Source organism: Corythoichthys intestinalis, chromosome 4 (assembly GCF_030265065.1).
Source record: "Corythoichthys intestinalis isolate RoL2023-P3 chromosome 4, ASM3026506v1, whole genome shotgun sequence".
Classification (NCBI taxonomy): Eukaryota; Metazoa; Chordata; class Actinopteri; order Syngnathiformes; family Syngnathidae; genus Corythoichthys; species Corythoichthys intestinalis.
The window spans coordinates 17,204,743-17,348,921 of NC_080398.1; the positions used below are offsets into that span (position 1 = coordinate 17,204,743).

A 144,179-nucleotide genomic window follows, 5' to 3' on the forward strand; every position below is an offset into this window, starting at 1 on the left:
TAATCATTTTTTTTTCCAAGAGGACGCATATGCATACCAGATATACACTAATAGTACATAAGATTACTGCAAAAATGGAAAATAATAAATAAATCCAATACCTATTGCTATTGTTAAAACGCTAGTTTGGACACCAAAAATGTGACATGCAAAATCTGTTTCACTAAATGGTTTTTTGAACAAGTATACTTAACAAAGCTACCTCCATACATATATTTTGATTTGGATTCCAGGAAAATTCATCACTTTCATGAAAAAAAAATCTTGCAAGTCCCGTAACAGATGTTTTGCATAGTGTCAAATGTCCTGGCATTTATTATCGAGGTCGTCAGGCCTGTAGAATAAATGTTTCACGCACCATACAAACACCGATGGCACCTCCAATGGTGTCAACAATTCGCAGTAAAATACATTATTTGTGTGTATACATTTTTTTTAAAAAGAATAATTTACTGTTGTGTCCAAAACAAATGTTTGTTTTTTTCTTGAATTCAAAACTATTTAAAAACTTATTTTTCTCATATTGGCTTTTAAAATAAACTTCGTCAATTTAATATATAATTTGGCATCATGAATTGCTCTTAGAATGTTTGTACAACACGGACGCTAACTTAGTTAGCGAACAATCGTTTCGTGTCCACTTTCAGAAACTACGCATTGTCCGTTACGAGCAGCGACTAAGCATTTACACTGAGACTTCAACTCAGCCAAGGTCCAGTTCAGTTCATCTACATCACAGCTTTTTTTTTACCATTGGCGATGAGAACGATAATTTGCAAGATACCGTATTTTTTGGACAATAAGTCGTACCTGAGTATAAGTCGCACCAGCCATAAAATGCCCAATGAAGAGGAAAAAAAACATATAAGTCGGACCGGAGTATAAGTCGCATTTTTGGGGTTAATTTACTTGATAAAATCTAACACATAGAAAAGATATGTCATCTTGTAAGGCAATTTAAAATAAAAATACAATAGAGAACAACATGCTTAATAAGTGTAATGTATGATAATTAGAGGTGTGCATCGGTACTGCCCTCACGATTCGATTCGATTCGATTAAGAGGGTCACGATTCGATTCGGTTTGATTCGGCAATGCATTGCGATGCCTTAAAGCCTGGGATGCATTAAAATTCTAAAGCAAAGCATATTTTTCGTGAATCATGAGGCAACACAAGCGGTCAGACATTAAACAACTTTTTATTGGCTCTTGTGTCACTCCTGGTTGAAGTCAAATGAAAATACTTTTAGATATATATTTCTTTTAAAAAAACAAAAAACAGATCACAGCATTTAATTGGTGATTTGAATGAGACCAGGGCTTTCTCTTTTTTTTACACACAGTAGCAGCCTTTCACACAATGCAACATCTGAACTCCTGTGCAAAATCAGTAATAGCAGTCACTGTATTTTAGTCACAACAACCCATCGATAAAAATATTCAAGTAAATATTAAAGAAAGCGACAAAGAAGATATTGTAGTGCAGCAGCATCTTTATCGCAATATCAATCCAGGGATCAGTTCAGTTGCAAACAAAACATCCAACTAAATTGCAATGTAGAACAAAAGTAAAATGTAGGCCTAGCCCACTATATATGTGCAATCAACTTAGAAATGCAATTAGTAAGTACCACATAACAATAAAAAATAATGAATTAAAATGAAGTGCAGCAGCATTTTAGCAGCCATAACAATCTGTTTCAACATGAGGAAATATCTTTTTTTTTTTTGCAATTGAGAGAGCAGAGAGATAGTAGAGGTTAGATGGGGCCTAAAAAATCCAGCCCGACCCGACACAGCCCGACCCGGCTTGGAGTGACGCGAAAAAAAAAAAAAAAAACGCAGCAGCAGCCATTTATTTTCATTTCTTCGAGATGGCAGAAAAAACGCATGTTTCTTAATGTTTAAATAGTCTACATATTTTTGTGATCATTATAGAAGCAACGCGTTAACGAAATAACGCTGGGAAAGTTTAATATTTAAAAAAAAAAAAAACCATCCGATTTTGCAAACACACAGAGGAGAGGATTCAAAAGGATCACATTTGTGTTGCCTTTGTGTGTTTTCTTAATGTTTAAATAGTCTACATATTTTTGTGATAATTATAAAATCATTTACACAACGAAATAACGTTGGGAAAGTTTAATATAAAATAAAAAAATTAAAAAAAAACGAGTTTGCAGACACACAGAGGAGAGGATTCAAAAGGATCACATTTGTGTTGCCTTTGTGTGCATAAATAAAAGTCTTTCGTAACGAATTCTCAGTTGGCAGAAAAAAAACGCAAGTTTTCTTAATGTTTAAATAGTCTACATATTTTTGTGATAATTATAAAATCATTTTCACAACGAAATAACGTTGGGAAAGTTTAATATAAAAAAAAAAAAAAACGAGTTAGCAGACACGCAGAGGAGAGGATTTAAAAGGATCACATTTGTGTTGCCTTTGTGTGCATAAATAAAAGTGTCTTTCGTAACGAATCGCAAGCGCCACAGCGGAGGAGAAGAAGAAAAAGCGGGCGGCGCCACTGCTTCATGTGAGTGCACAAGCAAATGAACAATACAGAGAGCCTGCTCTCGGTTTTATCCCATTTTTAAATAATTTTTTTTATAATTAGTCCGGCGCGGGCCGACCCGACCCGACCCGACCCGACCCGAACGTGAATGCTTGACATTTTGGGCCCGACCCATTCGGGTTCGGGCACAAGATCTAACCTCTAATAGATAGGACATAACATAATAATGGCTGAAGCGGAGAAAGAGGGAGCAAGAAAGATTCTTGATGCACCTAAGACATTGAAAGCTGACATCTGGAGACATTTTGGCTTCTATGAGGTTGGTGGGAAACTTGACCAGAGTTATGCAGTGTGTAAAAAATGAAACATGACAATAATAATACAAATGGGGAAACCAAATCCATTGCATCACCGGAATTGCGCAGGGAAGATTTTTTAACGTACTTATATATTTTAAAATGCGCTGAATCGATTCGGCTTGTTGCCCGCATCGAATCGAATCGTCCATGCCCCGCATCGGGATGCATCGCCGCATCGATTATTGTTGACACCACTAATGATAATGTTACATGATGCATGAACAACGAAATGTGAACGTGGCCGGTATGTTAACGTAACATAGCTATTAAGAGTGATTCAGATAATTATAGCCAGGGGTGCACATAAGTGGTCCGCATGCGCGCATGCGTACCGGACATAGACAAACGCGCTGGCCCTCAACGGCTTCCATACGCTTTTGCGTACCAATGGCTGACCATAAGCCTGTCGCAATATGCAATAATTCCATTTATCGCGCGATATATAAAAATGAAGGCGGTAATTTTTCCGCTGCGATTTATCGCCTCGCGTGCACGTGCGTGCGCGCGTGCAGCAGACGTGCTGTTAAAAGTTCGGATTCCTCGTTACCAACTGCGCAAAATGCATCTTCGTTCCAAGTCCGGCAAAAACTAGCGCCGGAGCCAATCGTTCCCATTATATCCTGTTGTTCAATGTATACCGGCCGCATCAGTGCTCCGGAGTGACTGTGGACCATCTTCAGCGCGCCGGTGTCGTTGACGTGTGGGCGCTCCCGTTAGGAGTGACATTTCACGCGGGTGGCTGTTTTTCGGCACAACGCCGGATATTTACAACGAAGTCCGCCAAAACATTGTTACCGACTAGGCTGCTACGAACAACCTCGCTTTGACAATAAACAGCTGATTGAAATTAAGAGCGCTGTGTCATATGCTGGTGTTGTGTAGTAATGAGCAGACGTGACTTCAGCGGCGCTTGTTAACTTTTTTAATGCGCGCACACACTAGATATCATGAAATGGCACACTAGATGTGCTACGTCCCATGCCATTGGCTACGTGAGCACAGAGTGATTATGGGTTACGTAGTCCATATACTACATCGATGAATTCTAAACTGTCATGACTGAATGGAAGTTAGGAAGGCCAAATCATTCCATACTAGTGACTACAGATAATGTTGCAAATATTGTTAATTCAGTACGTGACACAGATGGATTCGGACCACAAATAGGATGTCTTGCTCATGTAGTAAACCTAGCTTCTAAGAAAGCTGTAGCAATCAACAGTGTGCTTTGCCTCACTTTACAAACAGTAAAGATTGTTCTCAGCACTTTTGTACAAACATTTTTCAGATCAGTAAGAAGTAAGCACATACAGTAAATATTATGCACTAAAATGTTTATATGATGGCAATTTAATTTTTGCTCACTAGCAAAGAAAATAAAAAAAAACGAAACAAAAAATATAATTGTTATATTTTTTTACGGAGCATTAAATGTATTGAATCGGATCGAAAATCGTGACCCCCGTATCAAAAACCGTACCGAACCGTGACTTAACTGTATCTTTGCATCGCTATGGAACACCATTGCAGAAGCTATGACTGGGAAAAGTTTTCATTTGCCTAAATGCTTAAGTTATTAAGTGCAATTTTTTTTTTCTCTTTTTTTTATTTTTTTAACACATTTTATTTATTCTGTGGTGCTGTGCGGTATCAATACTGTTGTTTTTTATTGTTGTTATTGTAAATTGGTTAAAAAAAATTGGCGCAATAATATCGCATATCACAATAGTTTATGAGAATAATTATCGCACACTAATATTTGTTATCGCGACAGGCCTAGCTGACCACTGTATTTGCGGCGGACACGAGAAAATCACTTCTCAAAATGTCAAAGAGGCAGGCCCCACTGAGTAATTATTTCCGTGTTCCCCCACCCCCGTCAAAAGACAGACAGACAACAGAGACATCACCGGAGCTACCGAAAAAAAGGACTTTTGCTGAAAAGTGGCTGCAGGAGGTACCATGGCTAGAAGCAAATGATGCTCGCACGGAAATGTGGTGCAACATTTGCCGTGAGAATCCCAATGTCGCTAATAAGAGCAGCGCATTTTATGTAGGGTCAAAGAATTTTACCCATCCAAACTTTGAAAAGCACGAAAAAAACAGCATGTGGCAATTAATCAAACTATCGATGTCAGACAGGACCCCACTCGCCCTATGGACAAGTGGCGGAATAAAGTTATTGTAGAACAGCGCCATGCGCTGACAAACGTGTTTTTGCCCGCATTTCACAAAGCTAAACATGCACGTTCAATGAGCTCTTATGAGGAGGACATCCCACTTTTACAAAGGCTTGGAGTTAATGTGAGAGCCGCATATGAATGCCCTTTATTTTGAATTAGTGCTTTTATGTTTATTTCTTTACATTTCACTTCAAAGTAATGGCAATTTTGTTGTGCCAGTTGATGTTAATCAAGCGTTAATTGTTTATATAATTAATTAAAGGTAATTGGCTCTAAGTAAAGCTTGTCATAATTTTATCGCATCAGGCGGGTCGGCTCTCAAGCTCAATGAGGACCAAGTCACATCTCCAGGTCCTCCTCTGAGAACCTGGGCAAAAAAATTATGTACACCCCTGATTATAGCATAAATAACATGCTAACAAGTTTGCCAAACCATCAGTGTCACTCCAAAACACCAAAGTAACATGTGAAATTATATAATCATGTGTTCATAATTTCACACATAAGTCGCTCCAGAGTATAAGTCGCACCCCCAGCCAAACTATGAAAAAAACTGCAACTTATAGTCCGAAAAATACGGTAATGTACATAAGAAATAATCACACTGTTAGGTTTTGTGTTTGGTTTCTCCTTGTGTGACTTGTCCCTGTGATTACCCATTGCTCTCACCTGTGTGTGTTTTCCCAGTGTATCCTGCAATCTGCATCCACCTGTGTTACCCAGCTGTTCCTCGTCTCGTTACCCCTTGTCTGCGTATATAATCACCCAGTTTCTTGTCACACCTTGTTGCGTCATTGTCTATGTCAATGTCTGTCTATGCGAACGTCAATTTCAAGTCCGGTCAACGCCCTCGTGTACCAGTCCCTCTGTTTAAGTAAGTTTTGGTTTGAACCTTGCCTTTTGATCCATAGTCTTTTTGTTTGTACTTTGTGATTTTTGTTAGTTATTATTAAAACGTTTTTTGAGTTCACTGCCACCTGCCTCGCTGCCTTTTTCGTTTTCCCTGCATTTGGGTCCACACAACCTGCCTGCCTGCTCGCGTCCCTGACAGAATGACACAACCAATCCTGGACCCAGCGGGAAAAATTCATTTTCGGCCACCGCGCCGACACCCTCAATCCACCCACAGACCACAAAATATTTTTTTGGATTCTGATTTTTCAGACTTTGAGGAGGATCACAATTTATATGACCTCCTCTATTCTGATTCTGACTCCGACCCAGATTTTTTTTCCATGCCCTTTTCTTCACCCTCTCGGTTTTTTTTAGGCCTCCCTCATTCCATACCACCCAGTCTGTCAATGAACCCTGCCCAAAAGCCTCGGCGATCTCGTCCACGCCGATGTCGTGGGCACATCTTGACGGCTCGGCTTCCCGAGGCTCCACACAGTCAAGTTCCTCCCGCGCCGGCTCCCCGCAGTCAAGTTCCTCCCGCGCCGGCTCCCCGCAGTCAAGTTCCTCCCGCGCCGGCTCCCCGCAGTCAAGTTCCTCCCGCGCCGGCTCCCCGCAGTCAAGTTCCTCCCGCGCCGGCTCCCCGCAGTCAAGTGGCTCCCGCGCCGGCTCCCCGCAGTCAAGTGGCTCCCGCGCCGGCTCCCCGCAGTCAAGTGGCTCCCGCGCCGGCTCCCCGCAGTCAAGTGGCTCCCGCGCCGACTCCCCGCAGTCAAGTGGCTCCCGCGCCGACTCCCCGCAGTCAAGTGCCACCCGCGCCGACTCCCCGCAGTCAAGTGCCACCCGCGCCGACTCCCCGCAGTCAAGTGCCACCCGCGCCGACTCCCCGCAGTCAAGTGCCACCCGCGCCGACTCCCCGCAGTCAAGTGCCTCCCGCGCCGACTCCCCGCAGTCAAGTGCCTCCCGCGCCGACTCCCCGCAGTCTTGTTCTCCCGCCAGCAGTCTCCTGCGACTCCGCTGCTGTTCCGCCAGCAGTCTCCTGCGACCCCGCTGCTGTTCCGCCAGCAGTCTCCTGCGACCCCGCTGCTGTTCCGCCAGCAGTCTCCTGCGACCCCGCTGCTGTCCCGCCAGCAGTCTCCTGCGACCCCGCTGCTGTCCCGCCAGCAGTCTCCTGCGACTCCGCTGCTGTCCCGCCAGCAGTCTCCTGCGACTCCGCTGCTGTCCCGCCAGCAGTCTCCTGCGACTCCGCTGCTGTCCCGCCAGCAGACTCCTGCGACTCCGCTGCTGTCCCGCCAGCAGACTCCTGCGACTCCGCTGCTGTCCCGCCAGCAGACTCCTGCGACTCCGCTGCTGTCACGCCAGCAGACGACGGCGACTCCGCTGCTGTCACGCCAGCAGACGACGACGACTCCGTTGCTGTCACGCCAGCAGACGACGACGACTCCGCTGCTGTCACGCCAGCAGACGACGACGACTCCGCTGCTGTCACGCCAGCAGACGACGACGACTCCGCTGCTGTCACGCCAGCAGACGACGACGACTCCGTTCCTGGTCCGCACGACGACTCCGACTCTGTTACTGACCCTCGCCCCGATGATGCTGCTCCCCGTTTCCTGCCACAACGTGGCGGTATGGACGACCGAGCACTACCTCGTCTGGGACGCCCGCCTGATCTGCCCGTGCGGTCACCCAATGTCTGGCGCCCCGGGCGCCCTCCCGATCGGCCCACGTCTGGCGTCCTGGACGCCCGCCTGACTGGCCGTTATGGGCTGGTGTTGCAACCTTCTGACTTTTTGTTTCCTCGGGACGTCTGGGATCCGTCCCTTGAGGGGGGGGTACTGTTAGGTTTTGTGTTTGGTTTCTTCTTGTGTGACTTGTCCCTGTGATTACCCATTGCTCTCACCTGTGTGTGTTTTCCCAGTGTATCCTGCAATCTGCATCCACCTGTGTTACCCAGCTGTTCCTCGTCTCGTTATCCCTTGTCTGCGTATATAATCACCCAGTTTCTTGTCACTCCTTGTTGCGTCATTGTCTATGTCAATGTCTGTCTATGCGAACGTCAATTTCAAGTCCGGTCAACGCCCTCGTGTACCAGTCCCTCTGTTTAAGTAAGTTTTGGTTTGAACCTTGCCTTTTGATCCATCGTCTTTTTGTTTGTACTTTGTGATTTTTGTTAGTTATTATTAAAACGTTTTTTGAGTTCACTGCCACCTGCCTCGCTACCTTTTTCGTTTTCCCTGCATTTGGGTCCACACAACCTGCCTGCCTGCTCGCGTCCCTGACACACACTGTGTGTGCCAAACTGTGTTGTTGTGGACATCATGCAACATCAAAACCAGAGCTAGGTTATGTTGTGTGACACAGTTTTCAGAATCTCATCAGTAATATACTATCCTTACTTACAGTATATGTTTTTACATTGCCACATGAGCTGTGATTTCAGAAAAGTGATTGCCACAACCTTAGAATTTATTTGAAATCTGGCTCCCTTTGTCGCTTTCTTATGGTCCAGTATTAGGCAGTATCAACTGAAATGAGGTGTTTTATTGTTTTCTTCCTTGCCATGTTTACATGAGAAAGGAGAAAGGCTGTAAACATGTAGATGATACAAAAGCAAATAACATTCTTTGAATAAAATGCAATGGTTGGTAAAGTGAGTATAATGGCCTCTCAAGCACACATTATTACTCATTATTGTGTCGAGGCAACTGTGAACCACGAGACACATACACTGTATACAGTAAGTGTGTGCAAAAATGATGATCTTTTAGCTGGGATTATTTATCTGCTATATTTGGTATATTGGGTGATTGGTTGACAGAAGGTGGTATTTGGCATATTTTCCAGTTTTCAGTGTTATTGTGTGTCAGTTATTTTTCTTTTTTGACGTCATTTTTTTATTGTCATATGATAAATGGCATCATTTGTCAGACCGCTCGGCAATGAGGAAGGTGAAGCAGCGCAATCGGGGGGGGGGGAGTAACTCAAGACATGTCCGATGCAAATGAGAATTTAGTGGACTAAAGGGACACAGACAATGCCATCAAACATATGCTCAAAATTTCACTGCAAGGTAGGATGCTAGTCCACCATGATTTTGGTGTCACGGAAATCCATTATTTTCAAGGTTTTCTTAAGAAGTGCCAGACACATCTTATCAGATAGGAGTCTAAGCAGCACCTAAGACCACACAGACAACTCATCTTCCTCCTCGAGATGTGGGGGAGGAGCAGCTGTATGCTGAGCCCCTCCTGGATGACTCACCCTGTAACTAATGGAGTGTAGAAAACATTTCAGACAGTGTTACTGTATCTGTGATTGTGATCTTACAATTGGTATCATAGTTCGGCACAGTTTATGATGATAGACGACAGTGGAAACATACTGTAGATCAAACGGTAAATAAAGACACCATGAAACTTGAACCCCTACACTTGGGGCAAAATGTCATTCCCGACCCAAAGACGACATTCCTCCCATTTAATGGTAGCTTTTCTCAATTTTTATATTTGGCTTCAGTTTCAGATCACAGCCTGAAAGTCAGCAGCCCACTATATGGAAAACACAGTATGTGATTCTGAGGTCACAAAAACCAGAATCCCTATGGAGGCCTTGGGTGTTCCAAGAAATTCACCCCATAAATGTTGTTAACAGAACCGGTAATAAAAGGCAAACTTGCTGGAGTCCAACTCTTACTGGAAAAATAAGTGGTCAAGATTAGAATATAAAAACAAATGCACACCTTCTTTAGAAAACAAACAAATGTAATTTGACCTTGAATCTATAATGGATATTTTTAAGAAGCTGTAAAGAAAAAAACATGGCAGAAATTCCATGAAGGCAAAATTCATTTGTGTTCTGATCCACTGTGTACTCCTAGCCCTCTGTGTTTTAAGAGTGAGGATCGTTACAACGGCGTACCGCGAGCAACACGTCACTTTTGCTGATTAATATTCATGACATTAGCAATTGTGGTTAGGCGGGTCAACCTCCCGTTTGTCCCCAATAGTAAATGAATGGAAATAGTGCACTAACGAGATGTTTACTGAGCTAAACCTACCAATTCTGTCTGAAAATGATGTCCCTGGTGCCAAATTCATTGGTAAAGATGTGGACGAACATACAAATGTTCAGTTAAAGAGATGGCTTGAGTGTCGAGGGCTGACAAAGACGGGAAAAACAACCGCGCCAACCTAAGCTTAGCCTTAGCTTTTTTATCGACACCTTTTTCTTACGCCACTGACAATGACATTCTCCTGTTTCATCAATCTATCCTTTACCACCATATGCCCTGTCTTTTTTATATATTATATTCTCTATTTGCCTTATGTCTCTGAACGTTCTTGGGGGCATTATACATTGCTATTTTTTGTTCTGAATGACAAGCCGTTTATTTGGATCCCAAGCACAGACCAGGAGATCAGGTAGAGTGAATGTTTGTATTTAATAAGTACAACATATGGAGCACGCCAAAAACGCGAGTATAACAGAGTACAACTAAGAGAGCACGCATAAAAACACGAGTAAAACAACGTACAACTAAGAGAGCACGCTAGAAGGCGCGAATATAACAGAGTACAAAAATCTAACTACAAAGTCCAAAAGAGCACAAAAGTAAAAATGATCAAACCAGAACACGACCGTAGAATGTCAGGAAGAACGAAGGATGACGATGAACACATAGCGGTAAGCAGGGCCAGTAGCAAGCAATAGTCCGACACTTGCCGATGGTGACAGGCTTCCTTAAATATTGCGCTTTCCTAATCAAGCACAGGTGTGTCGCATTACCCTGCCAATCTGGCTCAATCAGGTGCTGAATGAAGAAAAAATAACTGAGAACACACACAAACATGACATTTTTGTGTAGCGATTGCAAATGCTACTCTGTGACAGCCAACAAACACTTTTGTGTTTTCATTAATAACAAATCTTAATGCTATAATTTATTTACACTTCCCCCTTGGTAAAGTTGTTTTTTTTACAACAGAAAAGGTAACGGTGGCAGTCAGATAACATTTTTTTTTTTAATTGTCAGACAGAAGCAGCACGGCAAAACGCCACGCTGAAAAGTAAGTAAAAATATCAAAATGGCTTACCTCTTCGTCCTCTGAAGGACCATGGCCCCCAAAAAATGTTTACTGCATATGAAATGTGAATGGTTTCACATTGCTGGCATTAAACTGGTCTTTTGGAAGTCCGCGCACTCTCCACATCTTTTTCTCCGAGTTTTTGGTTTTGGCAAATGTATGAAGAAAACATCCTTCATATGTCAATGTCTAGAGTCATTTCTACATGTTCCATATCAGCAGTGTTTGATCAGCATGTTTATTTTTGAAAGATTACCGGAGAAAACAAGCAGAAATATAATGGATTGTATGCTAGGCCGTGTGTATAATGTTCCACTTCCGCGATACGGTGGCAACGTCACGGTCTAAAAGTACCATTCGTGCGGTATGCTATTAAGAGGCTTTAGCTAAATCCAGAGACATTTTGCAAAGGTACAGAAACTATGAATAGTGTGTGCCTATTTTAGCTACTTTTTACATGCTTCATGTGTATAAATGTTTATTTGCTATATGCGTGAGTGACCTCCCGTTTGTCACACAATGGCTGTGTTCGCAAGTAGTATCACATGTTGTTTTTAAACATTATTTTCTTCGCTATCATATTTCTAAGAAATTAGTGATTTGCATATTAAAATTCTTAGAGAAACCCTATTTCACATGAAGGTCATTTATAATGGCGTTTCCTTTAAACATTTAAATTGTTCATTCGGTGTTTTGGTTCTTTTCATTTGTCATTTTTCCATTTTTCTTTCCTTCTGTGGGTGTTGCTGCCTCCTTTTCATCTTGCTCTCATGCTCAGTCACCTCTCTAATATCCCCCTGCAGCCATGTTTTGGAGTCTACAGGGAAGGAAGCAATCTTAGATTTATTTTACTTCCAATTTCCAATTTGAGAGACCCCTGATGCTGGAGGCAAATCTTCGGAAAGTCTGATTGAGTGAGTAGTCCTGTTAAATTAAAGTATGTCTTCAAAAATGGCAAATAATTATGTATCCCGCTATGTTAGTAAATAGAGTAACAAGAATGTAACACGGTTTGTGTTTTGAATACATGGGCAAATCAATCATTTGAAATAAATTTAATCAATCTGACAGTCAGATCTTTGCAATGTACAGTATTTCCTGACTTTGCCATATTTCACTTATGGTGATTAATACTGGACTTTTCGTCACGTTCAACATATACTGTGGGCGCCCAATCCTCAAATGTCCATTGATACCATTACTACTGAAAATACAGTAGTCCATCGTCCATTGTAGTTGTCAATTCATGAATCCTCAGACAAAAGTGTCATACTCTTTCTTTGTAAAGTATATATTTCGACACAGTACTTGGTCCTGTATACAGTACAGTATGCATCTTAATAATTGTCTCATCAGGTAGTAGGCTAGCATACATAATGAAATTCATGCACAAATCTTTATTTGCTGGAGACGTGTTGGATTAGCTTTCTGGAAAAAAAAAAATCTCCTTTGATAGGACTACTATAGCTGGCCTTGAGAGGGAGCAGCAGGTGCAAGATGACAAGAGGGGAAGGCAAGGGAGTTCAGCATGTGTGTTTGTGTCATAGGATGCAGCCCAGGCATCCTATCTATTGAAAAGAAAATAGGGGACTCTTGGCATAGTTAGCCATGTGTAATCGGAAGTGCTCTGGTGGAGCTAGTCAAGCATGGTTGACTGTTGTCACGTGGTGACAGTTGCTTGCCGGTCTATCAGCTCACACACACAAAACACCAATATAATATTATCATACTCTTCTGTGGCACAGATAACCCAAAACAATTGTCGTTACAGTAAAACTATAAATTTTTCAAATACATCAACTGGTCATCAACATAGAAAAGTTTTGATTGCAGCTGCTCCTGTAACCACAGTAACGGAAAGCAAAGGAGGGGCCCCTTGCAGAGGCTTTTGTTCATAAGTGCATCCCTTGGAGACTCACACATGTGCAGCTCTAATCCCCTGCTTGAAGCTTTTTTCATTTAAATGACCAATTACTGAGATTGGAGGACTGAGAGAAATGAAAACCACAGCCAAGAGAGGGGTTGGGGGTGCAGTGTAAAATCGATGACAGATGGAACTGCACAACATAAAACAGTGGAATCCAAAGGTACTGTTGTGCGGGATGATTAATTCAGAATAAACTAATTGAAGATTTTGTAAGGTTGCATTATGCTCAAGTCAAATTCAGTTTGCTTCACCCCAGTCAGAGAAATTGCATTAGTGTTTAAAACTGCCCTGCGAGTCACAACATCGGGTGAACATTAGAAAGTCATTAACTCAGTCTAGAAGTGCAGCCAATACTGGTTAATGCATGAGTAGTGCTTATTACTCAAAAAGTAATTCTTACAAACTGAAACAAATTATATTGATGCAAAAAATGTCATTGTTTTTTTGCAACTGTCTCAAAAGAAAGCCCTAACTAGAAAATGTCAATTCCACCCATTAACACTGATTATTCTAGTCAGGGTCATAGGTTTCTGGAGCCTATCTGACTTCAATTGCCCTGCGGTTGACTGGTTATTTGCCCATTCACACACAAAATAAAATAAAATTTGTCATCCAACTCTAACAATTAAAACAACAGACAAAATATAAATATATAATATACCAAGTTATGAATACACACATAATATTTGCTGGGTTCATGGGTTAAAATTTGACAATCATAAAAAACAATGCAAATATGCGTCGAACAAGCCCATTTTAAATGCAATGTATAATACTCTTTAAACAATTACATACTGTATATATTGATAATATGAATGTTCTGATTTCGCAAAATGCAAAATCAAGAAAGTCAATGCATAGTCGAACTTTTAAATTAAATCACCCAGCAATAATTAAACTGTGTATATAACAGACTTGATTTCCGAGATTTGTTTGTTTGTGATGAAGGTGTGTGTGTGTGGCACTGTGTTAATGTTGCATAGTTTAGCATGATTTATTACTGTTGAGTGTTTCTCATGACTAATGTCGTGCCTGCAGAGCTGAGCAGAGAATATTACACCTCCAAGCTATACATCAAACCAGCAGACCAAATGTGACGGCAACTTAGTGCAAATGTTCAAATGATAAGTTCCCTGAATTAAAAATGGGGGTGGCTCAGAATTATTTTGTCTGTGTTTGTGTGTTTCCTATCTTAAGCTTAATCAGTGTACAATACTTATCGGTTATGTAACATTATGCCAATATGCTGTCGTAGACTGATGAGTAATCTATACTAGATATTAGTAATTTTGTGGTGGGTTTAATAACCATAGACAGTTATATACACTTTTAGCACATAAGTGTGCAATAAAATACACAACAAAAAACAATATACTATGATTTCCTGGTATTTATATATTGCAAGTCCTACCGGTCTGGTACTGCTCTAGAACATGTGCGAGGATTATTCCGTTAGTGCTCCCTGTGTTTTAAAAATTAAAATAATGTGAAGCGCCAGATGACTAATTCCTTGCATCATGCTATCTGGTGCAATGAATCTCAAGATTACAGGTAGATTGGAATTTGAATCGACTAAGGAGCCGAAATGTTCGTTTCTGTCGGCTTTACATAGCAACATTTGAGCTAAAAAAAAAAAAAAACGGCGGCTGTGTGATGGGCCATGGATCCGAAAGAGAAAAATAACAGAGGACAACAGAGGATTCAATGTTTCTTGGACCGAATCATTTGCGCTCATTGCCAATGCGAAATGATTTCCTGAACGTTTACTCTGTGGTGAGAAGTTGTGAGATAACAAAAACATTAATGTGGAAAGACATTTCCAGGGAAGTACCAAGTTGGGAGTGAGAGAAAAAGTGACATTGCATTACTTCTGAAGAACTTAGAGGAGCACAAAAATAGATTTAAGAAGTGGATTGCATTGCCAAACACCACCACTGCTGCACATTTTGTTGCAACCCAGGAGATAATAAAGCGTGGAAAACAGATGGTGAGTACATGAAGGAGACATTCATCAACATATCAGAACACCTATTTGCAGACTTCAAAAGATAATACAGAAAATCAAAAACATGCCCAGATAAGGGGCATGTTATGCACGTTCCATTTTGTTTTATTTTGAAAGCTAAAAGAAAAAAAAAAAAAAAAGACCTCAAAAATCGGATTTCTTTATTGCATTTCTTTAATTTCATGAAAGCAATGAAACAATTCATTAATTGTAATGAAGCTAAACTTGATGTGGCAAAAGAGTAGTCACGTGGTGTGGTGGATGCACTGCAGGGAAAATAAACATTAAATCATGAAGGCTCATTATGTATTTTTAGCCAACTTAGTCATTTTGATAGTACAGTAATATAGCTAATACAGCATGTGTTGCCTTCATGATAAGGCTTATGTAAGGCTTTTAAATTTTTGCGTCTCCAGACATATTTTTTTTTTTTTTTTTGTCATATATGGCTCTTTCAACATTTCGGGTTGCCGACCCCTGGGTTAGGGAAATGGTAGGACAATATTAATTGAACCTGGCAACTGCCTTTTGCGTTAAGTCAGCCGCCCTGTCATCCTACGAACATGACCAGGACCAGCGGTGTTGAAAATGGATGGATAGACAGACGGACGGACAGGTGGACAGAAAAACGGTCAGACAAACAGACCAATGATACAAAATGTCACAGCAACTTAATTTCTGCTCGGTTCTAACTTTTGACACCATTCCTTTGATAAAATGAGCACTTCCATTGGAGCATCACAGTTTCTTTCCCTGAGGTCAGTAGAATATGAAATACGGTGGAAGTCAGAGTGTCCTGCTCTGGCAAGATGACAAAGGAATCAATAAGATAAAGAATGGATAGCCAAGGATAAGGTTCTTCAGATGGATAGATAGCCTAGGCGTAGATCTCATTTATCATGAGTTTTGACAAGGGGAACTGCTCCCAAAGGAATGTGGATGTGATTGAAACAACTGTACTTTGGTTAACTTGAGATTTTTTTTTCACATAAAATAAATAAAAAATAACATAAATAAATAAATCTCCACTGTAATAACAACACTACTAATAATATGGAAAAATACAAATCCACATAAATTAAAAATGATAGCTTATCTACATCACGTTTCCTTGGGAAATAAATGAAGCATAACTCAGGACAGCATCTCTTGAGAATTCCAAGGCAGACATAATTTTACCAAGGAAGTCTTAATTTTTTTCTTTTACTGCTCTCTTTGTTGAATATTGTTAATGTGCACCTTATAGAAATTTAGGAATATATAAAATTCAGTGGACAATTTAGTCGATTGTTGACCTTAACTACAGCTAGGCTAGTATCTTTCAGGCATTTGTCTATAAAAACATGTCAGTTGTGGGATGACAAATCAACATGGAAAATAATCTACAGGTTATTGCAATAATCATACGATTTGATTTTTAAGCAGTTGGTAAATGTTGGTGATGTTTTCATTTTACATTTTGGATTTTCTCTTCTCAAGGCAGTTAATCGATTCCAACTGGACTTTTCATCTGTCATCCAAGCAGGCTTTACCAGTTCATGCAACAAGACTTAGTTGGGACAACATTAGAATTTCTTTTATTTTCCTGTATTGATCTGTACACAATACCATTCCCAAAAACTCATAAGCCAGGAACAAAACATACAAGTGAAGGCATACCCTTAGTGTAAATTGTTTCTTTGCTCAGAGACTAATAATCTCTCTGGAAGCACTGAGCCATATCTTTTTTTTCTCCCCCTGTAATGAGCTGTTGTCTGTTATCAGTCATTACAGGAAGCCTGATTATTCGACTGGCATTCTGCACACGCTCACAGGGAGCTCCCTGAAGGTGACCTTTTCATGTCACCATAGTAACTGCCTCACTCTACACTGAGATGCTCATCAGGTAATGGAGGGGGTGAGAGAGAGCGAGAGAGAGAGAGAGAGGCAGCGAGAGATTTTGCAAGCTAGTTCGATAATACTCCCTCCCCCACTTCTTGACAGGATATTTAAAGCAGAGCATCAATGGCATGGCACAGGCCGTCACACGCCACAGTCATCAGTAGAGCCAAGGGACCTAACTTCGTACAAAACACATGACAAAAGCAGTGAAACATTCATGAAGATTTATGTCATATTTTCTGGACACATCCTCAGTAGCGTACCTCAAGATCATATCTGGTGTTTTGGCCATTACCACTAGACACCCTTATTTAGTCCTAGTTGTATCTAGTAGCCAATTAAGTGTACTGTTGAAAAAGAAGGTAACTCACCCAGCACACATAAATGTCAGTGCAGTCAAGTTAGGCAGTCAAGTGAATGTTTCAAATTATAGTACATCCTTTGGGCTATGATTTCAGTCCTTTATTGGTGAAGAAAAAGTAGTCATTTGACAGTGTATAACTGCTTATTTTTGGAGCAAAATCCGAGGTATGTTGAATGCACTGTATATATATATATATATATATATATTAGGGGTGTCAAACGATTAAAATTTTTAATCGAGTTAATTACAGCTTAAAAATTAATTAATCGTAATTAATCGCAATTAATCGCAATTCAAACCATCTATAAAATATGCCATATTTTTCTGTAAATTATATATATATTGTGTAAAATAAATTGTTGGAATGGAAAGATAAGACACAAGATGGATGGGAAAACCCATTGGCAGTGTATCAAATACTTGTTCTCCCCACTGTACATTCAACATACGGTACATAAGGACTGTAGTGGGCATTTCACTCTACTGTCATTTAAATCTGTCTATGCTGTCCTCACTCCGAAGCGTCTACTTTTTCCAAAGCTAGACAGCTAGTGAACGACGCCTTAATAATCAGACTTCTTCCTTTTTCGTCTGATTTATTAATAAAATAGCCTCAAACCATTGTCCTCTTTAGACTGTCATAAAACTACAAAAAAAAGAAAAAGTACACAAGCATTGCATTAGCAACAACGTTAGCTTAGCACGCTATACAGGTTCACTAAACATAAACAAAAAGCGTCTCATACAAAAAATAGAACATTTCGCTTAAGAACAACAACCATACTTACGGACAAATCTTGTCCAAGGATCATATAAGCACAACATTACAACGTAGGCGTCAGCCCGAGACGTCGTGCAGTCATATTGAACTGGCAAGAAAAAAATAAACCATGTCGCAAAGCGACCACAAGAGTTCGCTGTTACAGCACAAAAAGCCTTGCTGTAAAACTTACCAAAAGGCAGAATACTGTCTGAGCGGGACATGTGCGTTAATTGCGTCAAATATTTTAACGTGATTAATTTAAAAAATTAATTACCGCGCGTTAACGCAATAATTTTGACAGCCCTAATATATATATATATATATATATATATATATATATATATATATATATATATATATATATATATATATATATATATATATATATATATATATACAATATTGGGGAGGGGGTCTTTTTCATATATGTTTCTTTATTGGATAAAAACTTTTTAGTGGAAAAAATGACTTGTGTGTGCATCATCAGCCATCCATCAACAGCAATTTGAAAATCATAGCTCCATACATACAAGAAACAGTGCAACTAAATATTCAGAGAGATTGAGAGAGCTTTTCTTTCTCAATGCTTAATGTCAGACAGTCCTCCGCAAACAGGCAGCCCTGGCCTGCAAACACTCAAGATGCTAATGGGAGCAATCCAACCCTGTGGTTTTGCGAATGTGAATGGGAATGACTAATGAGGACCTCAATGCTCACAAAAGATATGCTGATTAGAGTCAGATGACCCTCCTCTGGATACAAAAGTGATTTGTATCAACTGATCCACCCTTGGTAGTTCTAGTGTAAACTGTCTATGTTTGATCAGTAGGAACAAAAATCAGGATCCACAGTGGCCCTTTAGGACTGGTTTAAAGACCCCTGCTGTCCGGAATGGACAAAGCTTCCAGCCACTGTCATATGTTTTTGATTCTGTCATGTATTGTAAAGGTATGTGAATTTGTCAACGAAGCAGGGCCGCCCCAGGCCATTTGGGGGCCCTAGGCAAAATAATGCCAAGGGGCCCATATTTTTATAAAAATGTATTAAAATGTAACTTTATGTGCATCGTTTTTTCTTTTCTTGATCTCATAACTATGTACACGACATTGTCAAGCATTTCCTTGAATTGTACATTTGGGGAAATCATCATTTTGTAAAGAGGACGGCACTCCAATTCCGTGATACTTCTCAATAGCTCCTTTGACTCATCCAAAGAAAAAAAAGTACAAAATATGATTACATGGAACAAAATTCAGACCAGGAAAATATTCGTCAAAAAAAAAAACGTGTACTGTGGGGAGTGTGCAACTAATTAAGTAGATTCACCGTAGGCTGATACATGGCATACTACTTGATAATAATGTCCAATATAAATGAAATGACTAGGCTACGTCTACACTAGGACAGATAATTTTCTCCAGGGTATTTTGCCGACTATTTTTATACCTGTCCACACTTCGTTTAAGGTGCGTTTAAGGGCCTCCCGGCATCTGCGAGGTACGCCTGCATTTGCGCAAACTACGCATGCGTAAAAAGGAGAAGCCTCATGTGTTCTGTCTTCGCCCGCACGGTTTATCTCTGAAACGGAAACTCATTCCTAGCCCACGTAAAATTTCGAAATTACCACGACTTCTAGACTGTCATTATTTTGTGATCACTGTTTTTTTCATGATCGCAATTAAACGCGCATCACACAGGAGCGAGAGTGGAAGGGAGAGCACGCTCTGCTTTTACGTGCAGGCGCCGTTTTGTAATTGAAATAAATATTTATAAAACCACGGAAGCCTGACATCATTACTTGGGATGTTACAATCGATGCTCAGTTGCTCTCTCACCACTTGGAAAATAACAAATAGAGGCATATGGTGTGGCGCTGAGTATATTTCCTGGAAGCAGCAACCAGGACTGGACTGCTTGTGCGTAAAAGTAGCAATCCTGGAAGTGGCAACAGTTTTGACAGGCAGAAATGTCTGGGAAAAAAACTGATTGCGCGCCTCTTTGACTGGGGATACCACGCAGGTCACTTTTCGGGGTTTAATTTTCCTCTACGCATTTTTATATACAGTACTCATGTTCGGTCGGCATTGAGTTGGGAGGGGCCAGCCCCACAGCTGGCTGCTCGGAGACAACTCGGACTCATCTCCACCTCATCCGCGATGGGAGGACCTCAAATGGGCACTGAATTGAAGCATATTATTGAGACGTACTTTGAAGGTTCAAGAAAAATGAGTGGAAAAGAAAAGAGCAGGAATGCCACGTCGTGATCGTCCGCCTCCATTGTTTACGATGCTGTCATGCCGCACTAAAAACAGCGACGGCATGACGTCCCTTGCTAAGTATCCGAATGTTGTACGGTGACAGCAGTCCATATTAGGCGGCGCGTAGGCGGCGGGTAACATTAACCACCTACATTAACCGTCTAACAACTAATCCGGATAATAGACAAACTAGCGTAGCCGATATGTGGTATAGTCCAAGTAATTACATGTTTAAGGCCATTATCCGTCATAATGTAGGCCGACAGGTGACAACTTGCTCGGCTTTACTTGATTCGCTCTGCCCTGCGGCTAATAGCAATTGCCAGTACGATATATTGACAAACTCAGCTGACATCAATTTCAAGTCGGAGTGTCTTGCACAACAACAACAACAACAACATCAACATGCTCTATTACCTTGATACTGTTGTTTATTTTCTTCTCCGATTTTCTTCTTCCTTTGTTTCTCTGCTCCAGAAGGATAAATTCTCTTCGTGCATCTATTTTCCAAGCAAGTTTGAGCACCAATCATCGCAAAGCAGGTTCAACGTCACTCCCCAGGTTGCCAGATTGTAATGATAAGAAAATGGATGTTTGCATACATAAACGGCAATGTGCGCCACATTGTTCACGATGCTCTATTAACAACGTATAAAATGAGGTTGCCAGATTGGGGACCCCCTTGTGGTGGCCCTAAGCAGCTGCATAGTCTGCATATAGGCTGGGTCTGCCTTGCAACGAAGAGTATTCCACATTATGTGGAAGGGAATCGCAACAGGTGAAGCTGAAACAGCAGTCAACGCAGTAGATGAAGCAGCCAACGATTCTGGGCCAAGCCATCCTATCGGTGACAGCAGTTGGTTCTGGAGCAAGAGGTCTCACCGGTGGCAATTGTGAGAACTAAGAACCAACGCTGTTGGGCAAACACCCAACAGATTCAATCATTTCATTTCGGAATTACAATTACAAAATTAAATTCCTGCTCAAAAAAATATTGCAAATAAACATACGTTGATAAATTCCTCAAAATGTGACCATTGTGTTTTTAAACCCTAACCCAACACTGTAAATGGAAAAATTGTCCTGATTCAAGATTAAATAGTTCATCTCACTTAATTCATACTAGTTTTTAAAGTTTACTTTCTCATATTGAGTTGTCTGCACTTTTTACCAGCTTACTTGTTTTATTAAGTTGTATGAACTTGAATCTACTAAGTGAGTAGCATGGTTTGTGGTATGAGAGCTGCGCAGTGCGCACCTGTAGTGCGCATGTCCATTTCCAGGTGGCGCGAATCTACCACTGGAGGAAAATTCGAGAAAGCGGTCAGAACAGAACCATTGCGCCAACTGAATGTTGCTCTGACTTGGTTTTGGTAGGTAAAGCTTTTGTTTCTAACCTTGTCAATATCATTTAATGTTTAAAATAAGAATTGTTGGAAGAAAGTCCACTCAGACTTCATGTTGGCATGTTCGCCTGTGTGTGTATGCCTGCGGGTTCATACTAGACCAGTCGGTGTAGCCGTGAGCTACGTGTTGTGCTAACATGTCTCCGCCGGCCGGTCCTGTCTGTTAGCTGTTTGCGTGATGCTTCTGAGTTAACTAGTTAGCTCAGTGTAACAAGCTGTAATGTCGGGTGAGAAGTGTGTGTGGACGCGGGGGTGCGGGTGTGTGCACGCGTGCGTGTTTGGGGGGCTCCGTGTAGTCATGCTAGTGCTGGGATGTAAACGTGTGTAACGCCCGTTATGTTTCATTTAAAGGCGCCTTTTTTCTGAATCAGTACACGTCCAAAACGTTGTTAAAGTTAAAATTGGGATATCGTCTGACACAGTATCTTGACAAGTGCACCAAATGCGAAAAAGTTATATGGGTGAGTAAAATGATGTGTTTTACTTAAAAAACGAAGGTGTCAAATGATAAAAGAGTGAAATGAGCGAGTCAAATGTTGTTTTACTTCAAAAATAAGGTGCCAAATGCAAAGGGAAAAAAAATACTTTTTCCAATTTAGGTGTGGATGTCACAAAAAGTGTTGTATTCTGAATCAGTTGGGAGTTACAAATTTGATGTCCCACATATGATTTTTTTTTTTTGTTACCTTTTTGTGCAGGTTTAGTGATGAAATGCAGCCATTTCCACCTGCTCGTAATCTAAAGAGCTCTCTAAGACAGTATTACAGAGTTTTGGTTTGTTCTCTATGATTACGTGCAGGCACTTCAATCATCAAAGTGAACACACTATAATGTGTATGTGATGTTTTTCCATCTTGATTGAATTTATTTGTGTTTTTATTTTAAATGCAGGATTCAGACTCTTCCGATGACTTTGTCCAAGTTCCTGTTTGGGTTCTGCAAGTCATACCGGAGGACATGCCACTAACGCCATGCAGCATTGCGATCATCCTTGAAGGGAACCTTGTTATGGATGAGGTTCCCACAATGTCGAAAGCAATTTGTCTTGTTTTTGCTTTAATTTTTGCACTGCATCTTGAATACCCCAAAACTATGAAAAACATTTTTGAGTTTTTTCAGAAGGTTTTGTTGAACCTGGGACACCAAAAGCTAAGCCCCAAACTGCAAACATTGCAGCTCTAGGCCATAGATGTTCTGGCAAGGAATATGTGTAATGGGAAATGATGTGTTCTGAATGTTAGTTTTTATTTATCAGTTTGTATTTTTATGTTTACAGACTAAATGTAGCCAAGCCTTTTTGTTGCGAAGTCTGTTTTTTGCTGTGTTGTCATATTGTTTGGAAATACTAAAGTAAAAAAAAAAAACATTTCCATAATGCCATTTTGTGAATTCTTATTTTAAAGTTGGCAAAACTAGATATGTTATAGAAACTGCAATTTCTGGAGAAATTACTCTGGACTTTGCTGTGTGAAGATGAAGATCTTAACCCCGCCCATGTTGGTTTTTGGACATTTCAGAGACCATATATGGCCAGTTCCTGCTGATTTGGGGTCATTTCTGGGACATGTCATGGTCATATTAGGTTACTTCCTGTTGATTTGGGGACATTTGGGGGACATGTCTGGTCCTATCAGGTCACTTCATGTTGATTGGGGGGACTTGTCCCGGTAATATCAGGTCATGTGGGGACATTTGGGTGGCGTGTCCTGGTCATATCAGGTCATTTTGGGACATTTAGGGGGCGTGACCTGGTCATTTTGGGACATTTAAGGGGCGTGTCCTGGACAGATCAGGTCATTTGGGGGACATGTCCTATTGATATTTGGTAATTTCCTGTTGATTTGGGGACATTTGTTTTTTTGCCATTGAAAATGAATGGGCTTTGCCCAGACAATTTAAGTACTGCCCACTTACTTCGGCATAGTACATTAAGTTATTGTTACTTATCTTTATTGAGTTCATGTCAACTTTATTGAAGTGGATTACACTAAGATACCTCAAGTAAAGTAATACAAATTTCAAGTAAAGCCCACTTCTTTTGGCTCAATATATTAAAGTTCATTCGACTCAAAGTAATTGAGTTGTAACAACTTGATTTGAATTTAACTTTACTAAGATACATTAAGTTCTCACAACTTAAAAAAAAAAGTACCACTCACTTAAATTTGATAATTCCACACTATGTAACACAATAAGTTTCTTTACTTACTTTTCCCAAGGTAATCGGTTTCCTCAATTTATTTAAGTAAACTTGTTAGAATTTACAGTGAAGACACACTTAAAGAAGTTTGCATATATTGTACATGTATTCCTCATTAATAGCTTATTATATAGCCTGAATGAGCATTAGGCTGATTATTATGGAAGCAATGCATTACGGTAATAAAGGACATTTAACAAAGCTAGCTTAAAATAGCAGAATGCTATAATGACTCAGTAATTTAGTTTAATCAACAGTTTGAGCTCCCTAATATATTATTTACACTAAAATATCTAATTGATTATTGTCTAAAATTATGGTAATGATCACTTATGATGTGGAGATGGGCATAAATAAAAACAAAATATGAACAACAATATCAAAATGGCTAAACAATCTTACCTTGTGGCCATCTTTTATCTTGACTTCTTTGTGGTGCATTAGAGGTCATTCATTCATTCATTTTCCATGCCGCTTATTCCTCACGAGGGTCGCGGAGGTGCTGGAGCCTATCCCAGCTAACAACGGGCAGTAGGCAGGGGACACCCTGAACTGGTTGCCAGCCAATCGCAGGGCACAAGGAGACACACAACCGCATTAGAGGTCAGAATAACTATATATATTTATTAAAAAAAAAAAAAAAAAAACGTGCTTATGAGGCACCATGAACAAAGAGCAACAGTAATGAAAGCAGCACCCTTGAACACTAGATTTTCCTTAAATATGTTTCTGTACAAATTAAGAAACCATTATAGTTTATCATAATCTTATAAATTATATAGTTTTTTCAAAAATGCATATGTTGAGAGAGAGAGAGAGTTTTTTTTTTAATTGATTGAACATTTATGGTGCTGTCTTGAAGAGAAAACATCAAAGCTTTTTAATGGACACATTACAGTAACGAATTTTCGACTCTAAAATCAGTTAAAAAAAAACAACAACAACATACAAGATACTATTTTGGTATTAAATCATGGACTGGGTCACATAATAGACATAACCACATTTCAACCAAAAAATTGAACTATTACAGGTTTTCATGACTACAGGTATATCCCTAAAAATTTCACAGACATATTTTAGGTAAGCTTTGTGAGAATCATCCATTAGGCTTTTGTTAAATGTCTGAAAAGACGAGCATTCAAGTACCTTCCTACACATATATTCAAATCACTACACAAGCAATCCCTTTTCAACTTGAATTAAGGAAGAAGAATGATCAGTCATATGGCTCAGCAGATCTATTCTGTTACCGTAGTTGCAATCATCGACTGCTATAAAACAAAGAGAAACAGGATATGAATGTGAACTGGGGCTGTAGTATAAACAGATTGCTGCTTCAATGGATAATTCATGTCTCGTTCAGCTCTGAACTATTTTTTACAAATCTGTACAGGGGGTTTACAAATAGAGTACATTGTGTGTGGGTTTAACTACAGTTTATGCTGGCCTCACCTTTGTTAAGTGTACAATTGGGCAATATGATTCCCATTTATTACGATCAGCAGCTGTCTGATAATAGTGAGGAGGACACAATGCCCTTAGGCACACACAGCTATCAAGTTAAAACTTTCTGTCTGTCTAAATTTGTTTTGAATTTTAAACGACAAATCCAGGCCAGTCATATCCAGTCATTGCCTGGTTATTTATATATGGCTCTGAGTCACATTGTTGTCATGGAGCTGACGCATGCGCAGTAAACGGTGAGCTGTAGAGAATGACTCTTAATCAGAGAGAGAGAGAGAGAGAGAGAGAGAGAGAGGGAGAGAGAGAGCGAAGGAGAGAGAGAGTAATGGGAGCCGGCTGAGCAAGCAGCAGCGGGTGATCGCTCTCCGAGCTGCCAATGACAGGTAAATTGCGGTTTCAGTATTTTTATTTTGGTAATAATTGTTACTGTTTTCGATGCAGCTTCCGCGCCTATTTGAAACATGTGACGGTGAATCTTAATTATCTTAATCTTAACGGTTAATAACGTCATAGATGCGCGTGTGGCCGAATTAAAACGAGTGCGTTCTTCCGTTAATGCTAAACATGTCCACATCTGGTTTTGGGAAATGTCCACTTTAAACATGAGTGCTCTCACTTCGTCGATTAAATTAAAAGGTCTGCATTGCACGAAGCAAAGCATGTCAAATGAAACAAAATTGAATGCACATACAATATTTATATGGTCCTATTCTGCACGAAAAACAGGCTGGCAATATGAACGGGCTGGAAAGCAATCCGACCACATTTTGTCATCATAGAATGACTGCAAATTTCATCAAAAAACGTATTGTGGTCTATTTATGTCTCGTGGGGGTTGGTTGGACGCTTGCTCGAGGTCTGTTCTCAGACCAGCGTCACAGTATGACGTGTTTTTTCATGCTGGCGTAATGGCGATCAGGACCAAGGCCAGCTCACAGACAGTTGTTGCTAATGTTTAAAGTATATGTATACATATTTTTTAATTCAATTAAAATTTTCAGGCATTTGAGATGACTTTTCCTGATGACGTTTAATTTCCACATGTAATATTATTTGTCTTACTCCTAGGGGCATTGCACAAAGGTCAGTTAAAGACATACAGGATAAACGCAAAAATAGTTGAATAATGTTTTGTTAAAAAAAAAAAAATACTGTAGAGCACTTGTGCTTTATACAATACTCAAAAGGGTGAAGCAATGCAAGGCTCATTACACGCTTGTATGGGTACCCTCAAAGTGTTATATAACAAAGTGTGTGGGAATAAATGTGTTTCTGAATACATAAAGACCTGTGTATTATGCAGTGGGTTCAAAACTGTGAGGGTAGATTCATTCATGCATTTCAATTGGTGTTTGTACAAGCTGGCAGACAGTCGTGAAGGATGGCGTCTTGCTCAGAGATCTGCGGATCGGAATACGGCGAGCAAGCCAAAGCCAGTGGTAACTGCCAACAGTATGGTGTTCGCTCCTACTTACACCAGGTAGGACAAAAACACACCTATTTCCTCAAAATAAAGTGTGAAACATGAATATAGGGCAATTTGGAATTTAGATAAACATGTCTCATTCCTCCAGTTTTATGAGGAGTGCACAGCCTCAATCTGGGAACGTGATGAAGATTTTCAGATTCAGAGATCGCCTAGCAGGTGGAGCTCTTTACTCTGGAAGGTGAGATTCACCATGAGTTGCCTCACTCCTGTAATCACTGTTACATTTACAAATAAAATATTACTACTATTTGCAACTAATTATGTTTGTTTTATTCCAACCTCAGGTCTGTCTCGCGTTTGGCACCATCATTCTGTTTGCAGGCCTGATTGTCATAATTGTGGGCTATGCCACTCCGGCTCGGATTGAAGCATTTGGTGAAAAGGAACTTCTTTTTGTGGACAGGTACATAACACCTTATTCACTTGTGTTATACTGAATCCGACATAAAACTATGGATAGTTATTATGCAACAATGGGAGGGAACAGGATACAAAAAAAGCAGCTTACTGATGTACTCTGCAAACGTGTAAAACATGATAATCAACAAACATATTTAACACTAACTGTATGATGGCACAGTGCGCTTTTGATTTTTGCATAATATTTCACTGTCTATGTCTTGCAGCCAGGCAGTCAGTTTTAACCGAGCACTGGATGTTTGTAAGCTGACTGGGGCTGTACTGTTCTGTGTGGGAGGGACCTCCATGGCTGTGGGTCTCCTGCTCTCTGCGTTTGCCAAAAGCTACTCCAAAGAAGAATTATTCCTCCAGCAAAAGTTTAAAGAGCGATTGGCTGATTTGCACTCAACAGTTGGTAAGATTTAATTCTTTACATTGGCTCACATTATTTAAAATATGGCTGTAAATACCACCGGACCTATCCTTTTGTCACAGGTACTCCCATAATGAGAGCACCCACCCCAGGGGAGGGAAAGGTGCCAGTAACACTTTCCAAAGTTCAGAACATCCAGCCAGTAACCCCCAAATCAGAAACCTGACAGTCTGGTTAATGGGCATTAAAAAAATTGCTGAGTGAATTGTGCACTGCCTTTGAGTGAGTGGACTGCGTGTATCATACTGTACTGTATGTAGTTTTATGCTGAATTGTTATCACATAAAATATAATCTTACATGACTAATAGGGTCAACACTTCACACTGTGCTTGACAGATCATTTCTGAAATTTGTCAATTGAATCATGTGCAATTGAATCCGCTTTTTACCATACCAAACATAACAAATTAGATTTTTAAGACACGGAGGCATTAAGTAACACAAGAACAAATCAATACAACACAGCCAGTGAACAAGTGAATATGTTCTTTTAAAATACGTTCACATTGTGTTGAAGATAAATGTGGCGCTGCTTCAATGAACTGAGTAGCAGCAGGATATATTGATGCTTAACTCCTTGTAATGGTCAAAGCACCGGACACAATAACCAATCGCAGTGGCTCAAGATAGATACAGTATATAGGCTCATAAAATCACCAGCACTATGTTGTCTAGAAACAAGCAACAGTGAGTCTTATTAAATTTATGTGTGATGGATGTGTGTTTGGGAAAATTACCATACACAAATGAGCAAGACAGAACACACTTAAAAGTCTTGACATTTTTAAGTTGGACGTTGTCTTCTTGATTTTAACATCTGAAAGGATGAGTTACCCAAACCAGACTGCTTGATGAAAAGTACAGTGGATGGGTTAAAGCCTGATTAACATTGACTTTGAATTAAAAGCAAATATGTTGACATGCGTCCTTATTCAGCTATCAAAATATCCATCTATTCGTCCACCCATCTACAGTATAATCTGTACTGCAAATCGTCATGATTGTAGTGGGGTGTGCCGGCACCTATCCTAGCTAACTATGGGCACTCGTCGGTGTACGTCTTGATTTGGTTGCAAACCTATCTTATTCATCATGTACATTAAATTTATGTTTTTACATTTATTTTTCAGATTCAAAAGTAGCTAAAGTGGAACACAATTCAGATTTTATGCAGTTTGTAGTTCACCAGTGTAACAACATATTTCTAAAAAGTTGCTTAACAAAACTTTACTTTGCACAGTCATTACTAATTAAGTCAGCACTTGGTACAACATGATCACTAACCTTATGAGACCATAATGTAAATGAACACATTAGATATATTTTTAATTAAAACATAAATAAAATAGGGCTGTCAAAATTATTGCGTTAACGGGCGGTAATTAATTTTTTTAATTAATCACGTTAAAATATTTGACGCAATTAACGTACATGCCCCACTCAAACAGATTAAAATGACAGCAGTGTCATGTCCACTTGTTACTTGTGTTTTTTGTCACCCTCTGCTGGCGCTTGGGTGCGACTGATTTTATGCACCATGAGCATTGTGTAATTATTGACATCAACAATGGCGAACTACTAGTTTATTTTTTGATTGAAAATTTTACAAATCTTATTAAAACGAAAACATTAAGAGGGGTTTTAATATAAAATTACTATAAGTTGTACTCAAATTTATCTTTTAAGAACTACAAGTCTTTCTATCCGTGGATCCCTTTAACAGAAAGAATGTCAATAATGTTAATGCCATCTTGTGGATTTGTTGCTATAATAAACAAATACAGTACTTATGTACAGTATGTTGAATATATATCCTTTTTCTTTGTGTCTTCTTTCCATTCCAACAATAATTTACAGAAAAATATGGCATATTTCATAGATGGTTTGAATTGCGATTAATTACGATTAATTAATTTTTAAGCTGTGATTAACTCGATTAAAAACTTTAATCGTATGACAGCCCTAAAATAAAATCCTTGGGATGTTTCTTTCAAATTCACCCAAGGCTAAAGAATGTTTCGAGCCCTCTTCGAAGTAGCTACATATGGTGGTTCTGTCTTGCCTCATACAAATTAGCCACTACTCAGCCTGCCCCACTAAAAAATGTAGGACTGGCTTTACGTTAACATTACGACATGGGGCCATTTCAAGACTCGAATCTGATTTTTACTAATGGTAACAGAAGTGTCTTTTAAGTAAAAATGTCGTCTGTTTTCACTCCAAATTCAGAAATAGTCAGGCTAGAAAGAACTGATTTAGTTGTGAAATTTCACATATTGGGTTTGTAAGCACACTGAACTAATATGGCATCCATAAGTAAAAATGTACAGAGTTATAATGTATTATTTATACAGTTAGATATTTTAATAAGATACGATAATTGATTTTACAAGTAAACTTATAATGTCTTTTTGTTTTTTTGAACCACAGAACATGCAAACCTACAGCAAATGATCGATCGTATAAATGTTATCCAATCACATGAGTGAGAGTGATAGTAGGTGATCAATATATGTGCTTACTAGTAGTATCATGCTGTGAAATGTGTGTTTGGTTTCATCTTTTTGCTGTCCAAATGCTGAAGTTCACATTAAATATATTTGTTTGCTGAAGAAATTATTTAAGCTTTATTCTTGTAACTTATTTTGACATTCAGTCCATCTTTTGATGTAACTGTATAGACCAAGGCAATTAAAATGCATAAAGAACAAGTGAAGTCAATATTCATGATGTAGTATATCTATTTTCAAACACAATAAAAGTTAAATATGCTGGCTAATCTTGTGCAAGACTGTGTTGTTTAAGCAGAAACTTAAAAATAAAGAGGGTCCAGTAGGTATATAAATTCTTTTACTATTACGACAATGCTATAACATATTTAAAATGCCTTCATTATCTTAAAGTACAGAGCTCACTGTAATCCATCAAGAGGGTCATTTAGAAAGACGATGTATAGGATGATAAGTGTGCTATTTGAGGCCTCATTAACACACCCACATGTGCACATAGTGAAAGGGACCACTGGACTAGATAGGACAGAATTAATGACATATCCGGAAATAGCACCCAGAGGACTATCACCTTGAGCAGTCAGCAGAGAGTCATGGAGACCACCCCCTACACCCCCGTCGGCACACAGACACACACACACCTACACCCATTTGGACACTTGTGATTCACACGCACTTAGAGTCCTGTATGGCATGAATGCCAAATAATAAAGATGAGAAAGTGAAGTAATCACCATCATTTCATCTAATAATACAGAATATCATTGTACAGTATGGATGGTTGAATGCTCTTGAAAAAAAAACAATTTTTCTTACTATGTATAACAATGGAACTATTATTAGCAAATATACAGTACATATTGCTCATCATCTTATTATACTAGTTAATATATTGGGAGAAGTAAAACAAGCTTGAAAGTTATTAATTATCACACTTCTAATGCAATTGAGCCTGGTTGATGATTTGATGGTTCCAGTGGCGGGAGGACCCCAGTGCAGAACCATGAACAAGTAACTTGTGATGAGTGAATATTTATTATACAATAATATAGTTGTTTGAGTGGAGGTGGAGAGCTGCTGGTCGCTTGGTGATACGATTGCAAGAACTTTCAGGACCGTTGACAAGACCGTTAACAAGACAGCAAGCTGATGACAAGGAGAAAATACAAATCTGGATTTGTACTTTTGAAAAATTAGGTAGGTAGAGGTACAAACTTGTAAATAGATGACAATCTGGAATCGTGCAGTGTAGTCTATTTTGAAAATGTTGGGCAACAGCTGTTTAGTCATTTCAAAATGTCACACCTGCAAGAAGCAAACACTCAAACACAGAGGTAAAATCCAGGCCTTGGTCACACATAGAAGGACCTGTCAAGCCGCCACCTAAGTAGTTGTTGGTCATCTTCTTGTAGAAACAACTCTGAAACTCTGAAGCCATTTGTGAACCACTTGTGGACTTATTGGTGTCTGTGTTACCAGCCTGTTATGTGTTAGCCAGTAGAGGGCATGCGTGCACACCCTTCAGCCTGTAATATGCGTTAGCACACTTGTGTTGTAAAATAAAATAAAATAAAATAAACAAAACACACCAACAACAAAATTATCCTCTGTCAGATAATGCTCAATTTCTCCCAGCTTTTTCAACACTGGGCCCTACATTATGCTGCAAAATTCGTTGGTAGTCTTCAGACTTCATAATGCCATGCACACGGTCAAGCAGTCCAGTGCCAGAGGCAGCAAAGCAACCCCAAAACATCAGGGAACCTCCACCATGTTTGACTGTGGGGACCATGTACTTTTCTTTGAAGGCCTCATTTTTTTTCAGTAAACTCCATGTTGATGCCTTTTCCCATAAATCTCTACTTTTGTCTCATCTGACCAGAGAACATTCTTCCAAAACGTTTTTGGCTTTCTTGTGTAAGTATTGGCAAACTCCAGCCTGGCTTTTTATGTCTCTGGGTCAGAAGTGGGTCTTCCTGGATATCCTACCATGGAGTCCCTTTTCACTCAGATGCTGACAGATAGTACGGGTTGACACTGTTGTCCCCTCGGATTGCAGTACAGCTTGAACTTGTTTGGATGTTAGTCGAGGGTCTTTATCCACCATCCGCACAATCTTTCGTTTACATATCTCGTCAATGTTTCTTCTCCGTCCACATTTAGGGAGGTTAGCCACAGTGCCATGGGCTTTACACTTATTGATGACAATGCTTACGGTAGACACAGGAACATTCAGGTCTTTGGAGATGGACTAGTAGCCTCGAGATTACCCATGCTTGCTCACAATTTTGCTTCTCAAGTCCTCAGAGAGTTCTTTGGTCTTCTTCCTTTTCTCCATGCTCAATGTGGTACACACAAAGACACAGGACAACCAGATCAACTTTAATCCAATTTAACTGGCTGCAAGTGTGATTTATTTACTGTCACCAACTGTTATGTGCCACAGGTAAGTAAAAGGTGCTGTAAATTATCATCAGCATCACATGATTTTTCAAAGGGTGCCAATACTTATGTACGGCCCATTTTTGGAGTTTTGTGTAAAATGATAATGATTTCATTTTTATTTTCATTCTCTATCGTGTTTTTTCTTTGGTAAATGGTGTTATACTTGTATATGAGTAAAAAACTGGACTATGCAACACTAACATGCTAGACTGTGCGTCCCGGGCTGTTGGGGGACGGGTATCGATAAGCATGTGGTTTTTTCCCGTCTTCCATTGTCTGTCATCGTCTTTTCGGGCAAATTATTCCATATTCTGTGTCTGTCAATGAGTCTCTTTCTTGGCCAAGCTATCCCACATTCTGTAACTGTCAGTGATACTGATGATGATGACGATGATAATAAATTTCATTCATTCATTCATAGCGCTTTTCCACCTTTTAAGGTGCTCAAAGCGCTTTACACTACATTGCCATCTACCTACTGGTGACGCAGCACCAGGAGCAATGTGGGGTTCAGTATCTTGCTCAAGGATACTTAGGGGAGTTCATCAGGGCAGAGAATCAAACCCACAACCTCTGGGGTAGGGGACAACTACTCTGCCACTGAGCCACGCCATCCCCCATCACGACATTGCAAGAAAAATACATGAAGATATTACTACCAAATCATTTGTTATTGCAATCATTTTCTGGGAGAAATTGAACGTTATCAGAATTGCAGGGGTGCCAATACTTTTGGCCAGCAGTGTCGTTTGTGTTATAATTCTGGGTGGACTTTTCCAATGATAGTTCTTCATGATCAACTTCAATCCATTGTCCATCAATCCATAAACTAAATTAGAATACATCCAAATAACATTATCGAATGGTCATTGTATAGCAACTTCTTTATTCATTTTGTAAAATTATTGATCCAACACAAGCATACGATTAATAGACACAGTTGAGCATTTCACTATGACATTATACAATGACTAAATGATTCATTAAAATGAAGATATATTTTTAATGTTTCCATACATCCTGCCATTATTTAGCTGTTAGACACCCAAGCCGCATGATTTTCATTCATTTTCAGTACTGCATTCCTGTCAGTCTTCCGGGCCCTTTTTGGTAATTCTTGTAAAATATTAAACTCATACTGTCCTTCACCATTATTCGTTCTTTACATTACTGGTTTGATGTAAATCTCAGTATTATTCACTTGGCTTCCTTCAATCTGAATCTGATATAGAATCTCTACAATTGGATTTGGCTTTCTATCTTCAAGTCTCTTTCCTTGATATTGCTACTTGTAACATAGTTTCTCAGTCCTTTTACATAAAATCCAACCTTGGTCATTGGTTTTCCTTCTCTGGTAATTACCACATATCTTTTCCACCCTTTGGTATTATTTCCCTCAATTTGACCTAAGTTTCTCTAATTATTTTTTGTTTTTAAAATGCCCAGTTCTTTGTAACAGACAAATTGTCATCTGGAGTTTTGTCCTTAGTCTCATGGGCAATCAAATCCTTATTTTCATTCAAGAGTGCATCCCTAATCTCATTAGAAACCTCATTCTTACTTTCACTGGAAACTTCATTTACCAACTCGTCTTTATTGTCATTTGAGTCCTCATTCTTTTTCTTATCAGAAACTTCATCGAAAATGTCCTTCTTAATCTCATCTGACCCCTTATCTTTAAACTCCTTTATACTGCCACTGGTCTCAATATGCTTACTCTCATTGGCAAATTCAGTTACATCTTCATCCTTACTTTCAATGGTACCCTCTTTTTTTCTTACTTCAGCAAACTCATTTTCAACTTCAGCCTTACTCTCATCTGAAACTTTATCTGTAGCATCATTCCTTATGTCATTGGCATACTTAAGTTTACGCTCACTGGCAGCCTCATCAACATCCTTACACTCTTTTTTACCTTCATCCTTACTCTCATCTGAAACTTTATCTGTAGCATCATTCCTTATGTCATTGGCATACTTAAGTTTCCGCTCACTGGCAGCCTTATCAACATCATCCTTACACTCTTTTTTACCTTCATCCTTACTCTCATCTGAAACTTTATCTGTAGCATTGTCTGTTATGTCATTGGCATTCTGAAATGTACGCTCACTGGCAGCCTCATCAACATCATCCTTACACTCTTTTTTACCTTCATCCTTACTCTCTTCTTTAACTTTATCTGTAGTATCGTCTGTTATGTCATTACCATACTTAAGTTTACGCTCACTGGCAGCCTCATTAACATCATCCTTGCATTCTTTTTTACCTTCATCCTTCCTCTCATCTGAAACTTTATCTGTAGCATCATCTGTTATGTCATTGGCATACTCAGGTTTAAGCACGCTGGCAGCCTCATCCACATCATCCTTACACTTCATTTTACCTTCATCCTTACTCTCACTCACCATTTCCTCCGTTGACTCATCGAGAATTTCCTTCTGCCCATCTGAAACATTCTTACAAATATTTGCTGCAACCTCACTCACATCTGCATTATTTTCCCCGTTCTCAATTGCATTTGTCGTCTTACTGTCAGCTAGAGGCTTACAACTCTCATCTAGTGTTGACGTACTCTCATCTGAAGCGCTCTTCCTTTCATCCACTCCCACATCCTTTTCTTCTTTTACAACCTCAGCCTGCTCTTCAGGCACTGCAGTTGATTCTCCCTTATTTTCATCATTTGCTTCTTCATTTTCCCCTTCTACACCTTTTGTTGGGCTTTTTGTCTCTTTATCGTTCTTTTCCTCTTGGCTATAGGAAGTGTTCATTTCAAAGGTATTTTCAGTAGAAACCTCCTTTTCTTCAGCCTTTTTGTTATTCTCCTCTGGTGATTTGACAACATCTGGTGCAAGGTCCTGCAACATGACACACATGGTTTGTACTTCCTAATAAATCTAATAATAACAATGCATGGTTCACTGGTAAATATACAGTACGTGTATTCAATACCTACATTGCACAATCAGTTAAGTCAACAGATACTGTTGTGTGGACCAAAATGGTCTAGGTTTTCCTGTGAAATGTGGCGGAATTGAATGAAAGTAAAAGTAAGAGGACTCAAATCACTGATTAAAGAAAATATTTAGGGAGGGAGTCATTACAATGACAAAAAAAAAAAAAAAAAAACTCATTGTGCCATTCTAAAAAGGGTGCTCACTATAATGGTGTTACATACTTTTATTATAAGAAAATATTAAAGGGATAACAATACCTCTTCATTTGGCTGGTCCAGAGATTTAACATCAGCATTTCCATCATCGGTTTTTGAATCCAAATCATCTGGGCAGAAAGATATAAGGGTGTGTGTGTGTGTGTGGGGGGGGGGGGGGGGGGGGTCTGAATTATTAAAACATTAAGACGAATTCAACCAGTGATAATGCCATGTTAGCCACCAGTTTCTAAAGCCTCCAGGGAACTGTATTAACTGATTTCACAACATTTCCAACATTTTTTGTTATGCTTTCAAATTTTAAACTAAATCATCTATTTGACTAAAGACAAGAACTTAGATTTATTTTCCCCAAATCATATAATATACAAAAAATATCAAATAATATTTTTAAAAAATGGCAAAATATGGATAAATTATGTGTTTTAGAATAAGAAGTTTTGGGGTTAGGGTTTAAGGTTAGGGTTAGGGTTTTTGATCACCCTGTATAATATGTATGAAACTTGCTAATTAAATGTTTGAATATACTTTTGTAGATTTGAGCTCCAAACTACCAGAAAAAGCAAATTAATAACACATCATACTCCCAGTTCAACTGAGTGTACACAACTGAGTCAGTTGTGTACAATAGTAATATTGCTGTTGTTGTTAAACCATCAATTTCAAGTGCTCAGCAATTCAGTAGCCTATCATTTACCGTTAAGTTAAAGAAAACATTTAGAAACGCTAGTGAGGATAAGCGGTACAGAATATGGGTGGATGGATGAATCTTTGTCATGTCTGGCAATTGACTTGTTTAAAACAAGAGTTTCAGGCATGCACAAACACAGCCCAAGAAGGACACCTGGTGGTCTTGAGAAAAACATATCCAACTTGGTTTCATGCACGTAAACAACTTGACCAGACAATGGAATTGTTCCAGAGAGACCCATAAACATCTTTAAAATCTCACAGTGGAATGATCTCAACGGTGAGTTGAAGGTCAGACGCAAATGAAAACGATAGATGTCATGTGATCACTGTCATCTCCTGTCTTCACTAATGTGGGGCATATCAAAAATTAACGTTTTAAGTCTTAAATGTTACATTTATATCATATGCAGTGTTGTTAATCTTACTGAAAAAAAGTAATTAATTATAGTTACAAATTACTTCTCCCAAAAAGTAATTGCGTTAGTAACTCAATTACCTGAATGTAAGAGTAATTAGTTACTTGTCAAAGTAATTGGTGATAATTACTTTTTTTTTTCCCTAAAAAAAAAAAAAAAAAAAAAAAAAAAAAAAACATTGGCCACACTATGTGAAGTTTTTTGTGAAGGTTTTTGGTACAATTGGCCCGAGCCCAATTCTTTACCCTAATTTACCCTTTACCCTGAATCAACTGTTGAAAGTTGTTAAAATTGCTCCCATTATTGCATTTGTTCCCTTCTCTCTACTTTCGACAAATGAAAGTTTTAAAACTGTTTCATCATTTAAAGATAGATTCAAGTCAAGATTTTGCCGATTTAGAAGTATTTTAGATAAAAAGTTACTTAGGTTCGCTAGGAAGGTTCTCTACAACAGAGCCGTCCTAAAAAGTCTACTGCTTTAAGATGGCGGCTGTCTACTAACGCATTTAGTGCCATGCAGTGTTGTTAATTTTACTTTAAAAAAGTAATTAATTACAGTTACAAATTACTTCTCCCAAAAAGTAATTGCGTTAGTAACTCAGTTACCTGAATGTAAGAGTAATTAGTTACTTGGCAAAGTAACTAGTGATATTTTTTTTTTCTCCAAAAAATAAAAAAATAAAAAAAAACAGGTCACACAATGTGAAGCTTAAAGGGTTTGGGGGACAATTGGCCCAAGCCCAATTCTTTACCCTCCACTTAACTAGACACAAGGGTATTGCGATAACTAGCTAGTAACCTTTGCTATGTGTGGAAGTCATTTAAAGTTGTGAATCAATCGTTAAAGTTGTTAAAATTTTTCCCGTTATTGCATTAGTTCCCTTCTGTCTACTTTAAACATGTGTAAGTTTTTAAACTGTTTCATCATTTAAAGATAGATTTAAGTTAAGATTTTGCCGATTTAGGAGCATTTTAGATTAAAAAAAAATTACTTAGGTTCGCTAGGAAGGATCTCTACACCAGGGCCTTCCTGAGAGGTCTACTGCTTTAAGATGGCGGCTGTTTACAAACACATGTAGTCCTTAAAACATGTTGGCAATGCAGCAGTGTCTGTCATCTGCATCTAGTTCTATAATATGATATCTACCGTGTCATGTGGGCGTAGTTTGTCGGCTATGGCTGCAGTCAGGTATTATTGGAGCCATCTAGCATCGCGGTTGCAATGGCGTCTTCCCCACTCCTGCTCTGCTCTCGTCCCCGTGAGTCCGTTTCTCTCAGACTTTTTTTTATTTAACCAACTTAGTAACGCATAGTAACGCACGCCTTTCCCGCCTCAGTAACGGTAACGGCGTTGCCAAAATGAGAAAAGTAATTAATTAGATTACTCATTACTGAAAAAAATAACGCCGTTAGTAACGCCGTTATATTGTACCGCCGTTATTAACAACACTGATCATATGTGATGTAAATAATGGCGTTTCCTCTCATGTCATGTCAGGGTTTAAAAATAAATTCTGGCCTGACCAGAACACCTCTTATGCCACTAAGCCGCTAATTCCATGCTCTTAATAAATAATAATAATAATAAATGTCCATTTAAAATCCAGTGTGACAAAATTGCAGATGGATTTTCAGACAACTTGATCAGTTCCTTTGCGCATGTGACTATATTTAATTAGGCATCTTCTTAAAAAATATTAGCATTGATGAATTTTTTTGTATTTAAAAAAAAAAAAAAAACAGGAAAAAGAAAAAAAGCCTCCATTTATCACTAAATCCTCATAGTTAACACGCAAACATCTCTTGATGAAGTTTTTAATGAACCTAAATCACTCCACACAGCACATTATCATTCAGCACAAAGCGTAATTCTTATTTACGCCCAGTTGGATCCCTCCACAAAGCACATAGCTGAGTTATGGTGGTGTTTAAAACAACATGACCACGAACTCTGAATGGCAATTAAGAAATGTTACCACTCAGCAAATGAGGCTCCATTCACTGACCATAGTCCTGTTAAAACATTTAATGAGTTTAGCTTGAATCACGAGATACTCTTTGCTTGTTTATGACTTTTTGACACACACAGAAAAAAATATATTAATCATCTGCTGGATATACAATATTCAGATATATTTGCTGCACCATCTGCTACAGTCACTCTCAAACATATGTAAAGCCTGTTGAAATTTATTACACAAGCAGTACTTCTTAGAAGAGTAATGCATAACATAATGAGCACATACAGCACATCCCTATGTTGTAGGTAATACTGAAGTAATTTTAAAATCTACACTTTCATTCTGTCTATCATAAATTTAAATCAGCTATTGTTACAAATACCTGATAGTTTTTTGTTTTCATTTTAGTATTCCCATAAGCAGGAAAAAATATGTTAAAATAAATATTCATATTCTTAACTTCAAATTTAATCAATTTTTGAACTGGATTTCATAGGTATTACTTTATTGTGTGATTGTTGAATGGCAGGGTTACAAAAAAAAAAACAAAAAAAACTATGAAAAATAGAAACCATGGTGGTGGCTGGTTGGTTGGATGAATGTGGTGATGGAAACCTTAGGGACAGGTGGTGTTAGAGAGGTCGAGGCAAGAGGATGGAAAAAGATGTGGGCAACCCTAACGGGACAAGTCAAAAGAACAGACTGTTTACAGTTCCCTAGGCACTAATTAAAACAATACTCAGTGGTCGTGTTAAGCATCGGTGATTAATCTAAAAATACCTACACAGGTAACACTTTATAATAACTATCCGTTATAACTAGTTAATACATCATTACTAAACTGTTAATAAATGATTTATTGTTGACTTGTTGAGTGTTTGTTAACAGTTTGCTGTGATGTATGGACGTTAAATGCCCCTCATAAATTCAGTTTATCCTGTGTTTAGCACAAAAGGTGTCACAAACTCCTTGGTTTGTGCTAGTATTTTGTTATTCTGCCATGTGATGGCTTAGTATGTATGTTTCTATGCATTGAACAAAATGTTCAACATTTCATCTTTTGTGTGTGTTTTTTTTTTTTTTTTTTTTTTTGTACGGCACACAGAAAGGCCTATATTTAAATATCGAATCAAATTTCTGTACCTTGAACTTGTTCAAACTAATTGCTGTTCTTTAAAGTTTAGTAGATGGTTAGCAAACTTAAGTACAGTATGTTATCCGGATGTTATTTTAAAATAGCACTTACTGTATTTTTCGGAGTATAAGTCACAGTTTTTTTCATAGTTTGGCTGGGGGTGCGACTTATACTCTGGAGCAACTTATGTGTGAAATTATTAACACATTATTATATAATTCCACATGTTATTTTGGTGTTTTGGAGTGAAACTGATGGTTTGGTAAACTTGTTAGCATGTTCTTTGTGCTATAGTTATCTTAATAACTTCTAATAGCTATGTTACGTTAACATACCGGCCAAATTCACATTTCGTTGTTCATGCATCTTGTAACATTATCATACTGTACACTTATTCAGCATGTTGTTCTCTATTGTATTTTTATTTTAAATTGCCTTTCAAGATGACATATCTGTTCTATGTGTTGGATTTTATCAAGTAAATTTCCGCCAAAAATGCGACTTATACTCCAATGCGACTTACAGTATATCTGTTTTTTTCCCCCCCTTCGTTGGGCATTTTATGGCTGGTGCGACTTACTAGTATACTCAGGTGCGACTTATAGACCGAAAAATACGGTATTCCTCATTCACTAACACTTAAGAAATGAGGAGTAGTTGCAACTTTAGAATAATGTCCCAATAACTTGAATAAACTATCAACTGATACTTAATAATAAGTCATTGTTTTGTAAGCTATACCAAAAGCTTGTTTATGGTATATTACTAATTTATAATGTGTAAGTATAAATCATTAACATACAGTTTAAAAGTCATTTATTACTTGTTAAGCATCTGTTTATAACATATTGACTGTCTATAAGGCATGATTATAAATGCTTAACAAACTGTTAACAAACACGTCACAAATCAACAATAAGGGATTTATTAACAGTTTACTAATGATCTATTATTTAGTTATAACAGTTATCATATAGTGATACCACTAGACAGGGGGAAAAATTAAGATATTGTTTTGTGTGACTTTGTGATTTAAAAGAAAAATCTTGATGTATGGGTTTGAGCACCTTCTGACTTTACAGCTTAGGGCAGGGGCCTCCAAACCAGTCCTTAGGGTTCGCTATCGGTCCTGGGTTTTTTTATTCAACCGATCCAGTTGAACAAATGAGGTTTCTGCTAAAACAAGTAGAGCCTGACTGTAATCAACTAACTGTCTTGTAAAACACCAGATTCGTTAAAAGATGTCATATTGTTTGGTTGGAATGAAATCCTGCACCCACAGCAAGACTTTGTGGAATTAGGTGGAGATCCCTGGCTACAGGGCACTCAAAGGGCCACCTAGCGACGGCCCTGGGTACATGGGGGGATTGAAACATATTGACTTTTATGATCATTATCATTAATGTAAATGCAACATTTTTCAGTTGTCAACCCTTCTGACTAGGAGTCAAGAATTCAAATCGTATCATTTTCTCTTTTTTCCCCTCAAATACTCCAGCTTCCTCCAATACAGATTTCCTGACCCTGCGAAATTCTGTGACCGTGTCCATTGTCATGGGAATGCTCGAACATTTCTCTAGCCGCTGAATGGTCCTAAAACTCCTTATGCTTTGCATCTTGTCCTGTTCTACACATGCCACAGTATTGTCACAGTACTTCTCAGTGTGTCACATCTCAATGTTGTTCTTAAAATTCAGGGTCTATATGGCGGACAGATGCAGAGTCAGAACACTCCCCCTCAGTGCCGCCAGTGCTTCTCTCCATCAGACCAGAAATATAGCACACCAGCCTGATAAATTTCACAGTATCCGAACTGCTCGTGGTCGATAACATGAGTGGTCTGTTGTCTCAGGTGGTGAAAGAACAGCCGCTCCAGGGTCTTCATAATGCATTAAGTGAGGGTTCCTACTCTGTAATAATTTACAAGTAGCAAACCTGGGCACCCTGTTTTAGGTAATGGCACAGGACATCATATGTCCCATACGACTGGGGCCTTCCTAACAGGCTCAAAATGAATGGCATCTAGAGAGGCTGAGTCATTTGGTCAGTACAGACTTTCAGCTTACTAGAAAACACATTACGTGGGCCAGACATCTTCCCTGAATAAAGCATTCTCAGCTACACTTTCACCTTCTCTAATGTACATTAAGAGCTGGAGAGGAGCAAATTGAAGCGGGTGGTCGTTCCCACCACACTATTAAGATGCGGGGGCATGACCTCAAGCGAGTATTTACACCAGACTTCCCAAAAAAAATTTTTTTTTTCTTCTTCTTAGCAGTTTTGTTAAGGAGAATGATCCAAAATGTGCCATGATAGTTGTGCATGTCTAATGTGCAACTACAGAAAACTACATACTTGATTATGTATTTATATTTTCATAAAAATAGATGCCATGTATTTTTGCACTATATGGCGCATCAGAGTATAAGGCACAAATTCAGTGATTGGCCTATCTTAAAAATATTGTCATATATAGGGCGCACCGCTTATAAGGCACTGTAGTAGTAGTAGTTGGGGTTGCGGTTGCATTATGCATCCACTAGATGAAACTGCGCTACAGGAAATGTCATGCCATGATTAACAAATATTGATTCATATATGAGGTGCACTGGATTATAAGTAGGACTGTCAGCTTTTGACAAAATTAGAAAAAGGCTTTTAGATGCATCTTATAGTGTGGAAAAATACGGTAACTGTGTGGAATAAATTTAAGATGACTGGTGGCACATTCTTGTGAATTTTACCAAGACTACAGATTATAAACAATTAAATACATTTATAAAATATTTTTAAATGTTCAACCTAATGTATATTGATTCCAGTGCAAAACTTTTCTGACTTACTTTGACTGAGCCATAGGTTTTCTGCTACAGTATTCAGTTCTTACTTGAGATTTAAATGATGGATTTCTGTAAATGCAACATTTTGTCCATTGACTTTAAACTGTTCGAACATTCCACACAGATAACGTTTGCAAATTCAATGTGAGCTGTGTAAAGAAGCTTGGATTTAAAATGACAGACACGAGGAAAATGTGCATCTGTGAGGGTGTCAGAACCTACACGCAGCATGTCACAGTTAGCATCCTTATATGTCGCTGCTGAAACACTTGTTAACAGATTAATGTATCAGATTAGTGCTGCCACCCCACACTTTAATCCCCTAATCCTGCATCAAAGGGTCATAAAGAACCTTTTTTCTGCTTCAGTAAAAACGGGAGATGAGAGGCACCCAAATAAAGGAAGCTATATGGAAGGATAGCTGTTTTTCCAGAAACGTTAAAAGCAAACACACACAACCTCCCCCACACACACACACCGACACTACAGTACACACAATTGACACATTGCTTACACAATGCCTTAAAATGATCCGTATAACAGAAGAAAAAAAAATCATTTAAATGTTGCTATCCCTCATCCTTTAGGTTCTGAGCCGCTTTTTGACACAGCGACACCATATTTTCCTTGGTGCACATGCCTACTGTCTCCCAGCAATGTTTTGCTCTGACAAGCATTACTGAATACATATGCTAACATGGATAATTCCCCGTCAGCGTCACCTTCGATGATACCAGAGGCACTGGGTTGATCTAGCAAGATGACTAGCGCGCGCACACACAATACACATATACCTGATGAACAGCTTTCCTTTACATAGATTAAACCTGGCAATTATACCTAATAATGATATACAGTACTAGTACATTGAAACTCAAATGTAAATTTGGGTGGTAAACATTTCAAAGAATATGAAATTGTTCACGACTTTAGAATGCCCAAGAACGCTCAGTTCAGTAAACTCGTGAGTAATTATGAGTGGATGTGTAATGTTTTCCGAGAACAAAGAATAAATACACTAAAATTAAAATGAACTGATATTTAATTTATTATTTTTATTATTATTTCAATTTTTTTTTTACAATAACAATTTCACCATATTCATTTGCAGGCAGTCAAGTATGTGTCAATATGTGTTGTGTTGTGTCTTGTCTTATGACTAATGTGTACTAATTGATCAATCAGCTCATCCAATGAGTTTGACATGCCATGCCATACCATTAATAACACAAAGGGGGTGTAATCATTCCAAACATTGCAAATGACCAAAGTATATACTGTACAATAGTTCAACACATAGACTTTAATGTATTGACGGGACACGGGGTGCAGGGCCGATAAATAGGGGGCCTGCATTGTTTGCGAGGCCGTCAAAGATGACCGAGTGGAATCACAGACAGAGCTTTTTCGTTGCAAATTCTTGTCAATAAATGCTTAAATCCCTGAATTCTTTATAGACATGGACGTAAAACAGACTCGATTCCTGGTTAAAAGCAAAAAAAAAAAAAAAAAAAAAACGTGCTGTTAGCATTTTTTTATTTTTACACGTAAATATGTTGAAGTGCAATGCTAGTCTGTTAGTAAATGTAGCTAACGACCGTCTTAGGTAAACAGAGCTTTTCTGGGGAAAATTCTTGTGAATAAATGCTTAAATCCCCAAATTCTCGATAGATATGGATGTAAAACAGTCTTGATTCTTGGTTTAAAGCAAAATAAAAATGTGCAGTTAGCATTTATTTTACGTAAATATACTGAAGTACGATGCTAGTCTGTTACTAGATGAGGCGGCCACCATTTGTAAACAGCTTTTCCGGTGAAAATTCTCGTGAATGCATGCTCAAATCGCTGAATTCTTTATAGATATGGACGTTAAACAGTCTCGATTCTTTGTTAAAAGCAAAAAAAAAATGTGCAAGTAGCATTTATTTTACGTAAAAACTAAATATTGCAAACTGTGAGGCTAGTCTGTAAGGAAATTAGCAGCCGCCATATGTAAACTAAGAGCTTTCTCTGTTGAAAATTCTTGTGAATAAATACTTAAATCCCTGAATTCTTTATAGATATGGACGTAAAAGAGTCTCGATTCTTAGTTAAAAGCAAAAAAAAAAAAAAAAAAAACGGAGAGTTTGCATTTACTTTACGTAAATATGTCAAAGAATGATGCTAGTCCATTAGTCCATAGCGGTTAATTTCTCCCATTGATTTCTTTCACAACGTTTTAGAATGCATGCATGGTACGAAAAATATAATAATTACCTTGAAACCTCGAACAAATCACTCCTGAGACAATCTGTTTGTATGCGGTATGGCTTTCATACTTTTTCGATCCTAAATCAGGCTTTGGAACACTGCATGTGTTGACTCTGTGACCGACTGCGAATAACTGAAGCGGACTGTAGGGCGGCCCCCAACTTAAAGGCGTTGTGCTGTGAAGGTGGAAACTGACCCGTCAATCATTATGAAGTCTATGGTTTAACAATAATAAAGTATAAAATTGAACCTTACTTTAAACACATGATTATGAGGCAATTTGGCTCTAACACAACTTATAGCAATAGATTAAATCATGAATTTCATAATATAATGAAGAAAAAAAAAATAATTGAACACACTTAACTTTTCTTTCCTGAAAGAAAATAGGGATTTTATTTTATTTTTTTAAACATTTTTTTATGTTTAGTAATATTTTGTGTGGACACGGCCTTAATAAAACCTTCAAACTTTTATATCCGTCCTTGATTTAGAAAGGAAATAATATAAGTGGACATAATGGGACGCTATCATGTGGCAAACGGTAAATTGAATTTCTTCCAACTGCATTAAAAAAAAAATGAAGCTTCATACATGAAAAGAAGGCAGCAGCTTTTCAGAGCATGAGGTTTTGTCTGATTGAATACTCTCAGTCTTCAATGCTGACCCTGACTTACCAGGCTCTATTTGAAAATCACTACACACCTCCACTACCTCCAAAAGGTCTGACACAAAAAGGCTGTAATAATCCCAAAGAGAGAAAAAAGATTATGTTGCAGAAAAGACCTTGGACTATGAGTTACTTAGTCTCAAGCAATTCTCCTCCTTTAACTGCATACAGTATTTGTTTTATGTTCCCTCTTAATGCATGGTTATCATGTGTAAACTAGCAGAAAATTTAATGAATTGGAAAAAAAAAAAACACAGAATGTCATTCTTATTATGTCATAGTGTCATAGTGAACAATCTGAATAAAAGCCACTATTTCTTGGAAGTCGCCATTGCTGTTTTAGCCAATCAAATGCTAGTATTCCAGACTGCCCCTTTTTCGTCGTCAGTCATTCCCATAGACCCAGGCAGATATCGAAACTCAATACTGCTTACACGTGTGACATCACTTTATACACAGATTTTGCTCAAAAAACAACAGGTGAGAGGTGACACATCTGTTCTCAGATGGAGAACATAGAAAGAAAATCACACATTTGATAGGAACAGTAAAAAAGAAAGAGGTAAAAAGTTGGTTATTATCGAAGTCGACACCAATTAGAGAGATAATTGGGTTCCCAGGGTATTATGAAGGATTAGGGATAATTCTTTTTAAACCTGTCCTGTTCAGCTGTTTGACACGGGGAATGGAAGTCTAAGCGTCCGATTGGTCTGAACAGTTTTAATGTTTCACATAGAGAGTATGACATACTCCCATGTCCCATGGCGATCATTCAACATACCTCGTTTATTATGACAAAGCAGCGAACAGGAGGGGGTTATGGGGGAACAGAAGAAATGAAAAGAAACAGAAGAAAAGAAAGAAAAGAAACACAAAAAACAACAAGAAATACATTGAATGCCTACACTAACTATGAATATGTTAGTGCTATCATCAGCAAGAAGTATTTCCGGTTGACACTATGTGGGGGGCCTGTTGACCAGGGAAAGAAGGGGAAGGGGTGGGGGAGTCTATAAGTTAAGTGATTGGGAGGGGTGGAGTGTACACAAATCAGCTCTTTGATCTAGAAAACCAGTAATCGTGTGAATCCCTTCTGAGTGTAAGCCTGTCGGCAACCGACCCAACGCTACCCCATCACCAATCCCGGCACCGGGGCCCTCCAAGCGCGCCCAATCACATCCAGCGCAGCCTATCTCTCCTGCCGCAGCTCAGCAAAGGACCCATCGTCACCCCCCCGGGATCAAGGGAGGTCCCCCGGGCCACCCACGCCCCCATCAACAGGCCTTCAGGAATGGGAAGAGGGGACTCACGAGCAACCCCATGCCCATCCCCGTCCGCCGGAGCAGGCGACACCCAGCGGATACACCGGTGTCCAGCCAGCGACCCGCGACGGAGCGCAGGGCAGATACCCAGGCAGAGAAGAGAGGGGAAGGCGGAAGAACACCTAGGAGCCGCTGCGGGGCGACGTTAGATCGGAACCCCGACCTCCCTCAACTCCTGCGGCTGGCAGCCCAGGCAGAGGGGAGGCCACGCCCTGGGAGCCAAGGCATAGACAAAAAGTGTGGGATCCACCTACCACCCTATTACTGTGGCTGAGGATGAGGGATGCTCAATCGCAATCTGAAATGTCTGAAATGTAGAGATTACACCTTGAAAGATACTAAAAAAATAATACATGGATTATTTTGAAAGGGAAGAAAGTGGTTGTAACTCGCAAAACTTCAAATAAGATGGGAGTTGACTATAGACTAGGGGTGGGGACCTCTTGGTATCTCACGATACGATACAATTTACGATACAAAGCTCACAATAATGATGACGTCACCATATGGCGATACATTATCGATACATTGGTCAGGAAATAATTTTAGGATATTCTACAAAACAACTAAATAACAGAAAGACAAGCTATCTTCAGCCTTCTGCTTTAAGTGTATCACTGGTACAAATCCAATCCATTTGAACTGGGAGGGTGGCAGCGAATTAACCCCCTTCCATTTCAAATGGGCCCCTCCAACTTCTCTGGCCGTCAGTGGCAGTCAATGCCAGGCAACGAGGTAATTTTGGGCCATTTCAGGCCATTACCTGTTGATTTTTAGTCACTTTCTGTTTATTTTGGGGCCTTTTATGGGTCACTTCCCGTTGATTTTGGATTAGTGAACAGGAAGTGATCGGGAATCTCCCAAATGAATAGGCAGTGACTAAAACTCAACAGGAAGTGACCTGCAAATTACCTAAATTGAACAGAAAGTGACCCGTAGATCGGAAAGAGTGAGTGTGAATGTTACTACATGGATGAGCTTTTAACTGAATTTAGCTTCGTACTGTAACTTTTCTTTCTTTTGTACTTACATCACGATCCAAGTGAAACGCTAACTTGTAGAAGCCATCTACTGCGCTCAAACAGGTTGTGCATTTTATAAGCAGTGGTTTGATGAATAAATTGTTTGTATATACATCCATTCATTTTAATATATCATCTATTTGCTTGTTTGGCTTGCACTATGGGCATCACGGTTCGGTGCACGCAGTGAAACGGCAAATAAGTTTGAGTTAGAATAAAAAATGTTGGAGTTAGTCCTGTTAGGGTCGTTAGAGGTAATGCGCCTTAATGAATAAGCAACATTACGGGAAAAAGAAGACAAACCAAAAAGACGAAGAAGAAGTTATCAGTGATCACTAGTAGGAAACTTATGGCGAACGTACAGAGTAGGAACTATCAAACGCAATATTATCAACACTTTTTGAAGTGATTTATTTTATATTTTCAAATCAGGAATTTTTTACTTTGCTTAAACCCTAGGCTGAAGTAAATAAAACACTGAGTGAGTATTTATTTTTGCACTATTTCAAGAGATGCTTTTTCAGTTTTTATTTGCACTATTTTAAATATTTTTTATTTTACCCAATATAAAACAAATCTTATGTGAGAGGAGGGTATGTTCACTGATAATGGTTTACATTTAACTGTGTGTATTCCAACATTGAAAATGGTAGTATTAGTATTTTATCTTATAAAAAAAAAAAAAAAAAAAGTTACCAAGGTTGCCAGCTGGCAAGTGCTACCTGACTTTTAACCATTACCTCAGTCGATCTGTCCAAAAAAGGGTGTGCTGTGAATATTATATAAATATACTGTATACACATATACTGTTTCCGTTCCCTGAAGGTGAATTGAATTTAGAGCAAAACCAGTCAAGTTTAGAAGAGATTTATGAGGAAAAAAAAATCAATTAAGTTTACAGTCCAATGAACAAGGTGCAGGGACCTTGTAGCTACCTGGTTTCATCTAGCCTATCCCTCATCATGGCCATATCTGCAGATCTTTCCTTCAAGCAACAGACTTCTTTGTTGATTTCCTGAGCAGCAATTTAGTCCCAGCTAGGGGCACAGCCAAGTTAATTTCTGCTTTGATGACTATAAATTGGGAGATTAACAAAATGATAGGCAATTATCCAAAGCCCTTACAGTCTCCTAGCTCTCAATAAATCCATTCATTTTTATTTCCCGTTTTCTCGAGAATCACAATTCGTATTGTATTCCCTCCTCTGTAGTATCACTCATCTATATTTACCTTTCATAACATTTATGTGCCCTCACTTATCTCTTTACTTACAGTATTTACAGTGTTTAAAGCAAACTATATAATATGTTCAGCATCAGCAGTGTGCATGTCTGAAAATCAAAAATCCAAGTTGTTTTTGAGAGTTAGAGAGAAAGAGAAAGCGAGAGAAGCTCCGTGACCTTTGCTGCATGAGTTGTTGCACGACCACCACTCTTTTTCTTGTGTTTCTCTGTCACTTGCATCTAATGAAGCAGAAAACTCTGAAGCTTTCCACATTTTTTCCTTTATTCCCATGGTTCCTGCCAGATGTCAAGCAGTCATCTGGTGACATGCACAAAAACTGACCTTATTGTCATAGTGTGCAACTTTATTTGTTGTTGTTTCTTATTTAGCAGCTCTCAGATTCCTAATTTATTATCACTACACTTTGTGTACCATTTTTCTCAACTATTTAGGTACAGTATGTTAAAATTTTTGTTACATCTGGTGTTTGTAGTATATGTCCTACTGTTTTCCTTACTTTGCTATTTTACATCTGGATTTTAGGCATAATTTCTTAAAGCGAATACTCATGAACCCCACAACCTGAAAAGTGGAAATACTATATGATATTGATCACTGAGATAATGGCATCATGCGAGATGATTGATTAATTAATTAATTTATTTATTTATTTGGAGGGGTTAGTAAAACAATGACAATCTTTTGAGAATTCATATTTTTATTTTATATACATTTCTGGCACCCCTGCAATTCTGTCAGATAATGCTCAATTTCTCCCAGAAAATGAATGCAATTACAAATGCTTTGGTATTGACACTGTATCTTCATTTATGTTGCTTGCAATGAAAAAACACAAAAGAAAATGAAAAAAAAAATTAAATCATTATCTTTTTACACAAAACTTGGCCGGACAAAAAAATTGGCACCCTCAGCCTAATAGTCTACTTGGTAGCACAACCTTTAGACAAAATAACCGCGAACAACCTCTTCCGGTATCCATCAATGAGTTTCTTACAACGCTCTGATGGAATTTTAGACCATTCTTCTTTGGCCAACTGCTCCAAGACTCTGAGATTTGAAGGGTGCCCTCTCCAAACTGCCATTTTCAGATCTCTGCACAGGTGTTCTATGGGATTCAGGTCTGGACTCTTTGCTGGCCACTTTATAATTCTCCAGTGCTTTCTCTGAAACCATTTTTTAGTGCTTTTTGAAGTGTGTTTTGGGTCATTGTCCTGCTGGAAGACCCATGACCTTTGAGGGAGACCCAGCTTTTTTACACTGAGCCCTATATTATGCTGCAAAATTTGTTGGTAGTCTTCAGACTTCATAATGCCATGCACACCGTCAAGTAGTCCAGTGCCAGAAGGAGTAAAGCAACCCCAAAAAATCAGGGAACCTCCGCCATGTTTGACTGCGGGGACCGTGTTCTTTCCTTTGAAGGCCTCGTTTTTTTTCCTGTAAACTCTATGTTGATGTCTTTTCCAAAAAAGCTCTACTTTGTCTTATCTGACCAGAGAACATTCTTCCAAAACTTTTTTGGCTTTCTCATGTAAGTTTTGGCAAACTCCAGCCTGGCTTTATTTTGTCTCTGGGTCAGAAGGGGAGGGTCTTCCTGGGTATCCTACCATAGAGTCCCTTTTCATTCAGACACTGACGGATAGTACGGGTTGACATTATTGTACCCTCGGACTGCAGGACCGCTTGAACTTGTTTGGATGTTAGTTGAGGTTCTTTATCCACCATCTGCACAATTTTTCATTGAAATCTCTCATCAATGTTTCATTTCCGTCCACATCTAGGGAGGTTAGCCACAGTGCGATAGGCTTTACTCTTATTGATGACACTGCGCACGGTAGATACAGGAACATTCAAGTCTTTGGAGATGTACTTATAGACTTGAGATCGCCCATGCCTTCTCACAATTTTGCTTTTCAAGTCTTCAGACAGTTCTTTGGTCTTCTTTCTTTTCTCCATGCTCAATGTGGTACACACAAGGACACAGGACAGAGGTTGAGTCAACTTTAATCCATTTTAACTGGCTGCAAATGTGATTTAGTTACTGCCACCACCTGTTATGTGCCACAGGTTAGTAACAGGTGCTGTTTATTATACATATTAGAGAAGGGTGCCAATACTTTTGTCCGGCCCATTTTTGGAGTTTTGTGTAAAACGATAATGATAAAAAATAAATACATAAAAATAAATATATCTCTTTTGTGTTTTTTTCATTGCAAGCAAAATAAATGAAGATATTACTACCAAAGCATTTGTAATTGCAATCATTCTCTGGAAGAAATTGAGCATTATCTGACAGAATTGCAGGGGTGCCAATACTTTTGACCAGCAGTGTACATGTTATGTTTTTTTTTTTTTTGCATGTATGCTTTTAGCTGTACACATATATATTACACAGTATATTTAGCAACCCCTAAAATGTGAAATGACGGAATGGGGGCAGGGGGGAAAATGTATCTTACAGGCCTATTCAGCTGTTGCTTTTGGTCACAGGATTTTTTTAAAAAATCCTCTGCAGAAGATATAAAAGACTGTGTCCATTGTCCAGTCTCGCTTCATGAGGTATCTCTCTAAATGCAATTTGAGTCAATTTCACCTAAAGGGTAATAAAATATGGTCATTGGCACTTGTGTTATTATTTAGAGCACATTTTAAGGTTTGAATGGATGTTACAAATGGAAAAAATATTGACGATGAAACACTCACACAGAAATAGATGTACACCCATAGCCCCCCACCCAAAAGCCAAAAAAGCCTGATGGAAGATGAATACAAGTCAGAATCTATGAAAAGTAAGAGATGTTATAATGTCACTCCCACTGCAACGGAGGTCATGTAAAGGTCAGCCAAAGCCTGTCGAGTCCACTTATCGGTAAACTCGCAATGAACATGCTTTAACCGGTAATTGTGGGCATATTTATGATATCAGAGCAGAGCAGAGTGAAGGTGATGTAATGTGTTTCTTGTAAAAGTGTTTAATGTCGTCATTGCCAACTTTCATCTTCTGATGTGGAACAACTGCGCCTCTTAGTGGCTGTTTACGAAGGCAGCAGGTTTACATAAGATTGCCCAGGAAGGCATTACGTCATTGTACTTGGAGATAAGTCAGTATCAACTTTAAATCCTTGATATCCATACTAGTGTACTCCTTGTCCTTACTAGTAAGACAATTCATTATTTACTTGTTGTGTCATGCCTGCTGATAGGACCTTAAACGGGATAGCAACAGTATTAAATGTCAACACATGTATTATGAACACTAGTAGGTAACCTAGTAGGCAAACTTTGGTAAAGGACAACGACTTGTTACCATTATAACATACAGATGTTGATGACTGCACAACCTTCGCTCACTAGTAACATATAGTTGTCCTGCTATGACAGAAGGTATCCGACAGGCAGGGGTGACAGCCTCGGTGGAGTTTTGAGTTTCTGGGCAGGGGGGCACAGCATGTTGATGACCCCGAAACGCAGTGTCAGCAATAAAATTAACTTACAAAAATATTTAAAAATAATAAGTTAAAAATTAGCATTTTTGTTTCCCATCATTCTGAGGGGGAATTCTAAATCTGGCTGCTTAGGACAGCTATACTTTTCGCCAACATCATTAACCATTGAATATGGTATGCCTGCCGGTGTCGTGCCAATGTAGTTACCCCCAGTCAAAAATTGTCCCCTGGACGGAGCCACCGCGCTACACTGATTTGCTTGATTTCCATGTTTTGGTTATGTAGTTATCGACAAAGTTTTAAAACATTGCCCATACGTCAAAAAAAATAAATAAATAAAAAAAATTTAAAAAAGCAATTTCTGTCGTATCACGTAACATACATACTGAAAGTAAAAAAGGAAATGTTTTACTGTTTTACTCGTAGGATGACCAATAACTGTTGTTACTGTGATTTAATGGTAAATGGTAAATGGTGTTATACTTATATAGCGCTTTTCAAAGTCCTGTATGGAGTTTCTCTAGTTTAATAAACGTCGATGTCCGAGATATATAACTGTGGTTCTTTTCTGGCTTCAATTAATTATTTAAGTCGACATAACTCATAACTAATGTGGGTGTGTGTGTGCTCCCTTGGCCAGGGCATACAATATTTGACGGGGGTAACTACATTGACAAGACACCAGTGGTGGCTCTGTTGTACAATTTGTGTCTTTAGTGGGGCAAACTGAAACTCCGCTCACCATTTTGGCAGTGCTCTCATGGTCCACATTTTCAATCCTTGGTTCTTGCTCAGTAGTTGTTTTTGCTTTTGAAAGCTTAGGTTTGAAAAAATTGCATATATCCATTTTGCCCCTTCGGTCCTCGGGTGGTTTTGGCTAGGCAAAGCAAATGACTGTCTAAGGTGCTAGTCACATGATCTGTTCGAAAAATAAATTTGATCCATGATAAAAATATCTCTTTTTGTTCATTTCATTCATTTTTGCTGTTTGTTGTATAGCTTTACAACTTTTACAGACAATATTTTACCAGAAGAGTCTTAATTACTAAAATCATTTATAGGAAAGTCAATTACATGCAATGACACCTGTCGGCCACCGGGGGGGAGGGCTGGCACCCCTTGCCCTCCCTCAAACTCTGTGTATGGGTGACAGTGGGCCGGAATGGTCCAGTACGCTGCCATTGTACTATTGATTTCCACATTTATGCCAAATGTGAGATGAGAAGGCATTTGAAAGAAGGAAGGCCAGTACCATGGTGTATTGCCTAGAACTACCTTACAGTTCTAACATTCATTATTCAAATCTTGCTTCTAACCTACCTGTATAGAAGTTGCACATTCCTAACCTGTGAATGTCAGGTTATTTGAAGAAATATATGTCATGTAAGAGTGAATGTGAGAGTGACTGGATGTTTGTTTATATTGTAAGTGCCCTGTTTTTAGCTGACAAAAAGTCCAGGATGTTGCTTATGTCTATTCCAAGGTCAAATGTGATCTTGAAGAGGACAATTGGTAAAATGGATGGGATGAAGTCAAGGTAAATATTGTGTTCGACATTTTGTAAGTCAATACCAATTATACCATAAAAATTTAATACAAATGTTAAAAGATAAACAAAATTAAAAATCAGTCTATACTGTGTCAATATTTTAGTGTTGTTTTTGGCTGTGTATTACCATTGTCACAGAGGGTCATGCTCTGTCCACTCCTTTTCAACCGAAGAGAGAGGAGTCTAGCCCGGGATATCTCTCTGACGATCGAGGAGAGGTGTTCCCCATTGGTGCCGCTGTGGTTTGGAGGCGAGGCCTTTGTCTCACCATTTCCACTGTCAGTGCTCCGGACCACTGACTTTCTCTGGAGAGGGATTAAGTTTGGATAACATGTAACTGTAAAAGGCTAGACACTGAAAAAAAAATAGATAGCTAAAAATGTCAGCTTTGAGATGAATACAAACATTTAAAAAAACAACAACAAAATGAATACATTTTTAATGATGTAGCATATTACTTTAGTCATGTTCATAGGTGAAGTATGACTTTTGTGGTAGGGGGGCCAAACATGTTGATGGCCCCAAAACACAATGTCAGCAATAAAATTAATTTACAGAATATGCTCGGTTAATAGAATTAGGGTCTCTAAGGTGATGTTGATCACATGATATGTTTGAAAAATAATTTGACCCATTATGAATTGGGATTATTGTTTTCATTTCATTCGTTTTTTGTTGTTTGTTTTATTGCTTTACAACTTTTATAGGCAACATTTTACTGGCTAGGTTTTTTTTTTTAATTCATATATAGGGAAGTCAATTACATGCACTGACATTTTTCAGCCACTGGGGGTGGGGGGCACTGCCCCGCTTGCCTCCCCTCCTCTGCATATGGTCATGTTTAACAAAAGATACATAAATTTACATTACAATCAATGAGAAGATTTCAATCTCAATTTGCAATCAATTCAATCAGTTATTGTATATTGTCATGTTTTTTGTGTGTGCATTGGTTTTTGCTCCGCTGGATGTCGTTTGCCAGAAATTGTGTTTGAAATTCATGCAATGGGATGAAGAGCAAATGAATCTTACATTTCCATTTTGCTTTGGTGATCTGTAGAGTGGCGGCAGTTGGCCCATTTTCAAACTGCAAAGGGAAAAAAATCAATCATAATGAGTCTAGTAGTAGTTGTTGTAATAGTATTATAAGTAATGGTAGAATTAGTACTATTAGCAGTCGTAAAAGGGGTAACAATAGCAGAAAAATAAGTAGCAGTAGTAGCTGTTGTCATTATAGTGTTAGTTTTGTTATTACTGTTTTACAAATAGATACCACACATCTTTATAAATAGTGCATACAATATAAAAACTTACAAATATTCCTCAAATACTGTTCATGTGTCACTCTATCGTGACATATTGCTACAGTAAAACAAGCAAACTTTGTATCACTTAACAACCTCTGGAAATGCAGAGAATAGTAAAAAAAAATGAACAGCACATTAACATGTTATCCTGAGAGAAAAAGAGATAAATACTTTTGAATTCAGGTTTGACCGCAGGCTTTTTAAAGTGTAAGGAGTATTATACCTGTAGGGTCATATGCTTACCCATTGACCCGCCATGCTCCCCGAGGTTTGCTGAAAAGCAGGTCAGTGTAGGAGAGCTTCTTAAATCTCTCTCTGCCCACGGCCACATAGAGCTGACCACTCTCCAGCTGTGTGCCATCAGTCACCTGCTGGCCTTCATAAGTGTAAAGACTAGCAGAAAAAGAGAGAAAGAGACAAGTGTATTTCATATTATACTTCAGTTAAACCAGTCATAAAAGTTCTCTTAGCAATACAGTTTGCCACGAGGTATGATGCTCTCAGTGCATTTGCTTTTGTTGCCTTGTTTGCTAGCATATTGGTAAATGGTGTCACACTTGTATAGTGCCTTTCCACCTTTTTTAAGGCCCTCAAAGCTTTTACACGGTCTCCTCATCTACCTACCGATGAAACAGCACCAGGAGCAAGGTGGGGTTCAGTTTCTTGCTCAAGGGTTACTTAGACGAGGTCATCAGGGGGAGAATCGAACCCACAACCTCTGGGTTGGGGAGCAACTACACTACCACTGAGCCACGTCATCCCCGATTATGCATCATTATGCAGAATGGACTTGGTTTTAGGCTCCCCTTCTGGCTAAGAAGTTGGCCTTTTCCCCGTAAAAAAGCTGTCCAAAGATGCCTGTTTTTCAGTCATCTTTGCTAATGTGTGGGCTTATTAAATCCGAGAATAAATCTGAGGCGCCTACATCATTATCGAGGACAAGCGCACACAAATATAAAAAATACACGCTAGCTCCAATGGATTTCACTGGCAACTTCATATCTAGTTTTATTATTACGACTAATCCGAAAGAAACGACCAGAAGTACCCCCTACGCCATTGCTGAGGTGTGCCGCCCGCAGCACACAGCCAACAGCAGCCAACGTTACTGTTTACATTGGCTGACGCAGGACTTCAATAGGTGTGCAAACACCCCAGTAATGGCGGCCAACCACTAGAGAGCGACAGACACAAATCAACTCAGATTAGCATTGATGTGTCAAGAGGCACAGGCCAGATTGTGGTCGTTAACAAATTATTCATTATTTCTCTGCAGCCCGGTAGCAAATGCGCCACAGACCGGTAATGGTCCCAGGCCCCAGGGTTAGGGATCCCTGCAATAGATGATTTCCTAAATAGGTCATGTGTTGTGTGTCCAAAATTGTTCACTTTTGATTAGAATGTAGAAATTCTGGTTAGTGTTGATCAGAAAAAAAAATATATTTATAAATATAGTATTACCTTCTCGCACCACCAAGGACTCTCAAACCCATCTTCTCTGAGATCATCTCTAATATTCTCTCAAACTGGCTCAACATCCTCTGGTGGATAAGCAGCCTTATCGCTGGATTCAGAGTGTCCCCGTTTGCCACCACACTGTGAATGAAAATATGAGTATGGTGCAGAAATTACTGAATGGAAACAGGTTTACTAGGGAGTTCACACGCAAAAGCACATTGTGATATTTAGAACTATATTATTTGCTATTGTATTTCATCCTGTATGGATGGGTAAATTAATGAAATTACACATTCATCAACCAGATTAATAGGTGAACAATGCCACTCACAATATTGGACACGGCTCTTTTATTGGTTTCAAGAACCTTGCAGACACAGAAATCCGATTTGGTGGCAGTGGTTTGGCCTTGGAGTGGGATAAGAAAAAAACAATATTACATACTATATACAGTAAATTAATGCTTATTATACTGAAGAAAACAGATTTCTAAATAGTATACTATACATTATTGCAATATTTTAACAAAAGTTGAACTCTGATCCATGAACAAAAAACAAAAAAAGGAAAGAAAACATCCATCATAAAATGTAAGAATAAGAAGCAACCTGTTTAGAAAGTCAAGAGTTCTTACCACTGATTGATGCAATCCACCATGATAAATGGGGATTTGTAGTCCTTGTATTGATGATTAACTCAATTATGTTAACATTTAGGGAATAAGCAGGGGGAGACAAAGGAGTGGAAATAAAAAAGAAAAACTTTTGACCTGCTCAGAACTGAATAAAACAACATAACAATTCTGTCCCCCCCCCAAAAAAAACAAATCTAAATTTGGAGTTGCATGCTTTTTAATGAAAAGCAACTATAAACAATTTATTGAATGTGAGAAGAGGGGTAGAAGAATTTACGTGATTTATGTGATGAAACTGATTATTTCAAAGTATTTACCATGTTTCTTCTCTTTTTGAGTTGTTTTTTTTAATCTGATCAATTAAGAATTTGACAATGCCTAAGACTTAATTTAGAATAAACCTAAAAGTAGACTAATTTACAGATTCTCAACATTTACGTTGCTCTTGAAAATAGAGACCAAGGTCATACACCTCTGTTACTGCACTGTTCAATATTAATCGTGAGTGTGGTTTATTAAATGCGATTCTACTCCTATGTTGTCAATCAAAAAACAATTCAATACTTTCCCACACCAAATCCGTGAAACATGATTAGCATTCGGAAAGAAACAAAAGCCAAACAGCAAATGATAAAAGTGATGCAAAGCTTTTATGTATTTGCCACACGTATCTAAATGGAGTACATAACGTTTTGTGTTGAACAATTAAGACTCGATCTTAGACTAAATGAACCCAGTAAATAAGGTATTTTCACAGCCTCACTTTTCGATTTACCTGCAGTGGAAGAGACTGCAACATCCTTCTTTTTCTGGAGCTGATCTGTAGATAACTAAAGGCAAAAAAGATAGAGCAAATTATAAATAATCTGAATTATTCTTTACACATTCCTGTGAAATATAGTTTCACTACATGGTGTAGTAAATACTGTTTTCACAATGACCTATTACGACCGAGAAGACATGCAGATATATGTTCCATTACTGTTTAAATACCAGCAAATCAGTTCACAAATGTTATTGGCAGTATTTCCTTGCCTTTCATTCCAGAAATGTTTTATTCTACTATATTGCATAACATCCCCCAAATTTTGTTGCAAAGACAGTATACAGAAATGCAACTTTTGTATATAGTATATGTGCAATATTGCATATACTAATGCAAGCTAAAATTTTAGATTGCATTTTAAAATTCACAAGATTTCAATCACAGATAAGGCGAGTCAAATGATCACCAAAATCCATGCGTTGACTGGAAAATTGATATACACTACACTGACAGGCTAATAAGTCTTTAGCTGACCTTTTTGTACGGTGAGGGTCACCGTACTTTTGGCAACTGAACTCAGCAAACCTGCACAAACCACATAAATTGACCCTATGGAAAAACTTGACCAAAATCAAATAATTCTGAGATTTCTTTGGTAGAGGTATTAATTCAACACTGCATTTAATATTGTGGCTGATTTGTACAGGGCATTGCTGAAATATTTTAATCACTTTGTAATCAGAGCGGTTTAGTATTATATAATGAAGTTTCTCATCATTGTGAAATGCAGTTCTATCTTTGTAATGAGTACAGTTGCAAATGAAAGTATGTATACCCTTTTTAATTGGGTTCCTGAGATTTTTCTTTACTTGCACATATTTCATTATACCGATGAGGTTGAAATACTGAAATTGAGTGCGCATTTCATATTTTTAAAAATAGTATGCTTACTGATTGGTTTGCATTTTCATTTTCAGTCTACTTGTGATAATGACAATAAAGTATTGGACTCTATTCTATTTTTTTCTATAACATGAGCTGTCTGATTTTCTGGCCATAATGTTGCACACACCTCCCACGACCAAATTGACCCGATACTGTGACTCGGCATGCTTGTAACCAAGTCATCAATAAAAGGTATGCTTTGACCAAAAATGCAAACAAAAGTGAGTGTGAAAAATGAAAAGCAGCAATAAGCCTATCTAAGTGTTACTGTATCTGTTGCTACGGCATGGAACATTTTGTTTTTATTAGATTTACTGAGATTCAGGTGCATGCCTGAATATTTTGGGGAACAGGTGCTCAAGGCAAACCTAAAATATGGCGTCCCAAAAACTATTAATGCAAGAAAAACAGTAATGCATAGCATATTTAATTTTCAGTTAATGCGGCAGTAGAAAGGAAGACAATTTTGCAGGAGAAAAAGTAAAAAGGGCAGCACCACGAATTCATATACCTACTGTGATTCCCAATGGAGTAGGTTTTTTTACACAAGTAAAAGAAAACATAAGAATGAAAAAGCTTTTCTTTTTTTAAATTGCTGGATGTGCCATAAAAATGTTTTTTGTATAACTTTTCCATAGGCCAATACAATCAGTGGTACATATTTTCATTTCAAATCACAACAATGCAAAACCAAGTGCATGTCACTTACTCTAACTTTTTGAATTTTTCTCTTCCACCAGCGACGTACTGCTCCCCACTCTGGATGTTGTCCAGGGAGTCGACTTTGTGTCCTCCACGTGGGGTGTATATGTTCCTCACCGCTCCAAACGGCGCCTGGATGCCTCCTGTTACCTCCCTCAGCAAGGTCTCAAAGTTGGACACTCTCTTCTGATTAATCACAAGTCTACGGGCTTCGTAGTACGGGTCACCATTGCGGAACATGAAAATATTCTTAACCACTGGTTGGGACAGGAAACTTGGCTTCTCCGAGCCCATCCTTGTGCGTAAAAGTAGTTTCACGTGCGACCTTAATTGACTATTTCTAATTAATTACCATAGAAAATGGGTGTGAAAAGATTACAAGCCATCAAAAAGTTATTGCAGGAACACTGTCTTGTCCAAACTGTTTAAAGAAAATCATAAGAGGCAAAATAACTCAGAGTTTCCAAAGTTTACAGTCATATAAAATTATTATAAAAAGCATAGAAACAGACAATCATGGCGCACTTAAAAAAAAAAAAAAAGACATAGAAAAAAAACGGTTAATTCAAAGGAATATTTCCATTAAGCATGAAAAAATGTCTCTGCATAGAGAAGAGACTGCCTTGTTAGGGCTGCCTTGTGCGTACTGCTGCACTTGCAGAGAGCTGCGCTAAAGAGCCCAACTGAACTCCACTTAAGAGCCAACCCTCTAAGGAGCTAATCTGTTGGGATGTGTCTATGGGAACAAACATTGCTTTCCCCATTCGCAGTAACAGTCAGGTAATACTATTGCGATGTGTTGGATGTGCAAACCTAAGGGTCATGACCAAGTACTCCAAATCCGCGCAACCATCCAGAGTAAATGCGCAGTGTGCAAAGCACAACCTCTCTAAAATAAAATAAAATAAAATAAAATAAAATAAAACAAGAATAACAGACATGTGATGTATAGGTTGCGAGGCTGTTACAGAGAAGGTTAATTGGGCATCAAGAGACCCAGTGGAAGCCTAGGTTGCCTGTGACATCCGGAAAGTGGGACAAAAACATGTTTGTTCTAGCGACAATAGTTGTAGTGTGAAACAACAGGGAGATCTCTGCACAGCGTGACCATATAATTGCCAAGAGGCACGATGTATGAATTCCATACATACAGCTGTAAATACGATGTTTAAGGCAACAAAAAAGTACTATAATGGTCATGCATGCAATCATATTATTTCTATGACTCTGTAATTCTAGGATAGTGGGTAACACTTTATAGTAAGTATCCATTATAACATAACTATTCAATACATCATTACTGAACTGTTAATAAATGGTATACAGTGGGGCAAATAAGTATTTAGTCAACCACTAATTGTGCAAGTTCTCCCACTTGAAAATATTAGAGAGGCCTGTAATTGTCAACATGGTCAAACCTCAACCATGAGAGACAGAATGTGGATAAAAAAAAAAAAAACAGAAAATCACATTGTTTGATTTTTAAAGAATTTATTTGCAAATCCTGGTGGAAAATAAGTATTTGGTCAATACCAAAAGTTCATCTCAATAATTTGTTATGTACCCTGTGTTGGCAATAACGGAGGCCAAACATTTTCTGTAACTCTTCACAAGCTTTTCACACACTGTTGCTGGTATTTTGGCCCATTCCTCCATGCAGATCTCCTCTAGAGCCTTGATGTTTTGGGGCTGTCGTTGGGCAACACGGACTTTGAACTCCCTCCTCACCCCGTGGCATCAAAATGATAACAAGAACGGGGAGTAAAAATCCCAGAACCACACGGGGGGACCTAGTGAATGACCTACAGAGAGCTGGGACCACAGTAACAAAGGCTATCAGTTACGCAATGCGCCGCCAGGGACTCAATTCCTGCACTGCCAGACGTTTCCCCCTGCTGAAGAAAGTACATGTCCAGGCCCGTCTGTGGTTTGCCAGAGAGCATTTGGATGATCCAGAAGAGGACTGGGAGAACGTGTTATGGTCAGATGAAACAAAAATAGAACTTTTTGGTAGAAACACAGGTTCTCGTGTTTGGAGGAGAAAGAATTCTGAATTGCATCCGAAGAACACCATACCCACTGTGAAGCATGGGGGTGGAAACATCATGCTTTGTTTTTCTGCAAAGGGACCAGGACGACTGATCTGTGTAAATGAAGAATGAATGGGGCCATGTATCGAGAGATTTTGAGTGAAAATCTCCTTCCATTAGCAAGGGCATTGAAGATGAGACGTGGCTGGGTCTTTCAGCATGACAATGATCCCAAACACACAGTCAGGGCAACAAAGGAGTGGCTTCGTAAGAAGCATTTCAAGGTCCTGGAGTGGCCTAGCCAGTCTCCAGGTCTCAACCCCATAGAAAATCTGCGAAAGTCTCTCTAATATTTTCAAGTGGGAGAACTTGCACAATTAGTGGTTGACTAAATACTTATTTGCCCCACTGTATTGTTAAGTGTTTTTTTACAGTTTGCTGTAATGTATGGATGTTAATTAAATTCAATTTATCCTGTGTTTAGCACAAAACCTTTCCCAAACCTATGGATTTGTATGACACTATTGTATTTTGTTGCTCTGCCATGGGATGGCTCAGTACGTGTGTTTCTATGGATTAAACAAAATGTTCAACATTTCATCTGTGTTGTTTCTTTGGTAAAGTACAGCACACAGAAAGGTCTATGAGTGGAACAATCTTGAGGTACAAAAATTTGAAATTTTTAATATCAAGTCCAATTTCTGTATCTTTAACTTGTTCAACATATTTTCTGTTCTTCAAAGTTCAGTAGATGGTTAGCACACTATTAGCAACTGATCTGTAAAGTATGAGTGAATATATTAAGTATTAGTTCTAGTTATATATGTTATTGGGACATTATTCTAAAGTAGCACTTATTCCTCATTTACTAACAATTAAGAAATGAGGAGTCGTTGCAACTTTAGAATATCCCAATAACATAAATAAACTATCAACTGATAATTAGGAAATCATTAGTTAGTCATTTACTAATAGCTTGTTTATGGTATAATACTAATTTTTAAGGTGTAGGTATAAATAATTGATTTAGAGCTTATGAGTCATTTATTACTCATTAACCATCAGTTTGATATATTAACTATCTATAAGGCATTATTATAAACAACAAACTGTTAGCAAACAATTAACAAATCAACAATAAATTATTCAACAGTTTACTAATTATCTATTAACTTGTTATAACAGATAGTTATTATATAGTGTCACTGGATACTGTATACATGTATGTGTATACACGCACACACTCACGCACATCCCCCATACACACACACTGCCCGACCCTCCCAAAAAAATGTCACCACCAAAAAAAAAAAAAAAAAAAAAAAACAAAAAAAAAAAGCCATTAGCTTCCATTACAGCTCAGATTCACTGTGGCATTGTTTCGATAAGCATCTGCAATTTCACAAGATTTATTTACACTCAGTATTGCCTTATTTTTGAAAACTGCAAAAGCCTTCTCCAGTACTTATCAAATATACTCAATGGGGTTAAGGTCTGGACTCTGTGGTGGCCAATCTATGTGTGAAAATTATGTCTTAGGCTCCCTGAACAAGTCTTTCACAATTTGAGCCCGATGAATCCTGTAATTGTCATTGTGAAGTATGCTCGTACCATCAGGGAAGTAAAAAACACATTGATGAAAAACCTGGTCATTCAATATATTGATCAGCTGACCTCATTCTTTGAGCACATAGTGTTGCTGAACCTAGACCTGACAACTGGTGGAATGTCATGAAGTAAAAGTACTTCGTTACTGTATTTAAGTACATTTTTGTCTATCTGCATTTTACTTGAGTACAAATATGAAGTGGTACCTTTTACTTTTATGTCATTACATTTTACAGCACTTATCTGAAACTTTTACTCCACTACTTTCGAAATTGTCGCCTGTGTTGCACGTTTTGTTTTCGGTTTTCTCATTGTGAATTGATAGTTTCGTTTTCATGCCTTCGGCGCGATCGATAAGCCCCGTGAACTGTACCTTGATTGAGCACGAGAGACATCAATACAAGTACAAGCAAGATTAGGCAGGTGAACAACATTTTGACCAACAGTAAGCAGCGCACCTTCAGATGGGTGGGTGCTGCACATTCTTGTACATTAGGTGGGGGTATGAACTAGACCAAAGAATGAATTATTTCGGGAAATCGTGCGGGTCACGGGACGGAAATAATACTCAAAGGGAGTGGGATGATGATTTTTGTCATGTTTTCGTAATGTTCTCAGTTGGTTTTGTTCTAAGTTGTTCTTTATGACGCATGTATTCTCAGTTCTTTATGGCGCATTAAGGAGTATACAGTCTTTCTGACGCATTAGGAACGCACAATATTTAAGGACGCCTGTGTGTCTCAGCTTTATCATACGATTGACTTGTTTACCGCTGTGTGTGCCCTCATCTTCATGCTTCTCAGGTTGTATCTTACTTTGATCAGTTTGGGTTTTTGTGCTCTGTTTTCTATTGGACTTTGTTAAATTCGTGTACTGTATGGCATGCTTCCTTTATTTTACTTTTTGTTAAATACAAACTTATTCGCTATTTCTGATCTCTGAGTCTGTGATTCAGATCTACCTAAATGGCTTGCCGTTCATCACAATTTTCACTGTGTTAAAAAACTTAAGAGGACCGAAGCGTCCAGTTTTGTAGTTTTATTTTCATGAGCCAACACTGTCTTGATTTGCGTTGGCACGCCAAAAGAACTACATATTCCAATACCCCAAATTTCCAACGCTCCGACATCCCGCTTTATATTTGTGCAGACTCAACATGGCGAACAGTCAAGGTGAAAACCCAAATTATGACGCATCGAGTAAACTGGAGGAGGAAGGTCCAATATCTTGAGAGTGAAACGCGACAGTGCCACTATAAAATAAGTGGCGTGTAAAAATGTGTGGGTCTAGTAGTAGTGACTCGGAGACGAGTGGTTTCAGTCTAATTTTAAACTGTATTAAACACAGTAAACTGAAAAAAAAATCCATTGACTTTCCTAATGACCAACTTAAAGGTGTTTTTAAAATAAGTAAAAAAAAAAAAATACAGGAATGGGAGTAATTATGACTGGGAGTAGGACGAAATGGGATTTACTTTTTGACTAAACTTTGATTGGGATGGAATGGGAGTTTTTCTCTGGGAGCGGGAGGGAACAAGAGTGAAAATCCATTCCCTATTCATGCTTTAGTATGCACCTGATAGTTGTGTCTGTGTCTAAGTGTCTGTTTACAGTGCGGTCAATTTTGTTTTTTTTTATATTCCGCACAGTTTTAAATAAAATTAAGCAGTCAATGAATTTTCTGGTTTTCTTTCTATATTAGCTCATATTTCACATTTTTGCATCGACAGAAAGTACTTTTACGTTTTACTTGTAAATTCTAAAGCAAGTACTGTTGCACTTTGAGTAATGTCTTAGATACTTGTACTTTTACTTAAGTTATTTTGCCCCTCTATCTGTACTTTTATATCAGTAAAAAAAAAAAAAGTGAGCACTTCATCCACCACTTAACCTGACAAACTACAGCATCCCCATATCATAAAACTGCCCCTACAGGCTTGTACAGTAGACTCTAGGCATGATAGGTACATCACTTCGTCTGGGTTACTTATCCTGATGCACCCATCACCTATCACTCTGGAACAGGGTAGATTTGGACTCATCCGAACACAAGACCTTCTTCCTTTGCTCCAGAGTCCAATTTCTAACATAACTGAGAATCTTTGGAATGTGCTGGAGAAGTCTTATTGCAGCAGTCCGACTCCACCATCATCAATGCAAGATCTTGTTGAAAAAGTAACGTAACATTTGTGAGAGATAAATTTTGGGACATTTCAGAAAATTATCGAATAAATAGCAGGGAGCATTGCTATGTAGCGTAAGCTGAATATATTTATATATCGTGGAGTTCAAGGACCGGGGACTGGGAAATAAAGGCTAGTTGCTAATAGCTAATAATAATATAGCTGGTGACCCACAAGTGCCTTTGCGATGAGTAGGTGGCACAGCTAATAGCTTCAACAACAACGGACTCAACATGTGACCCGTCTGCCACAATCAGTGTTGTCATGGATTACTTAAAAAAATAATTTAATTACTAATTACTGATTACAAATGATAGAATAAAAATATATAATGTGACCCGGAGTAAATCAGCATATTATGATGATTGCCTTTGCGATGTATGATTCCTTTTGTAAGTGATTATAACAACTTCTTGTTTGCTTCACCACTCTGACGCCTGCTGCCTCATAGTCATAGTAACCATCATCATAATGCTACAACTGCAACACATGTTAAGATTACCATTTTTGGGCAAGTGGCTCATCTCCTGAGGGCAGGGACTGGCCAACTCTACTCTCACGTGATGCATCGCTATAAGAGCTGGGGATATTTCCTGCTTCGTCAGAGTCTGCTGTGGGTTGTGTACGGACGCCCAGCCTGTATTCCTCTGCAGCTCTGCCAGGGTGTTAGCTCTCCGCCCGCTTGTCAACGGTATGATTTTTGATTGCTCAAAGGAATATTTTGTGTGCTTTAACGGTAGCGCGGGGATTTTAGAAGTGACAATCTATATCTAGCGTTATTGTTGTTACGTGTTATGCTTGTTCGGTAGCGCGGGGATTTTAGAAGTGACAGTCTATATCTAGCGTTATTGTTGTTCTTGTTTAACGCGGGTATTTTAGAAGTGACCATCTAGATCTAGCGTTATTGTTGTTGCGCTTGTTTTGCTTGCTTTTGTGGGACTGTAAATAATAAACATCGTATATTTTGCAAAAGTGTGCGTGTTGCTGAGTCACTGCGAACCGGGAAATTTTGAGGAAAACACACCTCAAAAAAGTAATCTAGTTACTTTACTGATTAGTTTATTTTTGAAGTAACTAATTTACTTTAAAAGTAACTTATCAGTTACTTTTTACCATTTTTTGTAGTTTTGCTGCCTCAACATAAAAATGACAACAGAAATGTCATCGTGTGTAATTGAATTTTTCACACCTAATGTAAAAAAATTCTGAACTTCCCCTTTAAAATAAAGACCTAGCCATTAAAATGTTGTCAATAAAAGTTAATAAATAATAAAATAAATTAATAAAACAAACAACAAAAATTAATGAAATGAACAAGAATCCTACAACGTATTTCATAATGGGTCAAAATCATTTTTCGAACAGATCATGTGACTAGCACCTTAGAGACTATCCTTAGCTTTGCTTAGCCAAAACTATAACTAAGGAGGCAAGATGGATATTTAGAATTTCTTTAAACCTAAGCTTTTAAAAGCTACCAACAACAACAGAGCTTGAACAGTTGATTGAACACGAACAGTGTCAAGATGTGTAATATATATATCACAACAAAATAGTAACGCACAGGCACTAAGGATACTTTAATCAGATTACTGGCTTGGAAAAAGAACGCGTTAGATTGCTCGTTACTGAAAGAAAGTAATCAGATTACAGTAACGCGTTACTGACAATACTGGCCACAATAGTCAATTTTCGTTGTAGTTTTGGGTGAAATGTTTTTTCTATTGACGAGTCCATTTCAACGGTTCTCTCCATTGAGCTCACGTTTTCTTGACAAAATCCTCGCTGTGGTACTCTATGGAAATGTGTGCAGTGTTCTAACATTAAACTCCAATGACTCATTACAGCTGTACAATACGCAAATGTATACCATATTACTTAAATCACTCGAGACTCGTGAATGTAATGTAATGGCCTTGCGACAGTGCGAACACTTTGTGTGACGTTACTCTGATCAGGAAAAGTCTAGCAGAAAAAGTACAGGACAGTTTGGGACTAAAGCCTTTAGCATGTTTCAGGCGATTACATGAGTAAGTTGGCCTATAGAAATGGAAAATACAATTTTGACCTAAGTCGCCATTAAACAAAATTAGATTCAGTAATTTCAGTAATCCTGACTGACCTGAAAGAGGAAAGGTTTAGTCAGATTAGACTTCAGACAGTGAGAATAAAAATGAATTGTGTGTTTTTGTCAAAATAAGATTTTGTCAAATATAACAATATGCAATTCTATTTTCTAACCACTTGAGGTTGCTAGAGTACAATATAGTGTACTGCAAGGGAGCGCATACGCTATTTAAATTATGGTGTGGGATAAATGCTGTTTCTTTTGTAGAGGGCTTCACGACATGACATTAATTACAGTACAAAGAATTTCATAGCAGACACATATTTTGCTAGTTTTGTGTGTGTCCGTGCCTGTCTTTAATAATACAAAACCAGTCTTAGTAAAATGAACAGACACACTCCTAACAGCTTTGGCAAGTTCATCAAACTATTTGCAAAGGTTAAAATATCACGTCATTAGAATGCGAAGACAGTCCCATGGTCATGATGATATTGAGAAGGTCATAGTAGAAACATCACATGCACCAGAAGGCGATAAACAGCAACACATGCGTATATTTCAGGACCTTTGAAGGTTTAAATGTTTTGATTGAATGCAGCACTTTGTTAGTCAACTTAGACTTTATTGTCCCCTTAGGGAAATTCTTTTACACAGCCCCGTCTCCATTTGATATATTGTTGAAATATTTGAAATAGGATTTCTTCTGCTTTTGGGTTAGACGGTAGCTTATTTGGATTATCCATGTATTTGCCATTAAGATTTTTTAGGCTATAATATGTAACCAACTTCACAGCAACAAAGCAAATACTGTTTAAATACATACATATACATACATACATACATACATACATAGTTACTGTATATACTGTACCTTGAATAAATGTGTCATCTGTCATGACTCATAAAATACAATACAATACAATACAATTTCTCAGCAATACATTAACTCATTGATAGATATCTATAGATAATTGACCTTAAAATTCTTATTTTCACTCCATCCATTGGCAGGTAAGCAAAGAGCAGCCTCTAAGCAGTCTGCAGAGTGCGATTTGATGAGTAAGTTAAAGCTTCTACTGATTGAAACATGCACTGTCAAATTGGTGATACAAATAAACATGAACAATTCACCAAAATAATATGACAGCTCAGTTAAAGTTAAATCTGGATCTTTTCTGTGTCTTTGGTTGTTTATATCAACAGTCTGGTGGATTGATGTAATACTGGCCAAGTGCCAATAGAGACATTTTATCCTACAGTATATATATGTATATTTTTGCAGTATTTTCAGAACAGTCAGCATGTCAGTAGGATTTTTACTGTGATTACACCACAAACGAATTGACGCTACAAATCGTAATAAATGTTCTACTTTCGACAGCTTTGATGTGCCAAACACCTTTTTGTAAATTTTACAATTACAATTTTATCCTGATGATATTACATTTTCCTTCTTGCAGAATTATAGCTTTATATTAAATTATAACAATTAGTAGAATAACGTGGCAATATAATTTGTATTTCAAGTTTATTGAAATTGTTCTATTATCTCAGTGTAAACGATATTTGAATTGTTTCTTCCGTGTTACCTAATATAAATTTTAATAGTGAGGATATTTTATATTTTACTTAAGATTTTAAAATTTAAAACTTTCCGAAATGTAATACTAAAGACGTGGTCTATATTTTAGTGGCGAACCTCATTTTAGGAATTATTGTAATTTGTGTTATTTTACTTAAATAATTCTGATAACTGTTTTTCAGTACAGGTATAAAGGTATAAAGATGCTTATAAAATGTGTGAAATTTACTGGAGCTGCATGTGTTTTAACAGTCATTAATAAAAGACAGTACATTAATTGAATGAAACAGTGTAGGCTTTTTTAAAAAGTTATGAATGGTTTAAATGTTGATATCATTTGAGAAATAAAATCTAATTATAATTAGAACATTTCAAATGCCAACCACTTTAATTTGTTTTGAAACTTTGCCATCCAAGTAAAGGAAAAGTGTTATCTAATCGTCCTGCTGCTTCAAATATTTATGATAGCATTATTTGTAGTACCTTCTGTGTCCCACTGTCCAATTGGTGCTCCCTTCTCAGCGCCTTTACTTCACATTTTTATCATTTTATAAGATATATCAAATAAATTATTACGTGCAAAGTGAAGATGACTAACATGCTGATAGGTTACACAGCGTCTTTTTGAGGACTTTTGTATTCAGAGAAGTTGCAGGTTAAACATCACAGTACCAGTTTCCAGTTCACTGATGTCAAACCAAAATGGGTTTACGCACAACTTCACATATGCACAGTTGAAATCAAAATCACACTACAATTTCTTACAACATTTTTTTCTGGCACTTTTAAATTTCTCCTGCTTTAAACCCTCTTTCACGTCTTCCTCATATTTCACAACTTTGCTGTGCATGCGTTTATCCATCTCTCCTTCATAAAGAGTAAATTTTAACTTTAGCATTCAAACCACCAGCCAGTGATGAAGCTAAGTAAGTTGGGAAAAAGAAAATGGGGCAAACACGTAAACAAACAAAACATAACATACCAATTAGTCAATTGTATAAAACACTTTCAAGAATGTAACATGAAAAAACTATGACTTACTGTGAACTGACGAACCTCCCCGTTGTCTACCAAATGATGTTCTGTCTCTGGAGTGATGGCATAAGCAAGCCTCTGTTCCAGTAGAAAGAATGACGTAGGGGGAAAAAATTAAAAAATAATTATTCCACTTACACTGACACTTGACAGAGAAAACACGACTGCTTGGACCTACGTCACAAAACTTTCCAGGTAGGCTACAAAGTTTGTAGATGGCGTAAAGTGGCACCATAGTCATCGATGAAATGGCCAGGCACCATCCCATCACATTAGCCCAGGGGGGAAATGTGTAGGATCCATAACTGGGGGGGTTAAATGTTGCAAAGCTCACTACCACCATAAACTAAGAGAGAGGTTTGAGAGAGGATGAAAAAAAAAAAAAAATCAGATAAAATCACATCACCAGATCATGCATGTTATTTTCAACAAATATGATGAAGCTGGAGTCACTGACAAATAGCTCTCAATTTAAACAAAATTTTTAAAAAATTGGTGCCCGTACTCTAAATCATCCATCGGTATAACCTGTTCTGGATGTAAACCGCATCTAAAACAATCTCAACTGATGTACAATGAAAAATGTATTAATCTATTGTAATATTTAAAAATTAAGTGTTTTTTTTCCCTATGTATTACCGGTTATTTTTCTTTTTATAATGGTTATGTGCCAACCAAGGAATATATTCAAATGTATCCAGACCACTCATATCAAAATAGACATACTGTTGTACAGTGCAAAACCTTTACACCACCATTGCTATCTTAAGAAATGGTATAATTTTGCTAAAATGGCAGTTAAATGGATTTGAGGAAAAAAGAAAAAAAAAAAAAAACATATACGTACAGTATATATATACTAGTATATATTAGGGCTGTCAAACGATTAAAATTTTTAATCGAGTTAATCACAGCTTAAAGATTAATTAATCGTAAAAATCGTAATTCAAACCATCTATAAAATATGCCATATTTTTCTGTAAATTATTGTTGGAATGGAAAGATAAGACACAAGACGGATATGTACATTCAACATACTGTACATGAGTACTGCATTTGTTTATTATAACAATAAATCAACAAGATGGCATTAACATTAATATTCTGTTAAAGTGATCCATGGATAGAAAGACTTGTAGTTCTTAAAAGATAAATGTTAGTACAAGTTATAGAAATTTTATATTAAAACCCCTCTTAACGTTTTCGTTTTAATAAAAATTGTAAAATTTTCAATCAAAAAATAAACTAGTAGCTCCCATTGTTGATGTCAATAATTACAGAATGCTCATGGTCCATAAAATCAGTCGCACCAAAGCGCCAGCAGAGGGATACAAAAAACACAAGTAACAAGTGGACATGACACTGCTGTCATTTTAATCTGTTTGAGCGCGGCATGTGCGTTAATTGTGTCAAATATTTTAACGTGATGAATTTTAAAAATTAATTACCGCTCGTTAACGCGATAATTTTGACAGCCCTAGTATATATTATTCATATATTTATATACCATATATATTATTTGAACACCCTGCTATTTTGCAAGTTGTCCCACCATGAAATCATGGAGGGGTCTGAAATTTTCATCGTAGGTGCATGTCCACTGTGAGAGAGATAATCTAAAAAGAAAAATCCAGAAATCACAATGTATGATTTTTTAAAGTATTTATTTGTTTGATACAGCTGCAAATAAGTATTTGAATACCTGACAAAACGAACGTTAATATTTGGTACAGAAGCCTTTGTCTGCAATTACAGTGGTCAAACGTTTCCTGTAGTTTTTCACCAGGTTTGCACACACTGCTGGAGGGATCTTGGCCCACCAATCAGTCAGGTTTCTGGGCTGTTGCTGAGAAACATGGAGTTTGAGCTCCCTCCAAAGGTTTGCTAATTGATTTAGATCTGGAGACTGGCTAGGCTATGGTAGAACCTTGTTAAACTTCTTACAGAGCCACTCCTTGGTTTTCCTGGCTGTGTGCTTTGTCATTGTTATGTTGGAAGACCAAGGCACTACCCATCTTCAATGCTCTGACCGTAGGAAGGAGGTTGTTCCCCAAAATCTCACAATACATGGCCCCAGCCATCCTCTCTTTAATGCATTGCTCTCGTCCTTTCCCATGCACAACAAACACCCCCAAAGCATGATGCTACCAGCCCATGCTTCACAGTAGGGATGGTGTTCTTGAGATAGTGCTCAACATTCTTCTTCCTCCAAACATGGTTAGTGGAATTATGACCAAAATGTTCTATTTTTCTCTCATCTGACCACACAACTTGCTCCCATGATTCCTCTGCATCATCCAAATGGTCATAGGCAAACTTAAGACGGGCCTTGGCATGTTTAAGCAGAGAAACTTCTGTGCCATTCATGATTTCAAACCATGACGTCTGAGTGTATTACCAACAGTAACCTGGAAACGGTTGTCTCAGCTCTTTTCAGGTTATTGACCAACTCCTGTCGTGTAATCCTGGGCTGATTCCTCACCTTTCTTTGGATCATTGAGACCCCAAGAGGCGATATCTTACATGGGGCTTCACTCTGATGGAGATTGACCGACATGTTTAGCTTCTTCAATTTTCTAATGATTGGTCCAACAGTGGACCTTTTTTCACCAACCTGGCTGGCAATTGCTCCGTCACCCTTTCCAGCCTTGTGGACGTGAACGATTTTGTTTCTGATGTCTTTGGCCAGCTCTTTGGTCTTGACCATGTTACAAGTTTGAGTCTTACTGATTGTATGGGGTGGACAGGTGTCTTTATGCTGCTATTGACCTCAAATCAGTGTATCTGATTCAAGATAATACATGGAGTGGAGGTGGACCTTTAATAGGTGGACTAACAGGCCTTTCAGGGTCAGAATTCTAGCTGATAGACAGGTGTTCAAATACTTATTTGCAGCTGTATCACACAAATAAATTGTTAAAAAATAATGCATTGTGATTTCTGGGTTTTTCTTTTTAGATTATCTCTATCACGGTGGACAAGCACCTACGATGAAAATTTCAGACCCCTCCATGATTTCTAAGTGGGAGAAGGGGGAGGGTGTTCAAATACTTATTTCCTCCACTATATATTGTTGCTGTTTGTAGGTTGTTTGTCCATCTGTTAGCTTGGAGATTAATTTGTGGTATGTGGAGGATGACAACTACAGGAGTGATACCAGGATATGACACTTTAGGCTCCCTGAGTAAGTCACACCGGCATGGTCACTCCAACTATGAACCTTTATTGTGATTCTGGCCCACTCCATAATATTACTCAAAAATCAATCTGGTACTTCTGTAAAAAAATGTGTGTCCTATTTATTACCCCAGTGTAAAACATAATTTACAATTAAATAAAAAATAAAGCCAATGAAAATGAAAGATTGACATGAGAGATGCTCACCAGGAGGAAGCACGGGCTGACAAATTTCCAACAAAGCCTCCAGTATCTGCCAGGCCTCTGACCAATCATTTCCTGGATGTCGTCACTGAAACGGTCCACCCCTAGAACAGCAGCGGGCACTCAGAATTTATGCAGTAACATGGTACAATATATGGTGAATTGAATTAAAAAAAACACACAAATAGATCTTACACTGACATAAGGACTAACTGATTTAGAGAACCTTTTAGTTTAGTGCTGACTGCCACCCTGCATGTCGGTCTGAATTTAAGATGTTCCCATAATAATTTAGTCGGGACCAATGTAAGCGGTACATATCTTATTTGGTCTTTGACAGCATTGTGTACCAGTACTTTTATATCGTAACCCCACTCCTCCTCCTCCTCTCCTCCCTAACACACTGTAAGCCAAGTGTAAATAGTAGCCTCAGTCGTTGACTGAATGCAGTTACTTGAAATACATTCTTCTATAATATTTTTTCCTCTCAAAATTGTTAAATGGGAAATTTTTGGATATATTGTATATGAAAGAGTATGAGTTACAGTATAACACAGCAACAATTCACATTTTTCCCCTAGATCTTTCCTCCCCAGAAGGCATCTCTTGCTGCTGAGGTTTTAATTGCGATGGACACCAGAACGAAAAGACCACAGTGGCCGGGGTTGAAAGGTTGTTGTCAACGCTATGAAAAAAGAAAAGAAAAAAAAGGGCTCACCGAGGCCTAAGGCTTGATTTTATCAGCCTTGCCAAGGTCGAACCCCACCAAAGTGGGCATTTCTACAGATCCCACTGCCTCAAGCCAAGATAGTATTGACTCATGCATGGACATGTGAAAGTAACCAAAGACACAAGTTCAAAATGATCTTTTTCCCCGACCTTCATATTATTATGATGATAATTTTTGCATGCTGCTGTTTAAAAATCTGGATCAATTTGATGCAATACTGTGAAAGAAAGAAAGAAAGAAAGAAAGAAAGAAAGAAAGAAAGAAAGAAAGAAAGAAAGAAAGAAAGAAAGAAAGAAAGAAAGAAAGAAAGAAAGAAAGAAAGAAAGAAAGAAAGAAAGAAAGAAAGAAAGAAAGAAAGAAAGAAAGAAAAAGAAAGAAAGAAAGAACAAAGAAACATAAAACAAAAATCACTTAGTTTTATTTTTTTTTTCTTCTTCAATGTAAAGTTTACTCCTCACTCAAGAAATACCCTGCTTTCCCTTGCAAATGCAAGGATACCACTATATTACTTTAGGTGTGAAGGGTACAAATCAAACTAAAAAAAAAAATGTAATCGACCTGTGTAATACTGAGTATATAAGTCAATTGAAGTTGCATGATTTATCATCCAGCTATGTAATTCAACGTGGACGGGAATTCGACATGCTATTGCCTTAACTGAAATATCACTACTTGTAACCATTTGCTGACTTTGCCATATTTCATTTGTCATATTGGACAACATAAAAGTTCCACACTCTAAAAAAAAAAAATCCACTGGCTCTACTTAAAAAAATTGTTGTAACAATTTGCATTTAATTTTTTGAGTAAATTCAACTAAGCAATGATTAAGTACTTCCCTTATAAATTTTCTAACTGGACTAACTCAATTATTCTAGTTGAACCATCATTATTTATTGTCCTCCACAAGCTTTATTGTGTAGAACCAACTCAATTTTTATAGCATTAATAAGAAATAAAACTACTTCATTTAGGTTGCTATAACTCCTTCATTTTAATTTCTCAACTCAAAAGTTGATGCAAAATGGTACTTTAATTTATTGAGTAAGAGCAACTCATTGATTTTCCATGCCGCTTTTTCCTCACGAGGGTTGCGGAGGTGCTGGAGACTATCTCAGCTAACTATGGGCAGTAGGCAGGGGACACCCTGAACTGGTTGCCAGCCAATCGCAGGGCACAAGGAGACATACAACCATTCAGGTACACTCATACCTACGGACAATTTAGAGTGCTCAATCAGCCTACCGTGCATGTTTTTGAGATGAAACCGACGCAGGCACGGGGAGAACATGCAAACTCTACACAGGAAGGCCGAAGCCTGGGATTGAACCCTTGATCTCAGAACTGTGAGGCGGACGTGCTAACCACTCAGCCACCGTGCCGCCTAAGAGTAACTTGTTTTTCTAAAATAAATTGGACATGGCAACTCCAGTTTTATTTGGAAAAACAAAAATATTTCAAAACTCAAAAGAATGGACAAAATGAAAGTGCAGAGCAAAACCAATATAAACATCCTAAACATTGTCAACAGTTCACTTCAGGTGCAGGTATAAACGAAAAGTGTACTTCCAGTACTTTGATTCACAGATATGGCACAACAACACACAGTGCAAAACAAGTGTACAACAAAATGTTTGCAAATGTACAAACAATATAGGGTGATTGAAAAGTAACTCCTGTTTTAAGATAATTTATTTAAATGTAAACATTTTTGTAATTTTTTCGAGTATGCTGCTTGATGTATGGTAATGAAATCTGTTTTCATTTTCTTTCTGACTGCAAATATTGTAAGGCAGAAAATGGCCAATTCTTTTCCCGTGGTAATATGCACATGTGATGGAAATTTAGGAAGTTGCACCAACTTAATAATGGAATAGAAATTAAATTTCACTCACTTAATCTTTCCCTTTGTTACGTGAAGGCAGAAAAGCTTATTCAAAAACAATATACTTTTAAGTTAATACGTCTTTCTTAATATTTAATTTTGATTAACTCCATAAAAGAAGTTACCAACTTAATAAAACAATGAATAGTAAAAAAAAGCCATTTTTATGTTGAAAAAGCTCATGTTTTCAAGTCATACCAACTAGCCTCATGAATCATTTTTTAGAGCGCATAAAGCTGCATTTAAATACTGAAATAGGTGGTGGCCATGCAGCTTTATTAAATGCAGCAATTTATCAAGTATTATAAGCATTATAGAGTGCTTTGAGCAACATTTAATGTGTGGAAAAGCACAATATGTATTCGACTCTGACAAAGTATGCTAATCTGACAGATCATTCCACTCCGAACAAAATCTGAGTCGCCGCTGATACTGAGGGTCTGTACGGCTCACTTTGTCCACGGAAAAACTTAAGTGACTATTTATTTGTTATTTAGAGATTATTTAGAAAACAAAAATTATACTTTTAATGTATATAATCCATTTTCAGAACGTTCAGTATTGTGCTTTGCAGAAGAAATTGGCCAAATTTTCCTTGAAACAAAAAAAGATAGATTAGATTTTGTCGTGAATACATATTTTTGGATTCTCTCTTAACTTCTCCCCTCTTTCAGATGCTAGTGTTTATATATTGGAGATTTTGCCCGCTAACAGTTGTCGCATCGTCACTGCCTGCTATCATGTTTGTGTTCGTGTGCATGCGGCGGTAATATGGCAACAAAGATCCTACAATACAACTTCAAGATCATAAATGTATTCAGAGCAGCATGGATGTTAATAATGATATTTGTCTATGTATTTCCAATCATAAAGAAACCCACTGGCAGTTGCAACTGAAGCGATTTTAGTTCATTATTGAATTTCCACTCAGTATTTTTAGTAAATGGATGTAAATGTTTTTTTTTCGGCAACGACTTTGCTTTTTATTTTTACTCTTTTACTGGTTAGCAGTGTACATCACGGACATATTCAAAATACAAAATGAGTCAATATTGATTGCATTTTCCCAGAGCCTTACAATTGCAGCTACAACATGATAATGATTGTGTAATAGACAGATTATGTCTCAAGCACGAGGCACATTGATGTGGCCAGACACTGAAGGGGCAACAACAATTACTGTGTTGACATTTTTGTTTCTTTACACTTAGGCCTAATAGAACTAGGTCACATAGAGTCACAGAACATCTATACGGACAGATTTCTTATTAAGGCTTAATACCACATCAGAATTGTTGGCCACGACAACATGAATCATCATCTTTTTCTCCCATCATTCCATCGCTCAGTTTCTCTCACCGTAAAACCAGGCGATACCGATGGCTTCAATAAGCACTCCAAACAAAATGGAAGTCCCTGCTGCAAAGTGGTCCAACAGAGTAAACACGTACATTCCACCCTACAGTGACAGAGAGCAACAAAGTCACAAATAATGCTTACTGCAGTATAGAGATTAAAATTGAAAGCTAAAATTATCATGACCAGCGCAAATCAAGATTAAAATATTGCTTGGAGGAGGCATTTTAGACTGTGTTAGTAATTTGGCTGAGATGTTCACTGCACTTTGGCAGTGAACATATTTGAAAACTATAATAATCATAACAATAATTACCAGAGATGCTCGATGGGCCACTGATCGTGATAAGCAAATTTCTGTGTGATTGGTTATACCCGATCCATGTCTTTTACTGATTATCAAAAACTGGCGTCTGCTAAGCAAGCCTGCAAGTCTTAGTTCATGGAGTTCTACACCTGTGATAACAACAGCCACAATTTTATGGCCCCAAATTACTTACAACACTAATACTAATATTTGCCCCAAAAAAGAAATCCCAGACTAGGCCGAGACGGTTGCAAGACCAAGAATATATTTAATCGATGAGTTTTATTTTGTTTTTATTATATATATATATATATATATATATATATATATATATATATATATATATATATATATATATGTATATGTATATATATATATATATATATATATATATATATATATATATTTTTTTTTTTTTTTTTAAACATTTTCTAGAAGTTGTTTACGTGGACGGTGGAATGTTACTAACAAATGAATTGGAGGTATGTGTTGTTATACTCAGTGCTTCAACTTATTATCAAGTTAATGACGCGCGTACATTGAAAGTCTTGACAGAAAAATTCAGTGTCCGGCCCCCAGACCAAGAGAAGACCAAAACTTTTGTGAGTCAAAGCCGAGACAAGAAAAAAACACTTTCAAGATGTGGTCTCTATAACAGTCTTGAGCGTTCACTACTTCAAGGCATACGCGAAGCTTAAGGGGGCCGAAAACGTCACTGCATGTAATTGACTTTCCAATATATGAAGTTCTAAATGAAAAAAAAAAACAACAAAAATGAATGAAATGGAAAAAATATAGTTATAATGGGTCACTTATTTTTCAAACACAATATGTGACTAGCACCATAGGGACAGTCATTTGCTTTGCTTAACCAAAAAAAAAAATAAAACCTGAGGAGGCAAGATGAATATACAGGTACGTGATTTTTTTCAAATCTAAGCATTCAAAGGCGACAACAACTACTGAGCGAGAACCAAGGATCGAAGATGTGGACCATTAAATGCCAGAGAGCACCACCAAAATGGTGATCGGAGTTTCAGTTTGCCCCACAAAACATGTTAATTGGACAACAGAGCCACCACCAAGCGTACCATATTTGATGGACGACGATCTTGGCCAAAAGCATAGGTGTCCTAAGAAGCAGACTGATTTAGAATTTTAAAAAATGATGAAAAACAAACAAACAAACAATCAAAAAAACGCTAATTTTCAACTTATTTTTATAAATGTTCCTGGCTGGAATATTCAGTCCAAAAGGATGTGGCGTCTACTTCTCCACTAGGTAAGACTAAAAAAACGCACTCACACACACACACCCAGCTGGGATGCCTGTATGTACGAGCATGGGCTAAGCTACTATCTGAGCATTTCACTTGTAAGGGAATTTTACTGCTGACACTGCTTTTCAGGGTCATCAACATTTTTGCCCCCCCGCCACAAGTCAAACTCCACCTATGCTTCAAGGACACCACCACTCTACACAAGCTTTGTAGAGAGTTGTCTACCTATTTCCGAGGTTGTTGCAGCGAGGCTTGCGCATACACAACAATCGGGATGAAGTTTTTACACAAGACTGCAGTCAAATAGTTAGCAAAAAACTCTTATGTTCACATTTCATTATATAGAGAGATTATAACAATTTCAGAAAACATTTGAAGTAATAATACAACACTTAATGTGTAACATGCCAGTATTAATATAAGCAAAAACTTGCATTTGTAACACAGAAGAGTGAGATGAGGAACGTGGCAACAACGATGAAGAGGGTGAACAGCTCTCTGTGCTTGTGAAGACATTTGAATTCATCAATTAGACCAGTAATGACAGACTCCATCCCACCCATCTAAAAGACAGAGAACAAGAGAACGAACACAAAAACTTTAACTCTAAAAGACTTATACATTGCAGTACATATTCATCTAAACATTACATGTTCATCCTTCATGAATCTCAGTACCATACCCTGTGAGTAAAGAACAGGAAAAAGAGGACATGACAGAACACGACAGGTACAGGTAGTGACCATGGCAAAGCTACCAGTGTGTGGCAGGAGTTGTTATGTGGTGTCTAAATCTAACTCGTCAAACCACACACCAACTCTCCCCACCAATCCCAAAAGAAAGTAAGAGTACCCCAACATGCAAATGTAGTGGTAAAGAAGATGACGGTATGCTTACAGCACTGTCAATGCCAAGTGTCAACAGCATGATGAAGAAGATTACTGCCCACACTGATGACCCAGGTAATGTCGCAATTGCTTCAGGGTAAATGACAAAGACCAATCCAGCCCCTGAATGGCAAGAAAAAAAAATAATGCCGAGATACATTTTTACATTAACATTCAACCCCTAGCAAAAAGTATGGAATCATCAGTCTCGGACGAGCACTCACTCAGACATTTTATCATGTAGAAGAAACTCAGATAAAAAGCTTGAAGAAATAATTAATTGGTTCGAAAGTGCAACTCTTTAGCATTCATAAACGAAATTAATGAAAACATTGTCGCGGTCAGTAATTGTTACTTTTATAGAGCAAGTGCAGAGAAACATACAGTATATGGAATCACTCCATTCTGAGGAAAAATATGGAATCATGAGAAACAAACAAAGAAATAACAATCAAAACACATCTCTAGTATTTAGTAGCACCACCTCTGGCTTTTATGACAGCTTGCAGTCTCTGAGCCATGGACTTGATGAGTATTCATCATCAATTTGGTGCCAACTCTCTGGTTGCAGTTGGCAGATCATCCTTGCAGGTCGGAGCCTTGCTGTGGACCATTTTTTTCAATTTCCACTACAGGTTTTCAGTAGGGTTGAGATCTGGGGTATTTGCAGGCCATGACATTGACTGGATTAGTCTTTCTCCAAGGAATGCTTTAACAGTTTTAGCTCTGTGGCATGATGCAGTCATCTTGGAAAATAGCAAACATATTTTCAATTGAAGGGATAAGAAAGCTGTCTAAAATTTCAATGTAAACTTGTGCATTTATTGAAGATTTAACCACAGCCATCTCCCCAGTGCCTTTGCCTGACATGCAGCCCCATATCATCAAAGACTGAGGGAATTTTAATGTTTTCTTCAGGCAGTCATCTTTGTAAATCTCACTGGAACAGCACCAAACCAAAGTTCCAGCATCATCACCTTGTCCAATTCAGATTCTTGACTCTTGAAACCTTGTCCAATGCAGATTCTTGACTCTTGACCAAGTTGATGAAGAATACTCTTCAAGTCCATGCCTCAGAGACAGCAAGCTGTCATAAAAGCCAGAGGTGGTGCTACTAAATACTAGAGATGTGTTTTGATTGTTATTTCTTTGTCTGTTTCTCATGATTCCATATTTTTTTCCTCAGAATGGAGTGATTCCATATATATTTCCCTGCACTTGCTCTATAAAAGTAACATTTACTAACCACCACAATGTTTTTTATTCATTTCTTTTAGTGTTTCTGAATGCTAAAGAGTTGCATTTTTGAACTAATTCATTATTTGTTCAAGCTTTTTATCTGAGTTTGTTTTACATGATAAAATGTCTGAGTGAGTGCTCGTCCGAGACTGGTGATTCCATACTTTTTGCTAGGAGTTGTAGTTAACATGCAGATTGTCAACATTACTTATTATGGCAATGCTTTGGTATTGGGAATCAATTTCCATTGATTTCCAATTCCAATTTCCGCACTTAGAGTTGCCAACAGGCCCAGATTGCATGGGACATCCTGAAATTTAGGAAGTTCTGATTGGTTGTAAAGTCCTGCGCAAACCGTGAGTTTTGGCAACGTTAACCGCACTGTCCTACACTTACAACAAAGGGAACACTTTACCTATTTGATTAAATCCAGGACACAAACTTAATCAAAAAGTGCAATGTAGTCAAACTTTACATAGCATTCAAATGTCATATTTCTAGCAACAATGTTAAGGGGCAAACATATCATTGCTATGTTTGTAAAGCCAGAATCTCCCAAATATTTATGAGATCATACTCTACAGCAGGGGTCCCCAAACAATTCCACATCGGGCCACAGTGGGTGCAGGATTTATTTCCGACAAAGTAGGACAACACCTTTGCACCAATCAGGTGTCTTACAAGTGTAATCAATTGATTGTAGTCAGGTGCTGCTTGTTTTTTGCAGAATCCTCATTGGTTAAACGGTCTGTGCTCGATTGGTAGGAACAAAAACCAGGACCCAAAGAGACCTTTGAGACCTTTGTTTGGACACCTCTGCTCTAAAGGTATCACACCCTTTGTGCAACCAACTTCAGTTTGTTACGAAACACTGATTTTTATTTCATGGTCTGGAGTAGAATGACATTTTATATGTATTACACACATAAAAATTGCTGTCTGTGATTTCAGCACCATGGAGAGATCATATATGCTGTTGACCAGTCACAGACATTGTAGCATTCAAAGATTGAAGCTTGAATAGAATATAAGTGTATATAAGCTAGCAGAAGCATACCATCTCGAGCGACCTTGTCCAGAGCTACATCGTGCTTGTATGACATGTAGCCAAGGAAGGAGAAGACAACAAATCCAGAGAAGAAGCTGGTCAAAGAGTTGATGGAGCTGGTGATGATGGCATCCCTGCATTAATAAAACCAAATTTAGATGAAGGTTTAACATGAAAAGACCAAATGTAGAATTTAATAATAATTAGCCTATCATCCTCACCTTGGTACAACTGACCAATCCAAGTCTATTTTATATACTGTATACCAACATGAAAAACTAGAGGAGCACTTTGAGAGAGCAGACTTCTGCCAAGCAGCTAAAATCAAAGCACCACAACATTTCTGACCTCTGTAACCTTTGACCATTTTTCTTCTCACCATCATCAACTCTGAAAATTTCAGTATAATAGGCTAATTCATTATCAAATTAATGCGAAATTGCTTTCCTGATCTCTGTGACCTTTGACCTAATTACTCTAAAAGTTAATCACCTCTTCCATTTTATATTGCAAACATATCCTGTACGTTTTATGATGATCACTTTATTTGTTCTTTAGTTGTCATGAACACAAACATACAGCCAGAAAGAGAGTACAGTGAACCCTAATGCGCAAAACACAACGGCAAATTTAAAAAAACATGACATATTACAAAACAAAACGGCAAATTCAAAAACACAACGCAAATCAAAAAACAAACACTGCAGGGAGATGCCGAGCTGACTCAGCAGAGATCATTAGCACATACTTTAGGCTGGAGTTAAACATATCGGCAAAAATACGCAAACATAAGTGAAATTTTAGATATAATGTATTGCCACTCGGCACCTCCCTGCAAATAAGTCTTCTTTCTCGTCCAATCAACAATGAGTGTACTGTTTTCGGTGGCTTTGTCTAATCAGCATAGAGTGTACTTTTTTTTTTTATTGGTACCTACCTTTTCCAGTTTCTTAATAACAAAAAAAAAAAATATATATATATATATATATATATATATATATATACTGTATATATCTATTTTTTTTTTATTTGCCGTTGTGTTATGTGATTCTTGTTGTTTTTTAATTTACCGTGGTGTTTTCTGATTTGTCATTGTGTTTTTATGTATTTGTCATGTGATTTGCCATTATTTTTTAATTTTCAGTTTTGTTTTTTGATCTGCCATTATGTTTTTGAAAGAGCCGTTTTGTTTTTTTTTATTTGCTGTTGTGTTTTCAAATTTGACGGTGTGTTTTTTTGACTTGTCGTTGTGTTTGGACTTCAGGGCTACCCTGCAGACAGACAGACAAACCTGAATACATAGCCACCGCTTATTTAAATTTCCGATTCTTTGAAGGTAATAGGTAGAAAATATCTAGCCACTCAAAAATAGTAATAATAAAAAAAAATAAATAAATAAATAAAAAGCAAAATGGCCACCATTTTTCAAGATGGATGATAATAACACTCTCCATTTTTCTATAATAAAAATGACAACAATAATAGTATATGTGTCAAATTATGTTCTGAAATATCCTAAATGCTTTTTTAAAGAAACTTTACATGTTAAAAAAACACCTGAAGAATTGTGATTTAAAAAGATATATACACTGTATATATATTATTATTATTTTTTCCACAAAATCTGAGATTGATGTTTCTTAGTTCTTCCTATTTGTGATCACATTTTGATTTACCTAATGAAAATGCAATTGGAAACACATTAATGTTATTGACAAAAACAAAAAATGTAAAAATACATTTTAGTCCATGTAATGTTTCATTAAAAATCTGTATATAGTATATATCAAAGTTGCCAGATAAAGTGTAACAGATTATTGACTTTTGTATATGCTGCTAAATGCATTTATTTCAATTAAATCAAATGCCGCATTTTTCGGACTAAAGCCGAGATTTTTTTCTTTCTGTTTGTACCATGAGGCGTTTATAATGAATCAGCTAATTTATGGATTTTTTTTTGTTTTTTTTTGTGGACAAACGAGTGTTAAACAGTATTTTCCTGTTAAAAATAAAATAATGACACTTTCATTTCATTTCACTCCACAGCCCAGCATGTCATTATGACGTTGCCACCTAGGATATGTTCAGTCTTTAACCCTAGTGGTTAGTGGTTGAGATTGTTCCATTATGAAACTTAAGGTCCTATGGTTATCTGCGCATGCTCGGTGCTTATTCTACAAACGCTCCCTTAGCAAGTTAGCTCCATAGGCTCCATTTGTGATAAAACTAGTTTAATTTCAGGTACATGCAGACTTATTATCTAAAGGAGACTTTTGTTGCCACTTGCAAAAGAGCCATTCAAGTCTAAACTAGACATATTTTAAAAGGAGGAGAGCATTGCTGCACATGTCAAAGTAGAGGATGAGCTCGGCAGAAAAGGCTGAGGTTGATACAACCAAGCGTTTCAGCAGCCCCCACTAGCAGACAGGAGACATTCGACGATTTCTCAATTTGCATGTAGCCCCCACCCCTTTAAGAAAAAAACAATACCAAAGTTAGTCCCTGTATCACAAAATCACTTCTAGCTAAAATGTGTCCTCCATTCAGGGTCTCTAAAGGATTTTTAAAAAAGGATTGTTCAAGCATGTGCAGTGTAATGAGTTCATTAATAGAAGATACTTTAGCAGTATAAATAATTAAATTCAGCTATCTCTTGCACAGTGTGGTGTCAAACACAAGGCAGGTCTCAAGGAGCTTCAAAGGGGATTGTAATTCACCTGCTCAATTGCATGTGTGAGGTAACACTGCATGAGAGTCTTTTACCTGTAGCAGTTGTTACTGAATTTGTTGTAGCTGGAAAAGGCGATTAGCACACCAAACCCGACTCCAAGTGAGAAACAGATTTGTGTGGCGGCATCGATCCAAACCTGGGGGGGTGGATGACAGAAAAGGTGCACTTGTGTGAAGCGGCAAACAAAAGGCACAGGAGAGGAAAAAAGCCATTATTAGGGATAATTGCAGGAAACTCATTGAACGGCAATAGATGAAAGATGCTTGTGAATACAGGGGTAATTTTGCAAATTACAGTGCCATGCATCTATCTAATCTAATTCTCCAATTCCATGCAATGTCTCTCTTCCCCATCTTTCCTACCTTCCTCTTTTTTTCAATAACTGAGTATTAACTTGTGGATATTTGATAATGTCAGATTGGGTTAAAATGTTTTTCTTTTGTCTGCATGGAAACACTAATACTGAATTAGCTGGTTCTCCAAAGGGTATAAGAGCTGCGATTTTTTATTCTAAAGGCACACCTGGCTATGAACCTGACCCACGAAATGTAACAAGAGTATAGTATTTTTTCCCGTATACTATATAAACCATAGTAGACTATAAGGTGCAGGTATATTTACAAAGAAAGCATACAGCTCATTGGCCTGTAAATCAATAAACCACACTAGACTATAAGTAGCAAAGTTCAAATCGTGGGAAAAAATTAGCAGCATATATTCAAAAAATATGGTAATTTCAGAGCCGCATCAACTGTCTCACTCCCTCCTTCTCTTGGTCATAGACATAAGAAGTCTTTCGGCCCTAGAACGGCACCACTTTTCAGACAATGCGTGGCGAGGTGTTTTTTTTAAATACATACAGTGGGGAAAATAAGTCTTTAGTCAACCATTAATTGTGCAAGTTCCTTCATTTGAAAATATTAGAGAAGCCTGCAATTGTCAACATGGGTAAACCTCAACCATGTGAGACAGAATGTGGAAAAAAAAAAAAAAAAAAAAAAACAGAAAATCACATTGTTTGATTTAATTTTTTTTTTTTTTTGCAAATCAAAACAGAAAATCACATTGTTTGATTTAATTTTTTTTTTTTTTTGCAAATCATGGTGGAAAATGGGTGTTTTGTCTATACCAAAAGTTCATCTCAATACTTTGTTATGTACCCTTTGTTGGCAATAACGGAGGCCAAACGTTTTCTGTAACTCTTCACAAGCTTTTCACACACTGTTGCTGGTATTTTCGGCCATTCCTCCATGCAGAGCTCCTCTAGAGCAGTGATGTTTTAGGGCTGTCGTTGGGCAACACGGACTTTCAACTCCCTCCTCACCCAGTGGCATCAAAATGATAACAAGAACGGGGAGCAAAAATCCCAGAACCACACGGGGGGACCTAGTGAATGACCTACAGTGAGCTGGGACAACAGTAACAAAGGCTACTATCAGTAACACAATGCGCCGCCAGGGACTCAAATCCTGCACTGCCAGACGTGTCCCCCTGCTGAAGAAAGTACACGTCCAGGCCCGTCTGCAGTTCGCTAGAGAGCATTTGAATGATCCAGAAGAGGACTGGGAGAATGTGTTATGGTCAGATGAAAACAAAATAGAACTTTTTGGTAGAAACACAGGTTCTCTTGTTTGGAGGAAAAAGAAAACTGAATTGCACCATACCCACTGTGAAGTATGGGGGTGGAAACATCATGCTTTGGGGCTGTTTTTCTGCAAAGGGACCAGAACGACTGATCTGTGTAAAGGAAAGAATGAATGGGGCCATATATCGAGAGATTTTGAGTGAAAATCTCCTTCCATCAGCAAGGACATTGAAGATGAGACGTGGCTGGGTCTTTCAGCATGACAATGATCCCAAACACACAGCCAGGGCAACAAAGGAATGGCTTTGTAAGAAGCATTTCAAGGTCCTGGAGTGGCCTAGCCAGTCTCCAGATCTCATCCCCATAGAAAATCAGCAAAGGGAGTTGAAAGTCCGTGTTGCCCAACGACAACCCCAAAACATCACTGCTCTAGGAGATCTGCATGGAGGAATGCGCCAAAATACCAGCAACAGTGTGTGAAAAGCTTGTGAAGAGTTACAGAAAACGTTTGGCCTCCGTTATTGCCAACAAAGGGTACATAACAAAGTATTGAGATGAACTTTTGGTATTGACCAAATAATTATTTTCCACCATGATTTGCAAATAAATTATTTAAAAATCAAACAATGTGATTTTCTGTTTTTTTTCCACATTCTGTCTCTCATGGTTGAGGTTTAACCATGTTGACAATTACAGGCCTCTCTAATATTTTCAAGTGGGAGAACTTGCACAATTAGTGGTTGACTAAATACTTATTTGCTCCACTGTATATAAATTAGCAGAGTAATGTATGCTATGTTATTCTATGCTATGCTATGGTTTGTTTTATAGAAAAACCTATGAACAAAGGGAATGACTGCACAGCACATTTTAAAAACATTCTATTTTACAGTCAATGTTTTCTCCTCAAAAGTTCTTTTGTACCTTTACACACCTTGCACATTTCTTTCCTCACTCCTTTTTCCTGCTTTCCACTTGGCTCTCACCTTGGCATCGCAGAGTTTCAGGAAGTCGACAGACAAGTAGGCCTTAATACCATCCATAGCTCCGGGCAGAGTGACTCCTCGGATGAGCAGCACAGTCAAGACCACATAGGGCATGGTAGCTGTGATCCACACAACCTGAAAGGGTCACACAAGGCACAAATTCATGCACACACACAGTTGTAATAGACACACAATACAGATAGAGCAACATGGTCACATAAAATTATAACTATATGCATTTAACTTAAAAATACACAAAGAATACACAGAAAAGTGTTTCACCATAACTACGTAATTTATCTTGCGCCTACATTTATAGCATTTGGGAGGTTGTTGTCCTTCTTTTCTAATGGTCACTATGAGAAATGATAGATTTTAATTCAATACCTTTCCAGATGTCTTGACCCCCTTCCACAGACTGAAGTAAAGCAGAATAATGACCACAGCTAGACAGGAAGTCAACTGCCAACGTGGACGACCCAGATTATCAATACCATTGCTGTCCTGAATGTGGAGCACCCCTCGTCTGTGGGGAAATATATTCTGGTCAGAATCAAAAGGGTACTGTTTTATTTGAAAGAACTAAATTCAGCAATATTAAATTGGAAGATCAAATGATTATTGAGGGAATGCGTGAAAACGATATAATGTATTACAGTATAATTCAAGATACCATGCTATGTCAAAATATATTCATTTTTTAATTGCTTGTGCAGTTTTCCATTTTTATTGTTAAAGACAATTAAACACAAATGTAAATAAAAAAACCAAGCTCACCCAAGTAAACACAGAATGCAGTATTTAAATGGTGATTACATCCAAGAAGGGGAAGAACTGTTAAAAAATACCCAGTAGTGTGTGAAAATTGTACCGATAATTGCCCCCGCCTTTTTAAATAATTAATTTGTAGTGGTTTGATTACTGCTATACGTGTTTAATCAGGAAATACATCTATAGAAGCTATTCATTAATTGGACAGACAATCTTTTTTTAAAAATTGCAACTAAATGCCACAATCCAAAGAACTTCAAGTTCTGATGAGAAATAAAGTAAGTGACATTTCCTGTAATAGTGAGGAACCCTAACCCTAACCTAACCGGGTCACCAGGCCATTTCTAAACTACGGTGAGAGCAATTATCCACAAAGAGATAACACAAAACAGTTAACCCTTCCCTATAAAAATGATCCAAAGAGAACAGTGACGGCCCGTCTAAGTGATCACAAAGGAACCCAGAACAATATCAAACAAACTGCAAACTTCTCTTGCCATTCACAGAGGGCCAGATAATGTAGCTTTGAATAGTGGTTTTACAGGTTGAAGGCCTGTCAAGGCGCCACTCAAATAGTTGTTGTTGTTCTTCTGGAACTATATTAAAAATATTTTAGTAACTATCTATCCATCTTTGCAGCATGGTGGTGTGTAATTAAAAACAAGGGTTAAAATAAGTAAGTAAACAACATCGCTTGAGGAATAATGTTTCAAACTGAATATGTAATATTACAGTCTTGCCCATTAAATCTTTACAATATTTACTGAAAATACTACGGTATATTGGTCTATCTAAGTATTTTCAAATGACGTCAATAAGATAAAATATTCATCATATTCACTGTCACTACTGGAGATGAGCAAACTTACTCAAAGTATTCTTGAGCTGGGGTGGCCTTGTAAATGTCACTGATTGTGCTGTTGTCAGCCCAGTCAGAGCAGTTTGGACTGTTCCAAGTGTTGTTGCAGTGCACCCAGGGGAGCTCGGCAGTGAACGAGGAGAAGAGGTAGAATAGAGCCCAGGAGATGATGACATTATAGTAGAAGCCAACATAGAGGGAAATCAGGATCACTGTAAATCCTACACCTGTGATACACAAAAAGGCATTAAGTATTTGCACGTTTGCATTTAAGGCAAATATTATATTTGAAAAGATTATAAATTATTTTGTATAATATTGTACATGCAACTACTGTACATCAAGAAGCTGCTGAATATTGAAGTGAGGGAGCTCAATTAGCAATACACACCTCCCTTTGAGGCAGTGGATGAAACATTATAGGTACTTTTTCCTACAATACAAATTATAACATATATGTATACGATGTAATATGTCAGAATATTATCTTTAATTGTGATCATAATTAGATATAATAGTACTGCTTGATACACACTTCAAATACCCTATGAAATGTGGATATGACTTATTTGCTCATTTTATACTGCTATGCTGACTTTTCCCTTTTCTTCAGAAACATTGATCTTGGGAGACAACCATCTTGTTGATCAGAATAATTACTGTCAATATGGCCATGTGTATGTATGTATTTGAATAATTACTGTTATCCCCACACTTGGGGGCAGAAAATGACACTGTGTGAAGTGTGTGATTAGAATGTCAATGTCCTATGTGTAACCCTGACAGACAAGCACATGTTCACAGACAGGGGGCCCACGCTTGCATACACACTCAAACACACACACCGCGTGCAAGCGCACGCACACACAAATTTAGTTGCGGTCCACTGCCTAGTTTTTAAATATCAACTCATCAGATGCAACAACAGGCACAATCCCTCATCTCATATTAGGTCAAAGTTAAAGTCCTGATAACTATTTTAATTTCAAAAGATAATACTTTTGACAGGCCCAGCATGAATTTATCATAGCCAACTGAATGTAATTGTATTTAAAAAAAAAAAAAAAAAACACATGCAGAGTGGCCTGGAGTAAAAATGTTAAATTAATTCAGTTCTTTCATCAAAAGAAAATACCCTAGTGTTGTCAATATTATTACTTTTGACAAATACCTAATAGTGAACAGTTCAACCAAGAAAAAATATTTGATTTGTAATCATATAACTACTTAGTGAGCAATGTATCTAGCAGAGCAGTGGTGTAGACCAAAATCACTAAAATCTATTGAAAAACCAAATAAATTAGGGAATCACAATGCAAGAGACCTAGTGAGACCTCAAAGTTTCATTATTCTCCTACAATTTCATGATTATTATTCTCCTACAATTTCATGATTATAAGCGAGTTTAATGAAAATACAAAAGGCTTTTCATAGTGATGCTGACCAATTAAACTATGACTATTAAAACTGGTCTTGTATTGAAGCACATGAGTTTGTTTTTTTTTTAGCTTATACATATTGTCAGTATCCATGTTATACATTATTTGCATGTGTGATCCACATAATTCATCAATGTCCCCATTTGTGCATATGCCCATTTCCCTTCCCACTCCTCTGTCAACTAGTTGACTTTCCTTAAGTACCTACATGTCTATGTGTCTGCTTGCCTGCCCACTTGTCTGCCCATTCACAAGCCAGTCCCGCTTTTGTTCACTCGTCTGTGTCAAACACCGACAGGCATTGTTTATCCTCCCTGAACATCAGTTTCTGTTGGCGCTCGGATGGAAAACAAATGAAAATTATGCTTTTAGACCGTTGTCCTGATGGTCCTAATGCTTTTGTCAAACAGTGGCTGAAATTTCCACGGATACTTCTCAAAACAATGAGAAGCAAAGGATAGCTTGGGTGCAACTTGTTAGGACTCATTATTCACATACTGTATATTTATTTATTATATTCTATTTTTTTTATGTGCTCGTTTGCTGTATTTACAATTCATCTTATTTTTACATACTGTAGTTATGTGTAATTACGTGCATTTGATTGCTTTAATGCTGGGATATAGTTATGGTTTATCAGTAATATGCAAAAAATATTTAAAGAACATCACCATGACCATCTGTTGCTTCATAGCATGCCACCAGACATCCACCTGGTGTCCTTGTTGTTCTGAAGGTTGTTCATAGTTTCATATATGCCTCTTTTTTGTTAGATCAGAGAGAGAGAGAGAGAGAGAAGAAAAGGTGTGTATGTGTGTGTGTGTGCGTGCATGTGCGGAGGTGTGGGTGTGTGTTAAAGCCAAGTCACCTTTAAATATAGGGCATATTTTCCAGACCCCTGCCGCTCCTTCTCGGTTGTACTGTCCCAGAGCCAGCTCCATGTAAAAGAGAGGCATGCCTGCTATCACCATAAAAAATAAATATGGCACCAAGAAAGCACCTGCCCAAACACAGACAAGTTTTAGACATATATCCTTAATAGACATGTTTACATTGCATGTATAGTAGCATTGAGCATCCTTTAGAATAGGGTGCGAGCTTTGACCATGGATACAGCTTTTAAACCTAATGAGAGCTCTATGTTAAACAGCCATAATTAGTCACCATAATTGTCGTAGCTAATCTATGCAGGGCAGCTGTGGCTGTTTTTATCTTTATTTTTGATCACTCCGAAGGGTTGAGAGAAGTGGAGAAAGGACAAAAGAAACTGGAATTGATGTGCATTTCTGACACTACTACAAAAACAAGAGGCATTCTTAATTCAAGCATGTAAAACTTCCACCTTCATTTCACCTTTCCAAATCTCTCTTCAATAAAATTACAAACATTGACACTTCCACTTCACAGACATTTCCACTTCAGTTATTTTAATAGGGGAGGCTTATTTCGTATCAAATAAACTATCCCTTCATTTTTTTCCCCCATTAAAATCAACACCACAAACTCACCTCCTCCATTCTTGTAACAGAGGTAAGGGAACCTCCAAACGTTAGCGAGGTCCACTGCGAATCCAATTACTGATAGTAGGAAATCAATTTTCTTTCCCCATGTTTCCCTTTCCTCTTCATCACTAGAAAAAGTTGTGGTCGGGGCAACAAGAGTGGCGGAAGTGAACTGGACCCCATTCTGCTCCTTTACAAGGATCAGCTCCACCTGGAGATTGAAATGCATTGAGCGCATAATCTATATTTGATCATTTTTGACCACCCTTATATAACAACATTGTTTGGGCATTTCAACATTGTTATATACATTATATATACTTGTACAGTGGGGCAAATAAGTATTTAGTCAACCACTAATTGTGCAAGTCCTCCTACTTGAAAATATTAGAGAGGCCTGTAATTGTCAACATGGGTAAACCTGAACCATGAGAGACAGAATGTGGGGAAAAAAACAGAAAATCACATTGTTATATTTTTAAACAATTTATTTCCAAATTAGAGTGGAAAATAAGTATTTGGTCACCTACAAACAAGCAAGATTTCTGGCTGTCAAAGAGGTCTAACTTAGTCTAACGAGACTCCACTCGTTACCTGTATTAATGGCAAACTCATTATCGGTATAAAAGACACCTGTCCGCAACCTCAGTCTGTCACACGCCAAACTCCACTACGGCCAAGACCAAAGAGCTGTCAAAGGACACCAGAGACAAAATTGTAGACCTGCACCAGGCTGGGAAGACTAAATCTGCAATAGGTAAAATGCTTGGTGTAAAGAAATCAACTGTGGGAGCAATTATTAGAAAATGGAAGACATACAAGACCACTGATAATCTCCCTCGATCTGGGGCTCCATGCAAGATCTCACCCCGTGGCGTCAAAATGATAACAAGAACGGTGAGCAAAAATACCAGAACCACACGAGGGGACCTGGTAAATGACCTACAGAGAGCTGGGACCATAGTAACAAAGGCTACTATCAGTAACACAATGCACCGCCAGGGACTCAAATCCTGCACTGCCAGACGTGTCCCCCTGCTGAAGAAAGTACACGTCCAGGCCCGTCTGCGGTTCGCTAGAGAGCATTTGGATGATCCAGAAGAGGACTGGGAGAATGTGTTATGGTCAGATAAAACCAAAATAGAACTTTTTGGTAAAAACACAGGTTCTTGTGTTTGGAGGAAAAAGAATACTGAATTGCATCCGAAGAACACCATACCCACTGTGAAGCATGGGGTGGAAACATCGTTCTTTGGGGCTGTTTTTCTGCAAAGGGACCAGGACGACTGATCTGTGTAAAGGAAAGAATGAATGGGGCTATGTATCGAGAGAGTTTAAGTGAAAATCTTCCACCAGCAAGGGCATTGAAGATGAGACGTGGCTGGGTCTTTCAGCATGAAAATAATCCCAAACACACAGCCAGGGCAACAAAGGAGTGGCTTCATAAGAAGCATTTCAAAGTCCTGGAGTGGCCTAGCCAGTCTCCAGGTCTCAACCCCATAGAAAATCTGCGAAAGTCTGTGTTGCCCAACGACAGCCCCAAAACATCACTGCTCTAGAGGAGATCTGCATGGGGGAATGGGCCAAAATACCAGCAACAGTGTGTGAAAAGTTTGTGAAGAGTTACAGAAAACGTTTGGCCTCCGTTATTGCCAACAAAGGGTTGCCTGGCACGGCCAGACTATTCTCCCTGTATTTTTCAAACACCGTGCTGGAACAGCGGTGAGTCTGGTATACCAGGCTAAACAAAGGGTACATGACAAAGTATCGAGATGAACTTTTGGTGTTGACCAAATACTTATTTTCCACCATGATTTGCAAATAAATTCTTTAAAAATCGAAAAATGTGATTTTCTGTTTTTTTTCCACATTCTGTCTCTCATGGTTGATGTTTACCCATGTTGACAATTACAGGCCTCTCTAATGTTATCAAGTGGGAGAACTTGCACAATTAGTGGTTGACTAAATACTTATTTGCCCCACTGTATATATACAGTGAGGAGCAGAAGTATTTGCACCCCTAGTGATTTTGCAAGGTTACTCACTTAGAAAATAGGGAGAGGTCTGAAATTTCAATCATAGATGCATTTCCACTTATAGAGATATAATCTACAAAAAATTCTGAAATCACATTGTATGATTTTTAAAAAATAATTTATTTATAATTTACTGAGGTTCATAAGTACTGTGTACCTCTGATAATCAGCAATAATTATGACACTTAAAGAGTTGTTAGTCTACCCTAAAAAAAAGTTCACCTTTACCCCATGAGTAACCACCCACCCACCACCCGTTTGAGCCAATTATTGTCACCTGTGCACCCCAAAGTCAGTCATAATTCAACTGCTGCTATGGGCAAGACCAGAGAGCTTTCGAAAGACACCAGAGAGAAAAAAATGTTGAGCTCCACAAAGCCGTAAAAGGCCACAGAACAATTGGAATGCAGCTTCGTGAGAATAAATCAACAGTTGCAGCAATTGTTAGAAAAATGGAAAAGGCTAAACATGACTGATGATCTACCTCGGACTAGGGTGCCATGTAAAATCTCTCTTCATAGGGCATTACCCATGATGAGAAAAGTGAGGGCTCAGCCTAGAACTACACAGCTGGAGATGGTCAATGACCTGAAGAGAGCTGGATGCACAGTTTCAAAGGCTACTGTTAGTAGAACAGTACAGAGCAATGGTTTAAAATCATGCATTGCTTAGAAGGTTCCCCTGTTGAAGCCAGTACATGTGAAGGCCCGTTTGAAGTTTGCCAGGGACCATCTGAATGATGCAGAGGGGTCATGAGAGAAAGTCATGTGGTCATATGAGACCAAACTTTAACTTTTGGTGCAAATTTTACTCATTGTGTGTGGAGGAAAAAGAAGGAGAAGTACAATTCCAAGAACACCATCCCCACTTTGAAGTATGGTGGTATAAACCTCATGCTTTGGGTCTGCTTTTCAGCAAAGGGGACAGGATGTCTGCACTGTATAAAGCAGAGGATGAATGGTGAAATGTATCGTCAGATTTTGAGACACAACCTCCTTACCTCAGTCAGAGACTTGAAGATCTGACCTCTGTAATTGCAAACAAAGGCTTCTGCACTAAATATTAGCACTGATTTTCTCAGTGGTACAAATACTTATAAACCCCAGTAAATTACAAATAAATTATTGAAAAATCATACAATAGAATTTATTTATTGATTTATTTTAGATTATGTCTCTATAAGTCGAAATGCACCTATGATTGAAATTTCAGACCTCTACTTATTTTCTAAGTAGGTGTACTTGCTAAACCACAAGGAGTGAAAATACTTCTGCTCCTCACTACATATTATATATATTTCTTTCATGACTTTTAGCATCAAATATCATATATAATCTATAATGTAACATAAGAGACATAAATAATATTACATCAGCCACAGCATTAAGCACATAATGTAAAGTATGTACATTTTTTGAAACATTAGAAAAAAATATATTTTACAAATGTGTCAATGTTTTATGTATTTTTATTGCTCTTGTAACATGTAGTGGTTGATAACTACACTGCAAAATTAATGAGATATTTTCCATTCATGCAACTGAGAAAAGAAACCAAAATACCAACATGACACATCAGTGTCAATGTGATATAGTGTAGTTCGGCAATGACAAGCATGATTTCACTCTGCCTTTCAATGGGAATCAATAACAAATCAACATTTACTATAAGGTAACATTTACATTTTTAATACAGATATTATCCTGGCTACAGTTGATACACTGGAAAATTTTAATGAAAAGTACTAATTCAACAAATTAAACATTTAGTGCTTAATGAAGACACTACACACATCTCCACTGACCTCTTTGGGAACCATAGCATTGGAAGGATTTTTTTCTGACGACATCGGGATAATCGGGACTATCTTTCAGCAGAGAAGGATGCTCCGCTTTCGGTAAAGGCAATTGCCCTGGTTTCAGAAGATGGAGCCAGTTGACTGTGGAAGAAATGTAGGTGACAAAACTAACCATTCCCACTCATTAAAAATGGGACATCAGATGAACAAAATTGTTGATGAAAACCTGGACAACAGTTGATTTTGTATTTTGCTTATCCTCATTAAGGACCGGTGAGTGCTGGAGTATATTCCATCTGACTTTGGGTAGGAGGTGGGTAGCACGTCAGAATGACTGCCACTTAATTGCAATGCATATATAGATCAATCATTCACACTCTTATTTACAACTCAGGAAAATATAAAGCATTCAGTTAACCCAATTAAAAAATATTGGGTCAGTGCCATGTAAAAGAGAGGCATGCATGCTATTACCATTAAAAAAAAAAAAAAAAAAAAAAGCAACAAGAATGCAGGTGATCATGTTGCGATGGCAGGGGGTCATTTGGACACTTGGGAACATGCTTTTGTTGGCCGTGCTAGAATAATAATAGAATAATTGCAAATCCACAGAAGGTGGCAGTGGTGCTCTCATTGTCGCTATTCCACTGGGATGTTTTGCACCAAGAAAACGATATGAAGAGAGTAAACAAACCCTCAAGAAGCCACTTTTTGCACATGGATGAAAAGAAAAACTATGTTGCGAGCATAGTCTTTTGTGCCCGCAGTTTTCTATGTCAGTAAGAGCACAGTGTGTGCATGCCTGGTCGTGTTGAACTAGACAGAGCACACTTTGGTAGTTTTGTGGGAGTTGATGGATGGGGAGGTGGTCGGTTGTAATTTTCGTGTTCTGTTGTTATTCACATGCTTTGCCACATGCCCATCATGTCAATAAAGCCATCCAGGAAGTGCAAATCAGTGTGGTTATTGTCTCACGACTTAAGCCTACAGCATCATATTGGCAATCAACGAGTGAATTACTCCAAAGATGTCTTAGAGCCTGCCTGAGCATTCTTCCCCTGCGTCTCCTGACAGCGAACGAGCAACAGCCACAGGGTAGCAGCATAAAAGATGGCGATAATGAGACAAAAGAAGGTTACCCAAATGCTAAGATGAGGAAATATGACAACGCATATTTTAGTACTCGGTTTACAGTTGAAGATTTTTTTTTTTTCGGCTAAATTGATGCACTTTAAATCTTTTCTGTTACTGATGAACAATTTAATAAAGTCATTGTTTCTTCTAAGTACATTTTTACTTGTTTTGTGTAATGATGATAAAAATACAATTATGCAGAAGCATACTAATGACAATTTTATAGACAAATTGTAAAACTTAAAGTCACACACAGTGGGTGGGTCGCAAGATGTTTTCTTCTTTCTGGGGTATGTAATAAAAGAAAATAATGGCGGAGCACTAATTAACCTAACATACATGTTATGGGAAGAAAGGAGAAATCCAAATAAAACCAATGTAAGTACGAGGAGAACATTCAAAGTAAACACATGATAGAAGAAGCTAAGATCTAAACCTCACATTAAAATAAGGTTATCATCAGAACAAGCATCCCACAGTGTAGCTCTAATGTTGTAAGGCAGACCTAATTACATCTCATTTAAACTGTAAAATGTTGTTAAAATTGAGTATTTTGCTGTTTATTCCTTCCTCCTTTTCAAAGAGATTAAGACAAGCAAGACGATAAGCAGAAGGGAGTGATGCAGTAAAGACATAAATGGGGGTGGTATGGGTGGGACGCCACTGCAATCTCATTTCACTGCCCACTTGTTGATCACCATTTTCCAAACAGCTAACCTTAATAAGCCCAGCACATCCCTTCTCTATTAGATAAAGATGTAAGGATATGTCGCAGTAAAATAAATTTGGAGTGAAATAAATGCATAATTGAATAAAACAAAACAAAACAAAAACTTTATCACTTGAATCCACAAGTGTATGTATACATTTTCTGAAATAAAGTCTAAACACAATAATTAAAAATATTAAAAAAGAAAAAAAAATCGACTACATCATGCTTTATTCCATATAGAAAGTAAAAAAAAAAAAAGGTTTTGAGTAATGTTATTCAATACAGCAAAAACAATATTTCAATTTCAAGGCAAATCATTATGACAAATTTAATATACCCTACAAACATTACAATTAGACAATTATTAGACTACATATTTTTACCCTATAGATAAAGAGAGTCCACAAGAGAGATAAGAGGAGAAAGACACATACTCAAACAATGTATTTCTTTTTGATACAAACTACTCACCGTTGACCAGTTTCAAGTGAAATACTCCGTCTGCTGACTATTTGACCCGTCTCTTTCCAGCTGTGGTGAGGTACCTAAGTACGCTGCAAAATACTAATCAGCATAATTGGCTAACGTTCCAGAAGTTCGAAACAAGCCTAATATAAACAAAACGTTAGGTAGAAATCACAGAAACAAGCTCAGGAAAAACTGCCACCCTCTTCAGCTGCAAGAACACTGTGTGGTCTGCTGTCTGTCTGCAGGACCACTCTTGAAATATGAGGAACAATCAACAATCCCCCCACTACTCCTAGTCCCCCTGAACCCTCCCTCTTCCATCCTCGCCATGTTTTGTCTTTTGCTCCTTTTCAAGTGACTGTAAATTTCCTCACTGATGAGAATTAGCCAATTTCTGTGGAAATTGCAGATAATGAAAAATAAAATATTCATAATTGTTCATTTTTTTTCAATGGAACAAACATTTTTTTTATTTTTCAGTGGAATCTCCCCCCTCAAAAAGTAAATCAATTACCACGTTTATATTTTTGAAGGGATGATAACATCAACAATATCATTTTTTTTTAACCAGTTATCCACTCAATTTCAAATTATGTTGTGTAATGTATCTGATAGAGCTTCAGGAGAGATTTAAAATTGAATCCTTTAACTCAAAGCCTTAAGAGTTGACCTTAGTTTGCCTTTATCTAAGACACGTGTCCAATTGTTCAACATTTCGGTGACTAAAAGTGGCTACTGAGCATCATTTACAATATTCATAGTATTATCAGTAAAATGGACCTGCAATAGAGAGAGACTGGAAGAATCTCAGAAAGGGTTAGAAGGACCTGCTTTAAACAACTGTGTTGATTCATTGATTAAACACTGGATGTGAATTTTGCTTCCTTGTTTGAAAGGGGAAAAAAATGAAGCCGCGCAAAAAGTACTGAAACATTGACAAGTTGAACATTAAAATATGCAAAGTTGGACAAATTAGGTTAATCGCTAAAAGTTAGAAGGCATTTTTGATTCAGCCTAAAATTTCATCCGAAAGCCAAACATCCACTTTTTGTGTGTAGTTTTATTCTCTCTCTCACACTCGCTTACTGCTGGTAGAAGTCGTCACTTAATGATTAGTTCTTCGAGAATGCTTAAATTTGTTGTTCTTTCTTTGCAGCAATTTCTCAGTAGTCTTCGGTAAAATCACATTTCTGCTGCATGTATTTTCTTTTCCTCTTTCTCTTAATGGTCCATCCTGCTGCTCCGTATGTTATCACTGTAAAAATGAGCCTCCTCTGTGTCTTGAGTTTCACGGCATTGGTTAATGTTCTGTCTTTCCAAATGTTGTTTAGCTTGATCATTTTCCTTTTTGCTATTCCATTTCACCTATTGATGTCTTGTGGGCAGTCTGCTGTGTAGCTTTTAATTGAACCCAAGTAAAGTCTGCGACCCCCTCTAGTTCTTCTCCGTTGACCATCAGATGTTGGGGTCTGTTTTTATCTAATGTGCATGTGTTTTGTTTTCTTAGCACTTTGCTGCAGGTGTTTGTCTTGTTCTTTTTTTGTTTAGAGAAGAAAAGATTAATTGTAAGTAGGACTGTATTAAATATTTGGAATATTTGAATGAAGCTTCTTTACAGTCGATGAGGTTTCTAATAGCCCATGGACCGCATCACATCCTGGGTGTCATTTCTCAAGATACTTGCAAGACATTTTTTGTTGCTTAATATACTTTATAAGATGACGATGGCCATTAGGTAATATTTGCCCTTTAAAAAAAAGCATTCTGAAGTTTACCAAAATGCGCACTCTTTGGGACACCAGCTTTTTTTTTTCTCTCTGGCCATTTACTTTTTGAAGAATGGACTTGTAATTGTGTGCTAACCGCCTATTTTTTCATATGTCTGTTCTGACAGTACCTGTCGTGGCCTTATTGTTTGCATACATTACAAAACAACTATTGTTAAGTAGTTAGTATCTCGCTTCATATTGCAAAACAACTGCATGAGTTGTTTTATTGTTGCTATAGTATAGTGGGGAGAACAAGTATTTGATACACTGCAGATTTAGCTGGTTTTCCCACTTGCAAAGCATGTAGAGGTCTGTAATTTGTATCATAAGTTCTCTTCAACTGTGAGGGACGGAATCGAATACAAAAAAAAACAGAAAAACACGTTGTATGATTTTTAAATAATAAATTTGCATTTAATTGCATGATATAAGTATTTGATACATCACAAAAATCGAACTTAATATTTGGTACAGAAACCTTTGTTTGCTATTACTGATACCAAACGTTTCCTGTAGTCCTTGACAAGGTTGGCACACACTGCAGCAGGGATTTTGGCCCACTCCTCCATGCAGATCTTCTCCAGAGCCTTCAGGTTTCGGGGCTGCTGCCGGGCAACAGGGACTTTCAGCTCCTCCATAGATTTTCTATCGGGTTCAGATCTGGTGACTGGCTAGGCCACTCCAGGACCTTAAGATGCTTCGTATGGAGCCACTCTTTAGTTGCCTTGGCTGTGTGCATTGGGTCGTTGCCATGCAGGAAGACCCAGCCACGACCCATCTTCAGGGCTCTCACTGAAGGAAGGAGGTTGTCAGCCAAGATCTGGTGATACATAGCCCCATCCATCCTCCCCTCAATACGGTGCAGTCGTCCTGTACCCTTGGCAGAGAAGCAGCCCCGAAAAATGATGTTTCCTCCTCCATGTTTCACGGTTGGGATGGTGTTCTTGGGGTTGTACTCATCCTTCTTTTTCCTCCAAACACGACGAGCCGAGTTTAGACCAAAACGTTCAATTTTGGTCTGATCCGACCACATGACCTTCTCCCATTGCTCCTCTGGATCGTCCAGATGGTCAGTGGCAAACTTCAGACGTGTCTGGACATGCACTGGCTTCAGCAGCGGGACCTTGCGTGCGCTGTAGGATTTTAATCCATGACTGAGTAATGTGTTTCCGATGGTTTTCTTCGAGACTGTGGTTCCAGCTCTCTTCAGGTCATTGACCAGGTCCTGCCGTGTAGTTCTGGGCTGATCCCTCACCTTCCTCATGATCAGTGATGCCCCACGAGGTGAGATCTTGCATGGAGCCCCAGAACGAGGCAGATTGACCGTCAACTTGAACTTCTTCCATTTTCTAATAATCGCTCCAACAGTTGTTACCTTCTCACCAAGCTGCTTGCTTATTTTCCTGTAGCCCATCCCAGCCTTGTGCAGGTCTATTATTTTATCCCTGATGTCCTTACACAGCTCTTTGGTCTTGGCCATTGTGGAGAGGTCGGAGTTTGTTTGTTTGAGCATGTGAACAGGTGTCTTTTATAGAGGTAACAAGTTCAAACAGGTGCAGTTACTTCCGGTAATGAGTGGAGAACAGGAGGGGTTCTTAAAAAAGAACTAAGAGCCGAAATATTGACTTGTTGGTAATGTATCAAATACTTAATTCATGCAGTTTAATACAAATTTATTATTTAAAAATTATACAATGTGATTTTCTTGATTTTTGTATTAGATTCCGTCCCTCACAGTTAAAGAGAACTTATGATACAAATTACAGACCTCTACATGGCTTGCAAGAGGGAAAACCAGCAAAATCGGCAGTGTATCAAATACTTGTTGCCCCCACTGTATATCATCATTACGGCACTTTAGGTCATTTTATAATGTTGGACAACAATCTTGCAGAACTGTCATTGTTCAGCACATGTGCACTATCTCAATCCTCTTATGGCTAAATGCCTCTTTGCATTGATCGTATGTCTTAAATGTACCTTTGTTTTGGTAGCTTGTTTGGTCTTTGTTGGAATACAACAGTAGCTTTACATAATGTAGACAAATTCCATATGTACGTTACTAATATAATTGGCCAATAATGATGATTCTGAATCCCCCACCCTTATCATGACATGACAGATTAAATCGTCTTCCACTAGATAGAAATAGGTAGAAACAATTTTATATCTACAAATTGCCAAATTTTTGTTCAGTGGTTTTCTATGTAAGACAATCAAGAAAATGAGAAAATGCAATTTCTGGAGAAATTGCGATGGTATCTTTGCTTCGGCAGGCAAAACCTCTTGCAGTCACTTCCTGTTGATATCAGGTCACTTCTACACTACAGTATAAGGTTGGCTTCCATCGCGTTACCAATTAGTTACCCTATTAGGTATTAGTTTTTTGTATTTTGTTCCATCAATGTAGTAGTATTGGCTGTGTGGTCACCAGCTCATAAATTAAAGTATACATTTCATTAACTGTTTTATTAAAGTAAATTAAGTAAGTTATTCACACCCCAGCTTTGCTTCTTTTGCAGTTCCTTGCAGTAACTTCAATCTACTGTATGTTAAATGCTTCAGTAAATCGAATCTGTTCAAAGTTGGAGTTGGCACCTGGAGGAGAACATGCGATCATTGGTTATCACAAACAACACTCAAAGTAGAAAGGTGAGGGAAATATACTAAACCCACAGTGATGCCATGTCTTATGTGCTGCATCTTTCCCTTTTTTTTAATGCCAATGAATCACAAGATTGTGTTTAATACAAATCCATGGCTGCTTTCTCCCCTCTACTTCAACACCATCCCAAATATTTAAGTATGACAAATACCCATCTTGTTGACTACAAATCTCCTTACTAGCTATGTCCAGCTGACCTGCAGTCAGTTCTGACACCTCGACCTCACCTATTTCTTGTTAAATCAAAACAAGACGGAGGGACTAAATAACATAATCAGCCAGATCCCCACGGACAGATTTATGATCTTCATGTTTAGAATGACAGCCTGTTGCTACCGAGCCAATCACAATGATTAATCAGCCACTAAACAGCCACTAAACAGCCACCAAAGCACCCACCCACACCTGAAAGTACAATCATCCTTCAAGCCTCAGGCCTCATATCAGAAATCATTGGGTCGATGTTAGCTGTGGTGGGTGTATGACTTTTCCTCTCAAAGGTTCACAGACAACAAGACGATAATCGAGTGTCTTGTTTTCATAAATGCAACAGCTGTGACCCAGAGAGGAAGGGCAAAGTGGGAGGATGAGAATGACATGAGGTTATAGAAGAAGGACAAGACTACTAAGAAAGATGTGAAATAAGGGAGGACGAAAGTGGTGCCAAGATGAGATGTTTCACATATTCCTCAAAAATACTATAATACTGTTATGATACGACTACTGTTATATTGTGCATTGCATTTCTAAATATTGCCAAATGGTTTAGAAAATGTAGGACCTAAACACTCCTTGTATGGTGTCCCCCCCCCCCCCCCCCCCCTTTTCTATTATAACGTGTTCTACAAACAATTATGAAGTGGGACACATATATGGAATGGGGACATGCACATTCCTTGTCTATTGAGGCCACTCCCACCATTTCCAGTCACAATTACAATGTTGCCCCAAAACACAAACTACCAGATTACCTGCTGTGGAACTTGTTAGGGGCTCATGCATTTGATGAATACCTCGTTGGTTGAGAACGCATATCTGACAGGATGTATTAAAATTGTCAGTGGGAGGGGCATTGTGTCAATACATTTGTTGCATCTCTTGTGTACTCAGTTCAAACCAGTTCCCTTATCAATAATTTCTCTAATATAAAGCAAATGTACATAAGTCAGCACTTGTCAGGTAGATTTATATTTATTTAAATTCAAGAGTCACAGTAACAAGTTACATCATAGCAGTCCTTAACAGGACAAGTGAAAAGTACCTTGCAAGAATGACTCTTCATCAGAATGTATTTCTAAAATAAAACTTAAGTATAGAAAAAGAGGTGAAGTAAAGCTACAAAAGAAACAGTTGTTCAGATCACAGGAGTGAGTCATGAGAAAGACAATATCGCTCTGTAAAGAGTACACACATCTTTCTTCTTCAGCTCCATGATGGACAAACAGTTTATCAAGCAGCATAAATACAAGTACTGTAGTTCATAAGGACAGAAGGGATGAAAAATGCAGGAATAAAACTGTAAATGTATACATGAACTGTTACAGCTGTTAATACAGTCATAAACACACATTTTTAATAATACCATTCTTTTGAAATTCAAAACAAAAGTTTTGTTTGCATTAAATAAATAAAAGCAAAAGGGGTACTTCGTGTGATTTAAGGGGTAATCCAAGGTGAAGTCCTTGACATTTATGGTTGAGTAGTATTTCACAGCAATGTCTCCTCTCAGGATGTACAAAATATTTCCTTCACATATATATGTAATTGTGTAATTAAACACCTGCTTACATTAAATACATTTCCACTGTGTGGTGCAAGCATTTCCTATTCATTCAAAATCTATCTAATTTTTCCAAGTCATTCATTCTCATGCTGTAAATGTTTGAAGCAGAAAGGTCGGTGTAAAAGTATTTTTTAGGCTGTCAAATTACCCAAAGTTGGTCTAAAATACAGGGAATGGTGCAGCTTCATAGTAACAAATTACTGTAACATACACATGATAACCTATTGGTAAAAAAAAGTAAACAAAGTTAACATGCATTATATGTGAACTTTCTTCACAAAATAAAACTAAAGTGCAAGCACACATGTCAACATACTCGAGAGGAATAAAACATGATTGGAAAGTAATTCTAAAAACACTGCGATTAAAATTCAAAATATAATTTGAAGATGCGTATACTATCATGAGGGTTTCAGACTTGTGGCCTGTCATTTGGTGTAAAGAACACCTCGAGGCCTGACACATTCACAGTAATTCGCGTTAAATGAATACCTAGATCAATGAGGAAAATTCTTAGCATAAAATGACTTCAAAAAAATCATTTTGCTTTGAGTTGCTTTTGATTATGACAAGATTGTCTATACATTCTTCTATCAAACAAACTGTATTCAAGGCTATCGATTTCCCTACAAAATCTGCATTTAGGGGAGATCAGTAAACTAAGCAATAATAGGAAAAAAAATAGACTTCAGACTGTGGTTAAAAATACAGCATTACGTATAAGAAAAATGAAACAATGTAGCTGGCTCATTTGTCATCACCTATATAATCTGCACACATCACAGATCTTAGTAATGGCAGTTAAAAAAAAATCCCTCCTATACGTATGTTAAAGATTCACAAAATGGCCTGCATTTGGAATATTCAAAATACATAACAGAGCTCTTTCAAAAGCTTAAAAAGTGGAATATTGCTTTTCTGAAAGCTTAACAAAACACATGCTAGCATGTTTTCAATAGTGTTAGATTCTTGAGAAAAAACAAACGTTTTTTCCTCCTGGCGATGCTTATGGAAAAGCAATACCTTCACAGCCTTGCTCAACAGTAGTGCTAATATCCCTTTGATATTTTCAAACACAAAACACTCAATACACAATAGAAAATCAGCTTAATGTTTGGGCAGTGATTGAAATTCATTAATTGCATCATGCGTTCTGTACTTTCAGGCTCGTTTTAAATATGGATTTCTTAGTAGCACAGGGCTTCATACCAGATTACCTGTTTTATGTATACAAAAATAAGATCCTTATATCATGTTGTTGTATTTTAACCCCCCAAGTGACAAACTATGCTCTGAATTGAATAGGAAAGATCAAAATGTATGGCAATGTAAGGCAAAAGGGAAATTCGGAATGACATGCCCTTTAGAAAATCCACCTAAACCACCAAACAAAATGTGCTTTCAATGGTCGAACCTGAACTTCCCACCCTTTCCCCTTTTTAAAGCCATTACACCACTGACTGAAAGGGACAGTACAGACATAAGAGGTGCAAAATATCCAAACACATTTTTGGTCCACATTGTGTCATTTCAACAATAAAAAAGACACTTGAATGAATGAATGAGTGATTGGGCAGAACAGTACTAATGTCGCACAAAGAAAAGACATGCGCAGAACCAGTCAAAAATGATGACATCATACAAGTATATTTGTTATTTGTGTTATTGAACCCTGAGCTTAACCAAAAATATTGTATAAATATATGTATTTAATAAGCTCATAGCAAAGACAATCAACTCAAGCGACCCGAGTATACCTCAAATTTGTCTTGATGCAGAAAAAAAATTGCTTCAAGTATTACAATTGTCACCAGCAGACTCGGGTTGATGTTTGTTTTGTAAATACTGCCTAAAACGCCCCAAAATGTAGACTCTCTAGCCAAAAAACAGTTACCATAAAAAATAAAAGGAAACATTCTTTTTCCCCCAAAAATGTGTTGCTTTCATCGTCAAGGCTTGATTTCCACTTGCTATACACGTGCACAGCTTTTTTTTTTTTTTTTCAAAAAAATGCAGCTATGAGTGGGGGGAAAAAAGACAAAAATTGCCCCAACCATTAATAAGTGCCCCTTCAAGTATTTATGCATTATATCTGTAACAGCCAAAGTTGACCTTTTGACAACCCTTGCAATGAAAAATAAAAGTAATACGTAAAACTGCTATAATGTAGAACCCTACTTAAGAAAACCGTCTGGACAATACCAGCAAAAAGGTAAACATCTCATATGTTGTTACTGAAATATAGACCCTTTCAGTTAAAAAAAATGGAACCGTCTATCAAGCATTCACCACATAACAATCTCTCACCAGGAGAGATTTTCATTGTTCAACAAACACACCTTAACCCTCTTAATTGTGTTTCTTGAGGAGTCCACGTATTGTGCTGTCATGATCATTGGGGCTGAAGTCAGGGCAGATGCCGTTAGTTATTTTGTTGTTGGCAGCGCCATGCACATTGTTAAAAGATAGAGTTGGCTTTGCTTGTTGATGGTGGCAAGTACCACTGAGGAGACCAGAATTGTAAGGGTACAAGTACTCTTCCGCAAAATCAATGTGTTCTTCCACAAAGCTCCTGAAATTCTCTGGAGAGGACACCAAAGGGGACAAGAGAACAACAGCAGGAACCTTTAATTATAAAATGACTTTTTTTTGTGCTGAAAAGACAAAATAACCACTATACATGTGTTTATACAGGCTTAACAATGTCCAAGTTCTCATTTTATTGAAGGCTGCTTTTACTTCAAGACAAAAGATAAGCTTAAATTTTCAACTGTGTTTCATACTGTACATGTATGAGATGGTTATGTTTCTTACCAAATGTGATCTTTCCTGCATCTTCGTTATCAACAGCAGCAAACAAGCAGGATACACTGAGGTCAGTCACTCCCAAAGCAGTCTTCAGTATAACTGCCAATTCTCTTTCTGTGATTGCGCCATCCTCCTCAGCTTCAAACATCTTAAAAGCAACAATACAATACAATACATTAACCCATTGCCTGCTATTGACATTAATATATGTAATTTCAGTTAATATAAATTGGGAAGTCCAGCGCCCTCCATTGTTTTCATCCACGACGATAACGAAAATATTTCGCTGAAGAAAATTTGTCTGACAATGACGAGACGATATGATGATGAAGCTCTTTTATTTCGAGCATGCACACACAAAAAACATACAATATAATTCAACAAAAATAATTCCTCTCGAAAGGGAGTGGGAAGAAGAAAAAAATTATTTTATCCCATCCCTGATCTCATTGTCCAGCATCCTTACTTCGTGGGATACTCCTGTCCACAAAATGAAAATGAAGAGAAAAGAAAAAACGGACAAAAACAACTAAACCAACAGACAACCAACTAAAGTTGGCTCATTAACAGTAATTTCAATATCTACACTAATTGACAAAAACAGCAACACACATTGTCAGCAAATGTCATTACACTGTGACCAGACCATGTTTTTATACAACGATTTAAATTTTTGGATATTTTGACACAGCTTGAAATGATTGTCTAAATTGTTCCAGGGTTTCACTCCGCATACAGACACACGAAAACGTTTGCAAGTAGTTCGAAATCTTGGTAACATAAAATATCCAGAGCCTCGCACACTATGGCTATTCTCACGAACCTTAAATAGGTTTTGTATATTATGTGGCAGTAATTTATTTTTTGCTTTAAATAACATTATAGCAGTATGATACAGGCATGAAAATGGTTCAGGGGTTAAAAAGGTGAGAAGGGTGTGGAGGAAATATGTTCCAGTACACTGTACACCCCAACAAAATATTGAGCTCTGTTGACCCACACTGTGTTTCAGCAGGGCCGTGCAGAGACCGGTGGAGGGGCGGGTGCTTGTAGATCAAAAGGGGCACATGAACAAGTATTTAATACACCTTAAAACAACATAACTTCAATTTTAACCAGCTTTAGATAATAATTGGCTGCGACTGTGACATACTTTCATTGGGAGGGGGCAACAGTGAATAGAAATCAAAACTGTCATCAACACTTTCTGGCTGTGACTCAGTCAGTCTTTTCTTCCTTCAACCTCTGCATCAAAACTTCCTTCCTCAATTTGTTCATCTGAGAACAAACCACATCAGATTGTCACTGAGCCACCAACAGCACAGTTTTCTCAAAACTAGTATTTCATTATTATCCATACTTAACAACTCTAGCACCTAATGATTAATAAAGCAATGACATAAAATCTTACAGAAAAATAACATTGTAATTGTGTTTATAATTGTATTTAATACCCGACTATCCTTGCAAACTTGTTCTTACCAGGTCTGCTATTCACCCAGCTGATGAGGTATCCACTGCCTTTAGCAGCCTCATCCAACTCCTTTTTTTATTCCTCAACCTCCCTTCCCTACGAGGCATGTCTATGTAATGAAATATAAATATTAAAAAAAAAAAAAAAAAAGACTCCCCGGTGGCTTTTAGTTTTAAAGCTTTCTTAATTTCTTTCTCTCTCAATAACGATGGAGGTAGATTTGTGTTTTTGTTATTCAGTCAAAAAACAAAGTTACTTCTATCAAAAACAAAGTTGCTTCAATCAAAATACAGTATATACTTTTAATCCCAAAAAAGTCACTTCAACAAAAAAAATTGTTTTTGATTGCAAAAATAAATTTGAGACAAAAAAAGCATTTGAAAACTATTTTTCTTGATTGAAACAAATTTTTCCATTGAAGTAATGTTGTTTTGCGTTTGGGCCACATTTTGGCTAGGACATTTGTGTCTTTATTATTCAATCAAATAAGTTGCTTCAAACAAAAAAATATATATAAAAAGAAAAACTTTGCACATGTGTCAATCACCGTTTAACAAAGCCTGAGAGGGTTTGAGTAGACTCACTATGAACCATTTAATAAAGCCAAGCATTTTCTTACTACTTTATTCTTGTTTAAAAATAATTCGGTGGGCAGTTACATGTTTAAAACTTATAATTCTTACATTTTGAAGTGCTTGAAAACCATTTATAAATGATACTTTGGTGAAAAAGGTGAAAAAACATGTCATATATATATGTATCGTTTTTCCAATGTAAAATCTGAATAAATACGTCGAACACGCACAAAAAAAATGGAGGGGGGGGGGGGGGGGCTACTTCGCGGTTTACACTTATTGCGGCGGGTTCTGGTCCCCATTGACCGCGAAAAACGAGGGACCCCTGTATTTCTGAAAAGCTTTGAGAAGCAAGAGTCATTCCCACCACTCGTCGGGCCGGTGTTGTGCCGACACCAGCCGTCAGCTCAAGTCCCAACCGAAAATAACGTGTCTCAGGCAGACGACGGGAGCGATGCGAGGCGCCCCACTCCATCCGAGAGCATGCCGCTTAATTTGACTCAACTGTGCGTTTCTTCGTTAATATTACCGCTAAATACACGAGCTTGACGCCAATTTAACGGGCGTTTTTTTTCCACGGGAGATTTGGCTAGCTCTGGCAGTGTTCAACGCAAGCTGCAACGAATGGCAGTAACTTTATTATATCGCAAAATATGAAAACGATTGAAAGCATTACTCACCAAATTCAATCTGCTGGCAAATGCAGGGATGTGTGTATGCTGCGCTCTGGTCTGCCCTGCTTTGGGTAAGGCCTGCTTTTTGTTCTCGCAGCTTTGCAATGCAACCAAAGGCTCTCCAACCACTCCATGTACACGTAAAGAGTGCGCGCGATTGGAATAATGGAACGCAGTTTGGGCCGATGATTGGTTCTCGTCAGCGAAGCATCTAGAAGGATTTGCTGACTGAGCACGTGTCACTTTTTTAAAGAACCGATTTCTTAAGTGCTCAGTTTACGTACTAAGTTAATCACATGATGATAATAATAATAATAATTAAATAAAACCTCCCGACCCCCCCCCCCCCCAAAAAGAATTTCTCCTCGGATCTACACAATTCACGTAGGTTGCCCTTTTTTACTTCAAAACGGCGAATTTCGCCGAATGGTGAGAGATTTTCATGCCTGATGATAGTTGACAAGATCTTTGATTTTTAAAAGTTTTGAGAGAGCAAATAAACGATTGGTGTGATCGAGAAATCTGACCTTATGTATAATTCGTACCGCACGTTTCTGCAATGTGACTAATGGATTGATGGTAGATTTGTAAGTGTTTCCCCACACTTCAATACAATACGTGGTATATGGGAGCACCAGGGAACAGTACAAAGTGCGGAGTGCACTGTCATCAAGATATGATTTTACTTTGTTTATTAGTGACAGGCTTTTGGAGATCTTGGTTTTGATGTGTCTGATGTGGGGGATATTGAGCTTAAACGTGTTTTGTGACTTTTGAGACTAAAACATAACAAGACGAATGACAGTTTTCATCTGATGAGTCAACAATTAGACGAAAATGTGCCATAGTTTACGTCATATGTTTAAAAAGTGTGACATTTTATACGTGTAGTTAGTCAGCCTGCACCGTACCATTGTTTGGGCCGTGTCACTCATGTGACATGTCCTGCGGCCCCATCCTAACAGTCACCAGTGACAGGTTGTTAACTCACGACTAGGGGTGCACAATATTCAATTTTTGAAACCGATACCGATAACTTCCTGTTCCTCAAGGGCGATATCGGTACAATAACCAATAATATATACATAATTTTTAAATTCATATTCACCTGAGTTTTTGCACACCCATAGGTAAAAATACTACTGGTGGATTCAGCATAGGTTTGCCTTTGACTAACCAGAATGTTCATGATGACATGAACATTATAATGAACAAAACAAAAACAGTTTTGACTACAAATAAAATGCCCATATTTATTTTTTCGAATAAATATAATTTGAGTCAATCACAATCAATCAGTCAATATCTTTGACGATGTGTTCCCCTGAACAATGAACACTGAACTAAAACAAACAAAAACCCAACAGGTATTGTGCTTTGTCAGCAGGTAAAGCATTTGGTGCAACAGGAGAGGAGACTTTTGTGGTCTTGGCAAAACAGGAGTGGAAACAACCGCATACATCCCAATCTACCGTGCCAAAATTGTTATCAATCATATTAATAATGTTATCGGATTTAGTGGGATGACGTCATAATTCCCATTATCGGACCAATAATTATCTGGCCGATAATTATCGTGCACCTCTACTCACGACCACAGACATATACACAATGATGTTCTTCAAGCCAGGCTGTGCTCAAGAGAATATGCAATGTTGCTTTAGCCCTTAAACGTCTGATCTGAGTGATCATCACAAGTTAAATGTAACTCGTAGTGTTAGCATAGCACTCATATCTCTGTTAGCATTAATATTAAATTTAGCATGGCGAGCGTCCACCTAAACTGTTGTTGTGTTGTTTTCGTTTTGTTGGCGTCAGCTACGGTACACAGTAGCCGTGCGCCGTGCATCTGGTTGCAAGGAGAACCATTGGAAAAAAAACTCAAAAAGTTGGCATTGTCCTTGTAGATGCTACAATATCACTTGTCTGTTTATTTGTAAATGCTGGAAAACTATCTTTTTTATTTTTTGACTACAAACTTCAAACTAGAGGTGTGCAAAATTTCCGATTCTTAGATTATTCGCGATTCGGCCGTGGAAGATTCGAGAACGATTCACAAACATCCAAATTCCGATTATTGAAATATGCAAAGTAAAGCGGAAGTACAACACACTCAGCGCGCCGCGCGGTCTTTGGGACAATGAGGAAGGGAGCGAGAGTAGCTAAACATCATGCTTCTCATTACCCAGTCCCTCGGGTTATGCCAATGCTCAACTCACGGCTCTAGCTCAACTCATGCCACGAGATAAAAAAAAACAACAAAACAACATACCTGACTGCTGCCGAAAAGCTGCTATAAAGTACATCGACATAATGTCACGGTAGATATCATTTATATAGGACTAGATGCAAATTGATTCGGTAGCGTAAGCAGCACAGCTACAAAAAGCTAGATGCGGGCGTAGTAAACGGCCGCCATCTTAAAGCAGTACACTTCCCTGCAAGGCTGTTGTAGCGAACCTTCCAAGCAAACCTAATTAACTTTTTATCTAAAATACTCCTAAATCGGTAAAATATTGATTTGAATCTATCTTTAAAATAGTTTTAAAACTTTCACATGTCGAAAGTAGACAAAAGGGAAATTATGGAATGACGGGAGCAATTTTAACAACTTTAACGGTTGATTCACAACATTAAAATAATTGAATGTAGTTTAAAGCTGCTGATATAGAATGGGGACTAGAGTTTTTTATTTACTGATATTTTTGTATATGTTTTTACTGCTATATGTTAACTTGATACTGAAATAGTAGTTTGGTTTAGCCTGAGAGTATTTTTGAACAATTTTGGAACTAATGTACAAAACATTTAAAACAAAACAAAAAAAGGAGGGGGGTGCATCAATAATCGTTTTATAATCGAATCGGAGCCTCTGAATCGTAATCGTAATCGAATCGTTAGGTGCCCAAAGATTCCCAGCTCTACTTCAAACCATTTTGAGTTCGTCGACGAAAACTAGACGAAGACCAACACGTTTTCAAATGACTAAAATATGACTAACACTAATAATATTTTGTCCAAAAGACTAAGCTTTAAGATGATGTAAAGAACTATTTAGCTGTTGAGTTTGTTCCCCACCCTTGATTAATGTTAAAATTCTAGCCATTTCTAATTGAAGATTTTGCAAGACTATAAGACAAAGCGAAGTTAAAACATTTGTCTGTTTTTCATAACAACGGGACCTAGACGATGGTGATGGTATTCTAAAAGAGCAAATTCCATGATGTAACAGTAATCAATGCTTAAAAGGTCTTAAGATTTAAATAAAACTTACATTGAAGGCCAATTTCAGTGTTTCCAGAGTTTTAGAAGGTCTGCATACAACAGATAAGGCTATCACATATTCTCTGATATCCATGCTGTTCTCTTCATTCTGGAAAAGCAAGAGGAGCCCATATTAAAAAAAAAAAAATAAATAAAGACAAGAGAGACTAACTTCCCTGCAATTATTCCATTCACACAAATGCCTTAAGATTACTGATAAAACACCATGCAACAATGCCAACCTAATGCATTCGTAAACATTTAAGCAAAAGACAGCAAATGCTGACCTCATCAAAAAGGGAAAACACATCTCTTAACATATCTGAAACGGGCACATCCAAAAACTGAGCAAAGTCTTCCAAACACAGCCTCTGCTCTTCCAGATTCCTGGACCTGTTCCCATAATCCTGCAGAACCTTTTCAGTGTACTGGGGTTTTAGCCTGCAACCGGAAATGATCATACACAGAATGACCGACACCGACAGGAAGCAACCGTCACAGAATTTGACGAGTCATGAATTGTACTGTAGAAAAAGCAACAAAAAAAGACTACTGGATAACTGGATACAGGCTATTTCCTATTACATGAGATTGGAATGATTTACCCCAGTCTCCTGACAAGTTTGGAAAACTCCAGCAGGCAAGTGTCAACTGGCAGTCTCAACTGGCCTTCTGCCATAGCGAGCTGGCAGTCCTCAAAAGAATAATCTGTGATGGGGACCCCCAAGGCTCTGTGAAAGTGAAAACATTGTATATGTACAATGCATCAAATACATTGCTTTATTTGACAATTAAACAAGCAAGCAAAAAAAGGCTGTCAAATGGAAAGCATCTCTTGAAACACCTCCACAAAAGGAAATACACCCCGTACAAATTACACACTGTACTCATCAAGTTGGATTTTTTTGCTACAACATACATAAACAACAACAAACCTATTCAAAACTTACTTGGCCATGATATGCCTCACATTGACTGCAAAGAGGGCAGGATTTCTTTTCTCTTCCTCAGAGGGTGTGTAGATGGGAAGGAACTGTTATTAAAAATAATAATAATAATTATCAGGAATATTTGCCATTAAACAATCAATTTATCACATAAATATTTGGGATTCTTCACAGTACAAAATCATGAGACTTGAGCATTTACATATACTTACCTCTATTTCAAAAACATTGTGTAGTTGGCATAGAGTCAGCCATAAAATTTTAAACCTGGATAAAAAAATAATGATTTAGATGTAAAACTTGAAATTTTAAATGCATGTATAGGCGAAATAAGCATGCTGCTAGCGACCAGGTACTTCTTGATCAAGATTCTAGGAGTAACACACTTAAAAGGTGAGGTGACTGTTGACAAATAAATTGTACATGTTGAAGGGAAAATACTTACGCTCCAGGTCCTTGCCATGTCCAAGTTATTGAGTCCTTCATAAGATAAAATATACAGGTAAATGGGTAAAACACTATTTTCAAAATTTCAATGTAACTTCTTAATCAGGTATTCAGTTCTAGTTTGTGAAATATCTGACATCCCTCAGCAATATTGCTGTCTGTCTTTTAGCAACAGATTTGCATTCCTGTAAAGAATGCAAGAACACTTTCAACAGTTTTGAACTGGTACTCCACATTACAGTTTACTCATGTTGAAGTCTTTAAAACTGCAACACATTCGGTCTGATTGCGGCCTGTGCATCGCCCGAAATTGCCACTAGATGTCTCTATAATAACGCTTTAATCATATTATCCAGACTTTGAAAGACTGACATAAGAGTTACATTCAAGTGTCATTGGACTAGCAGGAAAAAGCCAAAAATGCCATGCTCCATGGAGAATGTTATTGCTTTGATGACTTCAAAGTTTAAAAATGAGCTGTATGCTGTACTCAGAAAAATAAACAAATAAATTTGCTCATTTAAAAGTCTGTTGAGAGTATCAGTTCAATAGAACACTAAAACCAGAGGTTTGGGAATGTTATACATAATCAAAATGTAAAAGACCATACCAATTTATTTGGGTATCGCATCACGACCGGCTGCACTGGTACTGCTGGGATGAAAGCTCCTACAAGACAACATGGAAATGGAGAAAAAAAAACAAAACACCAACAATGTGTGAATGTAACTCAAAAACTGATGTGGCCATCCATTCATATTTTGTTTTTAAAATACAAAAAAACAAACATGGCAAAGTTTGTGGTCAAATATACCATCTTTTTTTTACATTAAGACACTATTTTTCCCCTTAGAACCCTGCAGCAAGAGAAGACCAGTGGTGCCACTACTGAAGAATGATTTAAGGATAAACAGAAGTTATTTTATATAATGGACATCAGTAACCCAAGGCATGACTCTCACTTGCTAGCCGACTAAGCAAACCACTTTTTCATCAAACAATATGGGGCTTACATCTATGAAGATATGAGGCTTGGTGGTACTACTGAATAATTATTTAAGGCTAAGTATGAGTGGTGATATAGATTAAAAATAGGAGTCAACAGTTTTCTACAATAACTCATTGAGACTGCTATGCTAGCGTTGACACGCGGCTAGGCCGTTTTCATCAAGAACTCAGCGGATTTTATTGCCTCCTCCTGCTGCTTCGCTACTGTGCAGACCTCTCTCTGCTTTGCTCCTGCTTCTCAAGCTTCAATCATCTTTTTTAATCATTTTTAATCACCTCTAAATTACTCAGCAAGTCTTGGAATTTTCTTTTAATCTTGTTTATATTTAAACAAAGGCTTTTTGAGCATTTTTGAGCCTTTTAAAGTGCTTTTTTGTCGTTACTGGAACACAAGTCTGCCTTATCGCGACTGGAACTGAGGAATTCGGCTAACGGAAGCTAAGTAGCAGCAACATGCCTCCCCTGTCAATGGATGTATAGCACAAACTGCTCCAGAAGATAGCAGTACTGGAAACAAAAATCTACCGGCTTGAAGTGATTATGGAGGTAAATGGACAGCTCGGGAATGAAACCACTCTGCCGATCTCCCAAAACAGCGAGTGGGAGCAGACCCACAGAATGCAAACAAACACCATCGAGACTCAACGGGACCCTGGCAGAACCCAGCACTGGCAGATTTCCGATGAAAAGGAATGGCCACCTCTGCAGAAGACTGTGTCATCTACTCCGGCACCAGAAAGAAAATTATCACAGACTAAGGCAACAACAAAAGCAAGCCCAAAGCAAAGTGCCTCAAGCTGCTGGAATTCTACTGGAAAATAGATTTACGCCACTCTCCGAGACTCCTGACCCAGGGAAAGTTGGAACACCCAGCTCGAAAGAGAGGTACGATGCTAATGCATGTGCTAGCAGGCTACAGAGAAAGCGACCCACTGGGCCCCGCACTCTGATAGTGGGCGACTTTGCTGTGAATGGGATAAAACACTTTTGTAGCAACAATACCAGAGTATGTTGTTTTAATAAAGCAACGGTGTCTGATATCTCAGGGAATATCCTGAGCATTGCTGCTCAGCATCCAACAGCCACTACTCTAATAATACACACAGGAGCCCTCGATTTTGCGAAGCAAAAATCAGAGCTTTTAAAGCAAGACTTCACTGAACTGATAAACAAAGTCGGAACTTTAAATACTGAGGTGTTTTTCAGTGGACCCATACCCGTACCCAGGCTGGGGGATGAAAGTTTCAGCAGAGTGATGATGCTCAACAAATGGCTCAAAGCTACATGCGCTGGACAATCGATGTACTTTATTGACAATTTCAACATATTTTCAGGGCGCAGGCATCTCTTTAAGAACGATGGCCTTCACCTAAATAAGTCAGGAGTGTGGTTACTAAGCAGCAGCATGTTTTAACTCTTGAGGCACAGACAGTCTGCTTATCTCGAGGAAAGGAGGCAAGCTGTCCCAAAACATCTGATAAACATGGAGGCTGGTGAGCACGCAGGATCAACGTCTCCTCCAAAAATGGAGCCTACAGTCGCTGAAGTGGAAGTGACTAAGCCAGCCCTGCCAGGCTGTGACCAATCCTCCTCTGCTGAGGCTCCACTGCCTCAATGGGAGGAGACCCTGGTAGCAGGTGATCGACCCCCTTCAGACGAGACCCAAGAAGTGGCTGCATCAGCTCAACAGGAGGAGAACCACCCGACCGTGCAATCCTCTGCTGACGAGGCCCCATCCAGCCCCAAATCCTCACACTCCAAGACGCCACCACGCCGCCGACTCCAGGCTAAGGCCCCATCCAGCCCCAAATCCTCACACTCCAAGACGCCACCATGCCGCCGACTCCAGGATAAGGCCCCATCCAGCCCCAAATCCTCACACTGCAAGACGCCACCACACCGCCGACTCCAGGATAAGACCCCATCCAGCACCAAATCCTCACACTCCAAGACGTCACCACTCCACCGACTCAGTCAGGCTAAGGCCTCATCAAGGCCTAAATCCCCACAGTCCCGGAAGCCACCGCGCTGACGACTTAGTTTGGATGGAATAATGAGTCAACCTGGTCGGGACTCCATGGATCTAAATAGCAAGGTTAACTAGTCTCTTGATCTCCACAAGTTCATGTCTTCCACCCAGTGACGACCCATCTTCAGTTTTCGGGCAGAGGGCAACACATTTTGATTTAAAATGTCCTGGTATTTCAAAGCATTCATGATGCCATGCACCCTAACAATGTTCCCAGGGCCTTTGGAAGCGAAACAGCGTGCATGCGCATCTTTCGTGGCACGCCAGACCCACTTAGAGTGTTTGTTGCCAAAAAGCTCAATCTTGGTCTCATCGTGCCACGAAAGATGCGCATGCTGAAAAGCACCTCAGCACCTCATACCCACTATAAAGTATGGGGTTATGGGGGTGGGTCAGTGATTCTGTGGGCCTGTTTTGCTTCCAAAGGCCCTGGGAACCTTCTTAGGGTGCATGGCATCATGAATGCTTTGAAATACCAGGACATTTTAAATCAAAATCTGTTGCCCTCTGCCCGAAAGCTGAAAATGGGTCGTCACTGGGTCTGTCAGCAAGACAATGACCCTAAACATATGGCCAAATCTACCCAGAAATGGTTCACCAGACACAAAATGAAGCTCCTCCCATGGTCATCTCAGTCCCCAGACCTTGTTTTGTTGGCAAAAGGGGGTTGTACAAAGGATTAACACCAGGAGTGCTAATAATTGTGACACACATTATTTGATGTCAAATAATTTTTTCTTTATGTGGGATTTTTTCCCCACTGAATTGTATTGAAGGTTGGATTTTTCTCTTTTTTCCATTAAGGTCCCGTATTATTTGAAATAAAAAAATTATCAGAAGCTAAAAAACTCATCTTTTTCAGGGGTGCCAATAATTATGGAGGGCACTGTACATATATATATACAGTATATTTCCATATTTATGTTCTCTAATTGGGGTGGTGAGGCATATAGTCAGGTTCGCTCTATAGTGCAGAATTCATGGTAGTTATATATATACAAGGATTACAAAGAAAATAGTTTACCTGGCTTGAAGGTGATTAGGCAGGATCTATTTGTGCAGGTCCCCTCTGGAAAAATCATGATCTGCATGAAAGAAAGGAAGACACTGTAAAAAAAAATATGTGGCTACATTTTGGGGGTTGAAAAGGTGTAGCTTTTCGTTTGATCAAATTGTAAACACAAAGTAAATGTATTGTGCCTTGATTACAGAATGAAAAATGTTGGCAAGTAAGAATGCCCGACACTAAAAATCCTCCCTGATTGGGGCAGAGCAGAGATAGATATCATCCATCGCTCCTCCCACTTATCAAAATCAGGTTGTGGGGGCAGGACCTTCACAAGGGAGACTAGACTTTCTTCTCCCCAGCAACTCTATCCGGGGACATCCCAGGGTGTTCCCAGCCCAGCTGTGAGACAGTCCCCCCAAGTGTCATGGCCTCTTCCCAGTAGAACATGCAGGAACACCTCACCAGGGAACAAGCTAATCAGATGCTCAGGCATCATCTGGCTGCGCTCGATGCGGAGGAGCAGGGGCTCTACTCAGAGCACTTCCTGGATGACTGAGCTTCTCATCCTATCTCGGAACCCGACGCGCTGTGGAGGAAGCTAATTTTGGCTGCTTGTATCCAAGACTTTGCTCTTTTGGTCACAACCCACAGCTCGCAGACAATAGAGGAGGGTGGCAACAAAGATCGTAAACAGAAAGCTTTGCCTTTTGGCTAAGCTCCTTCACGACCAAGACAGACTGATACAGAGTCTGCACCACTGCAGACACCACACCGATACACCAGACGATCTCCTACTCAATTCTTACTTCACTCTTGAACAAAACACCAAGATACATAAGCTAATCACTCATGCGAGAACCTCTCAACGCCTTCTGCTGCCTAGATATTGTCCGTAAAAGTTATGAACACAACAGGTAGCAAAAGGCAACCCTGGTGGAGTCCAATCCTCACTTGCTACTAATCACTTATGCAGACATTGGTCGTACAGAGACCGAACCTCCTGCAAAAGGGGGTGTAGTACCCCACACTTCTGGAGCACCCACCATCAAACTCCCTGAGGGACATAGTCAAATGCCTTCTTCAAATCCACAAAACATATGTACTGTATTTTTCGGACTATAAGTCGCAGTTTTTTTTCATAGTTTGGCTGGGGGTGTGACTTATACTCAGGTGCGACCTATATGTGAAATTATTTACACATTATGATATCATTTCACATGTTATTTTGGTGTTTTGGAGTGACAATGATGGTTTAGTAAACTTGTTAGCATGTTCTTTAAGCTATAGTTATCTGAATAACTTAATAGCTATGGCCATGTTCGCGTTCTGCCTTTGGCAATGTGTGTTCAATTGTATTATTGACTTTTTTATATTGAAATGCATGCTTTTAGTTTGTGGCGCTTTCACGCCTACGTGGGGGCGCACTTCCACTTGTTTACGTGAAGAATTGCACTCACATGACAGAAGAAGACCGACAGCTATGTAGCTCTGAGTGGGCGAGTTAGCGAGAGAGAAACACGGCTGCGAACCTAAGTTCATTGTTTATGTTTGTAAAATATCTCTACAGAGGCAACGCCTGTGTGCATCATCTTTTCTGTCGTTGTTGTGTGTTTTCCACCCGCGATCGGACACTTAGAGCCAGTTGTGTGGTTGTTTGAATGATGCGCTAATGCTAGCAAACGCATGCTAACCGTTTGCGTCATGTCATTGCTGTAAAAGCACCTAATTATCATTTATTTACGTCGATGCGAACCTGTTTGGTATTGAGGACGAAATTGATTCAGCAAATTATACGGATGTCCAGCATCGTCATTTAGGAGTTTAGCCCGCTGAATAGCCAGGACCGAACCGTAGCGTCCTGGTGAGCATTTCGTTGTTCATGTACTGTACACTGTGAAATTATTCAGCATGTTTTCTCTATTGTATTTTTTTATATTAAATTGCCTTACAAGATGACATGTCTGTTCTATGTGTTGGATTTTATCAAGTAAATTTCCCCCAAAAATGCAACTTATACTCTGGTGCGACTTGTATATGTTTTTTTTCTCATTGTTGGGCATTTTATGGCTGGTGCGACTTATACTCAGGTGCGACTTGCAGTCCGAAAAATACGGTAGACTGGTTGGACGAACGTCCATGCCCTGCTGAAGATAAAGGACATTCTCAGCTGTAATTAGCCGCGCTATTATTATTTCATTCTGATTCCACCACTGGATCGAGATAAATCATTGCTTTTACAAAGTATAGCAGGCCACCACAGCTGATGCACTACGACTGCTTCAAATTGCCATGCAGTTCATTTTGTGCATTCTACAATTAGTGTGTTACAGTTTCAAACACTGAAATACATTTGTGATACTCTTCTATCTGGTTGCAAAAGCACACAAGTTGAAATTAAGCTAACAGGTGCTTTTGTTCATTTTTGTTGAATAATTAAAAAGAAGTGCAACAGGCATCAACCCACATCCATAAAAAAAAACAAAAAAACTAGGTCTTCAGAGTTTCACTGACTGCAAATGCAATATGTTAAAATTTGGGGGAGTTTGAATATTAAGGTATAGTTTTAATTTGTTCTTTTGAGTACGACCCAAAACTTATCACGTCAACAGTGATTACAAATTAACTCCACAATGCAGCGTTGTTGAAAGTTTACCTGTGGCCATTCCCCTCCAGAGTGGGCTCTGCGTTTTATCTCTTCCACAGTCATTTTTCTTGAGTTTTGGTCTGATCGTGATACAAACACTGGCCTGATGTACTTTATCAACGCTAGAGGAAAAGACAAGAAGCTATAAATGAATTTGACCTGAAATAATCTTTTTTCAGTGTGAACACTCACAGCAACACAAACATATAATCACCACTCCTCCACCAAACCTGTGCAATCAGTGACGCATTCAGAAATATTAGAAATAACAGTGTTGAACAAAAAAGAGACAACTCAAAACAAACTGTTACATTATAATTAATTAATTTTAATACATTTGGTCACATTTTTGACCGAACTGTTTAATGTAAATTCAGAATAAAGTAAGGGGGAATGACATAATCGTGTATTTTTTAACTCAAATGTCAATAATTAAAAATAAATTGTTTCATAATATAAAATGACCCATATTGTGATATTTTTTCCCTATTGACCAGCACTGGTTTGAATCTGTAAGATTCGAGCAAAGTCATCACAAAGAACTAGTTATATTCAAGAAGAAAAATAAATATTTGTATATAATAATATTATAGGTAGGGGTGTGACAAAATATCGAAATGGTGATATATCGTGATACTTTGTATCCCAAAAGGTTATCGATATGATCGAGATATCATTTTAAAAAGGTGTCAATGTCTTAAAAAAAAAAAAAAGAAAAAAAAAGGAACCAACAAGTTGCTACCAAAATCTTCCACCATAATAGTGTCTCAGTTAACTCTAAGGCTGCCTTGACGGTGCTCGACACCCAATCCATTTAGGCTAGGTTCATACTCTAGGTCTTAATGCACGAATCCGATTTTTTCGTGTTTTCCGACTCGAATGAAGCATTAACTTGACGGTCTGAACGTGACAAGTCGCATAGAAGTGGACCATTTCAAATCCGATCTGGGTCACTTTTGTATGTGGTCTAAATCCGATCTGGGCCACATTTTTCCAGAATTTGACTGGCGGTCTGAACTTTCAAGTCTCCCGAATCGGAATTCATGCAGCAATTACGTCAGCAAAGAGCAAGATGGCACGGAGGACGGCAGCGATGTAGGCATTAGCGCCTAGCTTGAACTCTGCTTTTAAGCACGAAGCGGGCTTGACCACAGTCATGAAAAAATAAAATGAAGAAAAGGATAAGCCTGACAATTTTCGAATTTCATTCTGTGCGCCGAATGAGCAATATTTCATTATTGCTCATATGGCCGAGTCGAGGTAAACTGACGCACCCACGTCATTGCACGCACACACGTCAAGGCTCGTGTGTGTGTGTGTATGTGTTCTATCACGCCATATAAACTTTGAATATAAGACTAAACGGGGATTATTAATGTCTTATTTGTGTCCTCTTTTTGGAAATCAAAATATGATCACTCTGGGATTACATACAGCTAGCATGTGTAATTTGTTTTGCACATCTCGGACTGCGAATTAGTGCGCATGTGTGACACTCGAACGGTCTCAATGGACAAAGGCAGTCTGATCGGGCACGCCAAAAAAACAGATATGGCAAAATGGATTTGTGCATTAAGACCTGTAGTATGAACCCCAGCCTTATATTGGGAACGCTCGTTCATTCGAAATCAGAGCATTCACAGTCATTCTGTCAGATTTCCAGGTCATTTCCTGTTGAGTTTGAGTCACTGCCTATTCATTTGGGTGATTCCCAGGTATGTAACACAAAATGAACCGGAAGTGACCCATAAAATACCCCAAAATCAGCCGGAAATAACACACTCAACTGGTAAATGACCTTAAATGGCCCAAAATTACCTCATTGCCTGGCATTGGCTGCTACTGACAGCCATAGGCGTTCAATCCGTTTGAAGTGGGAGGGATGGCAGCGAATGAATGAATGTTCATTCACTGCCACCCTCCCAGTTCAAGTGGATTGGACGTTTACTAATGATAAACTCATTCCAATTCACAGAAGAAGCTTGTTTTTCTGTTTATTAGTTGTTTTTAGAATATCCTAAAATTATTTCCTGACCATTGTATCGATAATCGTCGTATCGCCATATCGTCAGATCGTTATCATGAGCTTTGTACCGCAAACCGTATTGTATGGTGAGGTACCAAGAGGTTCCCACTCCTAATTATAGGTAACCTTTGCAGGTTGACGCGTAAAAAGAATTTGTATCCAATTTATAAGTTCAAAACAAGACTCCAAAAAGTTAAAAAGTAAAATGATTTACAGCAGGAACCATGAGCTAATATTGTCTCGAAATGGGATAACAAAGACATCATAGGGTAAGTAGTGCGGTCATACTAATGATTGACTACAACTGTGAGGTAGTGGAAAGGGATTAGCACTCTAACTACAAACCTAAGAGACACTTTGCACACGTCCCTCTATCTGATCAGGTCCTAATACCTTTCCTTGATTCAACTTGTTCAGTTAGGGCAAATAGGCTACAAATCTGATAAGCAGATCAAATTTGGGTGGGCATACTTGATTATGCGCATGTTAAGGCAAAGTAGTAGGTGAATTTAAACATTCACAAGTTGATATCAATTACCTTAGCTAGCAGTAAAAATATTACTATTACTTATTGGCATATAGATCGAAAGTGCTGTTACAGTACACAATGATTATGCATAAAGCGTTCATATTACACATATCAATAGCCTCTTTCAGACATACCGTATAGGCCCGAATATAAAACGGTGTTTTTTTGCATTGAAATAAGATTGAAAAAGTGGGGGTTGTCTTATATTTGTGGTCTAGATGTTATACCCATTCACAACGCTAGACGGCGCCAGATATCATTGAAGCGATGTTCTGTCATGACAGATCTCAGCTACTCTCAAGTTTAACCGGTTTGCATTATTTTATTGCAACGTTTTTCCTTATTCAGATGTTTCATGACTACAGTTACAGTTAGACTTCACTTTGATGGTTAATGCCGTTATTGCAATTTTGTTGTTTTATGACAATAGATTGGTTTATTTACATTTCAAAAACCAGAAGCCATTCATTTACAAATGAGTGATTGCACTTTAGTTTACATATTCAAATGTTCAGATATTAAGATTTGAATGAGGCAAATTAACATGCTTTTTCTCTCAAATATATTGTAATAATCATTTGTTTCAGATGTACTGTAATTATTTTCTGAATAAAAATTAATTTGGTGTTCAAAAAGTCCTTTTTCAAACTTGAATCTTGAAAAAGAGGGGGTCGTCTTATAATCAGTGCCGTCTTATATTCGGGCCAATATGGCAATATACCGCAAGAAATGTAGCGGTACAGGCTTGTCAGCTTTCACATGCAGCATGCGACCTAGGCATGACGCAATGCCTTGTTTACTTTTTTAGATTCTGCTAAAGAAATGTTTATTTGAAACAAAACAAAAAAAATATATTAATAACATGAAGAAAATACGCTATAAACACTCTTACTGCAATTGCTCAGCCATAGAATCCCGAGCAATCTTATTAAAAAATTACCAAAAATTACCTTTTAAGCTCTAAGATCGGCAAACAGTTTTCAGATCAAGTTTGTCATTTACATATATAGTTATTTGATTACTGCTTATCAAATGTTATTTCGCCTTACACAAGAGAGGACAAGTAGTGTAGTCACAAGATAGCAACCTCTTCACTCTGAAACGGTACATTACATGCTGCGTTCACTCAAAATAGCGCGAGCCAGTAAAATTCCGGCTAATTTCCACGTCAGCTGAGACGTCAAATTGCGTTAACACGATGCATGTGCCAGGTAAATACTGGTACATTACCAGACATCTTCCTAAGTCTGAAAGGGGCATTTGATAGTTACTCACTTCCCCACACAGGTATATCCTTGCTCTCAGCTTTCATGACAATGGAGGCCATTGTCATGGTGACTGGGATGGCATCAAAATAAGATGAGTGGGGCGCCAGCGTGAGGATGGGTGCTTCGGTAGGCAATGCCCTCTGCCCTTTAACAGTCATCCAGTGGAAGCCACCTGCAAACCACATGACCCGCATGATGATCTTTAAGATGATGTCAACCAGTCTGAAAGAAAGAGGATTCAGATTTCACTCACTTAATTGGCATTGCAGATAGATTGGGCGATCTTGCAAAACTGTCCACACATACAAGAAAATATGAGGTTTTTAGCCTTAAAAGAAAAACTCAGGGATATCTCTTGCGGTTTTATGTGGTGTGCTGCCCGCTACGTTTATTTTATTACATTTAACAGTGAAGTGGTAATAACAAGGACATGGAATGTAAACATTCTCAAAGAGAAAATATGACCATCACAAATGCAAGAATCAAGCCGGTTTGCCACTCCCTCCCCACTTGATCCATCATGAAGAAGCAGTCAGAGATTAAGAAACTCTTAAGATGTGACAACGTTGGCCCTGTGATAACCCTTGCCTGACATCATTATTGTCGGATGTTTTAATTTATTTTATTAAATAACTGAATACAGTGTTCCCTCGTTTTTCGCCTTTAATGTTGAAATCGAAATCTGCGAAGTTAAGGCGGAGCTTATTGACATTTGAAAATATATATATATTTTAAAATAACTGAATACAGTGTCACCTCATTTTTTGCGGTTAATGTTGAAATCGAAATCTGCGAAGTTAAGGCGGAGCTTATTGACATTTGGGAAAAAAAAAAAGTTTTTGGGTTTGTTCAATTATTTAGTCAGATTAAGGTTTGGAAAGATACATATAAGTCATGTTTGCGCCTCTCCTCCCTTAAGGATAATTCAAATTTTAAACATGTTACTGTCCCACCAAATTATTTTTAGACAAGAATAACGTAGCAAAATGCTAGTCTTTATTCAATGCTTCATTGAGTGAGTCCCCTCAAATCTGCTCACACGGCTCACTTACACACAGACACAATGAATTGCCACAGCACACTACCGCTAGTGTTAAACAAACTCAACGAGCTCATACATTCTGCGCCTTTCAAGGTAGGCGCTCCCAAGCTTCTCTGGCAAGATCAAAGCTTCAGAGCTGTCACTCATCATTAACTTTAACAAGCAGCTACTTGGTGAGCAAGAAAAGCAGCAGTAGGGAGAGGTGAGAGGCTATACGTGATCATATCGAGCTATACGTGATCAGATCGAGAGACCTCTATAAAATACATTATTTCTTTAACCGAAAACCAAAATCCGCGATGGACTGAGGGCCCGAAGTTTGAAGCGCGATGTAGCACTGTAGTTTGCATCTGCACTGTAAAATAAATGAATAAATGTATAATGTATAATAACGTTTTTTTTATTTTTTTTATTAGGTCAATCTCAGTGTAGAAAACAGATAAAGCTGTGGTTGTTTGGTTGCTTTTGTGCTCTATAAACAAGGTTGAGTTGATAGTTTAGGTAAGATTAAGCTGTGCAAGTCTAAGAAGACATGGTTCTGTTGTGTATATACTGCAAATGCTGCATTAAATCAGAGAAGGACCCTTTTGCTTATACCGGAATTGGATTATTGTTGCAATCAGCAGAAAGTTTGAAATGTTTAATGTTATCTTTGTTATTACTATGTACGTATGTGTTTGACTGGTCTGTACGTATGTGTTTGCCGGACCAGTCAGGGTGCCTAGTCCTTACCCCAATCACAGAAATTATGCATGCATTGAACGCATTGAAGAGGACATTTTATAAGAGTTCTCTCAATGAAGAAAAACAATGACAGTTGTATAACCACCCATTTTGCAATTCTTTTTTAAGACCAAACCATGTGTCCAAATTATCTTTTTGAATAGTACTTCAAACATTCACACACATCAGGGCACCCACCTCCTCCAGAGGCACTGGGGTTCAACAGTGGTCTCAGAGCGTCCCGCTGAGGCCAGAAATGCAAAAGGCCAAGCCAGCAGCATCATAAATGCAGCTATGAGTAGACGGACGGGGAATAGTGTGACTGTCATAACTGCAATCTGTAAACAATGAGAGAAGACATTTGGATAACTAATTTAACAAATTTAAGGCTAGGCGTGTGCCGGTATGAGATTCTGACGGTATGATAACCTTAAGCAAAAATATCACGGTTTTACGGTATTGCAATTACAGCTTTCAAATGTGTTACTTTGAAATATCTGTTTTTTTCCATTGAACTGGATTTTTATTTTTCAAAACATATTAGCAAATTGGAACACAAGTATAATGTTAAAATACATTATAAAATTTTTTTAAAAATAACTGAAATATTCTAAATAAAATCAAAATAAATGGAGTCATTTAGGTGAGCGTGAACCCACAGCTTAACAATATTACCATGAGAACAAAAATAATTGAATTATTTTACATAAAAAGCACGTGTGTATGACTTGTATCACGTTAATATTATACACACACTCTCTTTCTCAACACAGTCAGTTGCCAAAGAGAAAAAAAAAACACGTTTTACCACCGCTAGACACACTAAACACGCTGGAATTAACTCTCGTAGCTCGTGGGAAACGTTCGTGATAGTGTTTACTAACCTATAATTTTGTAACAATGCAAAATCATATTGGAGGTATTGCATCCTCAGCAGCCACCCTCCGCAAACATGTTTTACACGTCGGTTTGCCCTTGTCCTCTAAGCCACGGCCATCTGTAACTTTTCTGTAGCCGAAGTATTCCCGTACCAGTGATTTCGTTTTTTCGATGGGGGGAAAAGTTTAGGAGATTCACCTCCTCCAGCCATTGTGTAGCACAACTGAGTGACTGACACTGAGCAACAACCGGTAGGGGAGGGTTGAGCCTTGCAGCTGCAAGCGAGGAATTTCTCCCTGCATTTTTGGGACATAAAAAATTGCTGATACCGTAGAGACGGTATGACGGAAATTTTTTGCGGTTTTGAACCCGTGACATTTTCATACTACGGTATACCTTGAAACCAGTAACCAGCACATGTCTATTTAAGGCTATTCATGGTACAATTTGATTATGGAAAACTGCTCTGCATTGTCATAATCGAACAGAAAAGGTCTGACGACAGTATTACAATAACAGAAGTGTCTGAAATGTTTTGTTGATGCAAAACAAGAACAACAAAAAAAACCCACAAATTTACTCTAAAGAAAATAATGAACGAATATTGCGGAACGGATACACTCAGCAAGTCTGCTAAGATTAGTCGTCTAATCATGATTACATTGATGACTAAAATCGGCAACTTCAAAAGTACTATACGCTGCCACAGACTCCCCTCTCCCCATAGGATATGGCTGTCATATTTAAGACCAGGGTTCAAAAAACCCAGACCTCAGTGCTACTTTTCCTCTTGTGTTTTCCATGTCTCCCTCCTCCAACACATCTGAATCAAATAATCAGGATCATTATCAGGCTTCTGGAGAGCCTGCTGATAACACAATCATTTGAATTTGATTCAGGTGTGTTAGGGGAGAGAGACATGGAAAACACAACAGGATAGGTGGCATTGAGGTACGGATTTGGTGAACCCTGTTTTAGATACTTGCCATGCTGCCCACCTTCACGTTTTGTTTGAGTGTGTGCGTCAAAAGTGATTTCTAGTATATTCTGCATGCTGCCAAAAAGCAGATGGCTGTTTTCATTAGTAATCAATTTTATACCTACTTTGATAACACATTAGCTTAAATATAACAATTGAGGAACTATTTGGGATCTGAAAACGCCATCTCTATTTTCAGAGCTGTGCCAAAATAAACATCTCTCTGAAAAGAAAATTGCTTCCAATGAAGATGACAGAAAGTCAGTGAAAAGGTGTAAATGAACGTTGCATATATACAAAACACTATTCAAATTCACTTTTACACATATGGGCAATGTATAGTCTTCATTAAACTTGAATAATTTGGCATCAATATGAGTTAGCCAACCCTGAATCTATAAATGAAATTGGTTCATATGAGCTACCGGTACACTCACAAATGATTCCAATATTTATCTTCTGTCAATATTTGTCTTGGTTGAACCCACCAGTGGATGTTAGTATATCCGTTTTATCTAATCTGAAGACTTATTTATCAATTTAGATTATCTATTTACATTGTAAATAAACCTTAGAAATACTGTAGACCAAAAACAATTTGGCAGATTTTGACAAATCAGTATTTGAGCATGTAATCATAAAGGATTGTATTCTAAATTAGCATTATGTAGTTCAGAGTCGCAAATGTATGCATTATGGAGTGCAAAACCTGTAATTACAAATGTTATTGGTCTTCAGTTTTCATTTAACTAAGTTAAATATCACAATATTAAGCATGTTGTTATAAAGTTACTTTATAACAACATGCTTAATATTGTGATTGTAATTTTACTAGCATATTAATAAAGGCTAAATCTAATGTTTTGACTAGCCCTCAAAGGAATGCAGACTGTCAACATCCCAAAATTTATGACACGTGTTGCTTGGAAACAACAAAGCATAATTAACGGTACTGTACAGTAACAAACTATCGTCTGTCGAAAACAGCGATTGATCGAGCTCTGATTTAAACCCATAATGTAACTAAAACTAAAATGAATGGTAACCCAAAAATATTAGAGCAACAAGCTAGGCCTTTATGATGAAGATCCGGCTATGTAATTTAATTTATATTGCCGGCTTCAGTCAAATTCCTCAAACCAGCCTTGTTTTGTCTTTTAGCAACGTATGCAGGACATAATGATAGCAGCGTCTTATTTATAGGCCATTGTATTTCCATTATTTAAAAGTGGCTACAGAAGGCAAAGCGAATGCAACATGTAAGTAGCTAATGTTAGCCAACTGGCCACTCACACAGCTGACTAGTAAACATGCAAAAATAGGAAAACATTCATTATTAAAATAAGTGACAGCCTTCCCACACGGATACAAATGTATGCATGCATAGTTACCTTTGCCTTTTCCATAGGGGTGAATTTCAAAACGTGTACAAAAGGATTTTTGAACGGAGGTGCTTGGTCGAGCTTCTTTCCATCACTGTCCATCGCACATTTCCTTTGAGTCCGTAACCTCATCCTGACAACAAATGTTAGTCGAGCCTACTCCAAATATAAAAACACAAACGTAATAATGCCCCAAAACAGACTTTCCGCGCGCGACAGTTTTCACCTTATCTGTAACGTGCTCGGCGGCTAATTACGGTGACAGTGCGTGGTTATTAACGCTATCTCCCTTTATCGGACACCATGGGGGGATAATGGTTAGCTGAAGGATTAGGCGGGGTTATTTGAAGTCGCCTTTATCTTCACGCCAAGACGCTTTCTTTCACGGCGTGATGCGTAGAGAAATCCGTTAGCTTGGGATGCTAACGGAACCACGATTTTGCTGCCCTGACTGCGCGCATGCGCATTACAATCAAAACCAAAAGGATGGAAACATTTTTTTTCTTGTTTACGTACTTAGAAGTTAAATTTGATATTAATAAATTTTATATTAACATTTTACATTTCAGTTGCATTATCTGTACGTTGCGACGGCATAATCCTAAATGTTTCAATTTATTTAATTTTAGCATTTGAAAGATACATATAAGGCATGTTTGCACCCCCCCCCCCCCCAAAAAAAAAAAAAAAAGTAAAAATTAAAGTTAAAAAAATGATGCCTTTATGAATACCGGCTAGAAAAGGCATTAAACAGGACCAGCACGGGCTGGACGTGCAACATATGATTATTACACTGTATGATTTATCCGTTCTGTAGAAAATGCACTTCCCTCCCCCCAACCATGTTAAGTGGCGAGCCAATAAAATGCAAAAGCAACAATATTCTTAACTAATTATTTGCTTCCCTCTAGTGGCAACAAGGTATCTATACATAAAGTACTGTAACAGCCTGTTAAGCAGGCTGTAGAGGAGACGGAACCACACTGCGATGCCTCAGGGAGTTGTCTTTGAGTGTATGTATCGTATGTTTTTTTTGTTTATTTGTTTGTTTGTTTTTTGTTTTATAAATATGACAATTGAAGTGCCTTATAATTCAAAATAATTCTGTTATGTGTAAGCTCAAAATAATTCTGTTAGCGTAGTACAGTTTGTAAAATGTGCCTCCTTTATTTTTGTTTGTTTTTCATGTGTGCATGTTTTTTGTGTGTTTCTTTGACTGCAATGCAAAATTATGTATTTTTTGTGCTGTTGTATGTTTGTGATTGTTTGAAAAAAAAAAAAAAAAAAAAAAAAGTGGAAGGAACCTCATACAAAGGCACGTTAAGATGAGCTCCCCATTCTGCGATCGGTCGATTTGTCTGAATACCTGTCAGCACGAGGCCGTTGGCAATCTTACAAATAGTGACGTATGCCATTACAAATTGGTGACTAATCTTACAACGTTGTATATAGTGTGCGATATGACCCAAAAATAAAACTCAATTTTTAAAATAATATGAATTTATTGACAATATTGTAACATAGTATAACCCGGTGCAATCAAAGAAAAATCAATATCTTCAGCTACATCATGATTACTAAAATTTAACAGTGACTTTTGTTATAATTGTATGTAGCACTTTTGGCAATTTCTATCACTTCTTGATGGCTGCACTTGATGGCACGTCAGCTCATTCAATTCAGTTTGACTTGAAGGTAGTTTGTTAGTGTGACCAATTACAAATTTAAAAGGTCAATTGATGAAATTAACTTACCGATGCAATCTTTGAGTCAAGGAACATTTCTTTTGCTTATTCTGAGAAGTGATCAGCAATAGTTACTGGCAAATTGTGTTCAGCAACAAATTGGCAGAATAAAATCTCCCCTTTCGTCACTTTTCATTCTGCAGACTTCATTTTTATGACCAGTGTTGTTAATCTTACCTTTAAAAAGGTAATTAATTACAGTTACAAATTACTTCTCCCAAAAAGTAATTGAGTTAGTAATTCAGTAACCTGAATGTAAGAGTAATTAATTACTTGGCAAAGTAACTGGTGTTACCTTTAATTTTTTTTTTTTTTTTTTCAAAAAAAAAAAAAAAAAATTAAATTAAATTAAAAAAAAAAAAAAAAAAAACAGCAACCTTTGCTATGTTCGGAAAGCCATTTAATGTTGTGAATCAACTGTCAAAGTTGTTAAAATTGCTCCCATTTTTGCATTAGTTCCCTTCTGTCTAATTTCGACATGTGAAAGTTTTAAAACTGTTTCATCATATAAAGATAGATTCAAGTAAAAATTTTGCCGATTTAGGAGTATTTTACATAAAGGTTACTTAGGTTCGCTACGAAGAGAAGTCTACTGGTTTCAAATGGCGGCTGTTTACTAACGCTGCCGAATCAGTCATTTCGCATGTAGTTCTATATGCATGTGATATCTAGGCGTCGATTGTAGGCTGTCGGCTACAGTCAGGAAATATTGGAGCCACCTTGCCTAGCATCTCGCTTGCTACAGCGTCACAACAAACACTCTTCTCTCTCCGTGTCTCTGACTTTTCTCGCGTCATTCAACCAACGTAGTAACGCATAGTAACGCACACTGTCTCGTTGCCGAAATGGTGACAAAATCCGAACGGAGAAAAAAAAACGTAATGCACGAAAAACGTACAGATTTTTAACATACGGCGTACACATTTAAAAATCAGTGCTCACTTGTACAAATTACGCCGAAATCGTGCAACTTGACAGGTACTGTATGTGTCTGTCTGTCTGTCTGTCGGTGCTGGAGCCCCACTGCATTTATCGAATCGAGCTAAAGACACAGCATTAAAACTAACAACCAAAAGTAGTAGAACAGTTAAAAAAAAATAAAAAAAAAAAAATAAATAAATAAATAAATAAATAAATAACGGTATGTGACCTGCACCTTGTAACTAGCAACTCACCAAGACAAGACTCCATGGTTTGCGCATTGCGTGACTAACGCACTTCATGCGGGAAGTTGTTCAGTTAATTGACTCACACATTCTCAACATCATCATGTTTTCATACGTTTTTTTTTTTTTTTTTTTTTAATAATTGCAAGTACACCAGGAACCACCACTTTAACATCCACACAAGCACACTCACATTACTCCCTTTTCATTTTTGTTGAGCATGCAGTCAAAGTGCCCCGTAGGCTGACATATGAGGTAGTGACATTTGCATTTGACAGGAATCACATCAGACATGGTTAATACTATGGAGAATGGAGGGATAGAAAAAAAAGCGGAAAAGAATTCCCTCATTCTACCTACACCCCTTACCCTCGCAAACCCATAGCTGAGGTGCTTAAATTAAAAAGGAAGAAATGCAATTTAAAGACATGGGGTAAACAATCACAAAACACTTGTTTCTGGGTGAGACACAATTTGCTGGTGCCTTGTCCAATTTCTTATGGCCTGAAGGGCTGCTGCTGCACTTCAACACCTGGTTGTACGCCTCTGATTAAAATTGTAATGTCAGTGTTGAATCAATCTATATGACATTTTCGAAATACACAAGTATCAGGACATTTAATACATACAGCATTTTTTTTCAACTGTTTTATTTGGTAACTGTTAGGTGACTCACACGGTGTTGCAAGACTATGCCTTCCAACTATTTGTCGGGGGGAGGGTAGTTTCAATATCCTAGACAAGTATAAATATGTCACTATCATTGTTGTATGGTGTTTATGCCAAAGCTGCATGTAGGTCCACTGCAGACAGCCTTTAATAGCTCAATTAACGATTTGTGTTTCTGTCTTGAAGAGCTCACTTCAGTAGATAGGCCATTAATGTGTTTTTCCCTTTCATCCTGAAATTTCATTAAACAAAACAAAATTCTTGACTTCTCTTCCAAACACAGCATCTGGCCATTTTCTTGCAACTCGCCGTAACAGTGAATTAAGAAAATTAACGACAAACATGCAAATGTTGATAGATAATGTCTTGGGGAGGCCATGACTATGGATATTCACTACATTCAATTTTTGAAAGAGATAGTTATCCAAAATGAAGCCTTGGAATATAAGAAATATAAATATGAGTCATCGCAGCCACAGAACGACAACAACAACAAAAGGGGGTAGAAAAATTAAACTGTGAGAAGATGTCCAGGTTTTTTAACCACTATTAAACCTCGAAACCCCCTTGGGCCAAACATCTGAGGCCGAGTGACATACCTACCATTGTTTGCTTCACACCACAGTAATGTTTTACTAGCCCTTGCGCCCTTGTCAATCAATGGCCGCCGTGTTCCGAAACATATTCAACACAGAGAGAAAACACATTGGCTCGAGGAAATGGATTGTGCACATGATTGGCAGGCGACCCGGTGTATGTGTCAATCAACAAAAGCTCTTTGTTTTTGGTTCTGTCCCCAAGTCAGAGGGGTTTACGATTGTCATTTTAGCCTAGGTAAACAAAATGTTAATACAGGTCTTTTATTTTTAGTTTAATCTTTTATAATTATTTTTAATTTCATTTATTACATATTGATCATTTTGGGAAATTTGCATTTTTTTTTTACTATACTGATGTTTTGGTCAAACATCCATCCATCCATCCATCCATCCATCCATCCATCCATCCATCCATCCATCCATCCATCCATCCATCCATCCATCCATCCATCCATCCATCCATCCATCCATCCATCCATCCATCCATCCATCCATCCATCCATCCATCCATCCATCCATCCATCCATCCATCCATCCATCCATCCATCCATCCATAGTTGTCTTCTAGCAGATGAATTAGATAGTGGATCTTTGGCTAATGTAAGTAGCGTTGTGTCTAAATATGACTACTCTTACTGAGGGGAAGCCATGTGAATAGGGAATACCTAATAACCGAAGGATCAGAAGAGGGAAGATAGGTCAGATAATAGTTGATTGGGGAAGGTGAGTGCACAAGCAATATTAGTAATGTGCAGTGGGGAACCCAGTATTAGCCCGAATCACCTGTTTGTCGACATTTTACTTTTGTGCTATGCTATATTTTTGTTAAACACTCGTCATTGCACCAAAAGCCTATCCGTCTAGTGGCACTTTGTCATGCAGATACCAACTCTTACGTAGAGTATCTGTTAGCCATGCTGAGAATGAAACCGCTGCGTGGGAGCCTTCGGACAGGCCTAACACTGACCCGCCATTCTAAAGGGATTGCTTGAGAGTTGTACCTTTGACAATACGACAAATGGTTAACGCTACAGAATTAAGAAAAAACAATCAAGTATCAGAAGGCAGTGAACACTTATACTTAGTACTGCTGTGGGTCTTGATGTCTGGCTTCTTTCCTTGGATGAGGTTATTAGACGTTTGTGGTTTGCCATCCTCATGGATTTTTGGCAGCACCTTACAGTCAAATTTTGTTGTGTTGCAATCTTCACTTCGTTATATACAATGCCAATAAAATATTCTATTCTATTCTATTCTATTCTATTCTATTCTATTCTATTCTATTCTATTCTATTCTATTCTATTCTATTCTATTCTATTCTATTCTATTCTATTCTATTCTATTCTATTCTATTCTGTCAGGCCGGCATCATCAAAGGATTCAAAGTAATCAAAGGGTGTTCAAAGCCAAAGGGTTTTTAATACTGGGCTGTCCGGCATGCACTGTCAGGCAACAATAAAATGATTAAAGTATTTATTTATTTTAAGTTCTTGCTCACTTTGTTCTTGTTATTTTTGTCTTTTTCTTTTCTTTTCTTTTCTTTTTTTTTTTTTTTTTTTAATTGCTACTCTGAAGTTATTCGTAAATAGATCGGAATGAAATTTAGTATGTATATTGGGGGGTTGCTGCTGATTAATTAGATTATTCACTGACCTAGAACTGCTGTTCCTTCTCTTTATACTGGACGGCTCACGTTGAGATTTGATAAGTATATGTATGTGAATTATACAGATCGCACCTCAGAGCCTGATTTCGTATGTATTTGTGTTTGTCTTCGGTCTGATTAATTACATTCAATTAATTGCGGACGTAAAACTGCTGCTACTCCTCTGTTATTCGTGGACTGTTCACGGTAAAATTTGTTATTTATATTCTAGTGATGTACTCATATCGATCCTTGGAGCACAATTTTCAACTTTTTGTCTAAGAGATGATTAATTGCATTACCTTATTGCCGAATTATTGCTGCCTGCAGATTCCCAGTTAGTCAGGAGAGGACATGCACACTCTTTGGTTGTGCTTTTCATGTTTCTGGGCTCATATTTAGAATGCAAGGCAGTTGATCATAGTTCACTTTGAACTTTTTTTTTTATTTTTTTTTCATAAATATGGCATTTTCCTTTTCAAAAAAATATGGTCTCCTGACAGGTATATCTACTCATATTAAGCGCATGCATATATTGGGGGGCACAATTCATGTGATCATAGTGAGGAGTTGATGGTTAGATCGTATTTTGAAACGGACGTTTGAACTTGAGAGCGCTTCCTTTCTGTTTGTTGGCATGAAATCCAAGTAGCTTCTTTGTATTTTTTTTTCTTGTTGTCTACTCATCCTTTCTTCCTGAATGTTCTAGCCAGGTGCAACACCATCTCCCGGATAAGCCATGAATCTGTTCACTATGTACATCATATGAAAGAGGATGCCCCTTTTTAGATCATGTTTGGAAGACATCCTCCATCATCCTCTGTGTTCTGCAGGAAGATGAAGGGGCTTCTGCTTGGAGAGCTACTTTTGTAACTAAAGCCACATGTTGGGCAGGACACAGGCAGTTGTAATACAGGAAAGATCTTTGTTGCAAACACAAGTGCTTGGTTGTCCTTGTGCATAGCCCGTCTGTCAGCACTAATTTGCTGGACTTGGGCACCTGTACAGCTGCACAACTGTGTTAATCCACTGTCACGAAAATTCCTTACAAAAGCTGGCAATGTGTGAAAAAGGATTATGATTTGTGTCCTGTTTTTCTTTATAAAGTCCAATTTAAAGTCTTGCCCTGAGATAGTGTTTGACTGAAACTTTCTGGTTTACCCAAATGTCAGCCTCTCTAAAGTTGAGGCCTCATAATGACCACTTCCAGGATTTACACAAGTACTTTCTTTTTTCGCTTTTATAATCTAATGCATTATGCATCCAATTTAAAATGTTCAAAAAATGACAGCACATTTTTGAAAAATTTAATAACGTATTTATTTGTCAGACTACCAGCACACTATACCACACTCAACGAACACGTTTATTGTCCTACATAAGGTGTACCGGATTATTAGGTACATTCGTGCATCAAAGTACATCATTTGTCATTTGTTCTATATCTTTGAGCGTTGTAATTCTTGTCATGTTTTTCATATTTTTTAATGATTTGTTTTATTGTTTTATTTATCGGTTTGATGAATGATGAATGTGTCATGAGTACTTTACTGGAGCAGAATATTACAGTTATTCTCCAACAAAATAAACTCAAGGTCATTAAGCACATCCAGAATTCATACATAAAGCATCCTGACTTAAAGTGTGCACAATCAATTTTGGAGAAAAATTATAAATAAAAATTTCAAGTGCACCTCATAGTCCAAAAATTGTGGTAAGCACCCAGCATAACGTGCCTGCTCTGACTTAGAAAAAAAAGTAAAGTTCTGTATAGATATGCCTCAGAACTATGTTTATTTTTTGCTTTTCAGTTTTTGGAGAAGTTGTACCTTTAATGCACTTCAAATTGTGGGTGCCTTTGTCACTTAAAAATAGTTTGTTTTGAACCTGGATATTATATACCATTCCCCACCAATTTTACTATCAAATTGTCATGACAACACTACACGACAAAAGTGCAGATAAAGGTGTAAGCTAAAGACATGACTTTGGAGAATAAAGATATACACAACACTATTATTTACAAGTATCTCAAAAATATTGTCAAACACGTATCTACTCACTTCACTGTGATGTATCAAATCATAACACACCTTTAACTGTATCCTGTAAACTTATAAAAAACACAAGTACACACACTCGCACACACAGCAGACTACACTCTCTATTATCATGCGTTGTCTGTTCTTTGACCACTGATGAAAGTGAGTAAAGCACAATAGGGCGCAAGAACATGGATGACCTGTGTCTTTGTATGAATGAGATACATTTCAGTTTTACAAATGTGAGTGTATACATCCCAGTAGTAGGAATTTGTTTCTCTGCGCTAAGGTTTCCCTATTACAAAGCTCAATTGATCCTCTGCCAGACTATTACGATACATTTAGCTTTCAAAAGAATTGCTGTGGTTCCTCACGTATGAAATAACACAGCCAACATCAGTGTGACAGGTGTTATACTTCATAATTTAGTAGGAATAATCCATTATGCATATAATTTGGCTAAAACGCATTTCACTAAAAGGCCCAGCAATCACATCAGTCCACATCTCTTGAAGAGTGAAGAAGTGGGCTAACATTTGAGTGGTTTAGTCTGCTCATATTTTGCTGCATACATTGCACATGTGCTGAAATACATCGTCACATATTTTGTCAGTCGGTGAAAGGCTGAGATCACATTTCCCTTTTTAAATTAAATCTTCTTGGGAAGTTTTCTGAGCGAGAAATGTCTCATCTCCTCATCTGTCAATATTGCGGCATGTGTCTTGTTTCCTTTTTTCCTGCTGACCCTTTAGTAACCAGGTGCTTTTTTTTGTCACACACCATTGAGTCCAATTATGCAGCTATAATGCTGATCAAAGCAATGTGATTTCAGTTTGTTCTCTTGTATCCTGTCATCTAGATAGTCCCACCCTCCATCTTTCCCATGACAGCCGATCTTTGACAGTGGTGACAACCTCAAGGTATTATATACAAGTCAGTCACTTCTCATGATCAGATCAGATAATTTAGGTAAGTGAATGTGATTCTTGAGTTGTTCCCATGGGCAGGTGGGTTGGAGAGACAGGGAGAAGAGAGAGCGAGAAAGAGATCATAACATATTTCTCTTCATCATCTTCGTTAAATACATTTATTCAAATATGAATAAAGTTATGTATTTTTTAATGTCATTATTTTTGTTAATAAAATTCAATCTTCAAAATATTTTTTAAAGGCTGCAAATGAAACTTAATTTAAAATAGTAGCTATGTTCTATTTCCTTTTTGCAAATACATGATTTATTAAGGGAAAAGGATACTTCCAACTATACCCATAATATAATTACATTAACCCCATACAGAGGTCAGTTATGTTGACAACCCACACATGGCGTAATAGAATATTTGGATTTATATAAGAATGATTATGGAATGATAATGTCTATTAAATTTAGACTAAACTACCACTATTCTCTGACTAAAGAAGTGACATACTGGATTGCAGTACTAGAAGTGATCAAATGGAGGCACTCTAGTGATGCTTTTTCTTCCACTTGCTAAGTCCACATGCAGGACAGCGATGTTCACAGTACAGGTATGTGTTAACCACTGTACATACATGATTGGTACACATCATTTACCTTGTTGTGGTTCAATACTGTATACATGTTCAAAAAGACACTTAGGCTTGTAATGGTACTGGTGGTTATAAAACAGGTGCAGGTGCACCAAGTGCAGGTGAGTTGGTCAGGAAGGGTACACCTGGACTGGTCACCAACCAAATGCAGGACACATGCAGTTGGGCATAGACAACAATTCACACTCACATTCACTATTTGTTACGAATGCAGATATATCATTATCATTCATTTCAGGTGTTTTTAGGTTTAAAATGTTAATTGGAAATCAAGCCAATGTTGTAACCCTTTTTACCCATCCACTTTTTCTACTACTGTGCTATCACTGCAATTAATACAGTATATCATTTTTTTTAGTATGAGCAAAACAGTCTGGCCAGTTGTAAAACAACATTTTATCATATATATATTTTTTTAATTTTCAAAGAAGCCTCTTCTAAGAAAACCCTTTTTGGACTCATTTATAATTAAATTGTAATGATTACTGTATTTGCAGAGTGTTATAACTGGAATACTATTGCTATTATATGTACGTGAATTTCACAAAACAAACTTGCGAGAGGTATAGAGGAAAAGAGCAGGGTACCAAGAGATAAAGCTTGCAGAACACCTTTGTTATTGATCTTGTGACTTCTCCATATGCTTCTCTGCCAGGAAACATGCTGACTTTGATAAAGAAATGAGTTGAGGAATAATAAAGTATCAGCAGCAAGACTGATAGAATATACTGTATTATACTGTATGGCATCAACCATATCAGCAACACAATCTTTCACTCAAAATAATCAGGATTGCAACAAGTCAAATAAATAAATCAAAGAAAGAAAATACCATGAATTGCCTGAATCACACAATGGTAATCATTAAAAACAATGAAAATCCAGGCTTCAGTCAAATAAATGATCAATAATTGAGACGCACAGTGTTCCACAGTATTGCTTTCCATGTGGAAAATTTGCATCATATCATTTTTGTTTTTCAGACCAAGTGCCATATTTTTCGGACTTGAAGTCGCAGTTTATTTATATTTTTTTATTTTTTTGTAGTTTAGCAGGGGGTGTGACTTATGCTCCAGTGAAGCTACTAAAGAAAACCCCCAACTCCATGTTGATTCTATATTCTTATATTAAAAAAAACAACCTTTGAAAATAATTTACAGTTTAATATAATATTAACCACATTAATTTGACATAAGTTGTTATTGTTGTTCAGGTCACGATCTATTCTGGGTAGTGATGTAAAATTGTGCCAACTATCTGTAGTGATGAGCTCAACCGTTCAGCCTTTTTAGTTTGGCCCAATAGGAAACAAAAAAAAAAAAAATGAAGACTGATCAAGACAGAAGGGAAAATGGAACTGAAAATGTAGACAGCAGGAGGAAGGTTTACTTGGTTACCTTCGATGGTGTGTATTTTGTAAATGTTCATGGATGCCAAAGCAGATGGAGTACGTCTGCTGCTCAGAGCTGATCTTTCTGTCGCTTATGTACATTTATACTACATTTGGTTTAAGCCGTCGTTTGTAACCAGACACAACAGTGAGCGGTTTCATAAACTCAAGGTGATGATAAGCCTGGAAATCGTCTGGGCTGAAATGGTGCGAGCTCGACCGTGGGTCTTTGAGAAGCTGGACTTGTCTAGGGTGACCAAACATCCTCATTTGCCTGGACATGTCCTCTTATTACGTGCTTTCCGGAGGGTCCGGCCGGGTTTCATAAATTCATGAAAATGTCTGGTTTTTATGATTTTTCATGGGACCAGTTTGAAAAGAATCCCTCCGGCCGCTAGGAGGCAGCGCCTGCCTGCGTTGATGTGGCTCCAACTAGTAGGGGCAGGAGAAGAAGTACATCTTCTTGTTGTTTTTTGTTGGCAGTTTACCGTTTGTTTCATGTGGAATTACCACCATCTAACGACGGTTGACAGTTTGGCAAGAAATCAGACTACAGCAAGGAGTTTTAAGACGTGCCTCCATACACCTTTCTGTAGGTTTCTCTCCTGTTAATGTCGATCACGTGTGTTAAATATTGGGTTATATGTGTAAACAGAGATGCAGTATATTGTATTAGTTTTGTGTTAATTGTTCTGTGTTCGTGTATTTGGTTGAATGTTAATATTATATTTTAAGTAGGAGCGCCTGCCCAGTTGAGAGTTTTTTATGATAAATACGTATATAATGGCAGCTGTTGACTTCTGTCGGAGATTTGTACTGGCGTAATCTGGAAAATCCTGTTTGGTGTCGCATCGTTGCGCTGCCGAGGATTGTAAACTTTTATAGCAAAGCTTTTGCCTCGCCCGGTACTCGCTAACAGGGTAGCTATCAGTGCGCTCAGCCGCGCTAGGCATTATGGGCAATGTAGTTTTGAACTGCTGCGTCTGGAAACATGCTGGTTGAATAGCTTGTCAGTTTATTTCGGTTATTGTTTGCGTACAATCTAAAACACTAAATGAGAATAAAAATTGAGTGGGAATAACAATTTGTCAACGACAATTGTCGTGATAGTAATTTATAAAAATGTTGAGTTGGCACATAGCCAACTGTGTGTGCGTATTGACTGCACTACATTTCCATGCAAATCCATTCCATTCCATTCCGTGCAAATCATTATTCGTTTTTTTTTTTTTTTTTAGGAAGAATAAAGCCTGTTGACTAACAAGTTGAGTAAAAAAATATTTCCATATTAGTGTATACTAGATGGCAATAGGCCTATGTTTTTTGTTTTGTTTTTTTCTTAATAAAACAGAATTTTTCTAACCAGACGGAAGAGGCACATTTTAAATATATTAAAGTTATATAGGCATCTTTGAGTGGACTTCGAGTAAAATTCAAGTATATCGAGCTGGGTGTCCTCTTTTTTGGAAATCAAAATATGGTCACCCTAGACTTGTCCAACTGCATAGTCCAACTTTATCCCCAACTTTTTGTCTTTAGGAAAGACGTGGGAGCTTACTTCCCTCCTTTTATTTCCTCTTGCATCTAAAAGCCATGCAGTGTGGTGTCAATGTCAAACAAATTTGGCTTCACACTTCTACTCACCTACAAGGAAGAGCATCAATCCAAGTCATCGCCCCAGAATGGACTGCACACCTGAAAACATGGCAGCCACCCTATTTCGTTTTATATTGTCGACAACAACAATTTTGATCACAATACTTGTTTGCAAAATACTAACACCATAAATGGATAGTAGAGGCCAGTGGTTGTGTTTGTAGATGTTTTCTCAGTCCATTGATTCTGGGTCACATAACGTTAGCTGCATGTGTTAGGCTAACTTGCCATATATCTATTCAGCCTATTTTTCTTTATTCTACTTTTATTTAAAATTGCCTTTCAGGATTAAATGTCTATTCCTGGTGTTCATGTTAGGGTTTTATCAAATAAATTTGCCTTAAAAAAATGCAACTCATACTCCAATGCGACATGTTTTTTTCCACTATATTATGCATTTTTTGGCTGGTGCAACTTATAGTCTTTTGTTTTTTCTTTTGCTTGACTTTTCAGTTTGTCCCCAAGTAAAATCAATTGTTGTGGTATTATATTTTCCTCTCATCTAAAGCCCATCTGCCTGACAGCTTGAACATGGTGTTAGAAGTGTCATAGCACAAAGCTTGACATTGGTCTTGTGGTAGAAAAAACAACAAATAAACAATGGCCCTACATGCTCCGATCAAACTCTTCCTTAAATCCCCCTTCTTAACACGCTTTTATTCAGTGACATTCCACCAGTCTCTGGCTGTGACATCAGGGATTTCATGTTGTCCATTTCTAACAGATTACACAAGGACACGAGACAAAGGGACAAACACTTGGCCTGTGAATTTATTTGCCTGCATAAAGAGACACCGACAGGAGAGAGGAGTAAAGGAACGTGAACATTTAATACATATGGTACCGATGGTCCCACAGACTGAAAGAAAAATACTAAATTGAGGAGTAGAAAAAGGAATGCGTTCCTTTCTACTTGGTGTTTATCGCCAGTCCATGCCGGCATCTTTTTTTCTGGGAAGAGAAAGTGCTAATCATCAATCTCAGGCTGCGTGCTACGTCTCTGTTTAATAGCTGATAGAGAG

The 144,179-nt window shown here is 38.0% G+C and overlaps 4 protein-coding genes across 6 annotated transcripts; 1 reads left to right on the forward strand and 3 right to left on the reverse strand.

Moving 5' to 3' along the window:
• The first annotated feature begins 25,596 nt into the window (after nucleotides 1-25,596).
• On the forward strand, nucleotides 25,597-30,397 carry nrsn1 (neurensin 1). The gene is made up of 6 exons (XM_057834457.1): nucleotides 25,597-25,687; nucleotides 26,666-26,784; nucleotides 26,879-26,971; nucleotides 27,078-27,196; nucleotides 27,420-27,607; nucleotides 27,688-30,397. Exons 2-6 carry the CDS (start codon nucleotides 26,686-26,688, stop codon nucleotides 27,789-27,791), a joined length of 603 nt encoding a protein of 200 aa, XP_057690440.1. The 5' UTR covers nucleotides 25,597-25,687; nucleotides 26,666-26,685; the 3' UTR covers nucleotides 27,792-30,397.
• Nucleotides 30,398-33,917: 3,520 nt separating this feature from the next.
• LOC130914715 (doublecortin domain-containing protein 2-like) lies at nucleotides 33,918-60,540 on the reverse strand. The gene is made up of 10 exons (XM_057834153.1): nucleotides 60,117-60,540; nucleotides 58,472-58,526; nucleotides 57,394-57,470; nucleotides 57,066-57,200; nucleotides 55,848-55,997; nucleotides 55,330-55,384; nucleotides 54,425-54,602; nucleotides 35,794-35,861; nucleotides 34,943-35,437; nucleotides 33,918-34,744 (listed from the first exon to the last, which is right to left on the reverse strand). The coding sequence occupies exons 1-10, from the start codon at nucleotides 60,401-60,403 to the stop codon at nucleotides 34,016-34,018; spliced, it is 2,229 nt and encodes a 742-aa protein (XP_057690136.1). The 5' UTR covers nucleotides 60,404-60,540; the 3' UTR covers nucleotides 33,918-34,015.
• Nucleotides 60,541-68,517: 7,977 nt separating this feature from the next.
• slc6a3 (solute carrier family 6 member 3) lies at nucleotides 68,518-98,942 on the reverse strand. Of its 2 annotated transcripts, XM_057835446.1 has the most exons (17): nucleotides 98,752-98,942; nucleotides 96,661-96,734; nucleotides 96,441-96,575; nucleotides 92,607-92,811; nucleotides 91,967-92,098; nucleotides 89,670-89,886; nucleotides 88,417-88,555; nucleotides 88,030-88,164; nucleotides 85,491-85,594; nucleotides 82,737-82,861; nucleotides 80,451-80,563; nucleotides 79,988-80,116; nucleotides 77,970-78,069; nucleotides 73,999-74,099; nucleotides 70,793-70,960; nucleotides 70,621-70,692; nucleotides 68,518-70,501 (listed from the first exon to the last, which is right to left on the reverse strand). In XM_057835446.1, the coding sequence occupies exons 3-17, from the start codon at nucleotides 96,483-96,485 to the stop codon at nucleotides 70,478-70,480; spliced, it is 1,809 nt and encodes a 602-aa protein (XP_057691429.1). In that variant the 5' UTR covers nucleotides 96,486-96,575; nucleotides 96,661-96,734; nucleotides 98,752-98,942; the 3' UTR covers nucleotides 68,518-70,477. The 2 variants fall into 2 exon arrangements, with proteins under 2 accessions (XP_057691429.1, XP_057691428.1); XM_057835445.1 differs by lacking the exon at nucleotides 96,661-96,734.
• A 5,397-nt stretch (nucleotides 98,943-104,339) lies between these two features.
• Nucleotides 104,340-131,118, reverse strand: LOC130915293 (lysophosphatidylcholine acyltransferase 1). Of its 2 annotated transcripts, none has more exons than XM_057835234.1 (15): nucleotides 130,899-131,118; nucleotides 130,682-130,805; nucleotides 127,631-127,770; nucleotides 125,675-125,889; nucleotides 121,854-121,966; nucleotides 119,216-119,276; nucleotides 115,765-115,823; nucleotides 115,153-115,187; nucleotides 114,920-114,974; nucleotides 114,711-114,793; nucleotides 114,366-114,491; nucleotides 114,048-114,201; nucleotides 113,771-113,869; nucleotides 107,780-107,921; nucleotides 104,340-107,547 (listed from the first exon to the last, which is right to left on the reverse strand). In XM_057835234.1, the coding sequence occupies exons 2-15, from the start codon at nucleotides 130,802-130,804 to the stop codon at nucleotides 107,315-107,317; spliced, it is 1,638 nt and encodes a 545-aa protein (XP_057691217.1). In that variant the 5' UTR covers nucleotide 130,805; nucleotides 130,899-131,118; the 3' UTR covers nucleotides 104,340-107,314. The 2 variants fall into 2 exon arrangements, with proteins under 2 accessions (XP_057691217.1, XP_057691216.1); XM_057835233.1 differs by having other exon boundaries at nucleotides 130,682-130,828.
• Between the last annotated feature and the right edge of the window lie 13,061 nt (nucleotides 131,119-144,179).

What these genes read in the sequence shown, in the direction of transcription:
- LOC130915293 (XM_057835234.1), bottom strand. Translation starts at nt 130,804, where the DNA reads ATGAGGTTACGGACTCAAAGGAAATGTGCGATGGACAGTGATGGAAAG. An exon ending in CCCCAGTGCCTCTGGAGGAG is followed by an intron (nt 125,890 to 127,630) that starts GTGGGTGCCCTG and finishes TCTTTCTTTCAG; the next exon opens with ACTGGTTGACATCATCTTAA. An exon ending in GGATATACCTGTGTGGGGAA is followed by an intron (nt 121,967 to 125,674) that starts GTGAGTAACTAT and finishes CTTTTCCTCTAG; the next exon opens with CGTTGATAAAGTACATCAGG.
- slc6a3 (XM_057835445.1), bottom strand. Translation starts at nt 96,485, where the DNA reads ATGTCGTCAGAAAAAAATCCTTCCAATGCTATGGTTCCCAAAGAG. An exon ending in ATGCTATGGTTCCCAAAGAG is followed by an intron (nt 92,812 to 96,440) that starts GTCAGTGGAGAT and finishes TTCAATCTCCAG; the next exon opens with GTGGAGCTGATCCTTGTAAA. An exon ending in CGGTATCGCCTGGTTTTACG is followed by an intron (nt 74,100 to 77,969) that starts GTGAGAGAAACT and finishes CTGCTGTTCTAG; the next exon opens with GGGTGGACCGTTTCAGTGAC.
- LOC130914715 (XM_057834153.1), bottom strand. Translation starts at nt 60,403, where the DNA reads ATGGGCTCGGAGAAGCCAAGTTTCCTGTCCCAACCAGTGGTTAAGAAT. An exon ending in GGAGCATGGCGGGTCAATGG is followed by an intron (nt 55,385 to 55,847) that starts GTAAGCATATGA and finishes TTCCCTTTGCAG; the next exon opens with TTTGAAAATGGGCCAACTGC. An exon ending in CACCAAAGCAAAATGGAAAT is followed by an intron (nt 54,603 to 55,329) that starts GTAAGATTCATT and finishes ATCCCTCTCCAG; the next exon opens with AGAAAGTCAGTGGTCCGGAG.
- nrsn1 (XM_057834457.1), top strand. Translation starts at nt 26,686, where the DNA reads ATGGCGTCTTGCTCAGAGATCTGCGGATCGGAATACGGCGAGCAAGCC. An exon ending in TTCGCTCCTACTTACACCAG is followed by an intron (nt 26,785 to 26,878) that starts GTAGGACAAAAA and finishes TCATTCCTCCAG; the next exon opens with TTTTATGAGGAGTGCACAGC. An exon ending in TGATTTGCACTCAACAGTTG is followed by an intron (nt 27,608 to 27,687) that starts GTAAGATTTAAT and finishes CTTTTGTCACAG; the next exon opens with GTACTCCCATAATGAGAGCA.